Consider the following 130,701-nt stretch of genomic DNA (forward strand, 5'->3'; position numbering starts at 1 on the left):
TGATGTAACAAGGTAAGTTAGATAAGAGGCATATGATTAATGTGGCATACCCAAAACATTAGTTAAGAGAGGAAGACACAACTCAGCCACAGTTTCTACACCTAACTACTAGAGCAGAGGCCAGGATCTCACTGGGGTAAGTTAAAGAGGAGGATGTCATACGAGAAGCTAGAAACAAAAAGTTATCTTCATGGGCGAAAGTGATTTGACTTGTGGAAATTTATTACCAATCATCAAGTCACAATAAGGTAATGAGAAAAAAACCCTCAATTCTTAAATAAAAACCCTTCCTTCTAACCTTCCCTTCTTCACGTGTTCCCAATTTCTTTTCTAACAGATGTGCAGGAAGACTGTGAGTTGGGGTTGCAGTCAGTTTGTCATGTTATTTCCGCTGTCCCTTCCACCTCAAGGGGAAGATTCTGTATTTATCTACAAAGATGCTGTTCAGTGTAGTACCATATTGCACTTTTTCTATCCCATCTCTTCCAAATATGTGAATTGTGATACAGCAAAACAGGTTAAAATAAGGAGTTACGGCAGGAAAGGAGAGGTAAAGTGAAAAAGTGTCTTTTCCTTGGGTTTTGTGATCCTGCTCCATGTGCACATCAAATTCAAGAGGGCTGCCAAGATCATTACATTAGGGACAGAGCAGGTGCAGTGAGGCCATTGTTTAGCCCTATAGTGGAGATGCATTTAGAAGGTGGTATATTTGCAGTCTTTGCAATTTCATCGTGACAAGGACATTGCAGACCTAAAGGAGGTTAGTGACGAAGGATGAAAACAGTCACTGACAAGGGAGAGCTGTTGTATACAGGAAGTTCTGGTGGTAGTTTACTTCAGGAAACAAGTAAGAAGGTCACAATGAAATGGTAATAATTATTGTTTTGTTGTAGCTTAAATTTCCTTTGAAACTGGAGGACGGACAGTGAAAAGCTGCTAAACACTTAATCTGTCGATTATTTGGCACAAAAGTGCTCTCCAGCTGGACAGCAGAACCGGCTCCCGCGCTCCCGCCGCCGTACCCGCTCGGAGATCGATTGCTCGGGGCCCTCTCCGTCCCGCCCCTCTGGAGGGCGGTTCTCCGCGCGGAGCTCGATTGAGCGGCCTTTCCCGGCAGGGGCGCCGCGGCTTCGCGGCTGTCCCGGCGGTGCGGCCGGTGTGAGAGAGCAGTGCCGTCGCGGTGGGGTCGCAGGGTCGCCTTTGGCGGACGCGCGGGAGCCGCTCCCGATGCTGCGCTGGCTGATCGGCGGCGGCCGGGAGCCGCAGGGCCTGGCGGAGGTGAGCCGGCGGGCGGGAGCGGCGGAAGGAGGTCGAGCTGATGGCGCCGGGAGGCGGGGCCGTGAGGGGCCACGGGCAGGGGCAGCGTTCTCCCCTCCATATGGGCTGGCGGGCCCGGCTGTGAGCAGGGGGGCGGCACCGGGCAGCTTCAGGTCTGAGGGAAGGGAGCGCCATGAGGAAGAAGGGCGCTGGGCCGTGGCCTTTCGTCGCGGTGGGTCTCCTGTCTCGTGGTAGCTCGGCCGGGCCCTGCGCTAGGCTTTCCGGAGGACTAGCGCGCAGCCCCCGGGGCTTTATGGCCGTTAGACAGGGCCACTGGCTACCTGGAGGAGAAAGGCGAGAGGAGAAAAAACTTCACAAAAGCAACTAGCAGAACTCCCTAGCTGAGCTTGCCAGCTTGCTCAGGAAGATGAAGGGCTTGGGAGCCGTCCCAGCCGGGAGCATCCGTTCGGCGTAGCGTGCCCTGGGCAGGCGGAGGCTATGTGATGTATACAGCTTGTAAGCTTTCAGCTGCCTTGCTGAGAAAAAGAGAGATTATAGGTATTTTCTTGTCCCTAAGACGCTGCTGAAGTTCTTAGCCTGGACCTAATAAGAGTTATTGACACTATTGCTGGGCTTTGTAATCTAGACAAATATGAGGAAGTAATTGTTTTTCAGCTGCCATACTTGAGCAGGTCATGACAATATTATTGTTGATTTCAGATGCCAATAGTTACTATGTTGAAAATTAGAGTCTGTACCAATTTGGAGTGACAATGTCTGGAAACGCCTCAGGCCTTTGTCATCTGTCAAAATGTTGGTTGTGCTGAAGTCATATTTAACAGGTTTGGTGCAGTTGTTTTTAAAAGGAAGATGAGAAACATACAACAATTTTCTAAGATGTGCTGGAAAGATCACTGGTGTGTGTCCCTCTCCAAAGTTTAAATTCTGGCTATGGTTTAGTGATAATGTGATTTAATAAAGCATGAGCATGAGTCAATATCTGGTCCAATTCTTCATTCTATTGTTTGTAGCTTGATTAAATTAGATCCACAGGATTTTTTTTTCCATTGCTGCCACTGGTTTACTGAATGATGGTGATCATTTTGCTTCTCTGTGGGAAAGGTGAATAGCAAATATTGCTATTAGTTAGTCCTTAAACTTCACACTCCCCCCTCCCACATTGTGTAATATTGATTTATCTAAAAATAACCTCCATTAATGCCCTTTACTTTTCTTAAGTAAGTGCATAAGCGATGTTTGGGCTGTGGTGTTTGTTTCATATGCTGTGACTTCATCCAGTCATAAAAAGGCCAGATGTATTAGAGTAACATTGCACTAGATGAGAAGACAAAGTTTCTGGCAAAGCTGTCCTAAATTAATGAAATGTAAATTTCTCCTTACTGGCTTCTTTTTTTTTTTTTAACTATGTGATTGAAAATCATTCCGACTTAAGTTCTTGAGTCTCTTCAGTTGACAGCCATGATGTACATCTCAAGCAGAGTGGTTCGATGGGAGCAATGAAAGTGCAATATCATCATGGTCCATATAAGCTAATTTGTCAAGTGCCATGGTTTATACATAAGTATGTCTGTGTACCCTTGTTGCTGTATTTTTGGTGAATTGATTTTGAAAATTGTGCTTTTCGATACCACTTGTCATGGGTGTTACAGGAAGTTCTGAAACCAAGGTGAATGTTGTGGGGTTTTTTTACCAGTATTAGCATCTAATTTTGTTATCTAAAAACCTGATGTTGCTCCAAGAGAGTTCAGTTAATACTTTGTATCAAAAATAGACACACATGTAACCCGGCACTTGGTAAACATTAATGAAGATCTGAAGAGAGTGTAGCTCAGTGTGTGACAGTACTGTGGGGAAAACTCTTACTTTGTTGTTCTCTATAGTACTTTATCACTATATCTTTCAATATTCACAGATTTTCTTACAATTATTTTAAAAAGTAGGATTAGACACATTATTCAAAATAATAAAGTCTTGTACTGAATAGGAAGTATAGAATTTGAATGACTTTTGTGGCTGTTTCTATTAGTAAATAAAAATAGAGATCTTCTGATTATTGCTGTCATGCAGTATTGCTTAGATTTGTTTAGAATTTTTAGAACTCAATTTTTAAAGGAATGTTTTTATTAGCTTTTGATAACTGAACTCCAAGTTACCTTATTTGTTCAACTTTTCTTTATAACCACGCATACTCTACTTGCATTATTTTAAATGAGAACTGCTGTTCTCATATAATTGCATAAAATGAGTAACAGTTGCTTCATGAAATGCATCAGATAGCACAAAACCAAGATAAAGTCCCAAGACCTAGCATTTTGACAGCCTCTTCATTTTAAAAATAAACAGAGCTTTCTTTCCATATGTAATAACTTTGTCATTCTGAACTTCTGAAACGTAGCGTTATAGTACCAATATGGAGGTAATAGAAATTAACTTATTATCCCTGCAAGAAAATGCTGATACTTCTGGGGACAATATGACAGGTAATCCTATGTGAAAGACAAACATGTATGTGGCATGCTGTACAATGTCCAGTTATTACTGTTTTACACTGAAGGTTCTGTTGAAGTCCTTGAAGAGCCAGTCCTAGAAGTAAGATGTTGATTGTCATGTAAAATAAATCTAGAAGGGAGTGTGTTACTGAGTTACTACTGAACTAGTTTGGGGTTTATTTTCTTTGGTTTGGTTTGGTTGTTTTTTTTTAAAATAGTGTCTAATAGCAAGTTGTTCCAGGAATGTGAAAGACCTTAAATTAAAGAAACAAAACAAAACTGTCCTCTGTTGAAACAACGTGATGATTGAGATTGGCAGAACTATCATGCCTTGAAATGCCAGACCTATGGAATATTTTATTGACCTTGCCTGGTGATCAACTTACTCTGCGCAATCGATTTTTCTTTTAATTAGTAGTCTAGTTGGGGATAATTGCAGATGCCATTTTATAAAATGATTAATAATTCTTCATGTTTTTTTAAGTTATTTGCTTTGGTATTTTGTGAATATATCCCAACAGATGATTTTATATTACATAACAGAACAGCATTTATTCTTATTTAAATATGCCATCTTTAAATAGGATTTTAAAATTGAATGGTAGGTGAAAGATATGAGAGAGTCCCAGACCTCTTGGAAGAGGTGTAATTGAAAGAAAACCTGAAAATATGGTGAATTGAGTCATGAAACTGGCTCCATATGACAGCTCATGACTAAACTGAATTTTGATCTTGGTATATTGCTTATTAAAACAGGACAAAACATTTTTTGTTAAACAGAAAATGCTATGTTAAAATGCGTGCTATAGAAAAATATTATTTACTTGAAATAATAGGAAATGATATTTTGTCATGATTTTCATAGGACAAAACAATATTGCAGAAAATTAATTTGGCTTCAAATCCAACTATACATTCACACACGAGTCTGTATGTAGATTGTTAGACGTTACAAGGACCTGATGAAAATAAGTATGTGAGTACAAAATACATTTCCTTTTTTTTAATGAATTTTAGAAATCATCTGTGCAGACTATTGGTGAAGAGCAAATACAGAATCCTTACACGGAGCTCCTTGTGTTGAAAGGTCATCAAGATATAGTACGATTTCTAGTGCAAGTAGATGATTGCAGGTATGAAATTGTTTTTCAAATTGTTTCACAGCATCCTTGGCAGTGCTTCAGAGAATATTTATGAAAACATAATCTTTTTAAGCATTTTTTAAGTTTTGGGTGGGAGAGGTCAGGAAAAACCTGGAATTTAAAGAGGGGAAGGCAAGTAACATACATTTTGTTGGTATGTTACTACATCTTTTGGGTTCTCTTGTGAGTTAAGTGAAAAAAATCATGGTATTGGAATTATGTTTCTCGGTAAAAATTTGTTTATTTTAAAGAGACACCTTTAGCTATTTTGAGGCTTTGTTTTCAGGCTCTACCTGGGTTCAAAAGGTCCCTTTTGTACGTGCATGCACAGGCGTTCTGTTAGGACAATATGGAGTAGTGTCTGCTCTGTTCTGAGTGGATGCGTATGTTTTGGTTTTGAATTGAGGACAACTGTAACTTTAACTTTTGGCGCTACAAAAGAACTGTAGCCATTGAACATGACATTTTCAGTGTTGAGTGTGGCTGTTCCTTTCTCTCCAATCTTTTGTTATATTTTCTTCTGAAACTCATGTTTAATTCACTTGAGTTTCATTTAACGCAACACTTTTCTCAACTTCTAAACTGTGAAGGTTTTCACTGCTTCATTCAAAATGACGACTTAGTGCATGTGCCTAGTCTCTGCATTATATCTCTCTTCCAATTTTGTCTTGTTCGGTTTGCTGTACTACTCTGCAAACCTGACAGTTCCTTTGTTTAACTTCTAATTTTTAGCCTTGTGCACTTTTACTTTATGTTCTCTGACAGTCTTTGTCTGCTCTGTTCTAGGTTCCTTGTGGCTAGGTCAAGGTTTGTTATGAACTCTGAGGATGGACTTATCTAAAACCTGTAAAACTAGTTATGAAGCAGAGATGAAGTCACTATATTTACCATTGTCTCTGAAAGTGTGACTAAGAGAAGGAGTTATGATAGTTCTACATTACAACTTCCTTCTGTCTTAGCTTTCTTTAGATTAACCTTGCATGTTCTCTTATTTAACTTAATCCTGCAAGAAAATAAATACTTATTTGCCTTAAAAACAAGATTGTGGAGCCTTTAGTCAGTAGTAAGTCTAGCGACTCTTTCCTGATGAAGGGAATGAAATAGAAATCCTTTAGAACTAAAAGCCTAAGTAATAGACAAGTGCTTCTCTGTTAAGGAGCTGTAGGAATTTAGATCTTCTATGAATTGAGCACAGAAAGATGTCTAACATATTAATCAATATACTACATAAAGTTAACATGAGAAAGAGTTTGGTTTATATCCATACAGAGTACAGTAGGTGTTTTAAAAAGGAAGATTCTGTTCTTTCTTATGTCTATTGATTGAACAGGTGGACTCTTCCAGACTTGAAATGCTTACAGAATCTAATTTTCTATTTTTGAAGATAGGTAGATATCTGTGTGTGTGCACACACACACAAAAAATTTAGCATGTTAATTTTCATTCATGTCATAAATATATATATCTGAAAAGTAGCATACATTACCATTACATTTTTTTTTTCTACATTACAGTAATCCACCAGAAGACTCACAAAGAACTAGAAAAATCTTGAGGGGTTCTTTTCAGTCCTTCTTTTTTTTTTTTTCCTGAGACAAGTTATTCTAATAGCTTTTCTTCAAAGTACTTTTTTCCCCCCCAAACGCATACTCAATAAGTGTAATTAGTCTTCACTGAAATGTTGGAGTATTCTTAGATTGAATCTACTGTCTGATGCAAAGAAATATTTTACCATTTTGAGATTTGTTGTGTAGTAACAGATAAATTATTGAAGCTAAACTAATGATAATCAGTGTAAATCTAAAGCCTGGATGGCTGCATTAAAGATAGGTTATAAAATAGCACAGGGATAAGGATTGCGTTATATAACTGGTTAATATTCTTAGAGTTTTAGGGGTTTAATAGAGTTGCTTTACTAGATGATAATTCAGAGGTTTTCTTTATCAAGAATGTGATTATTTCTGGATTGTTAAACAGCTGGTAATATTTTTCACTTGATTCTTTTCAGTAAAATTGATATCGTTACTCTGCTTCTGAAATGTTTTTATTTAGTTTCTGCAGCTATTCCATTGTGTGCTTTTTGTCAGCTATTGTAAGCCAAATTTCACGCTTCAGGTCTTTAGATAATATTGTCTTATTGAGAATTTTGCAGAAGGATTTTCTTGTTTTCTCAGTGGTTCAGCTAAAACCAGTGAGTGGAAAATTTTCTTAGATTGGTTTCTGAAGATACTAAATAAATCCTGTATAAATGTAACAGAAAACTGTTTGGTTTTTTTCTCTTCTTGTACTTTTTGAACATGAAGTAACGGTCGTATTGATTGGAAGATCACTAAAGAAAGCTAAGCCTCAGCAAGAATCTCCTAAAAAATGAACTGTGCTAAAATTGTATGTAATACTGTCGCATTTGACACATTAAACAGAGTTTATAACACATTTTAAGAACAGCTTTTTTTGTTGCTCATTTTACCATTCCTTGCTCCTTCAGGAAGCAGACAAGGTTATAGATTATTCTTTTCCAGTCATAATCCCCATCAAGCGATCCATGAATCTCTCCACCTTGGATTATAACTGTAGGATAACTGACTCTGCAATATACCTTTTATATTTAAACAAAATTGTGGCTTAAAGACAAGGAGGAAAATATACACAACATCACTATTAAATTTCTGTTTTGACAAATTACATGCACACCAATTTTCTTCTCAGAATTTTGTGCAAGTGGCACACAGCTCCAGTATTAATCAAGAGAGGAATTGGAATTTAAATGAGATTAAATTTAAAGAGTTACTGGAGAGTTGTAAGAGTTTTATTATTTTAAGTTCTTGACAATGTGACAAAGCAAGGTGTAACAAAACTAAAAGGCAACTAAAGAGCAGAAAGACTGTGGGTTTTTTTTAAAGGGGCCTGATTGGATATAAAATAATGAAAAGTATGAAGAAAGTACAGCTTATAGTTTTTAAATTTACTATAATAGAATCAACCAAGAGGATATGTAGAAGAAAGAAGAGGGGGAAAAAACCCCTATGACTTTATGCCTGAAAACTTACTCTGTTAACAAGTTTCACAAATGTAATTGCAGAGTCTCTTTTAAAATAAAGTATGTATTTATTTATATAGTTAATGAAACCATTCACATCTGGTAACAAAAAAAATCGGAAGTCATGTAACTTCTCTTTTTCATGATATTCTTGCACATAGTACAAATCTTAGTTCTCTGTAAACATGAACTCCTTGACCCTTGGTGAAGGCTTAAAAACAAAAGGAAACATTTAGAAGATAGGTATATTTGCAAGTAAGAACTGAATTTCATTTTCTTTGGAAGGTCTTGCTTCTATTTTAGGTTTTCTCAGCCCACAGTAGAACTCCTTCACTGGAGTAGCTGGAATGTGTGCTTCACAGTGTAGCTGTGGTGGTGGTGGGTGAAAATGGGCAGATGGTTAGATATTCACTGTAGCCTAGGGGGAAGGACTGAATTTAGGTCAAAGATTGAGTTAGGTGTTAATATGAGATTAACTTGATAACACAAACCCGTTTTTTCCTCATATAATATCTTTCCAGATGGATCTTTATCAGACATCAGATTTAGTGCCTTAAACGTATTACCTTTGGGAGTTCTTTTTGGCTACTGTTTAAAGTATCTAGATGCATGCTGGGCTCTTGAAGTCTGGGGCTGAATTCAGATGAGTTGTTTGCAACTTGTAAGGTAGCTTGCAGTCGGGTGTCTCTGACTAGTAGAATTTGGTTCCAGAGCTCACTGTTACTTGGCGTGTAAGATCTCATATCTTTAAACAGAGTTGGTTCTGTAATACGGGATTCTATTTCTAGTAGTATGCATGGGAATTCTTAAGCCTTGTGCATGTTGATGAACATCTATCTAAACATACTGACTTCAGTTTATAAACTGTATTTGGGATTTATAAATACATGTTTATTGTTTGAAGTCAGAGTCTGATATATCTTATAAGTATTTTTCTCACATAACTATTGATTGCTTTTCCATTATATTATTATATATAGTCATATTTTCATAGCTGTTTTGGTTTGTTTTTTTTTTTATTTCAGATTTGCATCTGCAGGAGATGATGGAGTCATATTTCTGTGGAATGTTCAGGTTAGCTCTTTTTTTGCAGGATAGCTTATGTGCTCTGGAGGGTAGAAGTTGGGAAGAGAAGTTAGAAATGTCTGTTAGCCAAAAGTAGAATAAAGAATTTCTTCAGAGCTTGAAAATCTAAAAGTGGAGAGAGTCTGTCAAATCTTACTTTACAAAGGAGAGTCAGGAAAGTAAAAGTGTGAACCCAAGAGAACAATAAGTTTTAAAAGCTAGAGTGCTTTGGGAAGACAGTGATTTTTTTAAGGGAGATTTGAGATGAAATGCTGATAGGGAAAAGTTGAAGTGTATATAAATTTTTGGCTTTAGTTTATCTAAAATGTGTTTGACATTTGCTGTAAACACTAACTTGTTGATTAGTGACTCAACAAATATGTTTCGTAGTCCTAATCCTACCAAGTTTTATATATATACACTTAATTTTTAAGTACATTTCTATGGTTCTGTTAGTGGTATCTTATTTGTAGTATAACTGATTGGGCTAAATAGAGAGTCATCACAAAACTGTATCAGGAAGACACAATATCAGCAAAAGTTAAACGTTTCATGAAGTGCAGAAACAAACCCTTAATTACCTGTGGTAGTAAAAGTTCTCTTACAACTTTTGAAAACCATACTAAGATGTTAGATGTATCATGGAAATCATGCTCTCTGATACTTGCTGATCTGTGCTTCTGCTCTGTGTCTCCATATTATTGACAAAATTACAGGGAAGGGATTAGAACTCTGTTAAGGAGGGCTGGTGTACAAATTAGATTGTTCAATAGGAAATCTAAAAGGTAGGTATACTGTGCTGTCCAAACAATGAGCATTAAACATTCAAATTAAAGAAGAAAGAAATATAAGACTAATATTATTTAGAAACTTGAAAATTTGTGGCATTTATGATGGTATAATTTTAAAATATGGAAGGTGGAACTTGAAAGTTTTCCTCTTCTTTGGGTGATTTATGTTAGTGTTTTCCTGTTGTTGACAACCTTTTATAATTCTGTATTTTGGAACAGGACTTTATTTGTAGATATTCTAAACCATGTATATGAGTCTACATACTCAGTGTCCTGAACAGTTTGTGGATGAAAAACTCATTTAGCTATCCAGCTTAGGAACTGAGTTCCATTTTCTACTTATCTAGAATCTTTATTATGGTTTTGTTGAAGTAAATATTTTGTAGTTCAAATTTAAAAACTAAGCCCACAAGTGTGAAGGAGTTTATAATTGTAACTGCCCTGTACTTTAATTGTGTGTTTAAAGGGTCAGTGTGCTTCTGCATGCTTGTTTGTAAGGTTTTGCCATCTAACTGAAGAAAGCTGAATTAAATGCAGCTATCTAAACCACCATCTTGAAGTTATAGATAATGTATGTACTAAGTGGAGCTGTCAGGAAACTGGCAGTATTGTGTTTACCATAAACATAGACTTTTGATTCTTAGAAGTTCTTGCTCTCAAAAGTCATGCAATACCTATGTCATATGCTACAGTATACATTTTTCAAATTTTACCCTTAGTTTTCCTTGTTTTTATTTTTCAGACTGGAGAAAAACTTTTTGAACTTCATGGTCACACACACAAAATTACAGCTATAGCACCATTTTCTTCATCAGATGCTTCTGAGGAGAATAAACATTTGATTTTAACAGCATCAGCTGATAGAACAGTTATTGTATCCTTAGATCTGGAGAAGATTCAGGTTTCTTTAGACTTTTTGTTGTTTTTTAGTTTTAAAAGTAGCAGTGAGACAGGCTACACATTTAAATTTCTTATCTGATAATATCCAGTACATATAACTGGATTACACTAGGATTTGACTAGTTATTGCTTACAAGTAGATGCAACCCTTTATACAAAAATGAGTCCATAGCAGACCTTTATTAATATGTCATTTTGGCCAAATATTGAAAAGAAAATCAGGGTTTAGAAGACTGAGTCTCTGCATGCCTGTTTTCAAATCTGTCATTTAGTTACAGTCACAGCAGTTATATTTACCATACATAAAATCCTTTCAGCTTCCTTAATGATTAAAGCCAGGTTTGGGACTGCACTAGTGGCACACAAGTTCAGAAAGTGTCATGTTTCCATTCTACTGTAAAGGTAAGCTGAGGGAACAGTATGTATGTCTGTTATTTTGTTGTGTACAAGAATCTCTTATGTATGACTCATGGATCACGTAGATAGATGTGTTAAAATGAACAGCAGTGTTTGATTTAGGAACTGGTACACAATGAGTGACTGAGAAGTGGGCACAATTCTTAATTCATTTTTGGAGTTCTTAATACCTCAGCTTTCTTTTTGAAAGAATGTAGAACAAAGATAATTTTATGACTTGGCTTTGTTATTGTGTTGGAAAAGGCAACCTACAGTCAGACTAGATTTTGAATGTTAATAGTAGAGAAGTCATTGAAAAATCAGTTTTTGCATTGTTGATGGAAAAATGACATCTAGTATGTAATTAAATCTGTATTTCTTAGGAAAGTGACACTTTAATATACTGTATTACATAGTACTTATAGCTTTATCTAGCTAAAACTCGTGATCATTTCACTGAGAAATTCCCTGTAGAACTTTTGCAGGGGACATATATCTGATTTTTGTTCTACAGTGTTTGACAGTTCTTCAAAGACTGGATGTATGGTTGTCTGGAGGGAATGATGTATGTGTTTGGAACCGAAAATTAGATCTCTTGTGTAAGACCAGTCATCTTACTGATGCAGGTAAAAATGTAAATGACTCATTATAGCTGTTAAAGTGCAAGTAAAATGGATCTGTATAATGATGCAAAACCAACTTGGCAAATTCTCTTTTAATTCTAATGATAACTTTACGTATTAGAGCCACTCTCTATTTTTTTAAAATGTCAGACTTAATCACTTCAGAATTAAGACTGCTTTTAATCTCCTGTGATGTGTGAATTTTAGAATATGTCAGATCTCGCTCTCAGTTACTGTATGTTAGTTTGGAATTGCAGGGCCAGACCTGTGGTGCTGATACATGTTTGTTGTAATATGGACCAAATCCTTTGACTGGCTTTCTCTGTGAATGAGTGGGAGTTTTATGATTCCAAAGCAAAGCTTTGTAGTAGTAAAGCAGTAAAGATTTGGTTTTATTATTAAAAATCAGTAGTTTTGATGTAGAAAGGGCAGGTTTTGAGTCAAATACAGTAAATGTAGTCAGATCTCAGTGTGAAATCATGCTTTTCTATTAGTAAGCTTATATGTTATCTGTCCATGCAAAGAAATTGTTGCGTATTATTGGCATGCTTTATAAAGATGCCTGCAAAGCTGTGAATCAAATTTAAAGTTGGAACCAATATTCTCCTTATTTTTGTCATACAATGGAGTAGTGGTAGTCAAAAGTTTTCTGAATCTTTGAGGATGTCAATACTTCTTTTGATTCACAATGAAATATCACACTACCCTGGTTTTGGCTGTGATAATGTTTAATTTTCTTCCTACTAGCTGATAACAGGGCTGTGTTTTGTATTTGTGCTCAAAAGAAAGTTGATAACACAGGGATGTTTTGGTTAATGCTGAGCAGTAATTGCACCATGTCAATGCCTTTTCTGCTTCTCACCCTGCCCTGCCAGTGACTGGGCTGGGGAGGCGGAAGAAGTTGTGAGGCAGCATGGCCAGGACAGCTGACCACAACTAGCCAAAGGAATAGTCCATGCCCAATATATAAAGAGGGAGGAGTATTCCTTGAGGAATTTTCCTTTAATGGTGTGGCAACATGGATTGAGGGAATTCTGTGCAAGGATGAAGACAGAGTAGGAGCAAGCTGGACATTTTGTCTTGTGCCCTTTTCTTCTTCAGCTGGCTCTGTGCAATATTTTAGTGTCAAGCATACTGTGATAGTATCAGTATCTAATAACTTCAGTATTACATATGTTTAGAGTATCAGTAATTACCACAGTGTCCTTAGTATTGTCCAGTGTTAGGACATGAACATCTTAACTGTATTTAGAATAAAAAAAGATTATTGATTCTCAATTTCACCTCTCAAGTTTGACGTTCAGAATTCTGATGGATTCAGAAAAAAACCTCCTGACTCTACCTCCATCTGAGTTAATCTGTTCACTTCCAGTGCTGTTTAACTTTCACTTCAGGCAATATAATTTTATTTTGGCAATAACTTACAAGAGAAAGCAAGATTGTTAGGGACTTTTGTTAGTAAGGAGTTAACAATTTGCTCTGTTTTTAATAAGGAATTATCAGTTTGCTCTGTTTTCTTGTGGTCATTGAATATCCTTTCTTCTTTATCTCCTGTATTTTTAAAAGGTATCAGTGCTCTGGTTGAACTGCCTAAAAATTGTGTTGCTGCAGCTGTTGGTAAAGAGCTAAGTGAGTATATTGCATTTCTGTTAAATGTTCCTCTGTGAAAGCTGTGTATCAGAGATACATGTAAAGATCATGCTGCTGAAATTGTATAGGAAAAGTAAACGATATTACTGCGTAATTAACAACCTTCTTCCTATTTTTCTTATTTGACAAAGAGGCAGACAATACTAATATAATTCAGAAATGTTGTGATGCACGTGACAAAACTTTTATATATTCTTTGTTACTGTTTTTGCTCTTATTGCCACCTGTCTAGATCCAATTGTGCTGATCTAAATTTGTCTGTCTTGAGGAGATCTGGAACTCATTATCTGAGCTGTCAGATACTAGGCTTCTTGAGAGCCTCCTTATCCCAAGTTCATGAGTATGAGATATCTCATTATACTAGCTGAAGCTGTAATGAGACAATGTGATGGTTTCTGTTACTTGCTTGGAGGCTGGATTTTCTGTGTATGCAAATTATAAATCATTGCCTAGCTGTTGGTGAAGAGCCTTTTAAATAAGAGTATTTTATAAAAATAACTGAAACTTCAAAATATGGAAAAGATCGAGAAGAAAAACATAATCAGCAAAACAGCAGGCTTAGTATTAAATACCTAGCTGAAATACATCAATTTGATGTTGTGATTAAAGAGTCAGGAGCAAATTAAGAATACTCTTCTTGTATTCAGACACTAGTATACAATGTAAACTTCCATCTGGACTTCCCACAGCTCTCTTGTAGAGAAGTTCCAAGACTGGTTAAAAGGAAGTGTTGATTTCTGACAGTCTTGATTGCCTTACTGGAGAGTATTGTATCCTTTTTTAGTAATGGTTTTCAGTCAGATGAGCCCTTGGGAAAGAGGCTTTGCTTTTAATTTGCTTATCCATAAAGACATATAATAGTTTTCACTTCTGCTTTCTGCAGATGTTGACAGAGTCTCTGAATTTCAGAGTTAGTAGACTGAAATGTTTTATCCTATAGTTGCTGTAGTAAGAGGCCTTTAATAATAATACTGAAGTCATTCATTCTCTTTGGGGTTTTTTTTTGGTGTTATGGGCATAAGTGACTTTGCACATTTTGTACCATCTCAATATTGTTTCAGCTTGTGCCTTTGAGAAGTATGTGTTTTGTTTAAGCATAGCTACATTTTATTCTGAATGATACAGCATAGTTAGGCCATTTGTTTCTCTATCTTTGAAGTAATTTTTAGGTTGACTGCTTCTAATGATGGGTCAGAAGGTTGGAATATCGTTGAAGTAAAACGCCTTGTTGACCACCAGGATAACATTTTGTCATTAGTCAGTGTCAATGGTAAGAGCCGTTTTATGATGTTTCTAGTTTTGTTAATTACCAAAGGGCTATTTCATCTATGAAGTTTTTCTTCGGACCAGGTCTTTAGCTGGAGTGATACCTTGTGACTAGTGGAAATACCTTCCTCTGTAGCTGCAAAGATAGTGAAATGTGAAAATATAATGGCTTTGCAGTAGAGAAACAGTGACACAAAATCAGGCAGATAACAACATAGAAAAGGCACAAAAGAGGCAGTGTCTTTGGTGAGAACAGAAACTCTGGGTCTTCTCCTGGTTGTGGAAGTTTAAAGTGCTGTTTATCTGTTATTCCTCCTACTTCTTAAAATGGAATACACAATACCATGTCCTTTGCAGTAGTGGTAACTGAAGATTACTGCAAGGTAACTAAAAGGTATGGGGATGTGAACGGGGCCTGCTTATAGGCCCGTTATTTATAGACTCTGGAAGTTGATGCAATCTTAGCTGCTTGTTAGCACAATATGGAGCTATTAACTGAAATTCTGTCTACTCTACCACAAGTATGAAACTCTTTGACTTGTTCCTCCCTGTCTTTTTTTGTGGAGCACCCCCAGAGCCCAGAAAAAGTTATTGTGGGTGTGCTAGTGTATATTTGTCCTTGAGCTTATTTGATTCAGCCTGATTGGCACAAAGAGGCTGTGGTGCAGGAGTCACAAGAAGCTGATAAGAAGAAAACTTCTTCTTATGGCTTCTGTGATAGTTGTTTCTGGGATTTCCTATTGCTGTTATTTTCTCCATTTTAACCGTGGAGGGGAAGCAATACTGAGCTTAAAAAAAGGCAGCATACTACCTGTGTTAAGTATTATTGGTGCATTTCCTTTCAATGTGTGGTTAACAAATTCATGACTCAAGTCTTGCCGTTAACTCATCCATTTAATTTGTGGTCAGTATTTCTATTTATATCAAAGACATACTTTACAGTGTCTGAGGGTTGCTGATGCACCTACTTGTCCAAGGAATAGAAGAGTTTTGTACGCAGGCAACAATTTAACTTAAAATATTTGTACATACTTCTATTGGTGTTCTTTAACTTTGCTGTACTGCACCTTGTACTGTGGACAGTGAATGTTCTCCTTCCTAGTTCTAATTTTGTACAAGGGAGCTTGTGTCCTGTTGCTAATCTGAGCTATGTTGGGTAATCAAATGAAAACATACTCAAAGAGAGTTTTGTCCAGTTGGTTACCTATTGCACATTCTACATAGCTTCATTTGAAAATGGGCTCTCTTAACTTTCTAAGGTTATGACTTTGTGTGAAATGGATTTTTTTTTTAATATCATGTAGTTTTTTTTCTCCTTTTAGATGTGACTTTTGTGACAGGTTCTCATGTGGGCGAGTTAATAGTTTGGGATGCACTTGACTGGACAAAACAGGCATCTGAGTGCAACTTCTGGGATTCCTCTGTCCATCCAGATGTACAACCAGAAATAAAGTTATCCCAAAGCCCAAATGAAACTTCAGTTCAACACTTAACATCTGATGAGGAGGTAAAAAGCCTTAAACATTAAGAATAAACTACTTCAAGTGAGCTATTGTGATCTTACCATAGAAGGACAAGTGTTTTGTGTTTTCAATTTGCTCGTTTTAATACGAGATGCTTCTTTAAAATGTACTCAGCTGTTTTTATACAGTTAACAGTTTGTATACAAAATTTTGGTCATTTTGCTTACTGAAGGTTATAATATGTTGATGATATGGGAACTAACAAAATGGACTGTCACAACAGCGTTTCATTTTTGGCTGATGAAGATGTATTAGTTTTTTACAGTACCACTAGAGAGAGAGAGAAACAGGACACGTGTCTCTTGCATACATATTTCCTGTTCCATGGTTCTGGAAATGCAGTGTTCTCAATAATGCACCTCTTGAACCATTACAGCTGAAGGTTCTATGAAGAGAATTAAAGAATGAATGTATGTGTGGGCTTAGTAGCAGATAAATATTGCTACTTCAACTCAGGTGTGCTGTACTCAATTGTAAAAACCACAGATATGGGTTCAAAATCCAATCTACTGTAATCATGCTTTGGAGGCAATCCAAGAATTCTTGGTCAGAATACTCAGGAAATTCTAACTATCCTGATAATTTACTATTGTGAAATGTTACTGTTTTGGCAAAATAAAAGATGTTTCATAGTTGAGATACAGTCAGATTCTAGTTTGGGGCCTGAAGGTCCATTGCTGGGGAATGATTAAGAAAGGGTTCTTGGAAGTGGATTTAAAGACATGAACTATAACAAAATAAAAGCTGTGGAAAAGCCTGAATGTAGACTGTAAGCCAATCAGTCACCAGAGAGATTTGTTTGTGAAAAGACCGTTCCTAAAACAATGGAAAGTCAAACGTTGAGGGGCAAGAGTGCAGGATGAAAGAGATGTAGTTGCCTGTAAATGTAGGATTTCCAGAGGTTTTCTTGTGGGTGTTTTGTTCTAGAAGAAGCAAAAAGCCAATTCTGTTCAGAAGGAGTTCTGTAATTTGGCTTAAGTTAAAAGCTTTGATTTGCTGTTTAAAAGCTATACAAGGTGTGTTTTAAGAGGAGGAAGAAGAATTTTGGGTAGTTGATTGTGGAACCTGAAGCTGTTGAGGATTTTCTTCCATTCTTGGAACTGAACAAAACAAATTGCTGCAGAATTCTATTTATCGTGAGACTTGAATGATGGGAAGAAAAGATGGTTCTAGCTTTACATTCCAAAATAGAAGATGCTTTTAGGGCAGACTTGTCTGTATTGGAAAGTTCCTACTTAGAAAGAGGTGAAGTAATGTATTCCTATAAAGCATAACACTGCTTTTCATGTTAAAAATGAAAAAAAAAAAGCTTTCTCCATTAGGAACTTTGTTAGCAGGCTTGGTTGGGTAGTTGAAGATGTACTGTCTGGTTTGACACTGTGCTTGTAGGCAAAACATTGTTCAGAAAAAATGGGATAGTAAAGGTTTGACAGTACTAGGAAAGAGTGCTAAGGAGAGCATCTGCTGTTCTAATGTGTGTATTTGTAACTCGCCTCTTCAATTTATCATCTGTTACTTACTTGGGGTTTGAGATGACCAGGATTTTGCCAGGGCTCGTATTAAAAACATAGTGATCTGCAAAGAGCATCTTTTGCAAAGCTATAAGACTATATGAAACTTGGGAGCCTGTCTCAAGGTGGAAGACCTAAGATATAGGAGTGGAGGAGTGATGTGGAAGGAATTCACCCTCACATAAAATTAGGAAAAATTTAAAAATGTTGTCAGTCTTTTGTTTTTTCCCTCAATTTGGTAGAGTGCTATCAGAAATTTCAGCTTGGTTTGAGGCACTGGAGCTCCCACCATAATATGCATAATAAGAAAACTCAACAAGAGCCCACACCAAGAGTTTTGAACAGTGTCAAAACACTACTGAATATGTGTAGGAAATCTTAATCAAAACCAGTGGTTTTGGTAACCAGTGGTTACCAATTTTAACGTAATGTTGACAAGTGTGTTGTGGTTTGGGCTGCATAGATGGAAGCAGGCTGTGCAGGGAAAAGCTCCAATGTACTGTCCCCTCAACGTAGTATGTTCAAAAACAAAAGTACTCAATGAAAGCTTTTTGCACTCCACTGGTACGAAATTTTTATTGTGTTTGTGTATGCACAAGTGTATGTTTGTCCTTTCTGAAACTGTTACAAGTCATGAGAGGGTGTAGATCTGATGGCCTAGAAACTGTGGGATCTTAGGGCAGCAATGGTTATGAGATGGAGTCACTGCACTTTTCTGAAGAGCAGCATTAAATGCAAAATGTTCCCAGATCTTTGCAGTATTGTGCAATACCTTTTTGTGAGAGAGTTCTTGTTTTTATGCCCAGTAGAGCCCAGATGCTTGAGCAAGACCTCTTTGTGCAGCTTCAGTTAAATTTTAAAAAATGACAAAAATGTAGCACAGCTTCCTGTATTCTCAGCTTTTCTTAATAAACCAAGGATGTGTCAAAACAGAGCATTATTTTAGTGTAAGAACACAAGTGTTTAATTGCAGAAGTGCATTGATTTGTTGGTGTCCTTGGCTTCTGCTTGCACAGTAAGGTACAGGATGAAAATAGAGAAATGAAACCACTGCTCAGTGTATAGGACAAAATATCTTATTACCTAAAAAAAAATCCCTATTTTTTTTTTCTATAACTTGCTAATTCTGTATGTTTGGGATAGAGAAGTAACATGAGGACAGAAATAAGGTAGATAATGTGGGCTAGATGATGTCATAGTACTGCTGGAAATCAATTACACGCAGAGTGATCTTTCAGTATCTGTTTCTGTAAGTTGTTCCATTGAATTTTCTTTCCAGTGTGTGTTTGCTGCTGTTGGAAAAGGCATATATGTATATAATCTTCAAATGAAGCGTGTGATTGCCTGCCAGAGAACTGCTCATGACTCCTCTGTACTGCACATTGAGAAGCTTCCAAACAGGTGCGAACCACAGTTACATCTTGTTATTAATGCAGTGAAGAAGTGCAGGACTTGGAAGAGTGGCTAGAGTCTGTCTGCAAAGCTACATCTAATTTCTAGGGCAAGGACTTATTTTTAGTTTGGTCTACTTTTATTAGGTAGAGCTTGCTGCACTGACTTTATTTTGAAAATGCATCATTGTAATTTAATGTGAAAAAAATATAATCCAGTATGCTTGATGTCCAGGCTCAGAGTAAAATATCTTAGCTTTCTTCAAAATCAGTGTTGGTAAAACACTTTTATCTACTTTGTGTATATATGCCTTAATGACATTTTGCTCCTATAGGCAAAGGCATATTCTGTAAAGACTTTTCACAAAATACTTGATAACAGTAAATGTTTTAAGCAAAAATAACTTCCAATTTTGTTCTCTAGTGCCGAATTTCTAGCTGGAACTTACTTTGACAGCCAGGTTGGACAATTTGCTACATATGTGTAATCTAATAGTTGTGTTGTTAGATACCTTCAAACTCTTCTTCAAAGGAGCAAAAGTCTGTCAGAAGACAAAAAATAGGATGTCAGTGTTGTAAATGAATATGCTGTCCTAAGCTGTTCTAAATGTGGAATGAAAAGGAGTGTCTCTCCTTTTCTTATTTTTCTAGAAGAAAAGAAAAGATTTTGCTTAATAAAATTAAGCTTATGGAAGCCAGTTAGTGGAACTGTATTTGCAGAGTCTAGACTTGTTATTTTTTGTTTTATGGAGCGGTATGCTTTAAAATGGGATTGAAAATTGTGGGCGTTTTTGTGACCTATTTTACAAGCCTGTTATAGTTTGTCCTGCTACAAATCCACTGTGGTTTTGTCTGGAACTCCTGTATGTCTTGCTACATTTGAAAGTTCTAACAAACTTGTGTAAGTTAAGGGCAAGTGTAGAGTCTTGTACCTGGGAAAGAATAAGCCCATGTACGAGTACAGGTTGGGGAATGAACTCTTAAGAGAGTAGTGTAGGGAAAAGGAACCTTGGGGATCTTGGTGGACAGCAGGATGAGCATGAGCCAGCAATGTGGCCTCGTGACCAAGAAGGCCAGTGGCATCCTGAGGTGTATTAGAAGGGCTGTGGGCAGCAGGTCGAGACAGGTTCTCCCCCTCTTCTACTGGAATATTGTGTCCAGTTCTGGGCCCCTCAGTTCAAGAAGGACGGGGAGCTGCTGGAGACAGTTCAGTGCAGGGCCACCAAGATGATGGAGTGGAATATCTCCCTTCTGATGAAAGGTTGAGGCAGCTGGGGCTCCAGCTTGGAGGAGACTGAGGGGTGACCTTATTAATGTTCACTAATATGTAAAGGGCATGTGACGGGAGGTTGGAGCCAGACTGTTCTCAGTGATGTCCAATGATAGGATAAGGGTCACTGGGTATAAGCTGGAACATAACAGGTTCCAAAGAAATGCAAGGAAGAATTTCTTCGCTGTGAGGGTGAGAAAGCACTGGAATGGGCTGCCCAGACGGGTTGTTGAGTCTCCTTCTCTGGAAGCATTCAAAACCGACCTGGACAAGTTCCTGTGTGACCTACTCTAGGTGATCCTGCTCTGGCAGGATGGTTGGACTAGATGATGTCTCAAAGTCCCTTCCAACCCTTAAGATTCTGTGATTCTGTGTAGAACCTGAGGCACTTTTTTGTCTCTTTTCTTAGAAATGTCACAAGGTGGCTGCACAGGTAAGTGTCCATGCCAGCGTTGCTTATCAGTTCTTTTTCCAGGCAGGTGATCTCCTGTTCAGAAGATGGTAGTGTGCGCATTTGGGAGCTCCGGGAGAAGCAGCAGCTGACAGCTGAACCAGCTTCAACAGGTTTGCTAGTAGCAGGGGACTGGGGGTGGGCGTGTGTGTCTGTAAAAGAATGTTTTAAAAGGATAATGAGAAACCAGGTATTCACCAAAGAGGAACAGAGATGTTTACGGGCTTTGTAAGAACAGATAATGTCCTGTGTTCAACCAGCTAACAGGCCTGGAAGGGAAACTGAAGAAGTGTACAAGCTCTCCCAGATCTGATATAGGAAGTGAAGAAGGTTCAGCTGAAGCAGTGTTGTGACACAAAGTTTACAGTTTTATCAGTTGGTTCAACAACATTTCTGACCTCTCTCAATGAACCTTGACCCACCTCTCCTTGTACTGAATAGCAGGAGGGTCCTCTACCATGCAAGAGTATATAGCTGCAGGACCTTGTGCTGCCTGACTGAATTTAGAAGCACTTTAGCAGGAATATTCTGTCTTCAGTGTTGCTGGTGACAGCTGGTTTGGCTGCTTATTGTGACAAATGGTATTTGGTTTCACACTGGAAATTTATAACTGTTCTGATTGGAGACATTTGAAAGAGGCCATATGCAATAGTGAGATAGGCAGACTGTTGCTGATTTGCTCTATTTTTATTCTAGGGAGTCCCATGAGTAGCTGTTCATCCCTACAGTTATCTACTTGCACCAGGGCCATAATCTAGCATGCTTTTTGTTTTGTGTTCTAATGGGGCTGAAGGAAGGGTCAGGAAGAAAGTCTGAACCACATTGTGTACAGAACACAACTTTGCTTCTGTGAGTATTATTACAGTTCTTTTGAAGGCCGCAGCACAGATGTGTATCTTCTTGCTATGTAAGTGGAACATGTGGAGTACTATTGTTATACTGCAGTTTGGCTGATAGTTTTAAAAAAGAAAGCTAGTGGGCAGTATAAAACCAGCATCAGAAATTTGCTTATTACCTGTATGCCAGCATTCTAATGCCTTAGTGCGAGACACGTAAGAGATACTGGCACAAGTTTAGGAGGATAGGGCAAAGGTAAGCATTGCTGTTCTGTATCTTAACTTTTCCGTTAGTTCATTTAGGCTATCCTTTGACTCCTTGCTAAAGCTGTGTGTTATCTCATCCAGGTGAGTAATTCAGTGTTTGCTAATTACATTGGAAGGACAAAAGACAAAGTAGCTGTGTTTCCTTCTCCCCTCTGGATGAGTAAAATCCAGATGTAGAAATGGTGTGCTGTACCATGCTTCTGTCGTTTTGCTGTGCAGACTGTACGGCTTCTATATTTTGAGTGAATCCTGTAGTTCTTTCTTTGGAAAGACATGTATTTGTGATGTTTGCCAAAATAAAAGGTGTTTTTTCCAGGTTTTTTCAACATGTGGGGATTTGGAAGGGCAAGCAAACAGGCAAACCAAGCTGCTAAGAAGATGCAGGAGAATACACTTATGTATTTCTTGGAACTGGTTGGTGATTTGATTGGTCATTCATCAGCTGTGCAGGTAGGCCAGCTTTAGTAAGAACAAGAGAAAGTGGATTTCACTTACTGATGTACTGATTACTGATGTAATTTTGGCAGTGTTTCTTAAAGAGCTGTAACTTTCAACTGTCTGTCTCTGGAGTTAGGAAGACATTGATTGTGTGGGATATTTAGCGCAGTGTGAGAACAATAGTACGTACTCCAAGTTGTAATGAGAATGCCATCCCTGATGCCTGAGGACAGTGTGTGTGGATATATAAATCCATGTATGTTACAGATAATCTGTTGGAGTATTGGGTCTCTTTATAGACTGTAAACAGTGCAGCTGGGAACTGTGTGTTTGTTCTGGATTTCATCTTAAGCTTACAAACAAAACAAAGGCTCATAAAACAAAAACCGTTCAGGAATTTTTGTCCTCTGCCATGAACTTTAAGGAAGTCTTTTAAATTTACATCAGGTAGCTTTCTGTGCTTCTATCTGCCTAATAGAATGTGCTTTTGTTTTAAGTGAAGTGGCATTTTCCTTCCCTGCCTTTTTGTGTTTTGACAAACTTATTGGAGTAACAAATCACTTTCTTACAGTTGACTTTTCTACACATTCTTGGCAGCAGAAGGGAGAAGGGCAGGTAGAGTGGAGCAGTGTAGTTCTGGAGTAGTTTTGCTCACAAGTATTCAGGAGACAGACTGGATTTCAGAGCTGCTGCTGTCAACACATATTTTCACTAACAGCTAAGATTTTCTACAAGGCTTTCTGCCCCTCTCTGAAGAGGTCCTATTATCAGTATGGAAAGTTGCTACCTAAGAAAGAGAACATAATGTATAATTCCGGAAGAGGCACAGCAGAGCAGATGAGGCAGAGCAGATGTTGGGTCTTAGCTGGTATGCTGCAAAGCCAAAGAGTAACACAGATGATGGTGGATCACTTTACGTAAGAAGAATTCATTCAATTTTTTAAATCTGGTCAGACTGGAGTGGCTGGGGCTGGAAATGTTGAGTAGTAATGAAATGTGATGGTTGAAGATAAGGGCTTGGCCAGAGTATTCCTGCTGGAACACCTACCTAGTAAGTGGCAGTTCCTAGAGCTGGTACATGTAGCACTATCCTTGGCCTGGTTGCTTCCCCTGGGCAGACCCATTCAACCAGCTGAAGAGTCGGGATGCTGCATAATTTCATTGCCTGGTTTCATTGCCTGTAGTGTTGAACTGCAATTAGTGACTAATTTTAGGCAGCCTTATGGAGGTTTCCAAAGTCAGAGGTGACTTCATGACTTGTCAGCTCCATTGTTCTTGCAAAATCCCTCCCCTGACACTGTACTTTTCTTTCATGTTGTGGTTCATGCTGGTTTGGCTTCCTCTGTGTGACCAGGCACATGCTGATACCTGTCACAGTTAACTCGTTGATCCTCCCAGACCTGGTGACGGCAGCCTCTGAGGTTGTGTGGGAAGTTAACAGTGTACCCAGGTGAACAGAACAGTGGCTTATATTCCTGAGAAACCAGGAGATAAGACTTCATGCAAGCTACTTGCTCTTCTACTGCTGACTTGGGACAAGTTTCTTCACTTGTAGGGACGTACTCTTAATTTGGTGAAAAACTCGATATCCTGGCCTAGCGAGTGGTGGGGAATGGAGTTAAGTCCACTTGGGGGCCAGTCACCAGGGGTGCTTCCCAGGGCTCAGTGCTGGGGCCTGTTTTGTTTAATATCGTTATCAGTGATCTGGATAAGGGGACTGAGTGCACCCTCAGGCAGTTTTCTGAAAACACCAGGTTGGGTGGATGCGTAGACCTGCTTGAGGACAGGGAGGTTCTTCTGAGGGACTTGGACAGGCTAGAGCAATGGGCTGAGGCCAGTTGTGTGAGGTTCGACAAGGCCAAATGCTGGGAACTGCACTTGAGTCACAACAACCCCAGGCAATGCTATAGGCTTGGGATAGAGTGACTGGAAAGCTGCCTGGAGGAAAAGGACTTGAGGGTGTTAACTGACAGTTGGCTGAATATGTGTCAGCAGTGTGCCTGGGTGGCCAAGAATGCCAATGGCATCCTGGCTTTCATCAGACCTAGTGTGACCAGCAGGACCAGGGAAGTGATTTTCTCCCTATACATGGCACTGTTGAGGCCACACCTCAAGTGTTGTGGTCAGTTTTGGGCCCTTCAATGCAAGAGGGACACAGGTTCTGGAGCATGTCCAGAGAAGAGCAACAAAGCTGGTGAAGGGTCTGGAGAACAAGTTTGAGGAGCAGCTTAGAGAACTGTCTGGAGAAGAGGAGGAGGAGAAGAGACACGATGACTCTCAACCACTTGAAAGGAGGTTATAGTGAGGTAGAGGTCAGTCCCTTCTCCCAAGTAATGAATGACAGTACAAGAGGGGAAAGACCTCAAGTTGCGCCAGGAGAGGTTCAGATTGGAGGTTAGGTAGAACTTTTTCACTGAGAGGTTTGTTAGACACAGTCACAGGCTGCCTAGGGAGGTGGTACGGTCACCATCCCTAGAGGTATTTAAAAGACACATGGATAAGATGTTAACGGACATGATTTAGTGATAGGCTTGTCAGTATGAGGTTAGTGGTCGAACTCGAGGATCTTAAAGGCCTTTTCCAAATGAAACAATTCTACGGTTCAATGAATATTCTGTACCTTAGCTTCCCTATCTGTAAGGCTTTACTGCTTTTTGTAAACTGAGATCTTTCAGTGTGAAGTGCTGTTGAAGAGTTGATTACTATACAGGTTTTATGACATCTCAAGCATATATAAAGTGTACATTCTAATTTTGCATACCTGTGTTAGAGGAGAACCATTTCAGACACATTTGTTTAGTGGAGCTGTACACTGAACTCTTAGGTGAGCTGACAATCTCATGTGAACATAATGGTAATTGCAGTTGTTTCGTTGCAGATGTTCCTGTACTTTGGTGAACTGGGACTGGCTACGTGCTCTGCTGACCACCTCATTATTTTGTGGAAGGATGGAGAACGAGAGTCTAGACTCCGCAGTTTAACGCTGTTTCAGAAATTGGCGCAAAATGGTGATTTGCAGATCAAAGTTTAGGTTGCTCAAATACATGCTGTATATATATAAACCGGATATGTGTTAAGTAAAGGAAACCCAGAGCTCCTAGGAATGTGACTACCGGTAAGGTTTACACTTGATGTCATGTGTTGTATTGGAGTTTTCCTTAGTCCCTGCTGCTGTTCTCAAAGGAAAATGTTGCATGTTGAAACTTACTTGGCTTACAGTCTAAGCAGGATCGGTGTTCTCTTGAAAGACTGAAGATAGTGATGACTCATTAAATAATTTTTAGTATTACTCCTAGTGTTTAAAAATATCATGAGTGGATGTCAAGATTTGTGAAAATCTTTAGATCATAACTAAAGCAGTTGGGAGCATTCCACAGTGTTACATACAGAAAGGAGGCACAGCAAAAAAAGTCTGAAGCTTTGTGCTTTATGCAACTAATTTCTTGCAGGTAAACTTCACTTGCTGGTGGCTCAGATTTATGTCTTTAAAAAAACCCAAAACCAAAGCCAAAAGAAACAGTCCTCAAATAGAACTTTTGCATGTGCGGTTACTATCCTCCACCAAGGTTAAGACCAGGAAAGAAAGGTAGGTAATGCCAGTTTGTCAGGTTTTAATTTTTGGCAAAGCAAGTTATATAGGTAGTCTTCCTCTCTAGCAGCTGCAGTTTTGCTGTGGGTTAACCTACACTGTTGGAGTTCATACAGAACCATTACCATGTCTAGTATGAAGTGTGGTTGTTTTAACTTAGTCTTCCCATAGTACATTCATCAAATTAATTTGTATTTCACAAAAAGCACTGGCCTTACCATAGATTTTTCAGAATGTAAAATAGAAAATGCTCCTGCCAGGTGAATATTAAATTCTCAGCTGAAGCTTGACTGCAGAGAAACGTGCACCAAGTATTTCAGATTTTTAAAATAAAGCCTCTAAGCACACAAAAAACCCCAAACCAAAGCAACAAAACCTCAAAAGTGAAAAGGCACAAAGTTAAAAACCCAGAACTGATGGAAAGAAGGTGAGAGGGTGGATGAGATAATGAGTGGTTAGTTACATTTTGAACAGGAAAGAGCTAGAGAAGGGGAAGTTTGGGAACTTGGTGGTTGTAAAGCCATGTAGAAGGTGCTGCTGTCCTCATGCCTTCTCAGAAGATTTAAGCACTTAAACAGTTTAGGGGTAAGTCTCATGCAACTTTTCAGTGCCATCTCTTCCCTTTGAATCAATGAGCACTGTTTTCAGTACAGGAGACTACAGGGTTGATTTAAGATCCAGTGGCTTCAGTAAATGCAATTAAAACAAAGTGCTAAGCAAAATCTGACAAGAGCAAAAGTGAAAGAAACTAGAGTGGCTTTTAGACCTGCTTCCCCAAGCCCCTGTGCACACTTGCCTTCCCTTTACTACCCAGAAGGCAAGCTTTGCCTCTTGATTCTGGTCATAATCTTTCCTGGAAGGCAGGGCAGAGTGACAGTAAAATTTTGAGCTGAAGTTTTTGCCCTGTTTAGTTAACTTGTAACTAATCTACTTGAGTGTAGATCTCAAGATTATGTATTTCAAACGCAAAACACATGTAGAAATCATTAAGTTACCCTCTCCTTTCAATTCATGAAGCATAATTGAGGGCTAAATTTTGAACTTCATGCTCTTTGCTCTTAAAGAATAGCTCTTGGCTATTCTTTAGGCCAGCATTGGAACTGTGTTTGGATTACATCTGATAACATGCCTTTGGGTATATGGTATTAAACTTGAAGGAGGAAGGCACGTTAAGCCTTTTTTGCCTTTTGGTCTGCATTGTTTTAGCATGTTTTCATCAGAAAGTGTTGCATTTTTCACTATCTCAGTACAAGATGGGGAGATCAGTTTCTCTTTGGTTCTTTTTTCCTTGTTTCAATTCAAAAATAACTGTTTAATTTGGTATAAAGTGTGTGTGTTCACAAATTGTTACTAAAACTTTACAATGAAAGCTCATAAAGCTGATTTTTTTTTTTCTTGGAGAGGCTGCTGCTATCATCAATTATAACTAGACAGAAGGAACATCATCCTTTTATTATCTCTTCCTATACCATGAGAATAACCATTTAACTTTTATGTGACTCCTTTTAAGTGAATACCTGTTAGAGGAGCAGACCTATTTAACTGAACAGTTCTAGTCACAAAACCCACTGTGCATTTTACAGGGATGTAATTCAGCCTTATAGTCCTACATGCATGTATAAATATTTATATCTATCAAAAGGGCCCTTGCTCTCAGATACACTCCAGTGTAACAGAGCTCCCCAGAGTCTCTTGCTTTGAAGATTGTTCCATTGAAAGTATTAATTTGAGTTCTTTGTTTTACAAATAAACTTTGAATGTTGGCAGTGAACACAATAAGGCTGTAGTAGCCCACTCCTGTTAAGTGTTTGTCACTTGCTGTTGGGAAGGGCAGTGAGCAGAATTAGGATGACCAGGTTAGAAGTCTTCTGCCTCACAGCCTTTTAAATTTCTTTGTCTGCTTTTCAGTAATGTAGAATTCTGTATGTTCACATCACAAAAGTGAATATCTTTGTCAGACCTACCCTTAGTACTTATACAACTCTGAGGTGGCTGTTTCATGTATGTGCACTGACAATTGCTCTTAAAGAGGACATACCTCCACACAAATTACATTTTTGCTTTGTCTCTGACTGTGGGAAGAAACTTAACATTTTAAAACAAACATACTGATTCCACATTAACGCCTTCACTCGTGAAACAGAACTGAGGCTGAACTTTATTTCTTAGGTTCCTTTCACCAATCACATTTCTTTGTGACAAAACTGATGAATTGAAGTGTTTTACACGATTGGAGTCTTACAGTGTTGCTGCATTTAACAAATTAAGACAACAGCATTTTGAATCTTGTGAAATTCTTTTCTCCAACATGAGCTACAGTGAGCATTCAGTCATCAGAATAGTTAAGGTACGACCACCAAGAGCACTAGTTCTACATACGGCAATGATAAAAGGCAAACCGTTGGTAGCACAAAGAACAGAGGTTCCATTTATCTGAACAAAAACCCATTGAGGAATGTTGTGATAGATAAAAACAATGAATAAACATACTTCACCAGAAACACCATTCTTCAACTATACACAATGCAGCATTTTAATACACAGCAACCTGCCTTAGCTATGACAAAAGTAAGGTTGTATTACAATTCTAACAAAAATATAGCTTATATACATTTCTCTGCACATACATTTTATGAATGTATCTTTTTGTTTCAGAACTTGGTACAAAACATACAAAACAGGTTGGCACATTATGTAAGCTACCTGCAGTAGGCAACAATCATTGTCACTTTCACAGTAATCTAAACTCAGTTTGTGTCGTTTGGTTTTTTTTTCCCTTTACCAGGTTCAATTACTGATACATCATAGGTAAAGAGCATGTCCCAAGGCCTCCCCTTTTAGTGACTACTGGACTGTTTCAATTGCAGGCAAGAGCGTCAAAGAGCTTTGACACTCTTGCCTGCAGCCTGCAGTGCACAGTGTTAAAAATCAGCAGTTCTGCAAATACTTATTAACTGAATAGTCTGAGAATAGTCTAAAATTTGAACTCATGTTCATGTTCTGCATGTGATTAAAGTGAGATGTACAAAAATATGAATTTGTGCTTTGTAAGCTGTAGCATAAATTTTGTATATGAAGACTAATGAAAAACTATGTTTGATTTCTAATTTATTTACATATTTGAAAATACTTTTATACATCACAAAGCAAACCAGCACTTTATCAGGAGAGAAAAAGCAGTACAAATTATTATGCTGTTACAAATTATAACCTGAAACTTTTTTTTTTTAAAGCCACAGGTTAGTCATAGGAGTAAGTAGCACAATATGTGGGTTTATAATAAGATTTAGGTCATTTTAATAAAATTGATGACCATGTGTACAAACACCACTTTATAAAAAAGGATGTTGATCAAATGCCTCAATAGTTTTTGTGTAAAATTTGATTAAATATTACATGTTAGGATCTAAGATAGCAGAGAATCATGTGGCTGACATGAATTTCACAGAACATTCTTATTTTCCTCATTGTGTGACTGATTTTAAGGCAAATCCTACTAAGATTTTACATTGAAAAGAGGGAGGAGGTGGTGCTCTGAGAGAGACTCTCTGTAATACATTGTTTTAAATGTTATGGGGCTTTTTACTGTATCCAATTAATCCAGGTTTACTTATTCTACTGAGCATATTCTCTTTAGGACTATGATTCATTCAGAGGGTGAAGAACATTGCTAGGACTGGAGCAGTTTTATGGTAGATAAGGGGGAAGTGTTTATGCATATTTGTCAACTAATTCTTACTCTACTGGTGACTAGATTACCTCTCTGTGTGAGAGGAAGTTGTGTGAAGTGTTAGTGAATACAGTTGCATCAGCTACAAGATTTGGCAAATACATATTTGGTATTAGAAATTAGTTTCAGGAGTACGCTTTCTGCCACAATGTTATTTCTGAATCTATGAATTATGTACCCTCTTGGAAAACATTTTTCTGTAGGATTCAGAGGAGCTTCAAAGTGATGAATAAAATATTTTCTTCTTGTCACACAGTCTTTAGTTTACTGGAAACACCATCTGTCTTGTAGCCAAGTCAGTAAGTGATTCACAGTGACGCTGGTAGATTGAGAGGTCTGCTTTTCTTGCCTTAGTTGTTGTTTTCTGATGGAAGCCTGAGACTCTTGCACTTCAACTCATCCAGTGTTTTCCAGTGTTTGTAGTTATTAGCCAAGTGCTGCATCAAAACAGGCAGATGTGCAAATGCTGAAATGAAGAGGAGAAACAGTTTTAATACATATACATGTCAGGCAGAAGAACAGCACAACTTCATCTGAAATCAGCGTTCTCCTACTCTCTTTTGTTCCTTCATCTGTAAGCTAATGCTAAAATGGGGAAGCCTTTTATCAGTTTGTTTGTGTTTCAAACAAACCCCTTTCCTAATGTATGATGATTTCATTATATTTATGCTAACCTGTAACCCCTGTGGCCTTGCTTTCTGCTGCTCAGAAGAAACATATTGCTAAAGGCCTAGGTGAAAAAAAAAAAAAACCAAAACATTGCTCCTTCCCTCTTTATGGGGCTTGTCTGGTAAGCACTCAACTCATAAAGCTAGAATTGTGTGCAGTGAAATGGGCTTCAACAGCATTATTGCTTAGATCCTATGCTGCACTACTTAGAGAGGGGTACTGCTCCTGAAAAACCTGGACTATAGGCCAGCCTTGAGATTATTCATTGTAATCTGTGGAAATCTCTGCCTCAGAGTAAGGAAGGAAAAAGCGGAAGTACTTACCATCCCATGCATCGAACATATCTGTTATAAAATAATCAATGAAGGAAATTTGAGACTTGGGGATGCTGCAGGTATTCCTGTCGAATACTGGCATTACAACAGGCAGACCCTGTCTCTTCTCTTCATCAGTCTACAGAAACAAAACTCCAGTTAGCCCCCAGGTGTTTGCTGGTGTCCATGGTGGAGTAGCAAAGGCTAGAGGATTAGATGAATTGTGGTAGATTTGAGACAAACCTTAGAACCCCTGAGGTGAACTGCCTTAGTTTCACATACTTTATTTCATCTCGAACAGGGTACTGAAATCAACATCTCCTCACTTTCACAAGTACTTCCATTACTGTAGTGCTGTGATTGCTCTTAGCTCTGGCAAGACAGCACACTCATCTGGCAATTAGGGCAGACCAGCTAAAAATGGAAAATGGGGTTGCAAGGTCCTTTACCAGAAGAAAGGTTCTACTTTTTTCCACATCTCTCATGGCTGTTTTAAACTATTGTCTTTTAAGTAAGAGGGATGTTGCTGTTGCTAATTTCTGTGCTCCTATCAGGTTATAATATGTATGGGAGTAAGGGTGTGCCCTTTAACTATATGTCCACAACTGGGAGAGGGTTGGTTTTATTGTGCTGTGTATGGTGGAGGAGCCATTCGCCTCAACAATCTTAGAACTGAATGAAACAAACCAAAACAACCAACCATTTTAAGTAGCATAGACACATCTAATGCTGGAAATGGCAACAGAACAGTCCCCAGAATTACCAGGTGAGGTGAATCAAGGGCAGAACAGTTCTCATCACCTTGCAATGTTGCAAGTAGGTTAGTGCCTGAGGCTGCAAATACGGAGTTGGCTTATGATTCCTTGACTGCGAGGGAGACACAGCCTGAGTAATCCTTGGTCTTGCCTAGGAAGTGATCAAATTTATTCACTCTGATCAAAATGAAACTCACACGTCCCAGGCACTGGGACTACTTTCTTTCAGTAGTAACTGTCACTTGTATGATCTGAATTTGGATGGTAGACATGCCCACCTTTCTGTCTCTCCAAGTGTAGCTGGTGATTTCCGCTCCACTAGAGGCAAATAAAAGCTAAGAGTCTATCAGTTGTTCAAATGAAGAAGATTGTTTCACTTTAACGAAGCTGGTGCATTTATGTTAGAAAAAATTGAATTTTAAGAAAAGAGGTTGAGCTCCCAGTTCTCACCAGTGACATCCCCTGTGATAAGTACATCTCCCAGGATGCCTGCAGTACTGGCCTGCTGTGGTGATGATGGTTCAGGTGCCATCTTATAAGGAAAAAGGCCAGCCTGGTGAGTCAGTGAAGGGCTTCATTAGGCCTGGAACTTCATGCTTTTGTCAGGTAAGGCACTGGGACTAGGAGCTAGTGTGGTGATGACCTTGAATTTCAGCCCGTTCAGTTGTCTAAGGCTAATCAAATAATTTTGTTTTGGCCGGACGGAGAAAGTTGAAAGCATAAAACCTGCTTTCTACCACTCTGGACCACAAACTCTCTGGTAAGAAAACTATCTGACTTAGACTGGAGAGAGTTGTTCTGCATTAACTCTATGCTCCAATTCTGACTGAGGGACAAACAGCATGTGTGGGGGCCTCTGCAGTGATGCCAGGCAGACCTGTGTGCAACAGCAGACCCACCACATTGCAATTTCTCACATAACCCGCAAATTGTAAAAATACGCGTACCTGTGCAAAATACTCCTCCGAAATCCTGCCTGCCCATTCAATACACAGCTCTAGAGGGCGACACGGGTTTGCTACATCTGCACATTTAATCATCATGCGCTTGATCAGGGTCTGGTTGTCTGGAAAATTCTTTATATTGGCTGTAAATTCACAGTTGCTGCCTTTGCCCTGGAAAAAAGAGTTGGTTACAGGAGCCAGTGACCAGCACTCTTCCCTTCTTGAAGGAGCGAGGGCATCCCTGTCAGCTCTGCTGTACCCAGACGGATGCCTTCTTGTTTCACGCACAGCACCGGGAGAGAGTGATGTCTAGCTGAGAAAGTGCAGCCTTGCCAAGTAAATAATGATAGCCTCATTACCTATGACAGTTGGTGGGGATTCTCAGAATTACTAGCAAAGTTGGTGAAAGAAAAGAGTTGTGGGCTCTTCATCGGATAGGGTGAGTTACCCTTCCCTGCATCGCAGCCTTGACCTCTTGGCACAAGATCCAGATGGGGGATGCATCTACCAGCCACCAGCTGATCAACCGTCCTTGCTTCTGAGTGTTATGAATTTGGAGGTGGCAATGGTGGGGACCTGCTTCATTTAGGAAAGCTTATATAACAGTTTCATTTTCATTCCTAGGTAAGGAAAGTGTGGCAGACATGAGGAGGGATGAACTGACTTGCGGAACTGACTGGGTGTTTTACAGGCAGAAGGGTAGGTCTCTGCCATTCAGTTCCACTATGTTTGCAAATGGAACTGCTGCCTTTGTGCTGGAATTTGAACCCTTGTCTGGGAATACTTTTTGGGTTTAGTTACCAGCGAGGATGAAGCTTTGGATTATCTCTAAGACTTAACAGTAGGAAAATGCAGGAGTGGCAGGCTGATTGCAATAAGTCTGTGCTTGCTAGACAGTAAAATACTGAACTGCATATTGACTGCCCTGGAGAGAAGGCGGAGAGGATAGAATAGTTGTAGCAAGTCTGCTGTGGCGTCATCTTCTGGGTCTTCAGCAGTTTAAGGGCACAGGTATATTATGTTCCTTATCAAGTAATAAAAAGCCTCTACCTCAGCTCACCATGGCATTAACACTATTCTCAAAATATATTTGTGTAATTACAGCCTTCACTGCTTAAATTCAACTCTTGAGTCAAAAAGTGAATATAAATACTTTTTACCACCACAGATAAATTAATGCCTTTCTGGTTTACAAGGAGGTATTTTGTAGTGACTCTTGCCAATTCAGGTATTAAACTTTTGACTTTATGTTTAGGAGTTAATTTTTTTTCTGCATGGATAGCCCAGCAAAGATGTGCCAAATGAACCCTGTTCCTTAACTGCTGTTCAAGATCAAAAATAGGAAGGGCCACCATTTACAACAAGGAACAGAACACCCTAATACTGGCAGAAAATAAACAAGTCTGTAATGGAAGTGCTTCTGTGCTCCACTTCTACTGATTTCCAATTCATGTACATTTTAAAGCAGCCTTTGCTCTAAACCAGTAACATACAGGAGACCGAGACAAAATGCTTTCTATAGGTTAGAAAAGCCAGTTGCAGTGGAGTGTATGGAGAGGGTTTAAAGCGCCTTTGGGAAGTGCTGGAACAAATGGATTCATGGGATAAAGGGGGAGTCTCAGAAATGTGTTGAAAGCTTGGAAGCACCATGATTTCAGTCAGGCTTGTGTGGGGATGCCAGAAAATGACAGAGGTTTTAAAAGGGTGGAGGTGGAGGAAACATTTCAGACACCTAAGCTGCCAGAGGGAGAAATGAAACACTGTGAGAAATGACGTTTCCCAATGACACCTCAGAGGGCTTTTTTAGAAATTGGTGTAGCGAGCTTCTATCTGGTCCACATGTAAGTACAGAGAAGCCTGAGAGCGGGTAATTCCATGCTGCTTACCCGTGTACTTTGGGCTTTGATCAAAATGGGATCCCCTCCACTGTCCTGGCTGAGCCTGTGCCAAAAGGGTGAACACATGAAACACGGTGGCAGGTGACATGCTGGAAGTGCAGTACAGACAGTGATGGGGCCCCAGTGGGGCCCACAGTACCTCCCCCCCTGTGCTGTGGGACTTGACCAGGATAGTTCAGACTCAGTGCCATGTCTTGTGAGCTCTCCAGAGCCTGGGAGTACAGCACAAGCCGTCCACAAATGCAGTGACGTTCAGCAGCATTTGTGATTTCCAGCTCAAACTGGGAAAAACAGAGTTCAGTAGTCCCTAGAAACCTGTCGGCTCAGCTGACAAAATGCTGCCCCTAAAGTTGTAAACGCCAACAATCCTGGCTGGTTTCTGCATGCATGGCTGTCTACACTACAAAAAGCCCAGTTATGAGGAACTGTCGGGAGCTACTGTGGCCAGCAGGACCAGGGAAGGGATGTTCCCCTTGTCCTTGGCACTGGTGAGGGCAGCACTTTGAGTGCTGTGTTCAGCTTTGGGCCCCTCACTACAAGGAAGACACTGAGGTGCTAGAGCATGATTGGACTTAGTGCTTTTAAAGGTCTTTTCCAACCAAACTATTCTACGTTACGATGATTCTACTTTTACTTATTTTTTTGTATCATGGACTTTCAAATTTAGTCCCTTTTTTTTTTCAACGTTTGTAACAAAACACTGTTTTCACTAAGCTGTGATAAGATGTTCTTTTCTTAAGTGAGTAGTGGTGCCCTGCAGAACCCTGTGAGGCACTGAGCACTCAACCTTGAGAGGCAACAAGAGAAGGTAAAGAGAGGCCTGGGCTGGAAGAGGCATCTTAGGAAATGCTCCCTGGCTGGTGATGAGCATCCTAATGACTGAGCGAAATAAAGGCATGGACATCTCAGTACAATCAGGAATGGAGATGTGGTGGAGAGGTCTCAGAAGGCGACAGAGTTATTCCTCAAGGCTTGAGGGTGCCAGATTACATAGACTTAGAACCAGCAGGGCAGGTTCCTCAGTTACAGCCCTAGGCTTAGGCAAATCCAACTATTTGGAGGCAGGACTGTGGGCACAAGTGCCAGCCTGGCCCCATGCACAGAACTTCCAAGAACCAAAGCACCTACCAACATGTTTTCTGAACAGAGACGGCTTTGAAGGCAAGGCTTATGGCAGACATATAAAAACAGGAAAATAAAAGTATTTTTTTCACACTTTGACGTGTGAAGTCACAAATCCAATTGTGACTTTTGGGCTTCACCATAGTGCAAATTAATACAGTGTGAATGAAAGTGATACTTGAAGAACTTCACTGAAATGCCTGAATGTGTGAAGTTCTGCGAGCACTTACGTGTGAGCTGGTCTCCTCAGATGCCATTGGCTTGTTGATGCTGTTCACAAATTTGTTCACATGCTCAAAGTGCTTCGTCATCTCTGTTGCCAAAACCATATCAATAATGGCCTGGCGCAATGTTCGGTAGTGATTTCTAGGAAAGAAAAATAGTTCCTGCTCACAAGCCCACCAGACAGAGCTCCATCCTTTCCTCATCCCTGACCAGACAGCAATGTCAAATGGCAGCTCACCCACATGAGCTGGCACCTTCAGAGTTATGAACAGCTTAGGACTGGAAGAACAGACTAGACCATGCCTCTCCAGGTTTCTCCAGCTCCGAATTCCTGCATTGCCTTTTTTCTGTAACTTTTGCCTAGTGAAAAGTAATCCCCTGAAGTCAATAAAAATTTGCAGTTCAATTTTGTCATGCGGTACTACAAACATAGCTTCTCTAGGAATGTCACCAACACATTTCCATCTCACTATATGTTAATTTGGAGCTTGAATATCATGTGGAGTGTTTTTTTCCCCAAAACACAACAGTATTATGCAGTAGTAGACAAATTCATTACCTGTTTGGGGTCAGGCCCTCTCCCTTTCAGATCTCTTTCCTACCTCATCCCTGCAAAAGCTAGGTTGATGCAATGAGAACCCCAGAGGTACATGCATGCCCAGCAGCAGAGTGCCCCCAATTCTCCCAGAGCATCAGCTCCCACTGACAGCAAGTGTGGGGCTGTGTGCAGTAATAGCATGCAGCATCTGGCTGCTTGGGTGGAAACACGTGGCCCAAAAAATCTGTTTTGAGGCGGCTGCAAAGTAAAAGGCAGCCCCAACTGGACCATGCCAATGTCATGCATAAAAGATTATCAAACAATGCTATAAGTTTCCAAAGCCACAAGTTAGAGGACTGGGGCAGGGGGAATTAGAGCCTTTTAAATGTGTCTACACAGGATTCTGGGAGAGGTTAAACATTACTATCTCTATTTAAATTATATTTTCTGGTTTAGAGGGTTGAGTCTCAATCTGCCTCAAAATCGCCAAACAGGCAATCCACACAGGCACATGTCCTGTCTCCAGCAGACTCACTTATCAATATTCTTGAAAATGTTGCACTTGCTGTCTTTAGTTGTAAGCTGGAATGCCAGTGCTGTGTGATGACTCTCTAACACAGCCATATCATTGTACAAGACAGCTAATTCACTTCCTGCATTGCACAGGAAAGAGTTGGTCCGTCCAGGATGGTCTACGTCATGAATGGTGGCAGCTATTAATGCAGCTACCTCGTCTAAATGGTCAAGACTTTCCTACAGGAAGAGAGGAAAATTATGATGTGACACAAAAACCACAGTAAATAACTTCTGATCATTTCCAGGTACCCACAAATACGCAAATGTAAGCTTGAGTGGTTTAAGCTATTACTGACAGCCAGTTACTAAGAGGGAAAAAAAGAGACAGGTTTACTCCCACCCTCTGCTATTATTGCTACTTAAAAATGTAGATTCCTTACTTACATACACAGACTTTAGTGATAAACTTCAGGCATCACAGTAGGACTTCAAAGGCAGAGAGACTTTATGAAGCCAGGACCAATGTTTAAAAAAAAAAAAATCCAACTATTGAATGACATAAAACACCTACTCAAAAGACTCCTAGGTGCTGCTTATACCTTAACTCTGTCCTTTCTGAGAAAGAAGGCGGTTGCGTGCAGGACATCTGCTGCGTGAGTGGAGTTGTGGTATGAGTTGGAACAGTGGTAGTTGGCTTCGATCACCTGCAGCCACGCTCGCAGTGTTGCTTCTGAACAGTTTAAAAACTCAGAGACCCCAAAGCAGGCAAAAATCTTTAAGCCCAAATACACTAATGGCCTGAAAAACAGCAGAAGAGTAGCACTGTGAACCAAGAATTTCTGACATGCCAAAAGTGGGAATTTTGACAAAGATGACCTTAAAAATTAAAGGTGGGGGTTAACATTTTAAACAAAACTCCATATTTATAACCTCTTAAAAGCCAAGTTACAAGTTATGATGCCTACCATCCTTTCAGACATGGTTTTAGTACATTTTGTAGATATGGTGCAGTTCCACTAGAGTTTCACCAATTCTTGTAGCTTCAGAAAAAAATTACAAAAAGCTCAGGTCTTTTGTGCTTTTAGTATCTGTCAGTCAGTCAAAATAAATTGGTTTTGTTTTTTTTTTTTCCTCCTGAGGAGAAAAAGCAGACTTTGCATGTGACATGGGCACATCCCAAAGGTTAAAAAGCCCTAAAACAAAAAGAGGTCAAATGTTTACTGTTTCAAATAATCCTGTGGCTTCAGTGGATGCAGATTGCTGCTTCCTGAGTACTGGAAGCTGGAAATACACAAAATGTATTGATGCTTCTCACCATCAGATGATTTCACGTGTACTTTCCAGGAGGACTGGAGCTGAAGCAGGAGTGTACCATTGGTAGCTGTCACCCCCTGCACCCCCACTCCTTGAATTTTGAATGCAAATGGCCAGCATGTGTGTGTGCAGCTTGTGCTGTGCATGTTAGAGGTCTGATGAATGTAAAGCTGGGGACAAGCCTTTAAATGAAAAAGTAAACAGAGTAAAATCATCTTGTTGATTCTTAAATCCAAAAGCACCCTTGGTTGTCATTTACTTTGTACTGCCTGTGACAATCCTATTATCAGTCACAATTTTTCACTCCTGTAAGGTGATCTACAGGGGTCCTGAGCTGAGATAGGCATAACCAAAAGGCAACAGCTCAAAATTAAAGCCAAGCAAATGCAAATAAAAAAAAAAAAAAAACAAAAACCAAACCAAACTCAAACCCAGCCAAGTATCATAATCTCTCCAATTCTTTGCATCTTTGAATGAAGATCACTTTTCTCTATGGACAACATTCTATTTTTGTGACCTGCATGACCTCAAAATTACTGGCATCCTTTTTCATCAGAAGCTTTAAAATCACAGGCTCTTGGTCCTATCACTGGTTTATTCTCCATCACAGGTGTTTTTTTTACCCCTATAATCAAAAGCCACAACTGCCTCAGAGATTCCTAAATCATGGGTGCTTTAAGTGAGGGAGGGGAGAGGGTGGCTTTTTCCAGCATGGCCATGTGCACATCAGCAGGGAAAAGTGGCTTTTCTGCAACATCCAGCATGTGACACCTGCAGGCTATGTCAGATGCTGTCACCTGGACAGAGTGGATGGGAGTCAAGCAAGGTGTAAGTTGAACAGGAAATTATTCTGGAGTTTTGCAGACACTGTCAGGGAAGACGACAGTCTGCACAGGGCCCTCCACGGCCTGTGTGTGCCTCTTGGCCACAATGCATGCCTGGCTTATTAAATGGGACAAGTGACATCAACGCACACACACAAAGAAAGACGGCTCTCACAGGTTTACTGTGTCTTTCTTCAGTTTTTACAGAGCAAAATGCTTTTTGCTATAGCTCCTCAACAACCTTTTTACAGGCATCCAGGGAAAGGAGTCCAGTACCTTTTATTTGTAACAGCCTCCAACTCAAAAATATTGAAATCCCAGCTTTCCTCATTATCCAGGAGCTGTGCAATACAGGGTGGAATGTCGTTGATGGTGTTTGGCACTGAAAGGTGACTATGGCTCAGGTTCATATCTGTTGAAATGGAATTTGGGAATTACAGTGTTTCTGAATTACTTTTTTTCCCCTCCCACATGCAGAATTCCATTTAGAAAACATCTCTTTTCCTTACATGAGAAAGACCTTAAAAGGCTTTAATATGTACAGGTTGTATTATTACAGATGATTTGGACACAAACCTAAAAGGTCAATGAGCATTTTTTTGAATGACAATTTAGAGGGTTTTTTTCTAACCTGACTTTCTACATTTTAAAATGCATTATTTTAATTATTTGAACCTGCTTCAACTCCAAAATGGAGGCAGTCTAGCACATGTTCTGAAGTCACTCAGGCAACTATTTCCAGACACATACATCCCACTGCAAATTAGCTTGGAGCTCTATGTCACTAGCATCTACAAAAGCAGTCACATATGCAAAGGGAAGATTGAAATGGTAACTTACTCTTAGAAAAGACCTGCTCATTTCCTGATGGTCTTCTCAAGCCATCCTGAAAAAGCAAGTTTATCCTAAGTTTTAGGCAGAGTAACCATGCATCACTCTTAGTAAAGACACTACACATGCTTTCTCTTTATTCCTGGGTACTAAAAACACTGCCCCTACTGCAGCACTATAAGCAACATCCTTTTTTTAAGGTCTTTCCTTAAAAGACAGACATGAAAGGATCCAAGGAACGCTAGTGTGAGATCTCCAGAAAGGCTATTAACTGTACAGTGTATTACCCTCCTTGACCCTTTCTATTATTTTGACAAGGACTATCTCAGCAGACATCAAAAAATGAAGTAAGCCATGATGATATCTAGGCTATCTGTCTCTGGCAGGCTGTGTTGCTGCTGTTATAGGACCAAAGTCAGAAACTGATTAAAGTAACCACACCCTTACATCAGGCGAGCTATAGAGCAATTCCTCTAATCCCATCTAAGCTTCTGGGGTTTGTAAAAGGTATCTCCTTGAGACAAGTCAGATTGGATGATGTAATTTCTAGTGGCAACTGTGTTCACTTACAGATGAGGATTAATGCCTCTAATGGACTAAGGTGTGCCATATCTTATTATTTCTTGGTGCCTGCTGTTGGCAGAGAGGCCAAAATACTCAAGTGAAATGGTGACGAATTATGAGTCCCCTTCCAATTGCTTGTGCAACTTCAGCACAGCAGAGCACTGAGCTGTGATTTAGGACACTGCTAGCAGTCATTTAATCGTTACCGATTTTACTCACAGTCATCAGACCTCCAACAAGATCACTTGTGTGAGGATCTTCATCTTTGGTACCTAGCTGAGGGGAGTAAAGTTCTGTCGTCCGCAGGATTTCCAGAACTCTGTCCAAGGCCTCTGCCACTGTGTTGGGGCTGTTTTCTTGGGCAGCATTAATTATGTTAATAACCTGAAAGCAAATTAAGGAGGCAGGCGAGGAAGAGTGAATGGCATTTTTGTCTTTTCTTATTACTGTATCTTTATTCTTATCTTGATTATGCTACTTCCCATTTAGCAAATGCTATGTAATTCTCCTCAACCCTTGAAATACATCTGTGAAAATGTAATTCATCTTTAGATTCCCTAGTATCCATCTGCTATTTATAACTGTGAAACTCCCTGGAAGTGAAAGCAGAAGAGTGTGAGATCTGAAATAGTTACAGGTGAGTAGACCAAACAGTAGCTATGTCCCAGTCCTTCAGCATAGCCAGGACTGCTCTGAAGCAGTCATTCAGTCCCCAGCTGGAAATCCTAAACAAACACCCGATATGACTCAGATATCCTGGTATTGGATGCAAAACCTTTGTTTTCTTAATACGAAGAGCAGAAACAGTGAGGCTGTGACTGAGGGAGAGGAAGATGGCTCTATTTTGGCTTCCACCTTACATCTCATCTGCAATCTGGAACACAGCAACAATGTAGCAGTACTAAAGTCGGCTCCTGGTACTGCCAGGACTGCCAGGGAGAAAGCTCCAGTGCTGTCTTCTCCAGCAACCAGAAGCAGGAGCACTACAGGCCTCTCCGTGGGTATGCGTGGGGAGAAAGAGTCAGCTGTCCTTAACAGACACGGTGGTGCTGGGAAGTTAAGAGCTTGATGGCAGGAAGAGAAGATGGGGAGAGAGCAAAAGCAAGGTGAAAGAAACTCCTGGCTGTCCTGTTACTAACTACGTATTTGCCTATGAGAACAATTACAAACTCTGTGGAAAATGCAGTGCTCAGGACTCACCTTTGTGATAGGAGCTTCTATTGTCATTGAGTGGATCCTTGCCATAGAAGAGTACCGCCAGGTCTGTAAACTTGGAGCTGCCATCAAAGAGAGCATCATTTACATGCCTCAGAGCATAAACCATGTAACAGCATTTAAAGAGTGCAGAGGGCTGTGACGGGGAAACAGCACAACTGAACTCAGCCTCATCTCACATTTCTCCTGTATAGCCCCTCCTGCAAGTTTTTGCTTTACCGTTTCATTTCTTGCACTCTTGTCTGCTTCCTCTGCTTTGCTCTCAGTTTGTCTGTCCTTCCCTCACTTCAGCTATACTGAAATGAAGCTGTACTTATACTATATTATACTTTTCTGTCCAGTACTTGCACTCTCCCTTTGTTTGCAATGGATGTCTGCCAGATATGGCTCCTCCTGTGAGACTATGCATGTGCATGTCCCTCATCTCAGTGGTACTGCTGCACTACCAAAACATGTGCCTGCTCCCCATAAGTTGTGCTTCTCTCACTAAATACTGGAGTAGGAAGAAATCTCTGCCACCACTGTCCCAGTCCCAACAAGCAGTCACAAATGAGATCAGAAGTACTGCTCTCACGTGACCAGGAGCAACATATCCCTACATGTCCCACACTAACGAAACCACAATACTTGTTGAGGAGCACAAGCTGCAGCTTTCTGATAGAGCTGGAACACTTTCACCATGTGCTCTTCTAGCAAGCTGTCCCTATCCCGTGGCACAGCCACTCCTCCTCTCTGTGAAGGCACTGTGTGCTGACATGCATAGTACAATAATGCTGGTACTCATGCTGGGGCACTGTTTTTCAAATTGGAATAATGAAATTTGACAGCAGTTATTAAAAAAAAAGGGGGTTAATCTCTGTTTAGTCAACTGCAAATCTGTCTGTTTCCTCTTTCACTGTGCATTTTTATTGCCATGGTGAACTCTGTTCTTTATTTATAACATCATTCTTGACTGTTTACTTTCTTACCATCACTGCTTTGAGATGTTATTGACTTAACATCAATTGAGTCTTTCCTTCTGCTCTTGCATTTGAAGGAATGAGATTCTGTAAATATGAAACAAAAGCTTTAAAACTGCATCAAGACCTCTACATCTAAATTTCTGAAAATTTTATTAAATGGTCTTAACAATACCACATATGTGGGGAGAGAAATCGTAATCTCAGCACATCAAGACAAGGGACTTGGTGTCTATCAATTTACAGCAAGTTGTCTGAAGTTACTCAGAAAGCTGCTTCACAAGGAAGTCAAAATGCCTTAAGGAAAAGGGGATTCACTTCACCTAATTTTAGCTGCCTAAAAGCAGCAGTCTTTCAGGCTGCCTTTGTCTAAGTAGTTGCCAAAGATCGTACTTTAGGAGACATGTCTCAGGAAGATGGGTTGAACTCCTACTGCAAGTTCATTTTGCTCTCCACTGACCACTAAACAAGCCTGAATTTAACTGCCTAGAAATCTAGCCAAGTGAGAAAGATCCCATCTCAGCCTACATTCTTCCAGTCCAGCAAAATTCAGACTCAGAGAGCTTTTGCTTTTAATTACAGTATTTTTTTGTAGCTTGTGTTTAAGAAAAACACAACATACTGAGAATGATTACAAATAAACAATTCAGTTGCTGTGAAAATTAACCATGGATCAATCTGTCATTCTTCAAACTTCCATTGGCAAAAGCAAGAGAAGTTATCATGTCCAGACAAACACAAAAGCTGGATGAAATGCTTGGAAAGAGCCTCAAAGTAAAACAAACCAAACCAAAACCCCAAGAACTTGGTAAACTTTAATTTTATTTCAAAATGTTACAGTCTACATTCTCCCTTGTGTTTAAAAACAGCAGCCATACATCTATTGCAAGCCTCTCTACTACCAATTTCCAGAACACCTAGAAAACCACTCAAAGATCAGAGAGCCCAGCGAGCTTTCAAAAGGAGAGAACTACCACGTGAAGAATCAGAACTATCACAAAATTGGTATTCTCATAATCATGCAATTTACATAACCATGTTACAAGACAGGATATCAGCAGCCTGTCTTTGGCAAAAAATAATGTTAATATAGCATCCTCCAGAAGTAGAAACATATCAGTCTTAAAAATTACTGAACTACATTTTCTGTCCAAATTCTTTTATTTGCCACAGCTTTGCATTTAGAAGGTGGCCTTGGTCTCCTTATTTTGTTGTAGTCCAGTCTGGAGAAACTGAAAGAATTCACCTCTGTTGACACCTAAGGGCAGGGCATAACTAATACATGTAAATAATTGTATTTCAAACCCTGCATTATTATTTGGAGGAGTTTAACATAAGGCGCTTCAGTGGGTGCAAACATTTACACATAAACACAGCTGCCAGTGGCAGCTGCTGACAAGACAACTCTCCTTGTGTTAAATACCAACTACCAAGTTGGAAACTTTGCTAGTGCCACCTAGAAAGCCACGGGTGCACAAAAGCTGCTCTGTGACACACTATAACTTCAGCTGAAACTACTGATGTGCCTAAATGAAGAAATTTCTTTCACCTGCTGAATGGGGATGTCTTCCCATCCAGATTTGCTACAAACCACGCCACCACAAGCAGTGATGTACACGGATTGTTTTTCTACACTCATCACACGCTAGTATATGCTCGTGGCTCTGGGAATTTATTCTTGGGGCACAATCACGGGCTGCAGGGAAAGATAACCTATGCCACATACATGTGACTCTCAGGCTGCCTGCTTTCACTGCACCATAGTCATCAACATGGCTTTGTGGGATGTGGCTTCCCAGCCCTGTGAAATCTGTCACAAGAATGAGCATACCTAAATTCCCCACATAATCTGTAAATCACAATAGTGAGCTAGTAACAACCTATTAACTAGTTACAAGTGCTCTTTGGCTTAATCCATGGGCATTCTCACCTTCCTGTTTGCATGAAAGAAACAGTGAGAAAGAAAAACTGCATTTATTGCAGCGACAGGGGAGCAAGTAGTTTAACACACAGTGGATCCCTTCTGATCACTGCAATGGTAATGAGAGCAACAAATTGCATATATTGCCTCTTCTCCCTGCTGCCCAGTATTATTCAGCATCACAAACCTTTCCAATGCTGGTATATGCTCTTACCCTACTTGGAAAAAGCAGGGGATGCCAAGTGCCCACTTCCCATGCTCTCAGTGTGTTATATCCTCCTTGAATGTGAAATCCAGAGGCTGCCTGATGTTGCTCTGCAACATGTCTGGTGTTTCATAGTGGGAGGGGCCTTGGATGCCAGAAAGTAATAGGGCAGGAGAACCTGCTCACTTGGAATGAGATAGCAGTGCTGCATCCGGTTCTGATCACTACAATCACAAGCTTAAAGTTAGACATTAGTGCCCACTTCTTCTTGGAAAAGTGTTATTTCAAGCATTACACAGCATTGGAAGAATAGATTATCCCCTTATACTCCACACTGTTTGACAAAAGCTATCTGCAGAAGTTCCTGAGAGCTTGGACACGCTGTCTGCAACTAAACGAACCTGCCCAAGACAAAGGGCAAGGGTTGTGCAGACACGTTGCAACAACTTGGCACTGGCTGGACATTACTAGCCTTAGCCTGGACACTACAGAGAACTATCTTAGCCCTGTGCTGAGGCCAAGTCAATGGCCTGCTTACAGGTCCTAAACTTGGAAACACTAGGGCAGATCTGCTGGCACAAATCAGCACTGATGCGCATTGATTTCAAATACAGAGGCAGGCCAAGGTACACCAGCTTCAGGGTCGGACTCTGTGTTTTAATACAACAAAGAGCAATGCATCTTAACTCCAAACACTCAGCAAGAATTCTGCACAGGAGATTTAATTATTAATGATGGTTACAAATCCAATTCATGGTGTGACAACAGAGCAGCTGGCATCTGTCATTGGCCATCTGCTATGACCACTGAATTGAGAGAGGCAAGAGACAGCATTTCTTACCAGCAAAGAACCCAATCACAACAAGCACAGCAGTATGTAAAGGTAAATGATAGTATTCTAACCTGACTGAGAATGGTCTCCTGTGTACTTCTCATCACAGTGACTCTTGTAGAGCTGAAGATGCACCAAGAGTAAAATACATATGTAAGGAAAAAGAACACAAAAAAAGCTTATAAAAGGGCTACGTTCAATACTGTCTTTATCCATCATTTTCTGTTCAGTTGTTTAAGAAAAAGAGTTTGTCACAGACTCTTCTTAGCTGTAATTTAGATGTAGAGAAATAATATGAATGTAAACAGATAAGCAATGTAAAAAATCACATATACAATAGTGCTTTTATGTACAAAGTTCCTGTTTAATGCCTATGTCTGCAAGAGAACTATCATTCATTTTTGGATAGTGTTTTAAGTGTTCAAATTGCACATGAACCTGAAATATTACAGGAATAAAAGGAAAAATAAAAATCCCAGAATGTTCATTTTTTGCCCTCTGTGCAGTAATTTACAAACATTTTCTTAGTGCTATCTAAGCCAGCTTTGCATAAATACTTTCACGGGTCCCCAATAAATCAGACTCAAATAACACTCAGTTACAAAAACAACTCTCCAGCAACTCAAGGGCAGAGGAACGTGTCATGAAAAGAGGTTATAGTGAGGCGAGGGTTGCTCTCCTCTTTTCAGTAATGAATGATAAAACAAGTAGGAATGGGCTCAAGCTGCACCAGAGGAGATTTAGTTGGAAAAACTTGTTCACCTAGAGAGTTATTAAGCATTGGAATGGGCTTCCCAGGGAGGTAGTGGAGTCATCATCCCTAGAGATATTCAAAAGACAAATAGATGAGGTGCTGAGCAATATGGTTCAGTCTAGTGATGGGCTTGCCAGTGTTAGGTTGGACTTTATGACCTTTGTAGTGGGTCTGGGATGGTAGTGATTTTCCACAGCAGCTCCTGCAGTGCTGTGCTTACTGTTGATATCAATATTATGACTACCGCTTGCACGGCATCAGGGCTGTCCCTCCAGCATTCCTTCCCCCACCTTCACCAATAGCTGTGGGTGGGCACGATCTTGGGAGGGACCATGGCCAGAACAGCTGACCCAGGCTGACCAAGGAGATATTCCATACCATATGACGTCAGCTCAGTAATATAAACTGGGGGAGAGGAGCAGGAAGGGGAGGCAAGATTCATTTCTGACCTTCCCAAAGCAACCGCTACGCGTACTGAAGCCCTGCTTCTCGGGAGGTGGCCGGACATCGCTGCTGATGGGAAGTAGAGAGTAACAGCTTATCTGCTTCTGCTTTGCTTCCCGCGCACCCGGCTTTGCTGCTTCTTTATTAAACTGCTTTTATCTCAACGCTCGAGACTCCCATCTTATTTCCTCCCCTTCCCTGGCCTGCTGAGGAGGTGGGGGATAAAGCGGTGTGGTGGGCACCTGGCATCCAGCCAGGCTCAAACTACCACAACCTTAAAGGTCTTTTCAAACCTAAATGATTATATGAGTCATTAGAGCTTTTGGGGTTTTTTTTTCCAAATTTTTAATCATTCTCATGAAAGGATTCAACACAAAATCTTAATTCTTTGTGGTTCTGAAACGTCTTGGGTAGCTCCATCATTAGATATTTAAAACTTAATATAATACTTATTATCTTAAAGTTTACAGCTATCGCTTGATCTACAAAAACACAGATTAAATGCTCCTCTGTATTTCCATCCTGCTCAGAAACAAAGGTATGGCAGTTTAACATCTGCTAATCACTTCAGCCCATTTCTCTGTTACGCGCTTTCAAGACAGTGTAGGAAAATGGAGCAGAACTTTCAGTTCCTCAAGTCTTCCCTCTAAAATTAGCATATGATGTATTTAGGTATAGCTAAAAGAGACACCGAAAAGGAGTAAATAATACATATTACTTTCTTACTGTAGTCACTAGAGAAGAAAGATATATATCCTCTACTTTAGATGCATAAACTTCAGTGCTTGACACTATATTTAAGCATTGTTCTTTACAAGTCACATTTAGGATTCTAGTACTGTCATCTCATCTATGGTGATTAGTTCCCCTGACCAAACCCATCACCTGCCTAGAGTGAAGCACTAGATTGCATGGAAGCATGAAATCTGTGGTTGCAATCTGTGAGTTAAGACTGCAGCAAGACTGCACTTACATAGAATCATAGAATGGTAGGGGTTTATAGGGACCTTTAGAGATGATCTAGTCCAACTCACCTGCAGAAACAGGTTCACCTAGATCAGGTCACATAGGAACATGTCCAGGCAGGTCTTGAAGAGCTCCAAGGAAGGAGACTCCACAACCCCTCTGGGCAGCCTGTACCAGGGCTCCCTCACCCTCACAGTGAAATAGTTTTTTCTTATGTTTAAGTGGAACTTTTTGTGTTCCAGCTTCATCCCATTACCCCTTGTCCTGTTGCTAGCTACTAGAGAAAAAAGGGATGTCCCAACCTCCTGACACATCCTTTAGATATTTGTAAATGTTAATAAGATCTCCCCTCAATCTCCTCTTCTCCAGACTAAACAGCCCCAGTTCCTGCAGCCTTTCCTCGTATGAAAGATGTTCCAGTCCCCTGATCATCTTGGTGGCCCTGCACTGGACTCTCTCCAGCACTTTCCTGTCCCTCTTGAGCTGAGGAGCCCAGAACTGGACACAGGACTCCAGATGAGGCCTCATAAGGGCAAAGTAGAAGGGGAGAAGAACCTCCCTCGACCTGCTGGCCACACTCTTCTTGATGCATCCCAGGATGCCACTGGCCTTCTTGGCCACGAGAGCACATTGCTGGCTCATGGTCAGTTTATTATCAGTCAGGACTCCCAGGTCTCTCTCTGCAGAGCTGCTCTTCAGCAGTTTGACTCCCAGCCTGTACTAGTGCATGGGGTTGTTCCTTCCCAGATGCAGGACTCTGCACTTGTCCATGTTGAACCTCATGAGGTTCGTCTCTGCCCAACTCTCAAGCCGGTCGAGATCCCGCTGAATGGCAGCACAGCCTTCTGGGGAATCAGCCAGTCCTCCCAGTTTGGTGTCATCAGGGAACTTGTTGAGGTTACACTTTGTCCCCTCATCCAGGTCGTTGATGAACATGTTGAACAAGACTGGCACCAGAACCGATTCCTGTGGAACTCCACTGGCCACAGGCCTCCAACTCGATTCTGTGCCATTGATCACCACCCTCTGGGCTCTGTCATTCACACAGTTCTCAGTCCACCTCACTGTCCACTCATCCAAGCCACACTGCCTGAGCTTTCTGATACAGATGTTATGGAAGACAGTGTCAAAGGCCTTGCTGAAGCCAAGGTAGATGACATCTGCTGCTCTCCCCTCATCCAGCCAGCCGGTTATGCACTCATAGAAGGCTATCAGGTTGGTCAAACAGGATTTCCCCTTGGTGAAGCCATGTTGACTCCTCCTGATAACCATCTTATCTTTCATATCTTCTGTGATAACATTCAGGATGAGTTGTTCCATCACTTTTCCAGGGATAGAGGTGAGGCTGACCAGCCTGTAGTTTCCTAGGTTCCTCTTTGCCCTACATGCTCTCAGCATTGATACCAGTTTGTGACTGTGCATGCTGCAGGGTCCTCACAGAGGTTGTTCAGGAAAGAAAGGAAAGGAATGATGAAAATTGTATTTTTCACCATATTGACACCTTCCCCCCCCCCCCCCCCGCTTTTTGCTATTGAAGGTTGGAGGAGAAGAAGGTGAGAGGGAAAGAGAAAAGAAAAAAAAACCCCACAAGTGGCTTTTTGTAACAAATCAGAAGGGAAAAAAAGAGGAAGGGGAAATCTTGCACTTACACTCCATATCAATCTTGTTCAAGGGAGTGTAAGGAATGGCCGTCCCTCCAGAAAAAGCTTAAACAGCTCTCTTGTAATTCTGCAGAAATTCTCCAAGAAATCATCTCATCCAAACAGAGGAAGACTGAGGAAGCTCATCACTTATTGTACTGTGACACAAGGCATCTGAAATCTCGCTCTGGTCACAAACTGGAGCTTCTGTCAGAGCCTGTAGATATACCACTGTCTTCTGCACAACTTGCAGAAAACATTGTCACAGTCCTCTAAGTGGTCTGCTAAGAAAAATAAGACAAACTACTTTTCAGTTCTGACTATTTCTCTTATCCCTTCTGTGAGCATTACCCGAAGAGCCATGTAAGGTATGAAGGCAGTTGCACAGTTAATCTTGGGCCAATATGCTAAGAGGAGAAGCACCACTTGTGTTGTAAACTTATGAATGTGCAAACACTGGTCTCTATCCCGCCAGGTCTCAAATTGACAAAGGCAGCATTAACCATTACCTCAGCTTCAGCATTGGGAATAGTTACATGAACGTCAATCTTTATTAATAAATCTTTACTGTAAAAATACACTCTCAGATGTTAATTTTTTTTACTGTGCATAAATCTAACATACTTGGATTTTGTATGTGATAAATCTGGCACAGAAATCCTTGCAGGTACCTACAGAGTGATCTCTGATCATACTGTGATATCGCTTATGGAAGCTGTTGGTAATGACAAAGAACACATCTAGTTTTATCAACATCAGAAAAAAACCCACACAATAATGTAAGGATGTTTCTAGGTTTACACACAGTGTCTGAATGCTGAGATCAAGCCATTAATAATTATGTTGATGCAGTGAAACATTGGACATTTGCATTAAAATTTGAATCAGGACAGCTTTTACTGGTCTTTAAATAAATAACTTGTTTGGTTTCCTTTCACTCTCTCCTTTCAATCTGTGGCTTGAAAGGGCAGAGAGAAGTTCTACTGCTGCAAGTATTCAGGCATGGATTTTAGGAAAATTGAAGTGTCCAAATGTTGATCAGGACTGACATCATCACATTAGTACTGCTGAAAAATAACTCTAAAAAGTCTTATGAACATAAGACAGATATGCCTATACATCTCTGTCTCTGCACATCTAAATTGAAAAAAAAAAAAAAGGAAGAAAAAGGCAACCTAAAACCAAAATCACAGCCAAACCCCTAAAATTCCAAGACACGGTTTGCATTTTCCATGCAATATGAGAGCACCTCATGCTCTACTACAGGCAGGAGTTATTTCTACCACAGAAGCGAAAGAGAGGGATTAGTTAGTTTTGTTGGATGCACTTTGTTTTTTCCCAAACAGATTTCAAATCTCTACAGACCAGGCTTTCTGTTAGGCTGCAGTCTAGAATCTTTATGATAGATGTCTGTGCCTGCGGAGAATCCTTCAAAAGCCATTTTCCTTGGGCTCACCAAATGTGTAAAACTCTCCAGACCTATAGTTCACCACGTTAATGCTTTATTTACCAATAACTGCTCATAAATCAATACTAAAAAACCATAAACTGATGATGCTCTCCCACAGTGCCAGTACTACAGAGAATATGAGGCCTTGGACACAAGCCCCTAACTAAAATTTGTTTCTTGATCTTACTAGTTTAGGCAGTCGAATGAATACAGCAATGAAAAAAGGAAAAGAAAAAGACTTTTATCTCTGCTCCCACTGTTGCTTTTTACAGGTGGCTGCAAGTTTGTAACCTTCTACGATTCTCTTGCAATGACAGTGTCTTATCTACATGCCCCCGTATAAATCCTTCAGCTGTGTTTTTATTACAGAAAAAATCATCAGATTGTGTCTCACTTTCAAATAATCAAAGCAGCTATAAATGAAACAAGAACAATAATGAGGTTTAACTCATGAATTAAAAAGAAATACATGTAGCATGTTTGCTGTTAATACTAAAATCCACATTTTAGTTCAAAGATGAGGTCACTGTAAAACATTTTGAGCCTTGTTTTTCAGTGATAGACTGCCCTGGTTCTGTCTGGAATAGAATTAATTTTCTTCCTTGTAGCTGTCCTAGGACTGTGATTTGGATTTGTGCTGAGAACATTACCAACAGTAATGTGTTGGTTATTGTGGAGCAGTGCTGGCACAGTGTCAGGGCCTTTCCTGCTTCTTACCTTGCTCTGCCAGCGAGTGGGCTGGGGGGCACAAGAACATGGCAGGGAACCTGGCCAGCTTAGCTGGCCTGAACTAGCCAAAGGGCTATTTCATACTACAGAGTGATATGTCCAGTATATAAACTGGAGAGAATTGGTGTGGAGTGGCTGATTGCTGCTCAGGCATCAGTCAGTGGGTGGTGAACAACTGCACTGTTTCTTGCTCTCTCTCTTTTTTAATGTTTAAATATTCATTTTCATTATTTTACTATTATACTTTATTTCATTTTAATTAGCCACAAGTTTTGCGTTTTTTTCCAGTTCTTCTCTGCACTCTGCTGGGAGGAGGAAGAGCAAGTGAGCTGCTGCTTGGTGCTTAATTGCTCACAGGGGTTAAATCATGACATAGACCTTTAAATTCTTTCAAAAGTTGTGCAGATTTCTCCCTTGACCTGTTACTACCTGCCCCCCAAAAAATTTGTGCAAGGGAGATGATTTCAACACTCAAATTTTACAGAATATCACATATACAAACTTCCAGTAGCAGTTTTCCCGTTACATGTGAATATTCAGTATTGTTATACCAAACAAATGGCAACTAGAGATAATACTGAGATTCTAAATACCTTTTAAGAGCAAGTGTCTTTACCTGCATAATGGATAAAAGCACATTAAAATTCTAAATAAAACAAGATAACCGCTCTCCAAAGAACATGGAAACAATACCATGTTTCCCAAGCACATCCTCAGTCTAAAATGTTGACAGCTACTTCCAATCCTTCCCACTTTCTATCTCATCCCTACAGACCATAGGCTGAAGGTAAATTTCACTCCTTTGCTCACAAGAGTTCAAACTTCTTTCCTCTACAGGCCATGTACTAGAGTATCTTTGAGGCAAAACATATAATATGATCCTCTGCCTCAGCTACCTTCAGAGGGAGGGAAACAGTAACAGTTGACAGCAAACAGCTCTCCACACCACCACATTCTTTGCAGGAGCTGCTCAGGTAGATATGTGTCTAGATTGCATTGATCAGGATTAGCTGCTGTTGCTGCTGGTTTACTTGGCCTCTGGTTTGAATTACACCTCTCCTCAACACACATTGTAACGAGCATGCTGTGAAGGTTCCATTTTATTCAAGAACCACACCTTGGCAAACCTTGTGACAGCTGAGGATAGGCCATAGTAGACACAAGTACACAAGATCAGGTTGGCAAGGGCAGCTCTAGAAAAAAAACCCTGAACTCCCTTTGGACCATGATCTGTGCTTCTCCATAGTGTCACCAACTTAACTGTCACATCCATGCTCCAGAGAACTAAAGCCTTTCTTTCTCTACTCAGCACTCCTACAAAACCAATAGCCAATGCAAATGCTCAACTTTTATTGCTTACTCCAACAATAAATGAGAATCTCATTGGCAATACAGATCACATCTTCTTGGAAAAATATCAGTTTCTAAATCAATAAATATCAGTTTACTAAAAGCTATGAAAATTATGACATGAAAGAAATACAATACCTGTTTGTTGTCCTCATTGGTACCGTGAAGCTTTTTCAGGGACACAAAATGTCTTATTTTCCTAGCAACAGAAACAATAACTTGTTACCATATCAAATGCTAAAGAAAGAAGTTAAGTGGTACATTGCTGTTTTCCAAAGCAGAGGTCTCCATGCCCTCATGAAGCAAGACACCAAGCCCAACACCAAACAGAGGACAAGCAGTCCTTCAGCATTGCAGCTGTGTTTCTGTCCCAGGGCACCTGTTCCTCATGCTCCTGTAGGAATTCACCTGCACCTCTGGGAGCAGAATTTCACAATGTGACTATACTCACTGCAAAGATACAAGCACATGCAAGTACGCACACAAACAGGGGGATTACCCAGCTACTGATCCTTTCACTTGACTGAGCAACAGTTTGGATTCTGTAGGAATAACTTGGTAAAGGAAGGCATGAAACTAACGTGGACCTAAATGTCAACTTGCAGTCTTCTATAGTGATATCATTATGAATTATGATCACCTTACCGTTATTTTTTAGCCAGCATAAGACAAGAACAAAATGGACAAATGAAAGAATATGACCTTCTCAACTTTGTTTATTCTTTCCACATTCCTTGAAGTCAGCAGTTATATCATCACCCTGCTACTAAATACATGGAGGTTCATGTCAAACTTACAGATGGGGAAAGCAGAGAGAAGGTCCTAAAAATCAATTAGGTTCTGGACAAGTTACTTACCCTCCTTGGCCAATCACAGGGTTTATCTTCACGTGTTGCTGGATACTGTCTCCTGATTTTCTTCTTGCGTAGTAAACTCCTTGCCATTCCTAGACAAACACACACAACAGAGACAGCATCTAAAAATACACAGTTTGCCATCAAATATTCATTTATTATTACATAGCCTTTACATAGTAAATAATTGCATATTGTTTCATGGTTATGCTTTTAAGATATTGTGAATTTTATTAATGCAGAGTAACACCTTTAACAGGCATTTGCTAACATAAGGATGTTGTAAATATGTGTCTCTTGTGGGAGAGTACACAATTTTTACAAAGAACATTTGGAATCATTTACTCTGGAGGGGTTACAAACATTCTTGCTAGATATCCCCTTAACAACACATCTCCTTTGGGAGAAGCAGAACCAGACTCTATGCTCAGCACCATACAGCTTTGAAATTGTCAGTTGTTAAGTATGTTAAACTTTAGATGCCCTTGATCTATGGATGTCCTTCAACTAACCTCAGGTAACAAACAGCCTATTCTCTCTCAATGACTGTTTTTCCATGGTCATGGATATCTGAGGAACTCTAGATAAGCAAAATGAAGAAACGGTTTCTTCATGGCATCTTTTATCCTGTTTTCCTGTAAATGCCCATTTCTCTGACTGGCCACTAATTTTCCCAGGAAAGCAGCAAGAGGACTGAAGTTTAACCAAGAGCCATAAATGCACCTTAAGCAGCGCACCGATGCAGACATGAAATATCACAGAAACACAGAATCTTAAGGGTTGGAAAGGACCTCAAATGATCATCTCGTTCAACCCCTTGCCAGAGCAAGACTATCTGGAGTAGGTCACACAGAAAATCATCCAGGTGGGTTTTGAATGTCCTCCACATCCCATCTGAGCAGCCTGTTCCAGTGCTTCCTGACCCTCACAGTAACTAATTTTTCCTTATATCTCTTTGGAACCTCTTACGTTTCAGCTTGTACCCACTGCCCCTTGTCCTGTCATTGGACATCACTGACAACAGCCTGGCCATCCTCTGGACACCCACCCTTTACATATATGTAAACATTAATGAGGTCACCCCTCAATCTCCTCCAAGCTGAAGAGCGCCAGCTCCCTCAGCCTTTCATCAAAAGGGAGATGCTCCACTTCATCATCTTGGTGGCCCTGCACTGAACTGTCTCCAGCAGCTCCCTGTCCTTCTTGAACTGAGGGGTCCAGAACTGGACACAATATTCCAGATGCAGTCTCATGAGGGCAGAGGAGAGGAGGAGAACTTCTCTCAACCTACTAACCATTCCCCTTCTAATACACCCCAGGATGCCATTGGCCTCCCTGGCCACAAGGGCACATTGCTGGCTCATGCTCATCCTGCTGTTCACCAAGACTCCCAGGTCCCTTTCCCCTACACTAATCTCTAAGAGTTCATTCCCCAACCTGTACAGGTACCTGGGGTTCTTCTTTCCCAGATGCAAGACTCCACACTTGCCCTTGTTGAACTTCATTAGATTTCTGTCTGCCCAACTCTCCAGCCTGTCCAGGTCTGGTTAAATGGCAGCACAGCCTACTGGTGTGTCAGCCACTCCCCCTAGTTTAGTATCATCAGCAAACTTGCTGACAGTGCCCTCTGTTCCCTCATCAAGGTCATTAATGAATATACTGAACAGTACTAGTCCCAGTACCAACCCTGAGGGACTCCACTAGATACAGGCCTCCAACTAGATCCTGCCCCATTGATCACAACCCTCTGCCTTCTTTCCTTCAACCAGTTCACAATCCACCTCACAACCTGATCATCCAGCCCACACTTTCTCAGTTTTGCTGCTGGATGCTGTGTGAGATGGTGTCAAATGCTTTACTGAAATCCAGACAAACCACATCCACTGCACTGCCACCATCTATCCACTTGGTTACATCTTCATAAAAGGCTATTAGGCTGGTCAAACATGACTTCTCCTTGGTAAAACCATGTTGACTGCTTCCAATGACCCTCTTGTCCTTTAAATGTCTGCAGACAGCACCCAGGATAAGTTGTTCCATCATCTTTCCAGGGATGGAAGTGAGGCTGACTGGTCTGTAGTTACCCAGCTCCTCCTTCCTGCCCTTTCTGAAGACTGGAGTGACATTTGCTTTCCTCCAGCCCTCAGGCACCTCTCCTATTCTCCACAACTTACTGAAGATGATGGAGAGCGGTTTAGCAATGACTTCCACCAGCTCCCTCAGCACCTGTGGGTGCATCCCATCAGGGCCCAGGGATTTATGCACATCCAGATTGCTCAACTGATCCTTAACCCAGTCCTCATCAGCCGAACAAAACTCCTCCTTTAACCTGACTTCCTCTGGAGTCTGGGGCTCCTGAGGACAGTCTTCAGCAGTATAGACAGAGGCAAAGAAGGCATTCAGTAACTCTGCCTTCTCTGTATCCTCTGTCACCAGGGCACCTGCCTCATTCAACAGTGGGCCTACATTGCCTCTAGTGTCAGTTTTGTCTGTAATGTATTTGAAGAAGCCCTTCTTGTTCTTGAATATATTCAGCAGCAAAGCAGAAAGCTCTCTCCGTACCACTTCAAAGAACAGAGATTTTAAGAGGGGAACTACTTGGCAGCAGAGTAGTTGGAAAATGGGAGGAAGATCTCTTCTGTCACACAATAAAGATGTATGGATCCAGCATACACATAGAGCTTTTGATCAGGTAGTGCTAACAGCTGGGCAGACTAAATAAATGAGGAGAGGCAAAGCAAGACTGGTCTGCAGGTACTGCTAATGAACTCAGGTGACTGTGTAAAGAACTCCGGACAATGATCCCAAAAGCTAAGATAATTGCTGGAAGTGACTCAAAGGTTCAAGAACTCCCCAAATTTCATGAAGCGGAGTGAGACAGGGAAGGGTGAGTGAGAGGTACTTCTGCAACCCCTAGGAGATGGGATAAGAGACCATTGCTAGTAATTAGGGGAACATAATGCCAGGAAAACGTGTAGCACTTCTGTGGCCTGTCACCATCAGGAGTCCACAGTGCACTGCAGATATTCTAACTGTAGTTAGAAAAACTGCATGCTTAAAGCATGCAGTCAATGAAGGCTCTGAAGTTATGACAGAACAACTAACTATTTTGACTGGATGATCCAGCCATCTGGGAGGGACAAATTGTCATGTTCCAACTAACAAGAGCTCCATGGGCTCTAAGCAAAACAGAAACACAGAAAATGTTCTTATATTAATCTTAAGCCAACAGATCAGTACAGTTCAGTCTGATCTTAAAAGCAAAGCTAAAGAAATTAATAGCCTCTTGTCTGAGGCATGGGCTGTTGTGCTCCTAAGACAGCTGAGGAGTACAATTCTGGTCATCAGTATGCGCTCATGAAAAACGCATCTCATGTTCTTAAACCTAGAGCACTTAAAAAAAGGCAGAATAGAAATCTAATACAATTTTGCATGATTTCATTTTATCTGCTTACCTTTCCTTTTTTAATAAATGTGTTGATAGTGTCTAAAAGATCTGCACAGTTTTTATCACTTCTTGGTAGTTCAGTAAGTTCTTTGCCAATAAGCTCTTCCTTATGATACCCCATCATCTGTTCAAAGGCTGGATTAACATACTGCCAAAACAAAAGTACTTTGGGATAATATGAAACAGAACATTTTTAAAGGATAATTACTCATATATATAACTAAAAATGCTACAAGTTAGGCAGCTAAAGTTGTAACCACATATAGCTAAAATTCAGTGTTCTTCATATAAACATACTACATAATGGTGAAACATATTATTCCTGTAAGGAGCTGAACATAAACAGTTGTCAGAAGGCACAGAAATTGAATGAAACCCTTTATTGTACAGATTATACAGTTCTGCTATAGATTTCATATTGTTTTTTCCATAAGCAGCATGACTTAACTGAAAATTGTTACCTAAATAAAATTACTGAAGAAAAGGCCTTAAAAGTCCATCAGGACTCAACATGCAGTACCCAGAAACAAGCCAGTTAATTGCACATGGCTTTCTAATGGGCAACAAAAATTAAATATTGAAATAGAACAGAAACTAGTGAGCAAAGATATCTTTGTTGCCCAAGTTCTCTCCAAGTTCTACAAAATAGTTAAGTTTTTACCCTTTACCTGAATGACATGATCATCACTGGTTATTTCTATAGCTTCCTGACAATGGTCTAATGCTGTAAACACTGCATTGCAAGCCCTGAAATTAGAAAATGATTCACGTTAGTTTTATTGTTAGAACATTTTGCTCCCTGTAAATACCTTATTATATTGTACTTATCAGTAGGTGAATCACAAAGTAGCATATTGTTTTGACTAAAGCATTTTGATTCTTTTCAAAGGAAAATCAGCCTCAGATATTCCTGTTGTTATCGTGTTCTTACTGCAGATCACACTGTAAAATTGCTCAGAGGAATTGCGACATCTTACTAATATACCTCTATCTCCAAACATGCTCTAGGCAGCAGGAACTAATAATTAGCAGTAAAAATAACAAATGGTTGTTACATTAGAACAAAAAAAATTGTGACCACTAAAGACCAGGAACACAAAAATCACCACAGCAGATACATGCAAAGTTTTAACTGTAGCAAATAGATCAGGACTATCGATGAAGACCTAGTGAAGCATAATTAAAGTCTTTGCCACTAATTTTCCACCTCTCATTGCAGGGAGCATAAATGCACCATGCATAAACATCCTAGCATACAGTTATTATCCAAAAAGAACATTTGTTTCCAACAGCACAGTAAGGTTTGAATTAATACTGGTGACTGGAGAGTTAAGAAATACAGGACACTGTGAGACCTGCTCATCATGGAAGCAACTCAAAATCAAACAGGATACACAAAGGTATGGACAGACACACCGCTGCATGGATGAAAATTTTTAGGAAAAGGTGTTGTATAGATAAGACAACAGCAGTATTTCAGCGTATATAATAAAAGGAGCTCCTAACGTAATTTTACAAGGGTTTTCTAGCAGTCCAAGCCAGCTCCAAAGTGTGATATTCTGCTGTGTGAAACAACTAATTTATCTCAGTCACAGATGCCCATCTGGTATACCAGCTGCTAACAAATGTCACTACCTAAACTTTCTGCAAGAAAACACACAGCTATGTTTGCAATGTTCAAACCTTCATATTTTCATTTGATCTGGCAACAAGGCCAGGAAAAATACAAGTGCAAATGGCTCATATCCTCTTTGATTAATACACACCTCTCACACACGTCCAACCAAGCTTCAACCCAAAAGCAGCTATACAGAGAAGCAGAGTCCCTGTTTGGAATGGAAAGACACTTCTGACTGACACAACCTTATATATACTGTTTTCTTGAGCTGTTCCTACTTTTTCACCATGTTTCTCTTATATTTGAATACTTGAAATATCCCAGGTTTAATTCCACTAACTTTTTGAAAATATCCTCTCTTTTCTTTCACTTTTACAAAGCTCTATAGAAGACCTACTGATTCAGAGACCCAATGGCACAGACAGACATACAGTGCAACACTTTTTCCCTCACTTAATTAAGTCACATGGATGAAAACAAATTATAAGCAAATAGCATTACCAAACAGTAGTTCTGCTCAGTTTTTAATGGTAAATTCACTTAGAGCACCTACCTAATTAGGCAGATGTAGACAGAACTCCTCTGTCACAAGACATCAGCTCCTCCAAGTTACAAATATGACTTTTCAGGAAGAATCTTTTAAAAGGTTACTTCATGCACCCAGATGTTAGTACAAACGTTTCTCAGAAGAGTTACTTGTCCTTGTTTGATGAAGAGGAGTATACAACTATCCTAGAACTAAACAGCTACCCCAGGCCTGCATCTATTAAACACTTTAAACTACTTAACTATTCTGGGACTGTATCTGGCAGTGGCAATAGTAAATCCAAAAATATCACCTTTTTTTTTCATAGCTGCCAAAGATTCCCAAAACAGTCCTGTTCAGAGGTATTGTGAATACATAAACATACATATAAATGTGTAATGTATATTATCTATATACAAAAGACATTCTAACACAGAAAACAATTAATATAATGTTATTATTTACATAAATTAAAAGGAAGTGTGCTCATAGTTTATATTACTACCTTCATACTGCTGTTTCCCTAAACAATATGGATGGAAGAGCTATCAGTAGAGTAAATGCTGCTGGGAACTGACATTGTTTCCTTCCAGTTTCAATGGACTTTAAGATTTTTTTGGTGATGGCTATAAATAAACTTGCAGAAAAAAAGGTATCCAATATCCCATGCTCCCCATGTTGAGATGCTCAGAGTGAAATTGCATCTTGGTCTTGAAATGAAATGTAAACTACAAGCATTGTGTGTATGAATGACAGCTTAATCTTTCTTTATAAAACTGATGTATTGATTTATGCTGACTTAATTCAGAAGTCTCTCATTTCATGTTGCATTTAGAACTGAACAATAAACCAAATCAGGACCACTGTAACACCTAATTAACTTCTAAAATTCCACAGCTGCTTTATTTTTCTGCTGAATTTTGGAAAACATCTATTAAAATCATGTGAACCCAAATTCTGGGTTTTTTCCCTGGAAATTTTCCCCTGGAAATAATTGTATTCTGTATGCACAAATTTGAACATAAAGTCACCACGGGATCAGTTTGCAAAAAAATCTGCTTTTTAGTCAGAGACACTGAAACCTGTAGAGAAGTGATAGCATTTTTGGAGATGGAACTGGAATTAATTTATGAGACCCAGGGAACTACACCTTCTCTGTATGACACTCAACTTCAAGGGCTTTTTTTTCATGTAACAATGTTGCAAACATTTACAAGCATGTATAAGCACCTGTATAAAATATATAATTAGTCACATTAAATAAAAATTATAAGAGAATGAAAGTAGTTTAATCTTTCACTGAGACAAAAAACTATGCTTCTGTTCTGTCAAGTCTTGCCTGAGCAAGAGAATAAAAACTCAGTGTAGGGTATGAAGAGATGGATCAAGATTGCATTCTGGTCAAGATATCAAATTTGAAATCTCACACACATGAGATCAAGAATTACTTTATTAAGTTTTGTTGTCATGTAAATTTGCAGTCCCCAAACCCTATACAGAGGGCACGATTTAAAAAAATTCTAATCTTGCAATTAAACAAGCCAAAGTCACTGTTCTGCAATATTTCTGCAAAAGGATCTTACCCTAACTGTGATGCTGGTAGCAATGGTGGCTAGAACACTGCCAAATTCAATATGTGCAACTCATGACATATAAGATGCAAGCAAGCACCAAAACAAAGGCCATGGACTACATTTTTTGTTAAGGAAAGCCATTGTTTAAACCACCAGGAATGAAACATACACAGACAAAGACTTCCCAGAGTATCAGTTACTACAGCACTTAAGTTTGTCCTTTACAAAATTACAGAAGAAGAAAACAAAGGTGTAGTATATTAGCCAACATACAGATGCAAAGCACATATATGAGCAGCTGGAAAGAAGCAGAAAGTAACCTGATAAAATGATGCAGACCAAGTGGTTGATGTTTCCAGTTTCTTACACTTCTACATACCGTAATTTGAACTGAGATCGCACTTCCCCATGTCCTATTTGAACCAGTTCATTGTAACATGCAGTTATGCTGCTATTCTCCATGAATTGCTGGAAGACAAATCAAGAGTGCATGAAATAGATTGGAATGGTTTTAAACTGGTTTTTTCCCTGTTTCTTCATCTAAAGCTCTAACCTTATAAAGAAAGCTGGTATGAGCCCAGCAAAAGGCCACAAGGGTAATCAAGCATCTCTCCTGAGAGGAGAGGCTGACAGAGCTGGGACTGTTCATCCTGGAGAATAGAAGGCTCAAAGAGGAATATCATCAAGGTATAAAGAGAGAAAGTGTAAGAAGAGAAAATCAGCCTCTTTCCAGTGTTGCTCAGTGACAGGATCAGAGGCTATAGGCACAAATGGAAATGCAGCAGGTTCCCTCTGAACATCAGGAAAAGCCTTTTATTACTCTGAGGGTGACAGAGCCTTGGAATAGGTTGCCCAGGGAGGTTGTGAGCCTCCATCGTTGGAGATCTTCAAAGTTTTGTGGGCATGGTCCTGGGCAGTTTGTTTTAAGTGGCTCTGCTTGAGCTGGGAGGTTGGGTAAGACAATCTCTAGAGGGCTCAGCCAACCTTAACCATCCTTTGATTCTGTAGAAATAAAAAGCTTTAGTTATACCTTTTGGGTTTAGTAATCATTGTTTCCCCAAGAATGATATTCTACTTCTTAAGACAACATGGCTATCTAAATATAAAGCAAATATAAAAATATGCTAAGACTTCAACTGTGAATTTTTCAACTTGGTTTCCGCAACCCAGTTAGAAATAAATAATAAAAAAACCCCTCAAACAGTCTCACAAAAATACCTGTATTGCCTTGATGTTGCATTTTTAACATCTACCCTTAAATCAGAATGGAAACGGAATACCTTAGAGACTTAAAACATTTGTGTTAAAAAAAGGGGAAAAAAAAAGATATTTGGCATTTCATTTGTTTTCAAGCAAATGTTACAGCTGAAGCTTAGAAGGTAAATTAACTTTGCTCCACAGTAATCTCACTGAGCTGTCACTGGGAATTCAGAATTGCAGAAAAGTATATAAAGGAGCATGCTGACAACAGCTAACAAACTTTTATATACTCCAGATGAGAGAGAATGTCCTCTCCTCATTGGGCAAAAGTAGCAAGATGAAAGGTCTTGCGCTTGGTCCTGCTGAAATTAGAAACTTTATGTTGATACAAAAGAAGTAGACACTGTGACTTAGCTAAGTTTCATGCTTATTACTAAACTTCTGCTCTGAATAGGTAAATCACTGCTTCAGAAATACATGCACAGTCTCTAATTTTCACAGAAAATACTCTGTGTTGTCATTAGTTCTTACAGCACAGTTGCATGCAGAGTCTACAGGCAGCACTGCAAGGAATGAAGAACAGCTTTTAAGAAAACTATGCTTTTCTCTTGTATGAAAAGTTGTGGTTTAGAGACTAACATTTAGTTCCAATTTGCCAGCAAAATGTAAAAAACTGAAATGAAAAATAGCTGTTTACCTGGGCCTGGTTCACTCCTTAAAACATCCTGTAAATCTCACTTCACACACTAAGTGAATGGATGAGAAACCAAAAGGTACTCATTCAGTTGGAAGAAGCAAAAATGCACGTGCTGTTGTGTTTCTGCAAAAAATACTGACTGCAAAAAAACTTGTCTTCTACAACACTGTAGATTTAGATTTTTAGTTTTAGGGTACTCTTTTAAATATTCAAATATGTTTGTACTAAAACAATATAAAATCAAATCTACCAATAATATACAATTTAACAATGATGGCAATCTATTTTACAAATTAAACTTACTAGAAAATTCTAAAGCTCTTTATAAACTGGATTTTGAAATAGTGCTGTTTACCTACAAAATTTAACTACTGATGTTTACTGGCAAAAATTAACCACTCTCACCACACATCTTTGGCTAAGAACCAAGACTTGCAGGTTGTTGAAGTAATAAACCTGCTAATAATGGTTGTAGAGTCTTCTGCTAATGCACAGAATCTATTTATTTAAGTTCATAGTCCTAATGTAATTCATTCACTGACTCACTCAAAGCTGAAAAACCATTTGGATCTGAAAAAAACAGTAAACTTTTCCTTTTTCTAATCTGTGCACGTAAACAAGGAAGACAAAGACATATTATTACTTCTCAAATATTAGAAAGCAGACAGCAATACCTTCTTTTTAAAAAGTTTAGTATTTATACAGTACATTTTTATTCAACTTGCATATATTCCTAAATTACATTTTACTTTGTTATAATTGGATTCCACTGATGTCCTATACACAACTTGACATAAGCCACAAGAGTCATCAGCTAGTAGGAATGCATCATTCTTCTTGCTTAGAGAGAAGTCCTGGGTTTAATATTAAAGACTTATGCTGTTGCAAAGCAGAAAGTTTTAACAGTAACTGGTCAATGAGAATCAACATTTGCTTAGAAAAAGAAGTAAAGTTCAAAATACAAGACATGATTTTAATTGAGTAACTGAAAGCATTATGGTCTCCTGTTCGCTAATTAAAATTATACTTAAAAATGAGTCAGGAAGTCAAATCACTTATTTAAATTAGTCCATCCTAAGCAGGCCACCACTATTAGATTTATGAGGCTGAAAGAAAAAAGAAACCAGCATAATAAATGTACAGCATTACCACCACCATTAATACACTAACACAAGCACTATTAACGATGTGAGGAAAAAGATTAGAAGATGTAATGAAGAAGGAGAAAAAAACCCCCAGAAATAACTCAGTACAAAGAAAAATGCTAATGGAATATATAAAATATGTAAAATGTATGAAATACAAAATAATTTACCAGAGAAGACACACAAAACTTCCCTCCCAAGATCTTCTAGCTATTATAATGATCTAGATCTGGATAGTGATCAAGCATCACTGATTTCATTATAGGACATTAAAAGTGATTTCTTTATTATATTATAGGTAGACATAAACATAGAAGATAGTACTTTAACACAAGCACGCATGAAGGCAACAGAGCACTTTAAAGCACTTGCAAGAGTATCCCCTCCCCACTCCCACACCAAAGATTAAAGGACTCCTTTGGAATATTTAGATCCAAATCTGATGTTAAATGCCTGGTTTTGTCTGCAAAGCTTTACAAAAAGGTGACAGACAGAATGGCTAGAAGCTCAGACTCTTTACTAATCAAGTTGGAGATGCACTCAGAAGACAGTCATCACCAGACAGAGTGATTGTTTCCAGTGTGTGGTCAAGGAAAGTGAAGCAAGCCAATGAGCAAAATTAGGACAAATTCAGATATAACAAATAGTCATAATGCAAAATAAGGGTACTAGAAAGTCTGGACCACAAAAAATAGTGGAGAGAAACTTACAATTTGAACAGATAGAATTTTCCAAAAATAAATTTCATTTTGCTGCTGAGGAAGACATTCCCTGCAAATAATGTCTCTCTGTTTTAAGAAGGGTATTTTTAAATGTTTGAGTGTGTGTGTGTATGTGTGTGTTGTTTTGTGTTAATGGATTTAGTTTCAACTGATCCCCACTCAAGAAGAAATAATTCCTATGTCCATGCCACTGCAAATAGGATTTTTTTATATCAGATGTGTTTTAAAAGCCTCACAATATTTCCAGTAGGTAAGTACTATATTATGCAAGTGCTCTGCTAAATTTCGAATAGCTAGTGGGAATGGCTAAAGCAGTTGCCAGGTGTAAAAAGATTATACTTTCCTAGGCAGACAGTGTGCCACTGAGACACTTCTCAGAGCCTCACAGTGTCTCCTCTAGCTCTCCTCAGGTCTACACTTACAGTTACAGTCTAGCTCACAAAACAGACTTGAGAAGAAATGAAGATTTCTTTGAAAAATACTAAATTCTTTTCTTTTTTTAGAGAGAGAGAGATTGGGAGGGAGAAAACTACACTGAGAAGGCACTGGCACTTTTGGGCTTGCCTTTGTCTTAGACATCTTTTACAAATTTCAGAGCATCTAAGTGCTATAAAAATGCTTTTGCCTTTAATGCTTTTGTCCCCACAATACACTTGCAGGAGAGGCAAGATCTATCACCTCATTTTGCAGATGATCTGCAGATGGTAGTGGTGTTGCATGTTCTGCTTTTTGAAGAAACACAAGCTAAACAGGAGTTAGCTCAGATACTGGACTCAGTATGAGCCCATCAGCATGAGATTCCGCCTGAGTTAATTCCCTTCCTTCTCTGTTTTTTCTTACTACAGTTAATTGTCCTAACTATATATAGTTAATTCTTTATAATTAAGTGTCCAGTGACATGCTTCTATCACTTCAATACATAACCTTCCTTATGGATAGCTAACTTTAATATTACAGCTGATTTATACTACCTTAACATATCATTAATATCCATTCAAAGCCACCCTCACAAAGATCACAACTGAACCTAGATTTTCACAGCTGAGTTTTCCTGTCTTTCTGCTCTCCCTTACAAAGCTACTTTGAGGAACAGTAGGAGCAGTTATCTTTCCTCTGCTGCCTGTACAGAAGAGCCTCTAATGTTGTCCTTAGAAGAATGGGTGCAAGCCAATAAAACAGATCCCATTAAAAAAAAAAAATCTTCTTCACATCGGGAGGAGCTGGACTACACTTGTAGTCCCTTTAGAAGAGGAATCTCAGCAGCCTGAGGCACATAGAGATGTCTGGGTGACTAGTCAGCATGCTGCGATACATAGCACACATTAATCAGGATCTCCTATCACTATTCTTTTAATGCGGTCATAAACAAAACCAACTAACTACTCACACCACTTACCCAGACCATAAAAAGTTAACCTCAGTATTCCTGCATATTCTGGAAGCATTATCTAGATCAAATATTCTCTTATTTCATATGTTTCTTGGATATACTGTTGAAAACAATACCCAAACAACTGTCACTAGTTTCTCATCAATACATTTTTAGAAAAGTAAAGGTATAGTTTTCAATTTGAGGAAGTAGAAGTGTCTGTGACTTATGAAGCAGTCATGGTTACTATATTACATACAAAATTTATACATACCCTATCAAAGCCTGCATTAAGAAGGGGAAGAACAGAAGACTCCTCTTCGTCAGTAGATCTACAAAACAAAATCATAGAATCACAGAACTATTTGCTTGGAAAGACCCTTAAGATCATTGAATCCAAGTCTGAACCTCACACTGCCATGTCCACCACTAAACCCTGGTTTTAAGTGACATATTTACTCATCTTTTAAATACCTCCAGGGATGGTGATGTTACCACCTCCTTGGACACGCTGCTTCAATGTTTGATAACTGATTCAGTGAAGATGTTTTTTCAAAATATCCAATCTAAATCACCCCTGGCACAACTTGGCACTGTTTCCTCTTTTCCTATTGTCTGTTACCTGGGAGAAGAGATCGAACCCCATCTCACTATAACCTCCTTTCAGGTAGCTGTAGAGACCAATAAGATCTCCCTCTTCTCAGCCTCTTCTTCCTCAGAATAAACAAACCCAGATCCCTTAGTTGCTCCTCATCAGACTTGTGTTTCAGATCCCTCACCAGCCTTTCTCTGGACACGCTCCAACACCTCAATGTCTCTCTTTAGTGAGGGGACCAGAAACGAACAGTATTCAAGGTGCAGTCTCACAAGCACCGAGTACAGGGGAACAATCACTCCCCCTGGTCCTGCTGGTCACACTATTTCTGATACAAGCCAGGATGCCATTGGCCTTCTTGGCCACCTGAGCACACTGCTGGCTCATGTTCAGGTTTGGCCAACAGCCTCAGGTCCTTTTCTGCAGGACAGCTTTCCAGCCACTCTTCCCCAAGCCTGTAGTGTTGCATAAGGTCATTCTGGCCTAAGTGCAGGACCTGGCACTTGGCCTTGTTGAACCTCATTCCATGGGCCTCTCAGCCATCAGTCAAGTCTGTCCAGTTCCCTTCCTATCCTCCAGCAAATCTACACTGCTGCCCAACTTGGTGTCATCTGAAAACTTACAGGGGATGCGCTTGATCCCCTAACCCAGATCACTGATAATGATATTAAAAAGAAGTGGTATGTTGTATGGTCACACAACATTTAAGATTTATATCATAGCAATTTGACATAGTTACCTAAACATAATAAATGCATAAAACATATATATAAAATCACGCTGTAACAGAAGTTGATGCTATGGTCTTCTTTTATAAGTACTGGCAGCTATTTCTACAACCTTATAGTTATTCCTACATCAAACCTAACAGATACTGTACAGAAGTTCCATGTCTCTTCACAGACACACAAGGGCATTACAAAAAGAAAGCATGAAGAGGATAAAAGACATCCTATGATATCCTATGAGAAAGAATCTAAAAACATGCTTTTTAAGTAACAATGAAGCGAGTTGTAAAGTCTTGCCTAGTAGAAAACTTAGTCTGTTTTCTAATCTTGACAGAAATAGCTCCTCTCCTGCCACTTTATTTCCTAATATTTTAACAGTTAGGAAATGCATAACATTATAATTGATTCAGTAATGTGTAAATTTAACAAATACAGGAAAGTTGTCTTTTTTTGGAGATATTTGATAGAAATGTATTTGAGTCAGTAAGAATTCTGCCTGAGTACATGGGGTATGAATTACTTGATAAGGATCTCAGGAGTATATTCTGGTGCTTCTAATCTGAACAGGCTTGATGTTTGCTTTATTAGCCAGTTCCCTAATAAACACAGTGAGTTGCTTGATCTACTTATTTCCTTTAGAAAGTAACAAAAAAAATCTATTTTGTCTTTTACTAACCAAACACATAGCTTTCTAATTTTTCTTAGTACATAAGCCATTAGATTATGATCCTCCAAAAATGAGAGGGATAGTACTAGTCTGTATAAATGGAAAGTTATCAAACACTTAAATAGAACACATAAAACACAACTAACCCAATTCAGGTAAAATATTACTAAACTTATTCTTTAATGTTTGCTAGGATGATATGTTCTGTTATTAGATAAATATTACATGCAATATTCTTTAAAAAGTAAAATAAAAACCACTCTCAAAACAGTAATACTTACATGCGTGGAACCACAGCAAGTATTACAGTATGCTCTGATGGTTTTGTGGCACGAATAGACCTGAGGAAATAAAAAATTCTCAGTTAAAACATATGCTTTCTCAATGTTACTCAAAGTATCTATTTTTTCAAAGTATGAAAACTAGGAATGAAGGATAACATTGAGGCTAGAAAATAGGATATCACTCTGGCAAAACCAGAGTGCCATCCTCACTCAGGCAATTCATTTTCATTCTGCTACTAGATTCCTCAGATTTTGCTCAACACAGTGAAAAGGCAAGGGCTCCAAAAATGTAGGGCAGGAACAGCACCTCTTCAAATCACCTCTTGCAACCTAGCAAAGATTTCTGCTGTTTACTTAGCTTATTTGAGACAAAATGCCCTGAATGCGTAGGTTGAGAAAGGTCAGTCTGTACAGTGCATTCTTAATACCCATTTACACAAGAACCTCCATCACCTTCTCCCTATTTACCATTATCCTTCTAGGTGGTGTAAATTTTTCTTCAGAGCGTGGGATGTGCTTTTGGGGCACACAAGGAAGAAAAGAGCTAACAGGTTTGATAGACAATCATTTATGAAATGCCAAATAAACAATATTTCACCACTTTATATATTATTGAGAAACTGAAAAAATATGATTGTCAAAAATACATTCCATTCTTCTTTTACTGTTAAAAGATAACTTTTTTTCTATCAGACCACACTGTCCTGAATGAAATAGTCTTTATATTTATTTGTTGGTCTTTGAGAATAATTTCCATCAGTACAAGTATTTGAGCTTTAAAATGCTGCTTGTCATAAGCATGGCAAATTTTAGCACTTGATGGACAAGAGTGTGGTGTTGTCATAAGCATGGCAGACTTTAGCACTTGATGGACAAGAGTGTGATGTACTGCTCAAAATGTATGCTTCAACGTATTTTACCGAAGAGTTGTATATAAAGTGCTTGTTACCTTACAGCTGCTAAGACAAGAGTCATACGAACCAGAAGAGTGATGTGAATTTTCATGAAAAGCTGGGAGTGTCTCATCCAGTGGACAGACACATACATTTCTTTGAAGCACTGTAGCATCAGACTTTGCTGCAGCAGTAACTCAGGAAAGATGCAGGCACAGAGAGCAAGGAATAATTTCAAAACAGCTCTGGTTTATGATCTGACAGAAGCCCATGATCTGAAGAGACAATTCTACAGTTCAGCTTTGCCAAAAGTGCATTTTTCACATTGTTCTCCTCTTACAGATGTATGCAAATCTCCTGGCCCCAATCCCAAAAATTCCATTTTACTATAGTTTGGGGGTTTATTTTTCATTTTTTTGGTTGAAGGATTTTTTTCCTTTTCTTTTGTTTTTAAATTTAGGAGGTTTGGTTTTGTACAGTATTTCAAATTTCAAGATATGCATCAGGTTCTTTAGGTTACCTGCAGATATCTCCCCCATCAAAATATCTGGAGTTCCTGTGATCTATAACAATTATTTCCTGGTGCTTATCAAGAAAACATTCAAGCGCTGACTCTGAAGTCCGAGCAATATTGCGTCTGTATCCAGCTCTGTCACAAGCCCACCAGAAAGCATCACTCTGTTTGTCTTCTTTAGCGAAGATCAGCAAAACCTGTGAACATGCAAAACAGCACGACATTAAACACACAAAATAGTTCTCTGCATGATGCAAATCGTAAAAGACATTTCTGCTATGTGAAAGACGGAGTCTACTTTCAAAGTGAGAAGATTCAACAACAGCCATGCAGTAGTAGCACTTTCTTAATCAATAGTTAACTGTGTAGGACTGATATTTAGGACAAAACCAGCTATCAGATGATGACTCTCTTATCATGGTTTGACGTGACAGCCTTTTCTGGTAAGGGGGAAGGGGCTGTAAAGATGGCTTCTGTAAGAAGTTGCTCACAACTCTCCCCAGCTCTGAGCCAGACCCACTGCTGGGGCTGAGCCAATTAGATGCCTCCACGATCACTTTTTAAGAAGAAGCTGGAAGGGGAGGTTTCTTTCCTCCATCTTCTTCCTTCTTCTGTCCCTTCTTTTTCTTCTGGCTGGTGGTGGTGCAAGGAGTGGGAACAGTGAGAGAAACAACCATGTGGACTCCAAGGTCAGTGATGAAAGAGAGGAGGAGGTGTGCTGGAGCAGAAACTCCCCTGCATTCTATGGAGAGAACTGGTGAAGCTGAGATTTATTTTCATTTCTTTAAAGACCCTGCATCAGCGGTAGAGACTCATTTTGATAATGAGCCCGCATCAGGGGCAGAGACTCATTTTGCTAAAGCTGACCCCGGACCAGGGGCAGCAATTCACTTCATTAAAGGCCCCGAGCCAGGGACAGTGACTATGGCTGGAGGAGGCCGTGTCCCGTGGGAGGGACCCAACCACTTCACTGCAGACCCCGAGACAGGGGCAGTGATTTTCTTCTTTAAAACTATGGCCAGAGCAGGCCGTGTCCCGAGGAAAGGACCCAATATCCACAGCTGTAACTGTGGGGAGGAACCCACGACAAAGCAGCTCATTAAACTTATGCCCAGAAGAGGCCTTGTCCTGAGAGAGGGACCCTGCAACTGCAACCGCAGTGAAGAATCCACGCCAGAGATATTCACCAAGGACTGTGTCCTGTGTGAGGGAACCTATATTGGCAGAAGCCGCAGCTGCTGGGAACAACCCACACCAGAGAAGTTTGTTAAGGACTGTGTCCCGGGGGAGGAACCCCATGTTGGAGCAGGGGAAGAATGCCAGGAGTCGTCATCTGAGAAGACAGAAGCGGCAGAGCCCGTCTGTGAGAGACTGACCACATCCCCCATTCCCTGCCCCCCTGAGCTGTTGTGGGGGGGAGGAGGTAGAGATATCGGGAGCAGTGAGCTGGGCCCAGGAAGAAAGGACGGATGGGGGAGGGAGATCTTAAAGTGCTGTTTGTCATTTTCTCATCATCTTACTCCCTTTTTGCTTTTATTCCATTCTGTTTCTTGTAGAATAAACTTTCCTACTTTCCTCTCTAAGTCGAGTACTGGAGTCTGTTTTGCCCAGAACCATAATTGGCAGTGAGCCCTCCCTGCCCTTGTCTCAATCGACAACAATCTTGCTTATCTTTTTACTCCCATTTTGCTGGGGCCTCTGCCATCCTAACAAGGGTGGGGGTGAATGGGGGCATCGAGCGAGAAACTGTCGTGGTGCTGCTGTGCTAGCTGGGCCAAACCACGACAAAATTCAATCAGCAGATGCCCAGAGTAGATGGGTAGGTGTTCAAATGTCATTGCTATTCTTACCAGGCCATCCCAGCTACACACACTTGTAATTGTAATGAACTGTCTAAAATGCAACTGCATCTTAGATTTGACTGGCATTGGCCCTGCCAGCTACAGGAGAAGCTTCTGGCAGCTCTTGTAGCCACTCCTGTAGCCCCTGATACCAAACCTGGCCCAGTCAAAACCACTACAATCAGGTAGCTTCAACAACTTCAACTGAACCCTTAAGGAACTGCTCACACAGGATCAAGTAGGATGCCTGCTGAGGCACTGTTCTAAAAATCAAAACAATGCTGTAGGAAGCCTTTTGGCTAATTGACACATAGAATACAGGCTGTAAACACCTGCATGTGTTTTGTTTCTTGTGTGGAAGAAAAACTGTTTTTAAGAGAGAACAGATTTTTCAGCCCTGCCCTATAAAACATACACTATCAGTGTAGAAATTAGAGGAACATAGGTTATGTAGACTGTCGCTTCACAACTTGAACATATTTACCACAGCAACTGATCACTAACTGTGCCACCCAGTGTGACAAATGAAGAAAAAGCTTAATTTAGAGCAAACATGCTGTGAAAAAGAAAGGCCTCAAAAAACTAAAAATTTATCCACAGCTATTCAAATTGCACAGAAAGGCAACAGCCAGAAAATAATCTATGTATAAAGCAAAATCCTGTTCACTCAGTCATCCATGAACACCTTGGTCACGATCTAGTATGAACCAAACTAGACTTGTCCTCAAACACATAAAGTCCAGTGCGGAATCTACTAAATGGCTTATGGCAGGTCATAGTCACAAGTGAGGTCACCTCTCAAGCAAAAATCATGGGCCATTTCAAGGCAGGTGCAGGTGTTCCACAACAGGATAAAACACATATGTGGATGAAATGAACATTGCTAAGAAAAGCCCCAGTGGCACTTGTTTCAACAAACCAAACTGACTTACCAGACGATGGTGAATGTGATTAAGCACCCACAAACAGACATTTAAAATGTGATATTTGTTAGCTGTTTGCACTGCACAGAGAAACACATAACTCCATAGTCAAGATAGACTAAAAGATTAACATACAGTTTTAAAATGCGTAGATTTGTGCAATACTTACTAAATTAGCTGAGGTAGTGTGGTTTATTTCACAAACAAAGGTAGGTGGGCTTACAGAAAGTGTTTTTTGTTTACTGTAAATAGGCTAGTGTACAGCAATGTCCTTACAGAAAACTTTTCAGCTAATGGTTTCACTTAAGGTCTGCTTTCTGCTTTAAGGTCTTCTGTGGTGGCACCATAGATTCTCACTTGTGTAATGCAGGGACAAAATAACATCGACACTTGACGAGACCAAGAAGAATGTCTAACACTTTTAAAAATAACAAAAAAACCCCACTTTCCTGTCTCATATGAAAAATCTTCACTAGCTTCGCCAGCTAATGCTGGCACTACAATATTTTGGCAAATCCATTTTCTATATAATAAAATTCTAATGTAAGCATGGAGAGTATTTGTTAAATATCTGCTTTACTGTCCTTTTGAAGATTATCCCAGTTTAAATAACATTTTTCCAAGAAGAGTTCCACACTTTGCAAAACCAAAGACTGATCTACTGCTAAAGCCACTGTTGCAGAATCTTATTATAATGTAAACAGATAGTTTCAGCAGATCAAGTCATCACCAAGTCTGAATGATTAATACAGAAATAAAAATGCAAAGCTTTATGATCCATGTACACAATTTATATTCCCTAAGAACAGCATTTCTTCCACATGTAGGTTTTTCCTCTTGTAGTCATACATGGGAAAAAAGAAAACAAAACAAAACGGCAAAGGCGACTGGGATCTACATGGCTCTGTATTTTACAGATTTAAGTGACCCTCCCCCCCCCCCGTGAATGCTGTATCACTATAGCAATGTTAAAGACTAAGATTATTTAATTTCCTACCATCTGAGAGCTGTAAACTAAGAATAATCATATTTGGTATCTGTTTACTGGCATAAGGAACAAAATGTACAGAAACAAAAACAAGTACAGGTGAGAGCTGTTCCTCCTTAAGCTGAAGCTCAGCCTGTCTTGTTAGAAGTGATTTCTTGGATTGGTGACCTGTAAAAGCACAGTTATCTGCCCTGTTGTGCCAAACGCAGAAAAATTTTACAGGCATCTAAACTTTCTAATGGAGCTCTCTTCCTCAGTGTATGAAAACTGAACAGTTTTAAGTATCCAGAGAGGCAGCTCTTTCCACCTTTGTTTACCTTATTAATTTACTTGTAGATCTCTTCTCAAGCAATCAGATAAATCAAAACACCCATTACCCATCTCACAGTCCTTGCACAAGTAAAACCAGAACACTATACTTAATTAAAGGGATTGAACTTTAAGTTCTTTACCCATTAACACAGCCTGAATTGACTATATCAACAAACTGAAAGAGCATCTTACCTGAATTGGATCTTGTGTCAGTCTCATGGGCCCAATTTGTACTTCTGTAGTTGAAGCCTGATAAAGAAAAATAATACTGATAATTTTTTCCACTCTGGTTCCTAACAAGGCAGCAATTTATATACAAGGATGTAAGATCAAATAGAACAATGGAAGACTCTTAAAGGCAGACAGGCATATGACTATCAGCTTTATTTTAGTTGCTTTGAAGTGCATCTTTTATGAATACCACTTGCCAAACTCCTAACTTTGCTTTATTTGTCTCTAAGTTAAAAACAACAGGGTTTAAATAAGGAAGCAAGAAACACCAATTCCTCTCCTTTTTCCCCAACAGAATGTCTTGGTTACATGGTATTTTGCTTAAGACTACAGAAAGCTTTTTTTGCCAGCCAAAAATTGCTTTAATTTGAATGCAGTATGGAACTTGCATGAACAGTCTTGTATTTTCAATAACATATAATGGGTTTGGTTAGAAAAAGACAGTGACTTTCCAGCCAACGGAACTTGTTTGGATTGCAGACTGAAAACCTTTTTTTTACAGAACCATAGCCTTTAGTTTGCAGGAAAAAAATGTCATCATCTGAGCCATGTCATTTACAGAAGATACGAAAGCATACTGTAGTTTAAGGCTACCACAAGAAAGCCATCAAATGTAGGCTGTGGGTGCTTTGTTGCCATATTCGTTAGGAGCTGGACTACCATACTACTTTCTGTGTATTGATACATTTCAATACACTTCTTCTGTCCATTACTGGTCTGTTTCATTTCAGACCATTGCCTAAACAGGGTTATTAAGCAACTGAACAGTACCTGTGTCTGTCACAGATGCATGGACTTGGAAAAGTCTTTGAACCCTTAAATTACTGTTCCGTTTATGAGTATGGAGGATTATTTGTAAGCTAGCAATCTAAAAAAGGGCAGGTTCTCTGTTTTCCTGGTACCAGTTACCAGGGGTTTTGAAGCAATCACCCTGCAAGACATGTAATTTGAACAAAACCCTAGTTGTAGTCAGATTCCCAGGCCATTCCCTGACATGCAGGAATCCTGGAACCTCATTTCTGCAGCATTTTGCTTTGTGGTGCTCATTGGTTTGACCAGATATTTGATCCAGATGTGACCTTGTTCTTACATTTGGTATTTTTCAAAGGAATGTGTATAAAATAGATTAAGTTATCAGCACTTAGTTTTTTCCTTAGAGAATACAATTCTGTGTTAATAGTCTGCTTGCATGCGAGACAGTGATATTATGTATAGCTACACCTGACACATTGGACTTTCTTGCACCACTGTGCATCAATTCTTCACAGCCCAATGATGTACCTCAGGTAGTAACCGGCAGTACTCCAAAAGATTAAACTACAAAGACTGACACTGTTTTCTAAAGCAAAAAACTGCTCCCAGTGTAAATGTAGTTAACCTCTCCTTTTCTAACACAAAAGCTTTACTTCCCACTTGAGCTCCTGCCACGGCAGAATGCAACTTAATGCCAGAAAGCATATCAAAACAGAAATTAAAATTAACACTCATCATCAACTATGTGTTATAAGTAAAGTTAGAGAACCAGTTCTCTGAAATCTCCCAGCCCCTCTTCACACCCATCAAAAAAGAGAAAAACAGCATACACACTCCAATGGTATTATACAGAAATTTTTAATATTTATTCACTGACTAAAAAAAAAGTTTTACATGAGTCTCATTAGACTTGGGTCACTATCAGTGCAAAAGCATCTTCTTTTACAATGCACAATTCCAACTGTCTCAGAATGCATTGATCAAGAACCTACAGTCCTTCATAAAAGAGAGTTAGGACGTAGACATTTCTTTTATTATCAATTTATTAATGCTACTGGGGAACTGACATTGTAAATTCATGCCTTGCACTTTTCTATCACTTCAGAGGACACCCAGCTTTAATTACTCTGTTTTGTCCAAGAAGAAATAATTGTGTCTAAGACATGCACAAGGAAAGTCTATCAACCCCTTTATAGGCTAGCTACTTCTCTTAGCCTGGGTGTTTCAGAACTACAAAATTACCATGTAACTGTGACTCAGGGTTGCTCTCTCTGCAACTTCTGTGTTGGCCTCATGAACGGAAAATGCCTGAATAGAAGGACCTAAAAATCAGAGTGTCTCTCTCCCCTCCTCCCAGTTTCAGGGTGTTCCTGCCTTTGCTAACAGCAGGAAAGCTTCACGAGGACTAGAAAATTTGAGAGACTCGTTGTAAGTGAACTTCTCCCTGTCCTCCTCTGCACACACGATAGGGTTAGAACCACACAGGGATGCAGAAGAGGTGCCTGAAAGATTGACATGTATAACCATTAAGTACTGAAGCTGCTCAACCTGATTACTTATGCAATGCAGAGAAACAGATGGGAGCCTCAAATTAAGAATGATAATGAATCTGAGCATAGGAAGGATTAAGAAACTCTTTCATCAGACACAGCCAAAACTATTTCTGAAATCTTTCTTCCCAGACTTATAATTCTGAGTTTTGTTTCACAAGCTGAACCAGCTCTTTGGATTTATATGTCTGAGTAGTTCTGGGTTTAAGCAACCATCTCACTTTTCTCTTTCAACACGCAGCTAGAGGAGGCTGCAAGAATAACGGCCAGAGTGCCTGGCCTTTGGAAATATCCTAAGGACTTCTCCTTGACCTGAAGGAACTAATGCCACATTTTACTAACTCCAAGAAGAATCTGACCATGTGGATGTTCTATATTAGTGATACCACAATTATACCTCTGTTAACTCCCTGACTTAAGCAAATATCTCATTGCTGATGATTTCCAATTTAAATAAACCTCTCATTATTTGATTGGCCGTCTGCTAACAGATCAATTAGCACAGCATCTCAGGTCAAAACATGTGGAGACAAGACTGGTTTCAAAGAGGTCAGTGAGAAAATCCTTGATTTCAGTGGGCAGAGGAACACACATAGGTTTGGAAGCAAAGAAATCATAAATAAACTAACCACCTCTGAATAACCAAAGCTTTAAAACAGTGAAGAAGTAATTTTTTATCACTTTAAACTGTCAAATATTATTTCCAGCATCATTCACTGGCATTTTTCTATAACGCAACACTTGCTGGCTCTTTCTGTGTTGGGAGTATTACTGTTTTGCCAGCTTCAACTGTTACAGGGAATACCACTTGACCTGTCTAGCAATTTGTGCGTATTAAACAAGGGACAGATCTACAGGGGAAAAATTCAGAGCTCTTTTCACAAAGACTGCCACCTCTGACTCAAGATGCCCCTAAATGATAAGCTAGCAAAGGCTGGGTGAATAAAAGAGATAGATCCCTACATATCTATCCTGCTGGAGACATAGTCCTTAGCTAGATAGCTTTTGGCCTCACCTCCATGGTTTTTCCAGACAACTATCCTTCCCTGATTCATTTATTTGTCCAGCTGCCTCTGTTCATCATTTCCACCTACCAATACAGCTGTCAACACTGCTCCTTGCCACCTCAGTAGTCATGTTCTGTTTTTTTCACTCTTTCGTTGCTGTAGCTTCCAGGTAACTTGTGCTTCTTCTATCCCAGCTGCTGATACTTGCATTTCTCTAGCTCCCACTAGATGGCTGACAATTCCCTCTGCTCCAAGCTGCTTCCCTCCTACCAGCCAGCTGCCACCTACCTCCCCAAGGACTCCAGAGGAACACTAGAGAGTTGGATAACTAAGCTCTGTGGTTAAGGTGAGGTCATGCTGTTTTATTAACTGAAAATAATGATCAAGCACACATAGTATTTAGAAGAAATAAAGCTTCTTAATTGTTGAATCAGCCACTGCAAACTCTGTAAGTCTCCACAACAGAAGACTGACCCATTGGATATACAGGAACCAGTGAAAAAATAGGGATGTGCATTTTGAAGACCTAGCCTATTCATGATTTGTGACCTAAGCTTTGTGTTAAGTCACAATTTTTTTTCAAAACTAGCAAGTACAAAGTTTATATGGGGTATTTAGAACCATGAAATTAGGTTCATCAAAATAACTGTCTGTGTGTTATCTACTGCTAAGACCACAAAACAATCTAGGCTCCAATTTCAGTCTAAGATGACTGTCATGCCTTCCCTTTCTTAACTATTTTGAGTTCTTTTTACACTTCAGTCAAGAAGAAGTCTCTAAGTGTCTATTTTTAGAGATAAAGCTCAGCAATACTCCACAGTCCTCTTCCATGCCTCCATCAGTTGCCTTTCATACCGCTGACACTTTATTGTTTGAAATCTAATCTGATATTACCTTTCAGAAGTCTCCTCCACCCTAAGCTCCTTTGTACTTCTCACTGCTTCTGAAGATTTGCTGGGGTGTTTTTTGCTCTGCATCTATCACTGCAGGGAGTATGCCTTAGAAATATTGACCCTTATTCCATTTACATGGAATAAGAAACCTTGATATTCTTCTATGTGTTTTTTTGTTGGGTTTGGTGCTTTTTTTTTCCCTTGGGGGGGGGGGGGGAAGTGGTGTTTGGGGTTTTTTTTCTCCTTTTTCTTGATCAGAAGAAACAAATTATTTGATCCAAGGACACAGCTCCACTGAGGACTTGCATCTATATTGCTGTACTCCAGACTGCTTTCCACTTTCAGCACAGAAATCTCAGCTTTTCTCTATGCATGTATCTAGCTGTTACTTCAGGTAAAACACCCTTATAAATCTACATCTCTCCAACAAAAGAGTATCTGCAACCCTCTCTCAGTCACTGTGAATACTGTCACCAACCACCTTCTGCTTGTACTCACATTCTCTAAGTCATCATCCACTTGAGCTTCTCCAAAGTCCTCCTGCAGTGGCTCTTTCTAAATCTTGCTTATTTTCCATTATTTGTGAAAAGGGGCCTTTTCTTCTCAACCACCTGTTGTATTTTAACCCAGCTCTCTTTTTTTGCCTGTGGTTTATTACAACCTCTTTAGCTCTGACATACGAAAATTTGTCAATCTTACATTCAGCTTGCAGAAGGATGCAGGAGATACAGACAAAATCTTCTCTGCACGTGAAAGAAACAGAGGAAACAAAATGAAAGGGCTGCAAACAGATCTGTCTTCACTTTCTGAAGGCTCTTCCTAACCTGTTTCCTATCCCTATGTGAATTACCCCTGCTTTCTTTGCCTGGGAGCCTACACAGCCTGGCTGTTGAGTTTTCAAGTTTTCATCATCTCTGTACTTTTGCAATGCTGACAAACAACAACAAATGTAACCTCAGGAGCTATGCCCCTTTGTAGATATAATGCTGTCACTCATACAATACTATCTCACTCCTCTCATTGTGCCCACAGTGACTCCATCAACAGTCATAGGCTACTCTATCAAAGGCAGCTATGCTACTTCCAGTTAGCATTGTACAGCCCTTCCACTGTGGTGTCTTTTAAACAATATCTGTGTGGTTTTTTCCTTTGTTGAAAACCAAACACCTGCAGGACCAGCATATGCAAACAAACAAACAAACAAGCTGGTACTTGCAAAGTTTTTATCATTTTATAGGTTCATGCTTTCAAATGGTATCTATATATATGGATTCTCCACTAAAATTTACTATCTCCCTTTATGCTTTTTCCGGCCTAAGGAAATGTTAATGAAATGTAAATGACACTTCTACCCCAAATAAATGCAAAAAAGGGACAAACCAAACACTCACACATATTCTGCATAAAACATCCAAGACAATAGGTAATGGGTGCAAGCTGGAACAGAGGAAGTTCTGCTCCATCTTATGGAGAAACTTCTTTCCTGTGGGGGTGAGGCAGCCCTGGCACAGGCTGCCCAAGGATGGTGTGGAGTCTCCTTCTTTGGAGGTTTCCAAACCCCACCTGGACCTGTTCCTGTGTGACCTATCTAGGTGGACCTGCTTTAGCAGGGGGATGAACTGGATGATCTCTAGATATCTCTTCCAACTCCTACCATTCTGGAGTGATCCTATGATCATGTGAAAGCATTAGAGTACAGAAGTTTTTAAGATATGATAGTATGTTCAAGCACATTTTTTTTCAGATATTGATATATTAAAAGTACAGCCCTGAAATTTTAGAAACATTGCAAAAAAAGTGTTTTTTTCCCGGGTTTTCAGGAATGAGTCCAGTTCTTATGACTTTACAAAACCCAACCAGTTCTCTATAAAGGAAACTGCAATGTTTTGAAAACAATCTCTTCTTTTCTCCATGATTATACAACAGCAGATTGAGGCAAGTGAGATCTGACTGTTTTTTGTTTTGCAAGACTTTCAGTTAAACTTCAGAATGTTTTCTGTTTTTAAGAAAGTGTTATTTAAAATATGACACTTCAAATACGTTAATGTTATAAAAAAACCAAAATCAAACCCATTTTTACAGCATGCTCCATAAAGAAGAATGGTAAACAACTTCACTACAACGCTCTGAAGCACAGATTTTCCTTAATATATTAATTTAGCACTCATTTAGAAGGTGCGAAATATATTTGCATCTGTTTTAAATCACACCATGTAGCATTTCCCCAATTTAATGATTTAATCACTTAAAGCTTATCTGTATGTCATGAAAATTTTATTGTGTAGTTCTGAGTGACTCTTTCCACATTTATAAGAAAAATTAATGATCAATAATGCATTCCTCTCTTCCAGATACAACATGTGATTTTGTTAAGAAGCAACAAACCTCAAATCTCCCTTTGGGAAACAAAATACCCAAACCCAACCTCTTTTACTTATGTAACTATCAGACATACAACTACTCAACTTGGCCAAATCCTCAGCTTAGGACAACTAACACTGAGATACAGAATCTTAGATTCATTTCAGCTGGAAGAGACCTTGAAGGTCATCAAGTCCAGGCTTTATCCCAGCCCTATCAACCACTAGACCATTTCCCTAAGTGCAACGTCCAACCATCTCTTAAACACTTCCAGGGATGGTGACTCCACCACCTCCCTGGGCAGCATGTTCCAATGCTTGACAACCCTTTCAGTAAAGAAATTCCTTCTCATATCCAGCCTGAACCTCCCATGGTGCAACTTGAGGCCATTTCCCCTTTTTCTATTGCTTGTTACTAGGGTGAACAGATCAACCCTCACCTCGCTACAACTTCCTTTCAGGTAGCTGTAGAGAGCAGTAAAGTCTCCCCGAGTCTCCTTTTCTCCAGGCTAAACAGCCCCAGATCCCTCAGCCATTCCTCATAGGAGATGTGCTCCAAATCCTTTACTAGCTTGGATTAGGCAGGCTCTGATGTACTTTCAGGCACTTAGCTCAAGGGCAGAGCTCACAAACCTGCAACTGGTTCTCTTCTGGCAGAATTGGTGTGAGTCCCTCGCAAGACCAGTTAAAGCTATGTCACTGCACATAAAGGAATTGAAAATTTGTGAGGGAAAGGGAGAATGCCAAGGGGAAGAAGAGCCTTTTCTAGGACCACCCTCACCTCTGGGCTATGAGGTCAGGCATCTGGCATATACCCTCTCCCTCGCCCATGACACTTGCTCTCATTTTTGCAGTGATCTCTGCCTGAAAAGGAGCCTTAAACACTATCCAATTTCCTTTCCCACCTCCCTATTCCCTATTAACCTTGACTTTGCCTGGTGGGAGGTCACTCACCTGAGAGAGAAGCATATGAACCCAAGCTTGGCTGGGTAGAGACTATCGTATACCAGATGCCCCAGCCTGCTCTGTCCCTGCATTTCTTATGTTTTCTTAAAATACCAGTCTGACTAGGCCCTTCAGGAGACATGCCAGAGCACATATTCTTCTTCAGTGTGAGGTATGCGCTGAGACTGCATATCTTAGTAGAGTTAAGATTGGCAGCAGTTCTGGAGATAAGGAGAAGTCCACGTAAAAAAAGTTAAAGTCTAAGGATCAAATAGCTAAAGCTAAATTTCTGTGAATTATACAGCTGGTAACATATTGGATGCTTAAGTGTTTTTTGAGTTTGGTTCTCCGAGTCTGTTCCTACAACTGCATCTGCACAAAGCTACAAAGATGTATCTGATCAGTCAGCTTCAGGAACAGATGTTAAGATTTCTATCTTCCTTCCTCCATCCTCATTCCACTCTACATGGTTTACTGGCTTGTTTTTCAAATAAGAAATCAGAAAAGTAAATATTTGAAAACAGAGATTCTCTATTACTCACTCCTTTTCACTCCTGCAACCCAATTAACTTATATTTTAAGCAGTTACAGACAGTAGTGAAAGTACAATCTTGCTGTTTCGATCTAAAATCAGCGATAAGGGAAGAAAAGCAAACCAATGGGATGTAGGTAAAATGACCGAGGGACATGGGTAAAAGAGAGAGAAACGAAGGCTAGCTACCACAAAAATTGAATCATCTTTAAGAGAAAAGTATTGAGAAAGAGAAAATATACCAGTGTATATTGGTTGCTAGCAATTTTAAGCAACCTCTTAGACAAGCAAGTTAACATTTGTACAATAATTCTGTAAACTCTAATACAACAAATGTGTGCCTCATAAAATGATAACTGAAAAAGGAATATTGTATTAGGAGCTTTTGCAGTCAGTTCACCTTTTGGTAGCAGCTTCTTTATGAATACAGTAGTGTAACAGGAAGTTGAACAATCAAGTATAAAAGACACTAGTTTGGCCATTATTTTGTTAAATTTTGCATACAAACCACCCTTGTCAATGGGTCCTCAGTTCTGCTCAGAGCAAGAGCTGCTTTGAGACCTGTCAAAAAAAGACAGGCTACAAAAAAACCCCACAATCCAGAAAGAGTAGTACACGTCCCTTTTACTCCTATTATTTGCAGGTTAAGGCTTCCAACAGAATCTGGAAGCAATCCTGCAGGTTTGTACATGCAGTTTCTCCACACACACATTTTTTAAAAATAGACTTAAGGCCCAGGATCTGCATGTTGGTCCTATTAAGACCAGTACCACCATTCTGGTTCTTGTTATCACAAAAGAGATCTGATGTCCAAGTTATAGTTGGTTGAACACAGTTGATTAGGACATCCCTTAATAAAAATTCACAAATCACTGGACAGATTCCTAATTATGTTTCTATGTCCTTTTTAGAACCTCTGTGAGGACAACTGAAAATCAATCAGACCAACCAATCTTGGCCCAATATCCTGTCTCCAGAAGTGGCCAGAAGCAGATAACAAGCTGAAAAATGGGCAAGCACAGAGTACTACTGCCTCTTATACCTAGCTTTATGCTGGTAGCTCATCTCAACTGCCTTCCTTACAAAAAAAGACACACTAACTCTTCTCTAGCACATCATATTATCCATTTATCCAGCACATCAACTTTTGCTATGTTTTATCTCTAGACACACTGTCTTGTCCAGTATGGAATCAAAATATAGTCCCTAGATGACCTAACGAAGGCTATTGTGTCATTATCTGATTTTTCACTCCTCTAGCACTGAAATCAGTTTAAAGAACAAGATACACAGTTTAGTTAGTAGTTCACAATTTCGGATTTATGTTTTCTGTGAACTCCTGGGACAACATGCCAACTGGGTCCTGGCAATCTTTTCTTCTCCTTCACCTCCTCCCTACAGCAGAACAATAAATGACCCACACCCCTGATCTACTACCCATGTGTCTCTTTCAAGAGCAGACTGTTCAGAGAGGTGGCTCAGATGATTTGTCAGCTATCACATTACCTGATAAGGGCACAGTCTCAAAAGATATAGTTATCAGTACTGGTGTACTCACCATCAGAGTAAGCTTTTCTGCTTATGACATGAAAAAATAAAATTAAGTATCACAAATGTTAGAATGTTGTTTTAGTGGGTAAAATTTACACTAGGAAGACATACAATTAAAAAATGCTGTATCATAGTCTAATAGTAAACAATTTTCCAAGAAATCCTATCTTTGACGCAGATTATCTCTCTCACTCTAAATCCAGTATTCATTTTAAGGAGAAAAAAAATCATATTCCTTAATAGGTGTTCTGGTTAATATTTTATGTGCAAGCCTACAGAAACAAGAAAAACACAGCATAGTTGGCTTAATTCCTCCCTTTTGGTGAGAAAGCTAAGCATTTATTTTTCTTTACATTAAGCTACTCTTAGGTGTTGCAGGCTCCTTATTCCTGTGTTTATGTGGAAGTTTAGTGGTACATTTACTTATAATTGTGTACATTTCTGAAGCACAGGAATACAAAATCTGATAAACCAAATTGACTATAACAAGATGTTTTTTCAAGGTAACAGCTTCTTATCCACAGATGCCATTAATTTGTTCAAAAAGGGAAAAAAAAAACCCAAAAAACCACCAAACAGCAGGACACATAAGAGCATAGCTTTCTCCATTGACTATCTGCAGTGCCTCAAGGTCTACAGCAGTAGGAAACTTCCTTCCCTTCTCCCAGGTATTCAGAAGCTGAATATGAAGAAGGGCCTGACTAATGTCTAGAGATGCTCATTGAGACACGAATGAGTAAAGAAACAGAGCTATTAGCTTAAAGGGACCCTTTAAGGTCATCTAGTCCCTCCAAAACAACATAGCAGGTCAGCTACGCCTTCGCCTATTCCTTTTCAGCATGGCTGCTACTCAATCACCTCCCAGCCTGTACTGATAAGAAACATATTAAAAGTCATAGACTGGCCAAGTGCCTTAACTTCTCAACCACGGTTTAGGACAAATATCTGCTATTACAAGGTAGCCTTGGTTTAGTTCACTCCTTTCCTCTACCCATAATATTGAGTAAATTCTGACAAAAATTACATATTTTGGAAGGGGGCAAACATGCAAGCAAATTTCACTTTGAAATACTTTAAAAAGTGAACACCAAACTGACCACATGTACTCCTCCAGAGATAAGAAACTTCAGTAACTCTCACTATTAGCTATTGTAGCAAAGCAAAAAAGGATGTCTTCTTTACAAAAAAAGCAATTCCACACTTTAATCCAACAACACATAGATAATGAGACAGACTCATGTCACAAACAGCAACACTTTTAGACTTGTGCAATGATTGCAGTTTGAAATGACACAGGATGTATTTTGAATATTGACTTTGTCAACTTTGTCAAAGTTTCTCTGAAAATACGTTTATATTGTTGGCACAAACATTATACTTCACTAAATATGCCAGGCAGGTAAGTTATGGTTATGCCCTTGCAGTGTGAAGAGGCAAGCAGAAAACAAATGTTTCCAAACTTTTGTCAAAGTAAACAGAATTTGCCCAGTACTAGTGGATCCCAACATGATGAAATGCCTTTCTCATTACTGGCCATCCTCAACCTCATTAGAACATGAGTTACACACACTGCCGTTGAATCCAGTCAAATCTCCTTACATCAGTCTTAGGGAAACACTCCTGAACTGTTTCAGAAAGCTGGTGTTTAGAAGACAGAAAAATCCAAAACTATAGACCCATAGAGATTTAAAAATTACTCTTATTTTCATTGTGTATGTTTGGTTAGTCAAAACAGACACCAAAGTGAGAATTTTAACAAAGAGCCAAACAAAATTGTATGGTGCCATGTAAATTTATGACAAACCCACACTTCAATGCTAGACATCACCTTCTGTTTTCTTTCACTTAACCAAAACTGGAAAAATTAAAAGAGAAAGCAAGAAGAACAAGCACAGATATTCCAAGACATCTTTGGAGAATTACAAAGACTAGGTTGCTTCTGCCACACAGAGAGGTAACTAAGGAAAAGGCATCTATGAAATAATGACTAGTGCAGAACTCTGTCCTTGTTTAGCAAGGAGCAGCTTTTGCTCAGTAACACGGGGAGCTGGTTGCAGTGAAGACCCCGTAAAGAGTTTGCGGACTCTCCCCCCCGGTTCCTGGGTTCACACCCACCTCCAGCCCGGCTGGGCCAATCTGGCGCCTCTGCCTTCACTAGTTAGGGACGGGAATTTGAAGTGCTGGCAGGAGGTGTAAGAGGAGGATGACCATGCAGACCCTACAGCCAGAGAGGGGGAAGAAAGGAGAAGCAATAGACCAGAGACCCCTCTGCAAGCCGTGGTGAGAATGCAGCTGTACCCCTGCAACCTGTGGAGATCCGTGGCAGGACTGAGAGTTACCAGCAGCTCCACGTGAGTGAGCCCAGACGGGCGAGGGACTGTGTGGGGAGACGGCCATGGCCCAGAGAGCCTGCACGCAGCAGAGCAGCCCCACACGAGAGGCAGAGAGGAGCTGCTGATGTGGGGTGAGAAAGCCTCAGGACTTATCAGCCTTCATCTCCCAAGCCCCAAAGACCATCACCGGCCATCACCGGGAGACACCACGCAAATGAAAGGAAGAAAAGACCTAATTTACATGCGAAATCGGGGACAGGTTGTGTCTTTGTCTAGGCGGATAATGGCATCATATGATTTTGTAACTTTGTAACAAATATAAGTCAAGCAAGTTGCCGAGCCGGGCGCGCACGTTTGTGGTGGAGCGATCCCCCGTGCGCCCGACGCCGAATAAACATCCCTTCTTTGTAACTCTTTGACTTATAGAGTTTGATTCCGCAAGTCACTGCAGCCTTTGGGATAAATGCACGTCGGAGCAGCCCGTGCAAGTCTGCCGTGCGTGTGAGGTACCCCATGGACTTGGAGGGAAGACGGGTGCAGAGCCCACCTGTCCTGAGGGGGGACAAACGGCAGAAGCTATCGGGAACAGACCGGCTGAAATCCCCACTCCCTGCCCCTCCACAAGCCGTTCAGCGGGTGAGGAGGTAAAAACACCGGGATCAGGGCTCTGAGCCGGGAAGAGGGGAGGTGTGGCAAAAAAGGTGTTCTTAAAGGGCCGGTCGGACTCTTCATAGTTGTACTACTCTGTGTTGTTTTATTTTGGTTATGTTTTGGGTTTTGGGGGTATGTTTTAGTTGATGTTGCATTAAATTACTTTCTGTTTTCTTCCCCAAACCGAGTGGCCTGGTCTGTTTTGTCCTGAACCTTAAGCAGCAATTAAGCTCTCCCCGCCCTTTGGCAATCCTCAGCCTCTTCGGTACTTGAGGCTAATCGTGATCTTTTGTTCCCTGATGGGCCTAAACCACGACAAGCTGAATGAAGAATGACTAAGCAATAGTCTTCACAATTCAAGAAATACGATGCTTTCACTTAAATTATGAGGCCACTGGAGGGAGTGTTGTTCAAAATGCAGTTGAACAAAATTTACGGAAGTCCCTGTGTTCCTGTGAAACATGCCAGTAGGAACGTAACCTTCACCTAAAACTAAAGGGCTATTGAGAGAAGTCCAGGGAGAGCTCTCTCCATCTCCTCACTTTTCTATCTATTGCATAAGGCTCTTTGCTCTTACCGAAGGCAAGACAATGGGCTGGCAGACTTATGGTTCAATACAGTAGATAAATTCTTGGTCATGACTGTAAAAATTGGAAGATGTTCATATAAGTATGAATGGAAACAATTAGAACATTAATCTGCAGCAAGCTGCTAGCTAAATAATCCTGGTCTTGTTCCATCAACTCTTGGTCTAGGTAAATATTCATAACTTATGAAGCGTACTGTTAGCCTGCAAGCAAACAATCACTTTGACTTTCAAAGGTTGACTAAGAAAAAACATCTGGAGGTTGTCTGCACACACATGAGGGGCTGCCAGCTCAACATTTGCTCTAGAGACTGTTCAGTTCCCCCCACTTCACACAGAAGGTGCTGCCAAAGCAAATGTCAGGCCCCGCTTCTGCACTGGGTTGTGGGTGGGCAGACATACTTTCAGGATTCTGTGACATCAGTAAGAGCTTGTTGGAAGACAGTTACCATATTTAAAATTCCTCCTGGAAATTAGCAAATGAAGAAGTTAAATATTGTAATACATGAATATTACAGGTTTTACACTTCTACTAGAAAAGGTCAATCTGTCTCCTTTTTTCTTTTCATTTAAAGTGTTGCTGGCTCTGGCCCCTGTATGTTGGAGGACTGTTACAGTTCAGTGAGAAGACACAGTCTGTTCTCATTTAATTTAACACTGCTGTTACATTAGTAGATAAAACCTAGGTGGTTCCTTCCCGAAGAAGAAAAAATTAGTTGTCTTGATTTCCACTGTTCATCTAGCAAAAAATACAGTGTTTTGCTGAAAGTGAACATGATTGAGCCGAATTCACCACTAAGAATATGCCCCTCAATAGTCTGAGATCAGTGGAAGCAGCACCTCAAATGTAATTTACAAGTGTACATGTTAAGTATTAGGGACTCTACTCCAAGGGTTAATAGGTAGACAACTTTTTGACTCAAGGTATGCACTATGTTTTTAGTCTACCATTTCTCCAACACTGTTTAATGCAGATACTACTAGCTATCAATATCAACCTTAAGCAGGAGTGTTTAGTGGTCTGCTTCTTCAGAGATGTGTGATAAATGCCAGCATTAGAGCTTTAGCTTAGTATCTTCTCTTATTTCATATTGCAGGTGAACATAGCTGGAAAGAACTTCTTCCTGATACAAAAAAGTCTGTTTATATCTTTCTTTGCCAGCTACTGTAAGGCACCTACATACTACTTCAGACTAAAACCAACACTATATTCCTCTGTCTGGAACACTGAAAAAAAACCCCAAAAACACAAAGCAAAAACAAGCCCCAAAAATCCCCTGAAACAGAACAAAGGTGTTCCGATGACCCCTTGTCAATTTTTACTCTCACTTAGAAAAAATCTCAGCTGTAAACTCTGATCTCCATTTTACAAAAACATAAAAATAAGCTTTAGTAAAAAACAGGGTACTCCCCATTTTCTTTGAAGACATAACGTTCTCTCTCCACAATTCCTTCACAATGCCAGTGTTTGCTTCACAGTTCTGTCTTGATTGTTCAAATCTGGGGACAGCCAGCTGAAGCCACCTAGTTTATCCTTTTAACTAAAATGTTAGCATCCAGAAGATACATCTTAGAATTACACCTAGAAGCTCTGTTAACAAACCAAAACAAACAACCCTCACCAAAACCTTGCAGCTACAAGCTGCAAATACACAGAACAACAACCAATAAACTAAAACTTACATCTTCTCAAGTTTTTGGGATAACAGATACTGAGGCTGTTTAGTCCAGATAAGAGGAGACTGAGGGAGCATCTCATTAATATTTACAAGTATATAAATGGTAGGTGTCAGGAGGTTGGGGCATCACTTTTTTCTCTTGTATCTGGCAATGGGACAAGGGGTAAGGGGATGACACTGGAACACAAAAAGTTACATTTAAGCATAAAGAAAAACTATTTCACTGTGAGAGTGAGGGAGCCCTGGCACAGGCTGCCCAGGGAGAGTGTGGACTCTCCTTCTCTGGAGCTCAAAATCCTCCTGGATGCATTCCTGTGGGACCTGATCTACATGGACCTGCTTTAGCAGAGGGGTTGGATCTTTAGAGGTCCCTTCCAACCCCTACCATTCTGTGATTCTATGATTCTAGGATATATGCACTTTATCCATTACAATCTAATATTGACTCTAAAATATTGACTCACAAATAGCATTTAAATATATGCAAAAATTAACTCTTGATCCTTCTATCAGAAACCCACGTATAGAAGAATTATGTCCAAAGCAGATCTTACCATCTCAGGTGTCAAGAGTGATGCTATCTCTAGTAATAAACCCTCTAGCTTGACATCATCTGTAATTGTGCAGCTACAGATTATCAACATGAAAGTGTCTGCCACACCTGATACTAAAAAATTCTGCAGACAACAAAAGTCAAAGGCAGATTCTCATAAAAATAATTCAGAGGCTCTGATGTTGACTGAATAAATCATGACCACATTTAATTCAGTTTAAGTTTGTATCTTAATTTTGACAAAGCCACTTCAGATAATCTAACAGACAGCAGCAGTACTGTGTGACACCAATACTGACATACAGATATTACCTTCTGGGATGTGCACAGTGCCCTGCTTACTGTTGAGTCATCTCACTGAGATGCACGGATATTACTCAAAACCAGCATTTTTACCCTCTCTATTTTGTCATTCAAGGCTAAAGAGTTTGTGTCAACTGTATAGGTTATAAATCTCAGAGGCAAAGATGACCTCTTACTTAGCAATCTGGTCAGTTTTATTTTGTGAGCAATTATCACCGGGACAAAAAGGGCTTCTTGTACAGTTAAAAGTAGCATGGCCCAAATGCTCAGTATTTTTTAGAATTAAATGACTACTAAGCAACAAGAACTATATACATATCATTAAATACAGGAGAGTATTAATCTCCTCTCCAAGAGATCACATAGACAGCTCAGAGTCTGACACTTTCTAATCACCTTTATATAGAAATCCTGTCTCTGGACATCATAAAATATTTTAATTCCAATTCACTGACACAATTTGCACCAACAAAGCTGTTAATAAGGCATGATGTTTTCATTTTAGTGCATTAGACTCAGTATCCCATACGGCCCCACTAAATAACTGCTTGTGCACCAAAATATATTGCTGGAGTTCCTGTTACATATCTCTCTTATGTATCTCTTTATTTCACAGTTCTGTTTGGATGGGTTCTGTAGAGAAATACGTTGTACTTCCTTGTAATAGCGTACTTATTCACAAGTGTGTGTCTAGAAAATGGTTACTTCTATAATTTATTGCTGAGTCACACTGAGTTTTCAAAGATGTTGAGAAATATTTGATTGACATAAGCTGGGGCAAATTAACTAGCAAGAGAGCATGGAAAATGATTTGGGCAATCATAGACCCATTATATTGCCACTCAATGGTAAAAATCTGTGCCAGAGTTATACAGAAGAATAAAGACATTGAGTTATTTTTGACAGAAGATGTGGCTTGATATCGTTTTACCAACCTTACTGGGTCACCCTACTGTGAGCACTAATAAAAGCTAAAAAGTAATAAAAATCACTTTCTAAAGAACGGAAACTTAATAAACCTGTTCTGTTCAAAACTGCAGAAACGCATTTGTTGTGATGTCAGAGGCAAAACTATTAAAAGAGTGTCAAAAAAAAGAGAGTGATCAAAAGAACTGAAAGGTAGCTATGCTAGCAGAGAACCCTGAGGGCCACAGAAATGGGCTGAAATTCAAACAATATGAAATACCACACTATGCACTTATGTATGTTGCTACATTTTAGAAGCTTCTTAGTTGATTATAACAGAAAAAAAAAGATGACAGCTTAGGACTCCCATCAGTGAAATCAGAGAGGATCAGAAGAAAACTTTTCAAGGCTTTGATGAAATCAAAAGGATTGTAAAAGGTGGCTTCCTGCAACTGTAGGGGCCAGCTCTCTGACCCAAGTGTTCTTTCTAGAAATTGCATTTTACTTTACGTAGTTACAGTTTAAGTGCTTCCCCAGAAGTAAAAGAAATCAGCCTGGGAGGCCTCCTAACAAAATGTATCTGTAATGAAATGTCTGCAATTGTTACAGTCATTGAACATAAAAAGCCCATTTCTAGGTGCACATAAAACAGTCTGAGTAGCTCACTGCTCCCATCTGCAAAAACCTTGTGATGAAGTAGCAATGCAGTACTGATAGCTGGATACTCCATGCTGAGTAACACAAGAGCATCACTCATTATTTCAGTTATAGTACTGAAAATACATTAGTACCTCTCCTTGCAGAATTTAGGCTCCAGGTCTTCAGATCCATATAGTGTTATCAAAACAAGAAGTTTTCATCTATGCAGCTCTTCTTGGGAAACACCACTTTTCCTTTGTAGACCTTCATAGTGACACAGAGCCAACCAACTGTTCTATATTTAGCTGCCAGACACAGGTTATAACTACCCCAAGGCTGTTTTAGACTTCTGACTGCAATGACGCTGCAGAAGTGTAAAGTCAAACCAGTGCTCTGGTTTTTCCAGTCAAGCTGAATGGTTCTACTCATGCTCTTAAATATTTTGCTGTCAGGCTTCAATGGAGGCCAGGATTGCAAACACATAACAACTTGGTCTCCTTGGTCAGAGTAAGCCACCAAACTAAGATCATGTCTCTCAGAATGGTCAACATTGGATAGTATGTACAAGACGAGGACAAGCAAGTATGATACCTCCTGTACCCACTCCCCACCCCAGGCCTTAGAAGTTTCCCAAGCACACAGAGGTAGGTTTTCATTTATTAATCCTCAAAAGATCTCTCTTTCACTTACTTTTTCAGTGTCCAGGTGAACCCATGTTAAGTGCTCCATGGAACACCATCTACTTTTTTTGTATAGACAGCTGTAAGGGACAGTCTGACACACTGTAATTTGCAGTCATTATGTTTTCCACAGAAACTGCCATGTATCAGGTACAGACTACTCAGAAAACTTTCATTAGAAATAAAGCAAAACCATTTTAAAGTCCTCAATGTAGACAAAGTCATATTTTCAAAGTCATTGTGAATCAACTTATCCCTGAACTTACAGTAGGTCTGAGATAACAGCTTTGACAGAATTAAAGTAATTTAACAGTCAGCATAGTGATCTTACTTTGCAGAGATCTGTTCTGAAATGGGAGTTTGACTCATGTACTCTAAAAGAAAAGTGGTTTTAATACACCACTTGCATGCATCTCATCCAGCATTTTGGTTAGATTTCCTTTTCTCCTACAGAAACTGAGATTACTGTTTTTCAGCTCCAAAGCAGGATAACTTGATTTCAGTGAGAGCTTAGGAAAAGAACACTCCCCAAATCTAGCAGTAAGATGAGGAAAAAGGTAAGAAGCCCTTTTGCTAGTGACAAGAACTGAAGAGAATTTCTAGAACTGTGCATTGTTGACCTATTTCACCATAAATTTTTAAAACATTTGCAATGACTACATACAAAATACTAAAAAAGTGCTATTCTCCCATAAAAGTCTGAACACTGGGTTTAATATGTAGTGCTTTGCAAGTTTCTTGTATTTTAATTCCTCTTCCTTTCATTAGAGAGATACATATATTTGCAGATACAGTTCTTCCTGTAAATCTTAAAGAAATGTATTTGTGTTAAGTGGCATTTTTCTATTTCACCTTACAAAAACAGATAAAACAATTATCTTTTGCCATTAAAAACAAAAAAATATGATAAAGACAATCATGATGTAGTCAGAAATATCTTTAAACAATTCCATCACTATTAGACATTGAAAATATGATTGCTTCACGCCCCCAGGAACCAGTTAACGAATATACATTTGGAGGTTTTTGGAGGGTAACATAACAGCAACTCTATGCATGGTTCCCATTTTTCTCCAGGGTGAGTTCTTCATCTCTGGATTGGGGGTTCCCTCCTGTCAGTCAAGCTGGAGTCAGCTAGAAGTTTGCTGCCACTTACGACACTGAGACAACCTCTGTGGCAGCACAGGAATCCTCATGGCAGAGCAGGAACTCCCCGTGAAGCCAGCCATCTCAGGAGAGGCAAAAGCCACAGCATTAAGACAACAGGCTATCTCTGAACTTGGGAAACAGGTGTCTCAAACAGACTTTGCCTATATTGGGTCAGAAAAAGATTTCTTTCTACATGTAACAAAACTTACAATTTTGTAGTTACTGATCATGTATCAGACTAAGAAGGTGAAAATATAATGTTAGCATAGAAACTTTACCTATGTTCACAGCAAAAAAGAACTATTCCTCTATTTCTCATGCATGCCATTACTTTTAGGTTTTCTTTGTTGCGTGAGACACTTGCTATAAATTGCAATGAAATTTTATGCAGGTTCAAAGAACCAGATTATACTGAAAACAATACTTTCACTGGTACCCATCACAAATTGTTTTATTATCCTTGGAAGACTAGTGAAGGTGCTGCGACTGTGCACATAAATAGAAAAAAATACACACTATTTGGAAAGGATTTATAAGTGAGCTCTACTGAAAAGACTAATTCTGACCAAATGAAATCTCTGCAAGAACATCTGTCTTGATTAAGATGGCTTGGTTTAATGACTGTCAATACTGCTGCTGAAAAGCAGACTGCAGACATTTCCGTCTGAGATTATTACTTATCACTGAAATGTGTACAGCATGAAGCAGTACAGAAGTCTCCATGAATTTTTATGTACAGTAGAACACACACAGAGGAGTGTCGTTCACTTTACCTTTCTGTCACTGACAGTAATATCAGGTAAGCATTTCATTCATATGCTTCTTCTTATGACCAGGTTCTCCATGAAAGGAAACATAACAACAATGGATTCAGTAACAGCCTACTGGTCCAATTTAAAACCTTGCTTGGCTTCTTTTGACTGATTTGGACTCAGCTGCAAACAAAGTCAGAAACCATATTTATTTAAAGATAGCTTGCTAAATTCTTCAACATAGTGCTCCACTGCTTCTTTTTCTTTGAAGGGAATGATTTTCCATTTCCATATGTGCCCACTGAACACATCTGCAAGCATTACATACAGAGAGTGAAGCCAAATCTGTAACAACACAGATGACGTTATGGCTGATGGCAGGAACAGTAAAGAATCACTCATTTTATTTTTCACCTTGAATTTTGATCTAAGAGTGCAACCTCTACCTAAGATGCAAAGTAGATCATTGCAAAAGGTGCAAACATCAAGCCAGTTACCAAATGAGGAGGAAGAGCATTAGCAAGAACTGCAGTCCCTTTGTGGAGCCACTGGGCCTTTGTAGAGCTGATCCAGTTGTCCAAGGCCACCTATATGTCCTTTACAATAGTGGTACAACTGAGGTTTTCAGGCACCTGGTCAGGCCCCTTAGTACAAGGCTTGTGTGTCTCAGCAAAAACCATGAGATCTTGGTCCTGTGCTTCCAGCCAAAGAGGCATATATTGGTGGGCTGTAGTTAGGTGTAGTCAGTGCAGCCAGCTGATGAAGCATATATCCAGCCTCTCAGTATGTTTTACAGCTGATGTTGTAATCATTAACTTCCAATCTTTGGCAATTTAAAGCTGGTATAAAACTACAGTGGGTATCTCTATGGCAACATGTCTTTGGACCTTTCAACCGCAGCATGAAGTTATTGAAGTTAGCATTGCCTGATAGTTAGAAATTTTCTAGCTGGATCCTTCCAGTCAAGAGAAATTTTAATTTACTAGAAGTAAAGCCTTTTAAAGAAGCAGTAAATCAGGTGGACATTTTAATCAAAATATAAACAGAATTTGAGGTTGACTGTAGCAAGTTCTGTTTAAAGTCTGTTTGTTGTTAAATATTTTCCCAGAATTTTATCTTTCAAATATTTCTCTTGTGAAGTGACATTTCCAAGTAAGCAGGAAATCCCATTCCCACTAATGTCCCAACAGCATACAAGTCAGTTGCCAAATAAATTTCTGAGCAGACAAGCAGCAAAATTCTGGAAGGAGTTTAGAAAGGACGCACAGAAGACTACCTTTCTAGTTTGAAGTTTAATCCTGTGACAGGCCGCAATGAAAGTACTGTTTTAAGTCACGTATTTATGCCATGACTTTTTCCTGTACATGGCATACATACTGGTAGCAGAACAGAAGAAAAGCCTACTGTTTTCAGATACTGTGGTGGTTAACCCTGGCTAGGTGCCAGGCACCCACCAACGCTGTTCCATCCCTCCCTCTTGTAAACTGAACAGGGGACAGAGAAATATAACAAAGGGTCAGCAAATCAAGGACAGAGACATCACTCAGCAATCAACCATCACGGGCAAAACAGACTCAACTTGGGGAGAAATCGTTTGATTTATTAACAAACAATCAAAACAGGGTAGGGAAATGAGAAATAAAAACTGAATCTTAAAACACTTCACTTCTCCCGTCTTCCCGGGTTTCTTACTCCCCCCAGTCCAGCAGTGCAGAGGAACGAGAAATGGGGGTTATGGTCAGTTCATCACAGATGCCCTTTGTCACTGCTTCCTCTCAGGGAGAGACCTCCTCAGAGTTCCTCTCTTACAGTGTGAGGTCCATCTCACACACAAACTCCACAAACTTCTCCAACATGGGTCCTTCCCATGGGCTGCAGTTCTTCACGAACTGCTCCAACATGGGTCCCTTGCACAGGGTGCAGTTCTTCAGAAACAGACTGCTTGAGCGTGGGTTCCCCACAGGGTCACAGCTTCTGACAGCAAACTTGGTCTAGTATGGGCTCCACTCTGTCCAGCCTCCCTTGGGTATCCCCTTGCTTTGGCATAGCGTCCTCCCAGGCTGCAAGTGGATCTGTGCTCCTCCATGGCCTCCATGGCTGCAGGGGCAGGGCCTGCCTCACCCTGGGCTCCACCATGGGCTGCAGGGGACTCTTTACTTCAGTGCCTAGGCACCTCCTCTTCATCCCTCTTCACTGACCTCGCTGTCTGCAGAGATCACTAATTGTTTCAGCCTTCGCCAGCAGTGGCTGGTCCATCTCAGAGCCAGCTGGCACTGGGCCTGTCAGACACAGGGGAAGATTCTTGCAGCTTTTCAGAGAAGACACTCCTATAGACCTCCTGCTACCAAAACCTGGCCACACAAACCCACAACAGATACTCATCAGTTTTGATAATGCTTGGAATAGTCTGTTCTCCTCCAGAGTGAGAAAGAATATGATTGTCAAAGAATGAATGAAGAGACCTTGCCAGCTGGTAGACACAGCATATGAACCACGAAATCCACACAAATAAACATATCCTGCTTTGATCCCATTCTCAGCAATAGCAACACCTGTGCAACTGGTCAAATGAGGGAAAAAAACAAACACCGGACAAAACCAGAGAGGAGATACCAGAAAACGGTGAACTGCAGACAAGCACGCACCAAGTACACACAAAAAGACAGAGGAGTAATCCATCATCCAAATAATACACACTACCCTCTTCAGTGATTCTGTGCTGTCAGAACAAGTGAAAAAAAAAATCCTGAGAGTGGCAGATCAACAAAAGAGAGTGCTGGCAAGAAGCACTGCTAACATCTTCAAGTGATGCAAATCTGGTATGTTGCACCTATGCCACGCTAAGTCCTTCACTCATCAAGAAATGTTGAACACTTACTAGGGAGTTAGGAATGTGGCATTTGCAGAAGCACCACTGCCAGTAGCTCAACTACTGGCTACAGATAAAATAACTAAGGGCTGTGTGGGAGGTACACTGCCAGCTATTTTTGTACCTGACAGCCTATAAACCAGAAAAAGAAACGTCAGGGTTTAATAAGTTATTTCCATTGAATTAAAACTTTATCAAATTTTCAGAAAATTTGAATAGCCTTTTGCCCATTGCTATCATCCTATCTGAAAAAGGCCAAACTGTCTCCGTGATGTCAGTGGAGTCTTTCCATGAGCAAGATCTGCATCCTAACATATGGAGCAGTGACTTCTGAATTTGGCCATTTTTACCAGACTATGTGTATTAATTCCACATTTCTGCACTGGGGCTGGAAGTGCAAATAGGTACAAAGTTTTTACAATTGTATCATTGGACACTGTTCAGTATTTTAAGCTGTTTCATTAGATTTGGAAATAAAATGCAGATCTTCCTTCAATGACAATAAGCTATACACCAAAAATCTGGAGTACTTCTTGGTAAGCACCTTAAAAATAATCACATTTATCTTCTTCATGTTCTAGTGCTCAGTTAGAAAGCTAGTTCTGTTAAATATTCTTACAATGTATGTCCATAATCAGAGTAAACCTGATCTCTCCTCTAAAAGTTTCTGAAGTGCATAAAAGTTTAGTGCTGCTCTTTTCTACTCAGATATTCTTAAATCTCCCTGATGACAGTGTGGAGTAGCTCTCCAGCCCAAACTCAAAGATGGTCATCTATGTCTACTATCTGTTCACAGCATCAATAACACAAACTGAAACACCTTGCAACTGTGAGCTGGTTGCCTAAATTTTCTTTCATTTTGTTCCAATGGATCATGTGCAACTATACTACATGAGTTCCCAAACAGAACAGGAGTATGTTGAAGACATTCTTTACTCAATTGCTACTTAACATGCTATGTGCCAAAACCTGTATGTATATCATAAAACACTGATTTGTAAACACAGCAGTATCTCAGACTTGGATAGGTAAACTGCACTGTGTATTGACACTGGAGAATATGCATGAGCTTGGTAATTGTCACACTTTCACCAGCAACCATCTGCATTACCCACTCAGGAAACCATTGTTCTATGACAACAATTTACATGTGAGCTACAGAAATATGGAGCTCTTTTCAATTTTAAGCTATCTGCAGACTATTTGCAATCAAATGAAAAAGTGAACATGAAAGGATGGCCTTAAAGGAGTTACTTCCAGCACAGCAGATTTTTCAAATCTAAGGTGAGGCTACAGATGTCTTATAGCTCTAAGCAGGGAAAAAAATCCTTGATCTAAAAATAGTCTCCTATATAAATCTGGTGGAACCCCTGAAAATGATTCCTTTCTTTGAAGACAATTCACTACTAAATTCTTTGAACTGTATGGATGGTGCCTATGCGATTAAAATGCCAGAGGGCCAAAAAAGATATGTATATGTATCAGCTGTTGTAGTTGATGCCTACCTGCAAACAGACAACAAGGGAATTTTATGAGTTAATGGGGTGAGAAAGAAACAAACAAATGTAAGCCCAAAGTCTAAAACTGTTGAACTATTTTTAAAAAGAGTTTCTCACCATGTGCTATTTTTTTTCTTCCAGAACTCTGCAAGCATGTCTTGCAATAAAATGGTGGGTATTAGGACACAACCCAGAAACACACTGAAATACAAGACTTTGTTCCACATCATTTGTGAGGGCCAAAAACCCCAAGAGCAGCATGTAGATTTAATTCACTGCAGGGTCTTACCAGAGATCATACACTATCCTCACACTTTCTGGTTGAGTGTAATAATGATCAGTCCCCCTAGCTTTATGTTATTGATAGTTTCACTTTTTAAAACATCTGTCTTCATACCTGAAAGAAAAAGTCTTATATCTCTAACACCACGATGAACAGAATCTCACTTTAATACATTATACTCTAGTCCTTGAGCTTGAGCCTTCAGTAATATTTATCAAATAAATGGATTTCAATCAACTAATGGTGCAAGAAACAATCAACTAATGGTGCAAGAAACAAACAAGTTTTGTTGCTTAATCCCAACTGAAGGGCCAAAGTAGTAAAATGAAATGCTCACTGAAATGAGCAAAAATGCCAGAATGCACCAAAGAAACCATTGCACCAAATAAAGTGACAACATTTATACAGAATCACTTTTGAAAAAAAAACCCCAACAAAAAACCCTGCTGTTAAGACTAATTCCCATGCATCAGACCCATAGAGTTAATATACTGTGAGTCCTCTCTTGGCAATATCCTATTTCAGCCTGGAATATAAGAGTGCATGTCATCATTTCACAAAGTTGTACCAGAACATTGATAAGTGCATCACTGTTTTGGATAAAACATGCATAAAATTAGAAAAAAATCAGACCCTACCCTTCCAATTATAAACAAATAAATTGTAATTAAATCTAAGGTTATAGCTCTACATGCAAACTGGCTGCAGGCACAGCTTGTGCTAGGCTTATAAATAGCTGTTGAATAGCTTGTTTTCCAGTAGCTACATTGCTTCAAAATTCCATTCTGCCTGTTTCAGCTTATTGCCTTACCTCGCTGTGGATGTTACTGACCCTGCTCATGCAGAGCCTCTCAGTTAAATGATGTCTCTTTGGTTTTCTTGTTCAAATATTGTTTCATAATATCTATACACATGCTCCCACTTCACGACATTCTCTGTTAATTCTCTATGCTGAAGTCCAGGTGGCACAGATCTTTATAATTCCCACTCCACTCTTCCATGCTATGAAACCAACTGACATTGGTCCAGTTTTCCCATGCTTTTAGAGATAAAACTATATCTTCAAATGCAGTATGAATCCAGAGCAAGAGATCAGTGCATTGTAAGTCTACATCAAAATCAGTCCTGTAGTATCAAAGCGACTAATTCACTTCAGTAAGAGCTTAATATTGAGACTGATTCTAAAGTAGAACCATTTGGCTGGGGGGGCTTCTGTTGTAGTTTAACCTCAACCAGCAACTAAGGACCATGGAGTTGCTGTCTCACTCCTTCTCCCATGCCAGTGGGATGGGAAGGTAAATCAGAAAGGAGTCATCGAATCATAGAATGTAGGGGTTTATAGGGACCTTTAGAGATCATCTAGTCCAACTCCCCTGCAAGAAGCAGGTCCACCTAGATCAGGTCGCATAGGAACATGTCCAGGTAGGTCTTGAAGACCTCCAAGGAAGGAGACTCCACACCCTCCCTGGGCAGCCTGTGCCAGGGCTCCCTCACTCTCACAGTAAAAGAGTTTTTCCTTATGTTTCAATGGAACTTTCTGTGTTCCAGCTTCATCCCATTACCCCTTGTCCTGTCACTGGATACAACAGAAAAAAGGGATGTCCCAACCTCCTGACATCCACCATTTAGATATTTGTAAATGTTAATAAGATCTCCCCTCAATCTCCTCTTCTCCAGTCTAAACAGCCCCAGTTCCCGCAGCCTTTCCTTGCATGAAAGATGCTCCAGTCCCCTGATCATCTTGGTGGCCCTGCGCTGGACTCTCTCCAGAAGTTCTCTGTCCCTCTTGAGCTGAGGAGCCCAGAACTGGACACAAGACTCAAGATGAGGCCGCACCAGGGCAGAGGAGAGGGGGAGAATAACCTCCCTTGACCTGCTGGCCACACTCTTCTTGATGTATGAAGCATGCCACTGGCCTTCTTGGCACGAGGGCACATTGCTGGCTCATGGTCAGTTTATTATCAACCAGGACTCCCAGGTCTCCCTCTGCAGAGCTGCCCCACAATAGGTCAATCCCCAGCCTGTACTGGTGCATAGGGTTTTTCCTTCCCAGATGCAGGACTCTGCACTTGTCCTTATCAAACCTCTTGAGGTTCATCTCTGCCCAACTCTCAAGCCGGTCGAGATCCCGCTGAATGGCAGTACAGCCTTCTGGGGAATCAGCCAGTCCTCCCAGTTTGGTGTCATCAGCCAACCTCCTGAGGGTACACTCTGTCCCCTCATCCAGGTCGTTGATGAACATGTTGAACAAGATTGGTCCCAGACCCATCCCTGTGGAACTCCACTGGCCACAGGCCTTCAATTCAATTCTGTGCCATTGATCACCACCCTCTGGGCTCCGTCATTCAGCCAGCTTTTGATCCACTTCACTGTCCACTCATCCAAGCCACACTGCCTGAGCTTTCTGATGAGGATGTTATGGGAGACAGTGTCAAAAGCCTTGCTGAAGTCAAGGTAGATGACATCTGCTGCTCTTCCTTCATCTAGCCAGCCGGTTATGCACTCATAGAAGGCTATCAGGTTGGTCAAACAGGAACTTCCCTCGGTGAAGCCATGTTGACTCCCCCTGACAACCATATTTTCCTTCATATGTTTAGAGAAAACACTGAGGATGAGTTATTCCATCATCTTTCCAGGGATGGAGATGAGGCTGACCGGCCTGTGGCTTCCTGGGTCGTCCTTCCTGCCTTTTTTGAAGACTGAAGTGACATTGGCCTTTCTCCACCCCTCAGGCATCTCATCTCTGCTCCATGATTGCTCAAAAATTATGGAGAGAGGCTTAGAAACCACATCAGCCAGTTCCCTCAACACCCTCAGATGCATCCCATCAGGACCCATTGACTTATGAGTGTCGAGCTTGCTCAACAAGTCTTTAACATCAGTGTGTTGCCAACATTGTTCTCACACTAGTCCCAAAACACAGCACTTGTACCAGCTACTATGAAGAAAATTAAGTCTCTCCTAGACAAAACCAGGACAGCTTCCTGGCATAAATCTAAGCTCTACCCTTTCTATATTCAAGATATGAAATATTTGGCACTAGATGGCCAAATCAGTGGGTAGAGATATACAGAGAATTTTTTAAACAACTCTTCATAGTAACTCTATTCACGGGCAGAGGTATTCCAAAGTAACACAATATATCTAATGCTTCTTGTTCTTTTAGAGCTGACCATACAGGTGAAAAAAAACCCATTTATAAACAGCTGGATGCTGAAGGCTGGGGCAGTGGTTGACACAAATGGTTCACCTGCAAGGAAAACATAAAGCTCAGAGAAAATGGACTAATGGAAAAATGTTACCTGCACTAGATACTGCTTCCAGAAGGCTGTGCAGCATCCCATCTTATTCAGTATTAATAATGTATCTTCAGACAGCACTTCTTCCTCATGTAAAAGGCAAGGTGACCCAAGCTTCAAAAACCAAAAGCACTCATATTCTGGGGGAGTTATGAGTGCTCCTATTGAATGAGTTTGTTGTACTTAATGGCCTGTGAGAATTTCCCAAAGATGCCCTCAGGAAGCAAGGGGACAGCCAGCTGTTGCTACCCTGCAAGAGTGGTGACTTACTGGGCTAGAAATGCATCTACAAACTGGGCAGAGGAAGTTCTACACAAGAGACCACCAGCTAGCAGTTATTATTGTAAATGCATGCCCTTAATCACAAAATGATGTACTTTACACACTCATGCTGTGTTCCACAATGCTCTGCACCTTTATTTTTACATTGGCAAAGATGACTACTGATTTTCTGAAGCTGTAATACTGCTATCATTGACTTATTTTAAAATATAGAAAATAATGGATTTGGTTACCATGACAACACCCCCAAAAAAGAGTTCAACACTCTGCACTGTAAAACTCTTCACCTGCCATTTCATAGCAACAGCACAAGCACAGACAACCTTCACTGAAGGTAATTTTAGAAAAGCTGTACGTACTCTCCAAATTTCACATTGTCATGGTTTGGCCCAGCTAGCACAGCAGCACCACGACAGTCTCTTGCTCGGTGCCCCCATTCACCTCCACCCTTGTTAGGATGGCAGAGGCCCCAGCGAAATGGGAGTAAAAAGATAAGCAAGATTGTTGTGGATTGAGACAAGGGCAGGGAGGGCTCACTGCCAATTATGGTTCTGGGCAAAACAGACTCCAGTACTCGACTTAGAGAGGAAAGTAGGAAAGTTTATTCTACAAGAAACAGAACAGAATAAAAGCAAAAAGGGAGTAGGATGATGAGAAAATGACAGCCAGCACTTTAAGATCTCCCTCCCCCATCCCTCCTTTCTTCCCGGGCCCAGCTCACTGCTCCCGATATCTCTACCTCCTCCCCCCCACAACAGCTCAGGGGGGCAGGGAATGGGGGATGTGGTCAGTCTCTCACAGATGGGCTCTGCCGATACAGGGTCCCTCACACAGGACACAGTCCTTGGTGAATATCTCTGGCATGGATTCTTCACTGCGGTTGCAGTTTCTGCAGTTACAGGGTCCCTCTCTCAGGACAAAGCCTCTTCTGGGCATAAGTCTAATGAGCTGCTTTGTCGTGGGTTCCTCCCCACAGTTACAGCTGTGGATATTGGGTCCCTTCCTGGGGACACAGCCTGCTCCGGCCATAGTGATAAAGGGCCCCTCCTTCGGGACACGGCCTCCTCCGGCCAAAATCACTGTCCCTGGCTTGGGGCCTTTAATGAAGTGAATCGCTGCCCCTGGTCCGGGGTCAGCTTTAGCAAAATTTGTCTCTGCCCCTGATGCGGGCTCATTATCAAAATGAGTCTCTCCCGCTGATGTGGGGTCTTTAAAGAAATGAAAATACATCTCAGCTTCACCAGTTCTCTCCATAGAATGCAGGGGAGTTTCTGCTCCAGCACACCTCCTCCTCTCTTTCAGCACTGACCTTGGAGTCCGCATGGTTGTTTCTCTCACTGTTCCCACTCCTTGCACCACCACTAGCCAGAAAAAGAAGAAGGGGCAGAAGAAGGAAAAAAGATGGAGGAAGAAACCTCCCCTTCCGGCTTCTTCTTAAAAAGTGATCGTGGAGGCGTCTAATTGGCTCAGCCCCAGAAGTGGGTCTGGCTCAGAGCTGGGGAGAGTTGCGAGCAACTTCTTACAGGAGCCATCTTTACAGCCCCTTCCCCCTTACCAGAAAAGGCTGTCATGTCAAACCATGACACACATACATAATTCATCTTTCACTTTTGGCTACTCTGAAAAATGCTGTAACTGTGAGCAACTTTAATCTTCAAAAAAAATACTAGGGGTGACTAGTAGGCAGACAGGAAATACAGGTATGGAATGGAATGGAATGGAATGGAATGGAATGGAATGGAATGGAATGGAATGGAATGGAAAGTACCCTGGTAGCAGTGCCGGTGGTGCAAGGCAAAAATTTAACCCAAACTACAGTTTCTTTTCCATCTCTGATTCCCGTTCACACCATTACTTATACTTTCATCAAATCTGGACCTGAATTTCCAGACAACAGTGCTTTTGAGGAAGTATAATTATAAATCAAAATGAGAATACAGTAGTCACTCTAATAGCATGTACTATGAAGATTTCAATACAAAAAAAAACCAAGCAAAAAACAAACAAACAAAACCCCACCAACAAATTCCCTAAATCTGCTGCTTTTTGTATAGAGAATCACAGATTGGTAGGGGTAGGAAGAGAACTTTAAAGATCATCTAGTCCAACCCCCCAGTAAGGCAGGTCCACCTAGGTCAGGTGACACACAAACACATCCAGGTGGGTTTTGAAAACCTCTAGAGAAGAAGACTCCACAACCTCCATCACCCTTACAGTAAAAATGTTTTTCTTTAAGTGGTACTTAAGTGGTTCCAGCTTTTATCCTTTACCCTCAGTCCTATCACTGGACAATACAAAAAAAAAAAGTGCTGCTCCATTCTCTTGACACACACTTTTAAAATACTTCTGTTAATGAGAGTCCTCCCTTCGTCTTCTGCAGGTTGAAGAGCCCCAGGTCCCACAGTCTTTCCTCTTAAGAGAGATGTTCCAGTCCCCTGATCATCTTGCTGTCCTTCTCCTAGACTCTCTCTAGAAGTTCCCTGTCCCTCTTGAGCTGAGTAGCCCAGAATTGGACACAGGACTCCAGATGAGGCCTCACCAGGGTGGAGGAGAGGGGGAGCAGAATCTCCGTTAACCTGCTGGCCACACTTTTCTTAATGCATCCCAGGATGTCACTGGCCTTCTTGGCCATGAGGGCACATTGCTGGCTCATGGTCAGTTTATTATCAATCAGCATTCCCAGGTCTCCCTCTGCAGAGCTGCTCCCCAACGGGTCAATCCCAAGCCTGTACTGGTGCACGGGGTTGTTCCTTCCCAGATGCAGGACTCTGCACTTGTCCTTATCAAACCTCTTGAGGTTCATCTCTGCCCAACTCTCAAGCCGGTTGAGATCCTACTGAATGGCAGCACAGCCTTCTGGGGAATCAGCCAGTCCTCCCAGTTCGGTGTCATCAGGGAACTTGCTGAGGGTACACTCTGTCCCCTCATCCAGGTTGTTGATGAACATGTTGAACAAGAGTGGCCCCAGAACCCATCCCTGTGGCCACAGGCCTTCAATTCAATTCTGTGCCATTGATCATCACCCCCTGGGCTCTGTCATTCAGCCAGCTTTTGATCCACTTCACTGTCCACTCATCCAAGCCACACTGCCTGAGCTTTCTGATGAGGATGTTATGGGAGACAGTGTCAAAAGCCTTGCTGAAGTCAAGGTAGATGACATCTTCTACTCTCTCCTCATCTAGCCAGCCAGTCATGAAATCATAGGCGGCCATCAGGTTGGTCAAGCAGGATTTTCTCTTGGTGGATCCATGCTGACTACCTCGATAACCATCTTTTCCTATATGTGTTTACAAATGACATTCAGGATGAGTCGTTCCATTACCTTTCCAGGGAGGGAAGTGAGGCTGACTGGCCTGTAATTTCATAGGTCCTCCTTGCCTTTTTTGAAGACTTAAGTGACATTGGCCTTTCTCCAGCCCTCAGGCACCTCACCTCTGCTCCACGATCAATTGAAAATTATGGAGAGCGGCTTAGCAATAACATCAGCCAGCTCCCTCAGCACTCTTGGGTGCTTATAGCACTAAGGTTTATGAATATCTCAAGCTCAGGTTGCGTTAATGTGACAAATTTACCCATGAGTGTAAAAATACTCATGAAATTACTACGATCTGGAAACAATACTCCTTTTAACTTCCATGGGATTTAGGCATCATTACATAAAATTCAGGAGTACTTCACAGAATATTACCAAGTTATTGACAATTATGCACTTGCATTACTCCCTACTTCAGGAATGGCTATGCTGTATGGATCCAGTCTGGTACAATCTCCTGACTTAGGAACCATGGCTACAGAAGAGGTACAGCAACCTGCCTGAAATAACCAACTCCTGGAGAAATTCAAGGATTCTCCACCAGGAAAAGGAAATACCTTTTCAATTCAGGTGCTTAAATGCTCATTACAACAAATAAGGGAAGCTCATAATCTCAATGAGATCAATGTCCAAGGCACAGAGGGGGCACTCAAGCCAGCTGAATGGAAGTATGTGCAAGAGCTATTTGTTAGCCTTGCCTCTCAGACTACCTGCAGGTGTAACAGTTTCACAACCTAAACCTGCTCAATTACTCTGCTGTCTAAATCACTACTTAAAGTATGATAGATGACTAGATTAGAGGAATGGGAAACTACATGCCCATTTTCTGTATCATACCCTAATGATCATTAAGTATTCTCAGTTGCAGAAATTCAAATCTATCTCCTGCATGCCACGAGCATGCACTGTTCTTCAAGGTACACGGCACAACTTCTCAGCTCGTATTATGTCTTTTAGCTGTGTGGTCAGTTTTATTTGAAATCCCTCTGTTCTGCATTCAACATGATCACTGTGTATTAAAAATTGTCAAAAGATCCAAATCAAGCTCCTCAGAAGGTAAAACCTCTTAAGAGCACAACTACAATGGTTCTTGAAGTTTACCTGCACCATTTGAAGTAGAAATAGAAAGGTCAGATATGGAGCAACAAATCTTTACAAAAATCCTTTTAGTGTATTAATTTGAGAAGTCTGGGCTTAGATGAACAAAAGCATTTCTCTGTTAGTAATATTCTTTATGGTAACAGTTATTCAGTCCAGCACCTCTCTGAGCACAGCTAGTCTAAATTTAAAAGGCTCTGCACCATAACAGATTTCAACACCTTTTGGCCTGTCCAATCTTTTTTCTGTCAGCTTTGCTGTCCCAGAGTATGGTCGAGAGAATCCCGATGCCAGAGGTGTTGTACTGAGCTGTGAATTGGACACTCATCCCACCAAGGCACAGAGCTGGGAGGTTTATTTTCCAAGTCTACCCTACATCTGCTGTATTCCCTGTTCTACAGAACATAGTAGCAGCCAGTTAAACCATAGCAGACTTCAAACAAAACGAGGTGTAAGACATATGGTGACTTTTCTTATACATGATGCTGCTTTAAAGAGAACTTCAGCTGAAATCAAGGCAATGCTTAGGGTTGCATTTCTTCAGGACCTGGGGGCTTGATACAATTCAGTACATGGATCTCTCAATGCTCTCCGTAGCACTTTGTATTTGGCTTTGTCAGCTGCATCCTTTCCCCTATTCTTCCAGATCTAAAAAAAATCCAAAACCTGGGGCATATTCTTCTCTTCAATGCTTCCACCTTGGAGCTTAACACAGACCAACATTGGTAAGAGATACTACCCCATTGTATTTCTTATTTATGACCTTTGCTGGGAATAATTATTTTTCTATAGAAAAGCCTGAAAACCATTAAAATCTGTTCCTAGTGTGACTGGATTTCAAGAGAGGTCCATTACCAGGTTTCTTTCTTCCACAAAGTTCACAGCATAAGAGGAACCAAACAATTCCACTTGCTGTTCTTGTAATTCTAGAATAAAAATAAGATTAAATACTGCATAGAAGACCATAAAGGTTTGTTGTTTTTTTTGTCTCCACTAGGCTACGTTAGCAACAAGAACCTTAAAACTTGTTTGCTCTTTTAATCTATAAGATTGGCTAATGTTTAAATGTCAAGATGTTCAAGAAAAGCGTTCCATGCATGCTCTTTTGCTTAAGATTTGTATTTGGCTATAATGGACAGACCTGTAAACACAAACAAGTAGCATTTTATTAATTTTTCAAACTCCCAAGTAACTATTCAGGAAACTGTTTACTTTGTGCTAAACAGCTGGTCCTGTTGCTACTTCAGAACTGGCAACAGTTGAGCAATGAGTCAAGCAGCTACTATGCACTCAGCTTCATTTCATTCTCGATGTTATGCTTCAGTGACGTAAGCTAAATGCTTTGTATCTGTATATAGAGCTGATGTAGGGTTTCCGATACTAATAGTTCACTGTTTTGGTACTGTTTCGTTTTTTTAAGGTGGGAACATGGGCAAGGAATGCCTAGTTTTCACTTGAGTGTTTCTGTCCAAGTAACTTACAGCTGGGCACCAGAAACTGTGGGTCCTATCCCAAACAAGGGTGCCAGTGTATCTTGTAATTTATAGAATCATCTAATCATAGAATGGTAGGGGTTGGAAGGGACTTCTAAAGATTATCTAGTCCAATCTCTCTGCAGAAGCAGATTCACCTAGATCAGGTCTCATGTCCAGGCAGGTCTTGAAGACCTCCAAGGAAGGAGACTCCAAACCCCTCTGGGCAGCCTGTACCACTGCTCCCTCACCCTCACAGTGAAATAGTTTTTTCTTATATTTAAATTGAACTTTTTGTGTTCCAGCTTCACCCATTACCCCTTGTCCTGTCACTGGATACAACAGAAAAAAGGGATGTCCCAACCTCCTGACATCCACCATTTAGATATTTGTAAATGTTAATAAGATCTCCCCTCAATCTCCTCTTCTCCAGACTAAACAGCCCCAGTTCCCGCAGCCTTTCCTTGTATGAAAGATGCTCCAGTCCCCTGATCATCTTGGTGGCCCTGCGCTGGACTCTCTCCAGAAGTTCTCTGTCCCTCTTGAGCTGAGGAGCCCAGAATTGGACACAGGACTCCAGATGAGGCCTCACTAGGGCAGAGGAGAGGGGGAGAAGAACCTCCCTCGACCTGCTGGCCACATTCTTCTTAATGCATCCCAGGATGCCACTGGCCTTCTTGGCCATGAGGGCACATTGCTGGCTCATGGCCAGTTTATTATCAGCCAGGTCTCCCAGGTCTCCCTCTGCAGAGCTGCTCCCCAACGGGTCAATCCCCAGCCTGTACTGGTGCATGGGGTTGTTCCTTCCCAGGTGCAGGACTCTGCACTTGTCCTCGTTGAACCTCATGAGGTTCGTCTCTGCCCAACTCGCAGGCCGGTTGAGAACCCGCTGAATGGCAGCACAGCCTTCTGGGGAATCAGCCAGTCCTCCCAGTTTGGTGCCATCAGTCAACTTGCTGAGGGTACACTCTGTCCCCTCATCCAGGTCATTGATGAACATGTTGAACAAGATTGGTCCCAGAACTGATTTCTGTGGAACTCGACTGGCCACAGGCCTCCAACTCAGTTCTGTGCCATTGATCATCACCCTCTGGGCTCTGTCATTCAGCCAGCTCTTGATCCACCTTGCCATCCACTCAACCAATCCATGCTGCCTGAGCTTTCTGATGAGGATATTACGAGAGACAGTGTCAAAAGCCTTGCTGAAGTCATGGTAGATGACATCTGCTCTCTCCTCATCTAGCCAGCCAATTATGTACTCATGGAAGACTCTCAGGTTGGTCAAACAGGATTTCCCCGTGGTGAAGCCATGTCAACTCCGCCTGATAACCATCTTATCCTTCATATGTTCAGCGATAACATTCAGGGTGAGTTGTTCCATCACCTTTCCAGGGATGGAGGTGAGGCTGACCAGCCTGTAGTTTCCTGGGTCATCCTTCCTGCCCTTTTGAAGTCCACTTTTTGAAGTTTAGAGTTAGTCCGCTTTGCCAAGTAACTTGTAGCTGTTTGTTATCAAGCTTTTGAGAACCACAAAGAAATGCATACATGCTAGAAATACTGAATGGTTATTCATAAGCAGTGTGAGCAGGATGCAACCTACACATCTGAATGCCCTAGATAATTCAGAACTTTTTTTTTTCCCTAAGGAAGGGAGAAGAAAAAAGTTTCGAACACTAACTCGACTCTAGGAAATACAGATTCAATGGACTTTAAAAGAAATGTTTAGGTAGGCCATATCTATTTTGTGATATGAGTTTGTTTTCATCTTCTTATTTGAACTCCATTGGGTTGAAATCTTTACAGGCTCATTTCTTTCAATGCCAGTTTAATGTTATAGTATATTGATGTTAATCTTATAGTATATACTATATAGTATATAGCATATTAATGTTAATGTTATAGTAGAGATAAGTTTTAAAACACTGTATAAAGAGGGGATAAATTGTAAATAATGCAATACTCTATTGTATAAATAACTAAAGAGAGGTTTAGAACAGAAAATGAAGACAAAGCAGCATGATTTAAGTGAGTTGAATAGTTACACAACTGGAATATTATATTAATATATAATGGTGCTAAAAGCCATTTGACCCATGTACTTGTGTTGTCCCCTAAATACAGCTAGATGATATTTCAACACAGCTAACCCAGGTGACCAAGTACTACAGCAGTTAAAATCATGTAGTACTACCAGACACTTTTTCTGTACCAGAATAACTAATTTTTTCTACATTTTTCAACTTGTATGGAAATAAATATTATTAATATGTACTATACGGCTCTCTATACTTTTCCACAGGTATCAAGTACTGTTTTGCCCCATGATATTTCTGTAATATTCCAGTTTTGTGTTGATTGGACAAATACTCAACTATGATATCAATCTGTAGGGAATTGTGTCATGAGTAGTGGCCAGAATAGAGGCTCTAACTCAGCTTAAAAATTACATAAAACATTTTACAGATTTTAATTTTTAAAAGAATGGAAATATTTGTACTATATCACTAAAGCAGTTATAAAACAATATCCTCTTAATTTTCCTTGGGTGCTTTGGACTCTAAAATTGTAAAAAGAATTGAAACTCTTCAAAACAATATTACAGCACCAACTCATGAAGTTCAGAAACATCTGAACTATGTTTACTTTTAACAATCAGAAAGTTGGCAAATATCTTTGTTTATAAGAATGTACGATGTAGTAAAAAGTAATAAACAATTCATAAGAACAGAAAATGGCATTAGCACACAGAAAGACTGTTTTTTCAAATCTCAACTTCAAGAATTGCCCAATAATTTATATTCTCTCCTCTACATTAAAAAAAAAAAAGAGGTGTTTTAAGTATTACATTCTGAAATGTAAAAGATAATAAATCCCCAAGTGCAAGAAATATACCAATGTTCTTACTCTGGTCCTGCTCAGGCTTTTCCATGTCATTGATAATGCAAGTTCTGCTTCTGAATGAGTAAAACAGGCAATGTAACTGTAGACAATTCTGCAAGTTTCTCGGCATGGGTTGTGGAAGTGAGCTTTTGTTTCCCCTTTCTCTTAATTAAGTTTTCCTCAGCTGACTTCTGGATTTTTTTAAAATTATAGTAGTAGATTATATAATATATTAATTTCTCAACTAGATTCTAACAAAACATCAGGATCTCTTTAAGCCTATGGAACTACTTTGTGATATGATAGCCTGTTACAGTACAAGAGAAGTAACTTAAAGTGTTGCCAGGATCATGACACTTTTTGTTTTGATACTATTCTTTGGAATAGGGAAAAACCCCCAGTTCTTAGAAAATCTTGGGGAAATTAATAAAAAAATCTACTCCAATATTTAAAAGAAGGAAAAAAAAAGTCCAGGACAATCCAGAGCATCTCTCTCAACTGCTAAACTTAAGTGAAGATGCTGATGAGCAGGTTGCAGCAGTTCCTGCATGAGCCACTGAGAGAGGGACCCATGTCTTCCAGATCTAGAGTGAGATTTGCCTTTGTACTTTGCCCGTCCCTCCCGGGGGTATCCCCGATCCCTACTCCAGCAAAGGAGTCTTTGCCCATGTATGCAAATCGCATACGGTCGGCTCTCGGCTGAGCATCCCGCCCGGCAGCAACAGTTCATTTTAAACAGAGACATGAAGGGAAGAAAAAGAGATTAATAAAACCCAACAAAAAGTCCGACCTTTTTGCTGTTGAGAGTTAGGGATGGGGAGATTTTATTCCGGCATATTAACACCCCTCCAAAACGCCCGCCCACTCCCTGGCATCAGCCATAGAGCTCAGCTTTCCCCTCGAGCTGTAACTGCCGGAGCGATGTGAGCGCAGGAGAATGCCGGAGCCACCCCGCCGCTTGCGGGCCGGGGGAAGCAGGGGAGGCCCGGCAGCCGGCAGTCGCCCACGGGGGAGCTCCAGTCGCGGAGTCCCGCGGCACGCACACGCTCACTCATTCACTCACGCACAACACGCCCCCACATCCGCCCCATCCCCGGCGGCAGTGCCAGCCCGGCCCGGCCCGGCCGCCGCAGCTGCGGCGAGTCAGGGGGCACCAAGGCAACCGCTCCCGCCAGCTGCATCCCGCCTGCCGAAGCATCATCTCCCTCTCCGGCAGAGGCGGGGGAACGCTCCGCTCCGTCCTCCCTCTGCTGCGGCCCGCGGGGGACCCACACCAGCCCTACCGGGTACCCCTGTTCGGTGTGGCCGCCGTTTACCTTGACGTCGGCGTCGCTTGTCTGAGTCTCCGCCTCGACGCCGCAGCAGCGCGGTGCCCTGGCCCGGGCTGAGGCGCCGGGCTCTCTGCGCTCCCTGCGCCGGGGACTGGCAGAGGGCGGCGGCGGCCGGCTCTGGTAGGCGAGGACGGAGGGGATGGCGTCAGCCGCGTCTGTCTTGATGAAGAGGCCGTGCAGGGTGGCTGTGCCCTGCGAGATGGTGGTGGTCTGGTGCGGAGAGTTGGACTCCTCCGAGTCCCGGCAGTAAATCACACCGCTCTGCGAGACGTGGATGCTAGGGGCGCAGCCCATCCCTTCCTTGCCTTCCCCACCCAGCTCCGCTCCGGTCCCACCTGCCGCCCGCCCGCCCGCCGGGCTGCGAGGCCGCCGCCCCTGCGCCGCGCTCCCCACGCCGCGCTCCCCGCACCGGCACCGGCGCCACCCCAGCCACGCGGCCCCAGCCCCGACTCCAGCACCAGCACTGTCCGTCCCTGCCGCGCCTCCCTACACCCCCGCCCGGCTTCCCGCGCCGTCTCCGGGGGTCCCCGACCCGCCAAACCCCTTCCCCTCCTCAGCCGCCTCTTACGAAGCGCCTGCGGCCACCGGGTCCTTCAGCAGGAGGGGAGGAGGAGAAAGAGGAGGAGGCGGAGGAGAGGCATCATCAGTGGTACAGCCCCCTCCCAATCCTGGCAGAGGGTCTGGTTTCAAGTCTTCCATATGTACAACATGGCACCAGCCCCCTTCCCCCCTAGTTGTGCCAAATACTTTCTTTTTTCCTTTTTGAAACAGTTAAAATACCTATCAAAATGCACATACTTTTCCTAGCCATGGGTGAGCAAATCTCAATTGTTTGAGGAGACTGCAGGAAGGAGTTTGGAGCCACACAAAGCCCATTGCAAGTTAGGAAAAAAGGCCAGGATTTTTCCACAACTTTTAATGTTGTTTTTCAAGCAGGCCAATATTCAAAGACACATACTGCTGGTTCAGCCTATACATCTGATAGTTGCCAAACCCAGTTTCCAGTCCCTGGGGAGATAATCAAGATAAATGCTGCAGAGATTTACACACTTTCTTAGATTTCCACAGTGAATAGCTTCATTGACCTCAGTGAAACTACCTATGAGGTGTAAAGCTAAACACCTGGGTTTTAAGTATTTGCAAGGTTTTAGTTCAAATCTCTCTGCTTTCAATGGCACATTATAAATCCTTCAAGAATCGGTACTATCCTCTAATGCCTGCCTGATGACACATTTATCTGACACCTAGTTACCAATAAACACTTGTGTATACATCTTTTCTTCTCCTTGGAGTGCTACCTGATGTTTAACAACCTGATGTTTCTCCATCTAGTTTTTGGTGAAATGTGAAGCACAGTTAGTGCAAGGATTATGATGCTGAATGATAAAGTGCTCTGAAGACATTATTTTGGCTCTGAATCCTCCTGGAGTGCTTTCATGGATTACAGACCAAATCACTCTGAAGTGATGTCTCTGCAGCTAAAACACTTCTGTTTAGAGACACGGTCATTGTAATTATGACAATATTCACTCATACATCAGGAACTGAACTGAGATCACAAAAGTATTTGACAAACTATGGTTTTCCGGTTACCAGAGAGGGCCTGAGTTGGCCCTAGTAGCCAAATTTCTTTAGGTATTTTTTTCCCTGCTGGTTCTCAATATTCACAAAACTGTGGTTCACATAGTGCAGATGCTGCTTGTTTGCATGCTACCACATCAGCGTCTGTCTTTGAAGACAGGCTCAATGTGAGCAAAATGAAGCAGACTACTCTTAATCACTGGACCAATCACTCTTGCTGCCTGGCTGCTCCCAGAGCACTGTGCACTTAGCTGCAGATAAGCATGTCCTAAAACTGCATTTAGTAACAACAGAACAACCAGTCGTATCTATTCCTTGCAATATTTTCAAGTCTGTCTCTCTTCCTTTATATTAACAATTGGGAAACTAAAACTGGAGATTCAAGTTTCCTGTTGTGGTTTAACCCCAGAGAGCAGCTAAGCACCACGTAGCCGCTCGCTCACTCTGCATACCCACCTCAGTGGGATGGGGAGGAGAATCTGAAAAAAAACAACCCCAACATTCATAGCTTAAGAATGGTGTAATAAATAAAATAAAATGCAATTACAATAAAAATAAAATGCAATGACAATAGTATAGTAAGATACAATAATGATTGTAATGAAAAAGAAGACACAAAAAGAGGAACAAAACCCAAGAAGGACTAGTGATGTACAATGCAATTGCTCACCACTAACCAATGCCCAGACCATCCCCTAGCAGCGATTTACCCCTCGCAGTCAGCTCTACCCAGTTTATACTCTGGCCATGACATCCCATGGTACGGAACATCCCTTTGGCTAGCTGGGGTCAGCTGTCCTGGCCATACTCCCTCCCAGCTTCTTATGCACCTGTTCACTGGCAGAGCATGAGAAACTGTAAAGTTCTTCACTTAGGATATGCACTACTTAGAAACAATGAAAAACATCAGTTTGTTATCAACATTATGTTTACACTAAAGCCAAACCACAGTCCTGTATCAGCTACTAGGGAGAAATTCAACTCTATCCCAGCTGAAACCAAGACAAGACCACACCTGAGATTTGACACTCTATCAGTGGTAAGTTATTTCATCAGGCAGCCAATGCTTGGGTTTCCTTAACATCCCAGTACTGGGGATGTTCCTACTGAACTCTGTGAGAACTTTGCTATTGATTTCAGACACCATTGTAGGCACTTGCCCATTGTCACAAAGATTTCCCTTGCTTAGGTGTTTGGGTTGATGTCAGAGAATAAGTTGTAGGAATAATAAGTCACAGCTGCGAAGAACCTTTGCTAAATTCGGTTCTGATATATGTCCCCCTGTGCTATTGATTTTGGGGTAGTGGGAGAGAATCACCACTGAAGAGGGTGAGCCCAGAGGAGCAATGGCTGCAGGATAGGGAACTACATGGACTGCTGAAAAGCAACAGGAAAGTGGGGAGAGTAACTTAACATTTTGTCTATCAGCACAAGCACACAATCATACAATGGTTGAGGCTGGAGGGATCATCTGGTCCAATCCCTCTGCTCAAGAAGTGCCAGTTGCTTAGAATGGGTACATCTGGATTGTTTTTTAATATCTCCAAGGACAGAGACTCCTTTGGGCAATGTACCCTACTCCACCACCTCTCAGTCACCCTCACAATTCTCTCACCATGCTCAAAGGAAGCACCGATGTTTCAGTTCATGTCTGCATCACCTCTGGACCTGTTACTGGGCACCACTGACAAGAGCCTGCCTTTGTCCTCTCTGCACTCTCCGTTCAGGTATTTGAATACATTGATGACATTCCCTCTGAGCCTTCTGTTCTCCAGGCTGAACAGCTGCAGCTCCTCAGCCTCCCCTCACTATGTGCAGTGCTCAGAAGGAGCTTGGTGAGATGAAACAAGCAAGTGATGATTGTCATGAGCAAACGCTGGAGTGGGGCAGAGTGGGTGGGCGCAGAGGAGAAGGATAACTGTTTGTCACTGAAATAGGAAGTGAATAAATGGAAAGTCAAAGATTCCCTTTCCTAACGTTGGTACTCTTCCCACGTCTTGCCTGTGAGGAGACAACCATGGATCTACTGGGCAAGGTCAAAGAGGGAATATTAAAACACATGCATGCACACTTGGCACCACCTCTTATGGCAAACTCAGGTCATTGTCTTGCAGTCATTTTCCTGCAGTCTGTCCTGACTGCAGTTTAAGGCTTTACTGTGACCATCACATACTAATTTAACCAGGGACTTGCAGGAGAGATAATTAATGTACTGAAGCAGAGTCTGTCCTTAGAAACACATATTTAGTATGGACTCAGAATTAAGACAGTGCATCTCATCACTGGAAAATACTCACATACACCAGGTTTTCCATGAGTAAAGAGCCTTCACTGGTTTTAGTTTGAACTGCATAAATCCTAACAAATTTTATGCTCACAACAGACTTCTTAACATGACTAATTTCAGCCTAATGAATTAAGAGTCTGAGTGATTCTGGAAGCTGTCAATGAAATCACAAACCATCTTTTGTCTTTTTTCTATTATTTCTAGTAAAGAGCAGTGGATATACATTCTCTATGCTGTTGACACCTACAAATCCCTCCACAATGAGGAAAACACACTCCTCCAAACCTTATATCCCTTTCAAAGCCAGTCCGATGCTTCACTCTGACCTCAGCATTAAGACTGTATGCTACGAGTACTTTGGTAAGTTTATGTTAGCATTATTGGAAGTAACATCTGTAAATCCTATTTCATTGAAGTAAGAATATACTACCTCAGAGGTCGCATTTTACAGAGACTTAAAAATCAGGTACTTGACAAGCAGCTGCTGAAGACTGTTACCTCTATTCATGGTTCATTTACCGTAAAACCAGTTTAAGAACGTACAATCAGCCTATACAAAAAAAAGAGAAAGTTTGCTAGGCTTTTAGAAGGCTCAGCAGTTTCTCAGTTCTTTCATGTTGGTCCAACAGATTTCTGAACTACAGTAAAATTGAACATGCTGCACACCCAGATTAGAGCAAAGTAAATATCTAAAAATTGTTTCAATAATTCAGACTATGTGCTGTGTTTTTAACTGATTTGAGGAAATTAATTATCATGGCAGCTACAATAGAACTCTTTTCTGTATACCTCTATTTTGATATAAAAAAATCTCACCTCTGTATTAACTGGATAATCTATAATAGATTATGAAATGTTAACCTCATGCTTTTACTCATCAGCAATAAATAACAGCACCTGGAAAACAGAAATATATTAAATACAAGAGGTGAAGGTTATTTCTTTTGCCTGAGGAAGAGCAGAACAGTCCACAAATCTGATGACTTTCCCACCATTATAATCAAAAAGTCGTTTTCACTGAAAGCAATGGACTTTCCCAAGCTCAACTAAAACGGAAAAGCATGTCATTTTTTTTTCCCCGACTCAAGCTCTTTTCATTTAATAACTTTGAAAAATCATTTATTGCAGCAAAACTCTCTTTTAATTTACTGTGGGTTTGTTATACTATGTTTGAAGACTAAATTCTGAGTGCAGTGAATAACAATCTCCCAATAGCAACATCCTAAAATAAGATACCCTCAGGTAGGTATTGCTCAGACAGAATGGGTTTGCTGGGATTCCTTGCTAATCACACAATAAAACTTCACTTTGGCTTTCTTTTACAGTTAGATTTTGACTTTCTTGGACAATGACAGCTATCTCAGTTTTGCCCAGAAGTTCATGAAATACATTGCACTATGGATATTTTGCAAGTGAGGAAACTGAATCAGAGAGACACCTGTTTCCAAGCTCATGCAAGGGAGAAGAGCTGGAGGGAACTCAGCCTGATGCCACAAGGCACAACTTGTGCTGAGATTGCATGGAGGGGCAATGGCCCTCCTCCTCCCCTCTCTACCTTCTCCACCCCTTCATGTGTGAACAAGGAAGAGCTGCAGTCCCTGTCCTCCTTTCTCCACAGCTGTTTCTTTCATCCCAAGGGCAGGAGACAATGCAGATCTAGGCTTTTGCTCCCCACTGATGACAGCTGATGAGCTGCCTTGGGGATGCAGATTTCCTCCTGTGGACAGACACCTGCAGTTGTTTTCCCTAGAATGGTCTCACTTGGCACAGTCCTCTGCATCAGCATATTCCTGAGAAACACAGCAACCTTTTACTACACCACTTTGAGGAAGAGTAATGACTAGAAATACACAGTAACTACGGGCTTCACCTACCAGCATGGTGTTATGTGCTAGCATTAATTGCACTTGAGAAGCTCAACTTTTGATAGGATGGTGTCCAGACTCACAACTCTTTCAGTAGTAAGTCAGTTTTCTAGGACAACAGTGATTGTATCCCATTTAAAAGGCTTAGACTTCTGCTGTCCACCAAACCCTTCAGTTTGCCTTTGGGATAGGACCGAATCAAGCAGTTTAGAGCATGCAAAGCTACTGCGGTTCTGTCAGCACTAAGTCCCCCAGCAAGGCTTCAGTGGTCGTTTCCTCGCAAGAAACGTGTTCCTTGCTCGTTATTATTTTACTAACACAACTCTCCTCCTTTGACATCTTCTTGTGCGGGAATATTCGGATGTCTGCACGGCAAATGGCTCTCGGGCGGCCACGGCAGCGGCAGGAAGCCCGCGGCCGTGCGATGTGGGCACCGCTGCGCGCAGCTCTCGGCGCCCGCAGCGGAGCCGTGCAGGAGGGCTCACCCGCACGCTGCCGCAGCACCGCCGGCCAGGCTGAGGTGCCGGCGGGGCGGGGGATCGCCCGAGGACGGTCCGCACCCGCGGCGGCTGTGGCCCGGAGCGGGGCCAGGGGTTACCCCTCGAGATCGCCCCGCTGCCGCCCACCCCGCACCGCGCGGCCTCCCCTTACCTTCGCCCCCGTCCCGTTCATCCTGCGAGGCGCGGCAGTGCCGGAGCTCCGCGCGGTGCTCGCTCAGGTGAGAGGGGCGGGCCCCGCCGCCGCCACCACCTCCCCCGGGGCTGGCCCGACCCCCGCCGCGCCCCTGGAGGAGTTTCTCCTCAGGGGCTGTGCTGAAAAGGGCGGGGGGGGGGGGGGGGAGCCGCCTTCCCCTAGCAGTCCCGGGGCCCCGTGCTACCCCCCGCCTCTGCCCTGGTCGGGAACATTTTGGAATGGGGAAAACTGCTTGGGGAAAGCGAAGTGAACCAACTTCTCCGAGCTTGGCTTGGTCCAGCATGCCAACAGTTGCACAGCCTTTGGAAAAAAGGCAAACCCCTGCATCGCGTGGAGAGAGTGGTAAATCCATTCACGGATCAGACAGCTCGTTGTTGGTGCATTTTTCAGGCTACTCGGGTAAAATTCATCCTCACAGTTGAGGAGAGAGGAGACAAGCTGGGTTTGAGAGAGAGTAGCATGACTCTGATCTGGAGTAAATCTCGACTGCGAGGGTGGGACCAGAGACATACTTCAAACACCCTGCTTTCATCTTTGAGATATTCTAGTTTGCAGCAAGTACCAGGCAGCTGGAGTGCGTCATCTTGGGTATGACATCCTTGGGCCTGACTGGACTTGACTCTGTCTTTGTTGCTTTCTCCTTCATGCTTGAAGAATAGCTTATTGCTGTTTTTCCTTTTGGAGTATTGCTGTTTTTGAAGAGTTCACTAATACTGTCAAGACAATCACTGTTCCATAGTGCTACACAAGGCCTCAATGAAGGAGCCGTACAAGATATTCAGCAGATATAATAAAAAACCATCTCTATCCCAAAAAAGCCAAAGGCTTGCACACAGGACAGTGAAGAGTATATAAAAGTCACAAAAGCAGAGCAACATTAAAGATGACTGGGAGCTGTGGGACGAGTAGTGACCGAGTCACAGCAGCTGTCTAGCCAAAACCTCACGAAACCACAGACTACAACACAAAATAAACCCAAAGGACTGAATCTGCACAGAAGATCAGTTCTAGAGAAGAGAAGAAGAACCTGCCTGCATCAGCAAGTTCTGTCAGATTGAGGCTAGGGACTGTGAAGAGCTGCCCTACTTCTATGGGAGAAGACACACAGTCAGCAAACACAGCCCTCCTTGAACTTCCCAGAAATCCTAGACAACATACCCATTGAATTTTTCTCAGCTATAGGTCAGAACATTCCTCCTTTTGCAGCCATGCATCTGCAAGAGCTGCTGCCTGGGAGCTCATGTTCTTGTCACTCTGGTGTCAACCAGCCAACTGCAAACCTCAGAATCACCTTTGCCAAGTTATTCCAAAGGACTGTCAGATAAGCAAGCATCAGAGACTGCCCTGAGAGCCTGCTTTCCTGTCAGCTGCCTTCCCAACAAAGGCTCGGGAGACAGAAGAAGGATCTCACAACAGACATGGCATCATGGTCAGGGCAAAGTTTTCATCTGGACACAAGGACTCAGAAATGCTCACAGCACTAAGACTTGGATGCAGCCACAGACTTTTTGTCATTCACACATGGGCACCTTTCCATGCATTTCTCTTTGCACTGTCCCCTTCGAGCTGGTGTAGCCTCTGAAGGCTCATTAAAGGAATGCTGAGCCCAGAGGATCTGTTCTTTGCAAGCACTGAGAAGCTGACATGAGGAGTGCAGAAGGCTCAGCTCCATCACTAGCAACCACACTAGTATGTGTCATTTTGTGTGCACTCTGAAAGGACAACGTCATCCAGCAGTGACAGTACTATCAGCAAGGCTTTCCTTGAGTAGAGCACACAGGCACAGGTTCACTCTTTGCTTACCTGTGACTTGGGACTGTGCTGCTGACTCTTAATTGCAGCACTTTAGACAATAAAAAGTAACTTGGTCTTTGTTTCCGGGTACAGCCCAAATTTAGGGGATTACTCTGCTTACTCTTATTTTAGATGTAGAAGTAAAATAAAAAGTGAGTTGCTTGCTCTTTTTTTTAGTAGATTTTGCATGCATATACAATTTAGCACACACTAAGGACTCCACTTCAGGCTCAGTATACTGCTCCCACTGAACTTATTGGGAATATGTTTGTTTATATTTCCATAGCAATGGAATTAGACTCTACTTTTGAACTTTATGGCTTTTAAATTTGTTTAAAAAAACCACCAATCTATTTCATAGTCTAAAATTTTCTTGTGCTGTGTTCTGAGAACATTTTAAGTATGCTCCAGCATCCTGAGTAACTTCTCTAAATTCTAGCAGGGAAACACTGTGTCTCCTAGTGGGTAATGTATATGGACTTAAAGTCTCCTTCAGGTCTCATTATCACGCTAATTTCTTCGAACTTCATTCTTTTAGTATCAAAGTACTTTTAAACTTTTTTTTTTTTTTTTTTTTTTTTTTTTCACTCTGGAACTCCCCCATTTCTTTCCTGTGCTGTTCACTTGGTTCTTTCTTGCACACAGACAGTTAGGTCTTGAACATTGGGCTTTTGCGATTTTCTTTGCTGTGCATGAATGTGCCATTAAAATTCTTCTCATCCACAAGCCTGTTAGTGAGAAGCCCATTCCTGGGATGTTACTGTGATCATGGGAATAGTAAGATGGTTTTTTTGTGTATCTCCCCAGGTGAGTTCCCTTAGTACATCATCTGTGCCTGAATTGTACTGTGACAGCAGTAGAGCTAATGTTTCTTATGCAAGAAAATTGTCCACTCCACAGGTTCTGGGACTTTTGAAAGATATAGGCAAGATATGTCACAGATAAGACCCAGGATACTGCTTTTAGTGGGCAAATTCCACAATCTATAGAAACTCAACAGCAGACCAGTAGGTCTAGGTACAACAAGGTCCATAATCCATTTCTGCTTCCTTAGCAGCCTGTCTGTAGCTTCAAGTTAAAGCATCCAGCATCCACATGTACTTTATGAAGAGACAGGCTGGAGATAACTGTCAGTGACCAAGCACACTGAGACACTCCTTTCTGTCCCAGCTGCAAGGATGAGAGCTTGGTCCTGCTAGGCTCAGGCAGACTCAAAAGCTTAGATTAGGTTGTCAGTTGGCCATTTCTTTGGCATTAGGTAAGAACATGATAAAACATTCCTGGTCTTGCAGGCAGACCTAGTCCCATGGATGGCACCCTCACTCATGTCTCTACCATCATAATTTCTTCCTCTGATGTCTGAGTATGTGGGAGTATGACAGCTTTGCCACTCTGAAAGTTTTTTCATTTTTCATTTCCATTTGACTAGCATTGAAAATGCTGCTATGCCCCAATAAGAAATGATCTAAAATTAGCTGGGCTTAAAATGAACTAACAATTTTTGTCTCTGAATGTGCATAACCTATGTATAGGTTAGAATATTAATCCTGAAAAGGCCATGATTTGCCAGATTGCAAGCCAAATTAGAGCACAGAGCATGGCTTCATTCTTTTTTTAATCCAATCCTTATACACTAGCCTGAGTTTAATCTCTCCTCAGGTTTTAAGGTCATCACAAGGCCAAACAGAAAAAAAATCATTAAAGGTTGACGTTAGAAGCTGATGCAAATAGATATCTAACAATACTCTCTGGCAGAATGCAGCTGCATGAATAGGACACTGTCTGACGGAGATTTGTCATGTGATGTGCACTCAAAAAAGCATTGCTTTTGTCACTGGCTAAGAAAGAACTGTTCTTCAGAGAGGAAGCATTATTCAATAGTAATAACAATAATGATAATAAATTATGGTAACAATAGTAATAGATAGATTTGCTGTTCCGAACAATTCACTGTCATTTTATATAAAAGACAAAGCTGATAAAGCTGTGCACTTTATGATGCATTTTAGGTGTCGTTCTTGGATACACATTGTACTTTCAAGCTCTTCACCTACTTGATGCTGTCTCAAAAGTCTCTGGGGGAAATAAAGAATTAATTCTGTTCCACACTGACACACATCTCCATGGAGTTTTTGACCAGGAAAAAAAGAAAAAGTGCAAAAGAGTTGAGTCACTCCCAGTCCCTCTTCTTGAGACTGGCCTGCAGAAACAAGAGGATGTAATGAAAAGCTCACTGGTCACTTGAGAGTGAGAGGTCTCAGAGATCTCAGTTGAAACAGTTTCCAGCAGGCTTCAGGTAGTCCTGATAGCCTTTGACTTTCCTGGGACTGCTAACATGAGAAAAAAAGGCTGCAGGATCCTTCATTAATCCTGTTATCTATAGGCTTCAGAGTATATTGATTATTTAATTCGCTTGAGTTAGCTTTTACAGTCTAATCTTTGTATGCAGTCTACATCACAGTAGTTTAAATATGTCTGTGATACTATTGCCTAAATTGATATGTGCAGTATCTTCTTATCTTGCTTTGGAGTGGTTCATTTGGTTGATAGACAATCAATTTATTGTTAAATGTGTCCTCAACTGATAGTCTTATTGGACTCTTTTATATTCTTACAAAGTAAATAAAAAATACTGAAATAATAAAAAAGTATAAAAGTAGCACTGGAAAATTTGTAAATGACAAGCCAGATAGTCACAAACATCACACAAACCAAACACTCATGAGGGATATAATTTCTCTCTGGACTCATTGCAAGTCAGAAGAGAACACTATGCCATGCTGTGAAGAACTAAAAATACTTAAACACTCAACTCTGTTAGGAGCCAGTCTAACAGAATTAAGCAGCGCTAAGCCATTTCTATCTAGAACATGGAACGTTCACTTCACCACATTCTTCAGACTAGATTTCCTCTCCTCAAGTAGGACACATAAGGACAAGTCCTTTAGTCAGTGAAGTTCATATGAAGATGTTTTGTTCTCTAGTTGTTAGGCAATACAAGGCTTTGATGGATCATATGGTCTTCTCCTGACTTTGGAATAAACTGCAAAACTTATAAAATCAGATGAAGGAGGTATTCTCTAATCTGAAAATAGTTTTAAGGAACCCAGTCATTCCTGATGTGTACTGCCATGTACAAAAAACAAGGCATTGCTTAGCAAAATTGTTTTAAAAGCAGTGTGGAATAAAAATCTTCCCTAGCTCAAGCAAAGTTCTCTACCCTTTTTTTACAGTCTCCCACAAACATAACTAATAGCATTGAGGATTTGCTGTTGAGTATTCATTGACATAAATGTTGCTATAAAATAGTGTTAGGAGTTTTCATCTTAGCCATCACAGGGAAATTCCTCTTGTACTCATTTTCACAGGCTGTGTACTTACTGAAGGTATCTTTCCTCCTGGAAAAACACGACCATAGCTTTCAAGAGCTACAATACTTGGCAGAACCCTGTTACTTGCCCAGGGCACAAAAGAAGGAAGCAACATGAATCATTTTGTGCCTGTAAACCCTCAGGGTAATGCTTCAAACACGCTTTCAAACATGAAATCTGCTCTTTTAGAGCACTCCACAGCAGGGCTATGTTGTAAGCAACCCTTTGTCAAAGACGATGATTACATCATGGATTGCATACTTGTGTGACACCCATGCATGGATGGACAGGCACAGGGCTAATGCCAAAGCAGCTGCAATGAATACAAACTTCACATGAGTCAATAATATTTGTAAAACTCCTTGAGGTTATGGGACAAAAGACAATATGACTGTGCAAAACATGTGCTAATATGATGTTTACAAATGAATGCTTCTGCACCTGCTAGAATACAAATATTTTAACAGGTGCATTTGAAATCTCTCAAATGTTATAGCTCTGAGAAATCACTACACAGCTCATCGTATAGAAATAATGTTATTTTTTCATCTTCTGCAGTAATGCAACGAGTCTGCACAAATACTATAATTCATGAACAACTAAGGAGACAGACACGGTAGAAGAATCTTTTTCTGATCCAGAGAAATTGCATTAAAATATTAGCACTCTGATTTGAAAGTCATAGCTATCTACAAACTGTCTCAGTTTAGAAAACTTGACCCTCTACTTGGCCCTTTTGGTTTCTGTTATACACATGGATGAATGACTGTAAATGTAAACAAGAAAGAGTAATATTACATTACTCTAGGAATGACTAGAGCAATTTAATTTCAGAAAACTTGTAGTGAAGAGCTGCTGCAATCAGCAGTTGATCAAAAAAATCCCACTTATTTGTTTTTTTCCTACTTTGTGTCACTATAAAATTGTACTCTTTAGAATAATATCTATGTCTGTCTTATGTTAGCTGTACTTATGGAAGGCTTGGAGAAAAATAGAGCAGAAATAGAAAAGCAGAGACACTTTAAAAAACCAAAATCATAATAGGGCACAAAAAATTGTCAAGAAATACAGTGTCAGAATGACACAATTTTCTCTAAGCTCCACAGTCCTGTCTGCGGCACAACAGCTGCAATCTGCTCATTTAGACAAGAAATGCAGATGACTTATGTTGCCCTCCAAGAAGTATCTAACAGTCTTCACTACAGCTTATCCTCTCTTCCCAGCTGTGGCATTAGGGTTGTTAAAATGATATCTGCACAATGGGCAGAGAGGTATTTTGCAATGGGCAAATGAGAGTTACGTGAGGGTTTAGCCCTGGTTGAATGCCAAGTGCCTAGTTACAGTCTCCCTCCTAAACTGGACAGAGGAAAGAGAAATATAATGAGAAGTTTATGAGTCGAGATAAGGACAGGCATGTAACTCAGAAATTAGCATTACAGGCAAAACAACCTAGGGAGAAATGGTTTGGTTTCTAATGACCCATCAGAACAAGGAGATGAGAAATAAAAATGAATCTTAGAATACCTCCGCACACCCTCCTCTCTTCCCAGGACATTCGTTCCTTCCCCCCAAGTAGTGTTGTGGATGGGGGGTATGGTCAGTTCAGTACAGATGGACTTTGCTGCTGCTTCTTCTCAGAGGGAGGCTTCCTCACACTTCCCACTGCTACACTGTAGGGTCCCTCCCCATGGGACACAGTCACTCACGGACTTCTCCAGTGTGAGTCCTTCCCATGGGCTACAGCTCCTCACGAACTGCTCCAGCTTGGGGCCTCCCACGGGGGCAGCTCCTCACACCCTGCCCCAATGTGGGTCAGAGAACAGTCCTTCATGGACAGACTGCTCCAGCCCGAGTCCCTCACAGGATCACAAACCTGTTCAGGCATGGGCTCCTCTCTCCCCATGGGCTCCCAGGTCCTGCCAGGAACTTGCTCCAAGGTGATCGTCCCATGAAGTCACAGCCTCCTTCAGGCATCCACCTGCTACAGCGTGGAGTCCTCCATGGGCTGCGAGTGGGTCTCTGCTCCCTGGTGGCCTCCATCGACTGCAAGGGCACAGCTGCCTCACCATGGTCCTCATCACAGGTCACAGGGGAGTCTTTCAGTGCCTAAGCACCTTCCTCTCCCTCCTTCTCCACTGACCTTGATGTCTGCAGAGATGTTTTCACATTCTCACTCCCTGTTGCTGCTGTAATTTAGCAACTTCACAACAACTTCTTCCCCTCTCAAATACGTTATTCACAGAGACGTTACTCCCATCACTAATTGGCCAGGCCTGGGTCAGGTGCAGGGTCCATCTTAGAATTGTCTGGCATTGGCCCAGCCAGCTACAGGGGAAGCTTCTGGCAGTTGTTTAAAGCAGCAACCCCTGTAGCTCCTCTGCTACCAAAAACCTGACCCAGGCAAAACCACTACAGAGTACAAAAGGCTGCAGTGAGTTCAATGCACAATGCTGGAAATGGCAGGAATAAAGAGATGCCATCACCTCCATGCACTGCGATCCCTCTGTACTGAAGGCAGTCCAAAATTCATAAACCTTGGGGTACAAATGAACAGCTGCATAACAACAGGTTTAATTGCAAAGTGACAACTTTAAAGTTGCCAAGGAAGTCAAGGGCTCCCAGTTTGTTTGCAGTCTGCAGCTCATACAGCTCATAGACTCCTGAGAGTGACTTTCAATTAGGCCAAGTGCTGGGTCCTGCACTTGGGCTACAACAACCCCCAGCAGCATTACAGGCTTGGGGACGAGTGGCTGGAAAGTTGCCAGACCGAGAGAGACCTGGCAGTGTTAGTTGACATCCCACTGAACACAAGCCAGCAGTGTGCCCAGGTAGTCAAGAAGGCAAATGGCATCCTGGCCTGGATCAGGAGCAGTATTGTCAGCAGGAACAGGGAGGTGATCATTTCCCTGTACTTGGCTTTAGTGAGTGAAACCATCACACCTTAAATACTGTGTCCAGTTTTGGGCCTCTCTCTACAAGAAGGACATATAGGTGCTGGAGAGGATCCAGAAGTGGGCTACAAAGCTAGGACAGGATTTGGAGCATGTCTCTTGTGAAGAACAGCTGAGGGATCTGGGGCTGTTTAGCCTGGAGAAAAGAAGGCACAGGGAGACCTTATTGCTCTCTACAACTACCTGAAAGGCTTCTGATGTAAGGATAAAGGATATAAAAGCTACAACTTCTCCCCAACTCTTCTCTGGTAACAGAATGAGCATGTGAAATGGCAGGTCAGAGGGCTGTCCTACTGACTTCTGGAAAACACCTAGAAAATGTAACGAACTCCAAATGCAAAAAACCCCCAGGCTTTTAAATTCTCCATTGTAGTCTAGAGTACAAGACCATTTGCAGCAATATACATCTATTTGCACTTGTTTGTTGGCCCAAGATACTTTCACCCACAAGTCATGTAGGTAAAATCTACTTTATTTGCAGTCAGAAATCACTGTATACAGTGTTTGCAAGCTCATATCAATAAACCAAGCTCAAATCCATTTTAAAATCTGACCTTTAAAATGACATAATGGGTTTCTCAGTGCATTGTATGAGAGTGATTATTTTTCCATAGTAGGTAATTTCACATAATAACGAATACCACAACTTCAGCTAAAGGAGGAAGCAAACTCCAGAAAAAAAAATCACACTGCCTTAGACTTATAACAGTACTACTTAATTTTCATCTAAAAGACATACTTTTGCAGAGACTATCCTGCCTCAGTTTCCCTTCAAACTTCTAAACTAATTCCATTACTTCTCCATCCCTTGATCTCTTTCCTCTTCTCTCTTCAAGCAGTTTTTTTCTTACATTTTTTGTCTTTTTCCCCTATCTGTCCACAGAGGTTGGATTTCCATTAGAAAAAAAAGTTTTCCTTGGCAACATCTGGTTTTCCACCTATTGCCTTCTTTCACCTTCAATATTGTGGACTATACTGTTTACTTTCTCTTCTTCCTTTTCCTGTAATTAAGTAGGTTAAATCTGGTCTCTGGATTACTCTTTTTCTCTATTTCATCAAATGGTTCCTTTAAAGTCTGATGATGTTTTCCATCTATCTGAGTCCCCCATACTGCTGGAAGTAAATAGCGACAGTGACTGTTCACTTATAGGACAGTCAGGATTGCTCAGTTACCTGAGCACAACTAGAAGCCTCATTCTACATACAGCTGGAAAGAAGAAATTATCAAATACAACCAATGGAGCAAAACTATATTAAAGCAGATCTGCCTCTTCCTATCTGTGACCATTATTGCATGCTCATTTTACCTCAAGGCCAAGAAGGATTATCAAACGGAAACTAATCTAACAGCATTTGTATGATATTCCTGTCTGTTGCAAGGTCATAATCCTCAGCTATTGCCGCCCTTCTATTCACATGCCCTGAAATAAGACTGATGAGAAATACTGAAGGCAGATGGACTTCCTTTTAATCATTCTTTGTACAAGTAGTTTAGAATCAGCTAGTAGTTAATAAGACCATGATTATCCAGACATGTTTGCATCAGCAGAAGGTCAACAAAACCTCCCTGAAGAAACGGGATATCCTGTTCTACAGAGAGAGAGATCATTGAAACTCTGAGAAAACTCTTTGTCTTTGTCCCTGAAAGTTCACATTTTTAGCCTAAGCAAGTAAAAACTCTGGCTTACTCTGGAGCAACTTCATCCACCACAGGCCTGCAGAGCTGTACACAGCACAGGCACTCAATTCTGTATCCACAAGGTGGTCAGGCACTTTTGCTGACCTCTTCTTTACAGAGATTTTATCTCATTTTCTCCACCCTTCCCTGAATGCTGAGAATGGCCTACACATGCTTTTCCTCTTGTCTATCTGGTGTTCTCTTTACCTCCAATCCATTCATTCCATCAATCACCTAAAAGGTGGGCTTGGTTTTTTTTTGCAGCTATAAACTGTCAGACCTACCTTTAATTAAATAACTGTTCTCTATAATGTCTCAACCTATCTTGTATATTGGAATAGAAATAGAAAAAAGTAATGCTGTTTGAGTTTTGTTGGCTCTGTGTAGGTATGTGGTGTTACACAGATTACTTAAGTACTGCTGAAGCCTAGTTCAGCTGTGAGGCTATAATCAGGAGACCTAGCTACGCAGCTATCTGGTTATAGAAAATTTATTCTTCTTGTCCCTGGAGAGTGCATAAACAGTCTAAATGCAAGGTTTTTAGAGTGACCACAAAGGCTTCTACCTGGTAGAGGTTTTTTAACTTATGATGGTGATATTACATAGCACAGTGAAATGTACTCACTGGAACAGTACTTACTGCAACAGTCATTATGCATGAGGCTTGTGCAAATGCTGTGTATGTGCTTAGGCTTTTAGGTATAGGTGACCAAGTGAGTAATTTTAGGATGTAGAATGTCTCCTTGCATGGGAAATGGAAGTTAGTAAGTCTGGAGAAGACAAATACAATTAGTTTTGGGATGGAATAGAGGAGGGAGTAAGCCAAGCACCACAGGTTTGCTTACCCTGAAATGCTCCCATATTCCCGGATCCTAACACATCTATTTTAACCACCTGGAAGCTGTTGTTTAATGCTGGTTTCATGACTACAGTGTGGAAAGTCATGTTTAGCCATGATGTGAGGAGCGATGCAGCAAGACTATTTGTGCCGTGCTGATGAACACTATTAAAATAGCATCAAGATGATGAGCCACTAACTCACTCAGCTAGAGCCTCTCAGCTTGCAGAAGCTCTAAATAAAAATACAGAAAACAAACAAACAAGCAAACAAACAAACCAGCCTGAGCAAGTAAGAAGATGAGAATTAAAGCCACAAGCAGTTGCATAAAAGCCCAGATCCCAGAAATAATGATTTATGAATTCCCAGTGATATTGCTATCCGGGCACCCTCTAGTGGTACGTCGTTGCGAAGAAACAGCTACAGAGATTAACCCACCGTAGTGCCTCAGTGATTTTGTTCGGACAATTAATCACTGTAAGTGTGTTTCCATTTGGAAGATAAAGAAGTAGCTCAACATTCAAAACCAATTTTGTTATCTATGTCCCGGCATTATGTTTCCAGCATTTCCTTAATTTTCATGTCACCTGACTGGTTAAAGGCTTCTGATAATTTAAAAGTATTCTATCCATTTGTTTTAAACTCGTTTTTTTCTGGAACGGGAGACTACAGTCAAATGAAAAATAATAAGCCAGTATAACAATACAGAGGGAAGATATGGAGAGAACAAAAGAAGTCAATCCAACTGATTTCCAATCCCTATAGCAACAAGGTATATTTAAACTTCACAGATACATCCTGAGCTCGATCAAAGAGAAAGCTATTCACAACCTTGCACTCATATTTAACCTGGAAATGGAGACTAATCTAGTTATGCAATGACCACACATCACAGCTTTATAGTTCAATGCTTTTCATGAAACTGTTAAAATTGGTTCTCTACATGCACAGAATTTGCTTCATGCATGCTCTTTCACACATTTTTTTTAACTTACAGTCTGTTGGGTTCAACATACAAGTTGATGTGTATGCTACTAACACCATGGTGCTACATTTATGAGTGATTTTTAAAAATCAATTAAAAATTGTTAAAATTGTTTTAAAAATTGCAGTAATTCCTCTCAGAGCAAGATCTCTTATTTCCTATGGAAATCTCCTATAGTTAAAACACCTCTAGATCCACCAGACATTACTCCTGGGGATGCTGGCATAGTCAAGTCACTTCTCGTCAGGAGGAGTTGCACTGGTGGTGCCAGTAAAAACTTCAGCTCCTATGTTCTGCTACCTCAGGGACTGTGGGCAACTTCCTCAGTGGCATCACTAGCCTACGAAAAGAGAACAGCTTCAAGGAAGACAACTGCAACTACAGGGAGAATTAACACACTGGAGAATCAAATCAACCTTGTAGCAAGGCCTAGTCTCCTTGAGAAAGATGTGACTGGAGATAAGTCTCCCTGAAGCTATCTATCTGTGGTACCTGTCTTCCCACATGACTAGGATTGTCCAGCAATAACAAAAGGCAGTGGTTTCAGGAAGGAAAAGGCAGCTCTGACAGGCTGCATCCACAAGGATGTGTGAGGACATACAAATGGAGGAACATCTCTATTAAATCACATAGCTGAAGACATCCTTGCCCTGCACAGGCCTTGTATTCCTTTGTTTTCTTTTTTTTTTTTTCCCCTCCAGAGGAAGCATGGAAAACCTGGAAGCGTGGAAGCTTCTGCCACACAGCTAACTGAGCTTC

At 40.7% G+C, this 130,701-nt stretch overlaps 2 protein-coding genes across 15 annotated transcripts; one reads left to right on the top strand and one right to left on the bottom strand.

Moving 5' to 3' along the window:
- Nucleotides 1–1,096: 1,096 nt before the first annotated feature.
- WDR41 (WD repeat domain 41) lies at nt 1,097–29,894 on the top strand. Of its 5 annotated transcripts, XM_062019562.1 has the most exons (15): nt 1,097–1,278; nt 4,785–4,900; nt 8,972–9,020; nt 10,545–10,676; nt 11,042–11,104; nt 11,613–11,724; nt 13,288–13,350; nt 14,531–14,641; nt 15,942–16,144; nt 18,951–19,072; nt 20,808–20,896; nt 22,203–22,336; nt 25,203–25,332; nt 25,774–25,910; nt 28,699–29,894. In XM_062019562.1, the coding sequence occupies exons 1-14, from the start codon at nt 1,228–1,230 to the stop codon at nt 25,893–25,895; spliced, it is 1,497 nt and encodes a 498-aa protein (XP_061875546.1). In that variant the 5' UTR covers nt 1,097–1,227; the 3' UTR covers nt 25,896–25,910; nt 28,699–29,894. The 5 variants fall into 5 exon arrangements, with proteins under 5 accessions (XP_061875546.1, XP_061875545.1, XP_061875548.1 ...); XM_062019561.1 differs by having other exon boundaries at nt 25,774–29,894; XM_062019564.1 differs by having other exon boundaries at nt 15,960–16,144; nt 25,774–29,894.
- A 74-nt stretch (nt 29,895–29,968) lies between these two features.
- Nucleotides 29,969–112,193, bottom strand: PDE8B (phosphodiesterase 8B). Of its 10 annotated transcripts, none has more exons than XM_062019555.1 (23): nt 111,885–112,193; nt 108,642–108,644; nt 73,713–73,769; nt 69,463–69,653; nt 68,047–68,106; nt 66,050–66,107; nt 61,022–61,110; nt 57,593–57,671; nt 56,932–57,072; nt 53,480–53,568; nt 52,761–52,812; nt 45,361–45,412; nt 42,341–42,418; nt 41,358–41,434; nt 40,377–40,541; nt 39,603–39,648; nt 39,039–39,174; nt 37,224–37,422; nt 36,644–36,861; nt 35,584–35,711; nt 32,329–32,489; nt 30,636–30,765; nt 29,969–30,109 (listed from the first exon to the last, which is right to left on the bottom strand). In XM_062019555.1, the coding sequence occupies exons 1-23, from the start codon at nt 112,191–112,193 to the stop codon at nt 29,994–29,996; spliced, it is 2,634 nt and encodes an 877-aa protein (XP_061875539.1). In that variant the 3' UTR covers nt 29,969–29,993. The 10 variants fall into 10 exon arrangements, with proteins under 10 accessions (XP_061875539.1, XP_061875537.1, XP_061875535.1 ...); XM_062019553.1 differs by having other exon boundaries at nt 52,761–52,821; XM_062019551.1 differs by lacking the exon at nt 108,642–108,644 and having other exon boundaries at nt 52,761–52,821.
- Nucleotides 112,194–130,701: the final 18,508 nt, after the last annotated feature.

The sequence above is a fragment of the Colius striatus genome, chromosome Z, assembly GCF_028858725.1.
Source record: "Colius striatus isolate bColStr4 chromosome Z, bColStr4.1.hap1, whole genome shotgun sequence".
NCBI lineage: Eukaryota > Metazoa > Chordata > Aves > Coliiformes > Coliidae > Colius > Colius striatus.

What these genes read in the sequence shown, in the direction of transcription:
- WDR41 (XM_062019561.1), top strand. Translation starts at nt 1,228, where the DNA reads ATGCTGCGCTGGCTGATCGGCGGCGGCCGGGAGCCGCAGGGCCTGGCG. An exon ending in AGCCGCAGGGCCTGGCGGAG is followed by an intron (nt 1,279 to 4,784) that starts GTGAGCCGGCGG and finishes AATGAATTTTAG; the next exon opens with AAATCATCTGTGCAGACTAT. An exon ending in GTGCAAGTAGATGATTGCAG is followed by an intron (nt 4,901 to 8,971) that starts GTATGAAATTGT and finishes TTTTTATTTCAG; the next exon opens with ATTTGCATCTGCAGGAGATG.
- PDE8B (XM_062019550.1), bottom strand. Translation starts at nt 112,193, where the DNA reads ATGGGCTGCGCCCCTAGCATCCACGTCTCGCAGAGCGGTGTGATTTAC. An exon ending in TTGTTGGAGGTCTGATGACT is followed by an intron (nt 39,649 to 40,376) that starts GTGAGTAAAATC and finishes TTGCTTTTTCAG; the next exon opens with GATGGCTTGAGAAGACCATC. An exon ending in GAGGCTGTTACAAATAAAAG is followed by an intron (nt 37,423 to 39,038) that starts GTACTGGACTCC and finishes GCTGTTTTTCAG; the next exon opens with GCCATTAGTGTATTTGGGCT.